General features: G+C 47.9%; 2 protein-coding genes across 4 annotated transcripts; one reads left to right on the plus strand and one right to left on the minus strand.

Annotated features, from left to right (window-relative positions):
* Nucleotides 1–2,634: 2,634 nt before the first annotated feature.
* Nucleotides 2,635–108,298, minus strand: DPYSL2 (dihydropyrimidinase like 2). 2 transcript variants are annotated; one of them, XM_081093345.1, is made up of 14 exons: nucleotides 107,718–108,298; nucleotides 70,002–70,090; nucleotides 68,155–68,339; nucleotides 37,960–38,124; nucleotides 34,793–34,854; nucleotides 34,223–34,303; nucleotides 33,591–33,659; nucleotides 24,142–24,262; nucleotides 15,901–16,057; nucleotides 15,462–15,603; nucleotides 12,594–12,764; nucleotides 7,667–7,846; nucleotides 6,684–6,849; nucleotides 2,635–5,162 (listed from the first exon to the last, which is right to left on the minus strand). In XM_081093345.1, exons 1-14 carry the CDS (start codon nucleotides 108,069–108,071, stop codon nucleotides 5,071–5,073), a joined length of 2,034 nt encoding a protein of 677 aa, XP_080949471.1. In that variant the 5' UTR covers nucleotides 108,072–108,298; the 3' UTR covers nucleotides 2,635–5,070. The 2 variants fall into 2 exon arrangements, with proteins under 2 accessions (XP_080949471.1, XP_080949472.1); XM_081093346.1 differs by lacking the exon at nucleotides 107,718–108,298 and adding an exon at nucleotides 73,509–73,850.
* Nucleotides 108,299–108,391: 93 nt separating this feature from the next.
* Nucleotides 108,392–115,585, plus strand: PNMA2 (PNMA family member 2). 2 transcript variants are annotated; one of them, XM_081093347.1, is made up of 3 exons: nucleotides 108,392–108,543; nucleotides 111,423–111,557; nucleotides 111,849–115,585. In XM_081093347.1, exon 3 carries the CDS (start codon nucleotides 112,344–112,346, stop codon nucleotides 113,436–113,438), a length of 1,095 nt encoding a protein of 364 aa, XP_080949473.1. In that variant the 5' UTR covers nucleotides 108,392–108,543; nucleotides 111,423–111,557; nucleotides 111,849–112,343; the 3' UTR covers nucleotides 113,439–115,585. The 2 variants fall into 2 exon arrangements, with proteins under 2 accessions (XP_080949473.1, XP_080949474.1); XM_081093348.1 differs by having other exon boundaries at nucleotides 108,487–108,654.
* Nucleotides 115,586–144,179: the final 28,594 nt, after the last annotated feature.

The raw sequence follows: 144,179 nt of genomic DNA on the forward strand, positions 1-144,179 counted from the left end.
GTTTGTGTAACTACAGCACAGCTTAGCTGTCAAAATTACTAGCCACATAAATAATCTCAATGCAATTAATTATCCGAACCATAAATCTCTCTACACCCCTCACAGCATGTCCAGCTTTGCAAGGAGCCACATGTCCCCTTCCTAACAGCACCGCCCTCTCCTGACATCAAATCTTCTTGAAATGGCAAGGCACTTACATGTCTAGGTCCCTTTGCTCCTTTCAAAATATTTTCAATAGGCATTATTTTGTTCATGTTTGCAATATCCTTATAAAAGTATTTATGTGCATATAGACACTTGCAATTTTTCACCAAATCAGCACCATTTCCCCAAATCTTGTATGTAAAATTTAATGTACCCAAACTATTATTGTTTTCCTTTGCAGCTTTTGCCCTTCTCTGAACCATTTTTCTCATGGCTGTGTGTCTTACAGCCCTCTCTTTTCTTTTTACCCAGCTCCTGACTCGAGTCGGCTTCAGGAGATCATGTATTCTTTCCTGTAAAGCTCGTCTGTCCACACTTTTGCTCCTGAGCCTAACTACCTGCACAGCCTTATCCTCTGGCCCTTGCCACCTCTCTTTTCCCCACACCCTTCTAAGGGGAGCTTTCCCATAGATGGTAGAATAACAGTGATCAAAAACACAGCCGCCGGGTCCCAACGGATCGGTTTCAAAGCCTGTTCTGAGCCAGTTGTTAACTCTGTGCCTCTGTACAGTGGCAACAATTATTCTGGGTTGTTGCAAAGATTCACTGAGTTAACATGTGAACGCCCTTAAAGTGGTACCTGGCATGTAATAATAAATGTTAGCTATTAGTAATGTGCCTTTAACCGATTGTTTTAATTAACAGCCGACATCATCTCTGATTTCTCATAGTTCTGTGATCTCCCCAGTTAACTATCTATTTCTATTTTAGAAAGAGACACGTAAGACACTGTTCCCAACAGCTTCCTATCATTCCTCTGCTCGGCCCCATGTCTGATTTTTGGCTTGCCCTTTCCAATTTGGACTTAAGCAGGGAGTTAGGCTGAGAAGATAACACCATCTCTACCTTGCAGAGTAAATACGACACAAACCTAATCAGTAGCACAAAACTTATTGCCATCTCAGTTGATGGAAAAGGAATAGCTCTGCCTTCTCTTACAGAATGTGTGCTACAGAAATTGCCAGAGGCTGTAACTTCCAACTCCAGGCAATGCAAGGCGAAACACTTGCTGGAGGATATGCATTCCACTTACCTTTTCTAGATGTTCTTCAGTCTCCTTGGGTTAAATCATAGTTATATACCTGGCCCACTGTTTAGCCACATGGCACCCATGGGGTTCCCTCTTTAGAGTACCTGCCTCTTGGCCATCCTCCCACAATTCCCTGCTCAAATGGACCCAAGCCTGTGGCCCATGCCTACTCTGGCCTCTGCTGGGTTGTCCTTCAGAGGGGAGCTCACCACTGCTGCAGGTAGCCTCGGGGTGTCTGCTAGGGGTGGGGAAAAACTTGGGATGTGAACTGGGGTGTCCACAGGCATAAGCATGAGCCCTGAGTGTGGGAGGAAGTCAGAGTGGGACCAGGAGGATGGGCTGTGTGCCTGGGATGTTTAACACTTGGCCCAAGTCCCAATAGTGTTAGGGCCAGCCTTTATGGCCCCTCCCCACCCCCCACCTCAGCTTTTGGACAGACTTGAATTTCCTGGATCCCAATGCTGAGTCGTGGGCACACCATGGAGGCAGTGTCAGAGCCAGCCCTAGACACGCCACACTGGCTCCTGGGGTCCCCACACTTGTCCTCAGGGCGAGGACCAGGGTCTCTATTTCTTCTGAAGGATGCATTTCTCTTCTGGTCACTGTAAATGTTGTATCGCCTCTGGCCATGTCTCCATTCTGATTTGTTGCTAGGACGTTCCGAGCTCCCTCACAATTTCCCAACCTCATGGCAGGTGTGCTATGCTAACCCCAGGCCTTATCTTATTTTTCCTGCTCTCATTTTCCCTTTGCTCAAGTACTGTTTACAAAAGCTTGGTGGAGTGTATATATTTTTGTAAACCACCTGATATCCTGTTTGGACAGGGGGGATAGAAAACAAAAAGAGAAAGGAAGAGAAAAAGATGTCATCAGCCCTACGATGGCCTGGGAGCCCCCAGCATACACCCTCTTCACTCGGTGTTTTCAGAATCAAAAATACCAGTTAGCGGGGCTGTGGGGGCGAGCATGCTCGGCACTGGCTTGGGGACAGAAAAACAAATGCTTTATGTCTGGGTTTCCTGCAAGCTCCTGGACTGATGCAAATCAGCACACATTAATCTCTCATCTTCCACGTCCCCATGTAGCTCAAGGGTGTCCCAGGGAGCCCAGAGGTCACCCACACTAACCGACATGGCCGCAGCCACTCTCACGTCCCATGGTAGGTCTGTAGCTGGATTCCGGGGCCCTGGTGGCCTCCCCAATACAGTCTATGAATTCGACCCTCAGCTCCGCCATGCAGAGCTCTGCTGGGAACCAGACCTCTGTGGCCTGGACATGCAGTGACAACTCTGGAACTGGGACAGTCACCAAAACAAGGTCAAAGGGCCCAGGAAGGGAGGTGGTGTGGGAAGGCCAGGCCAAGCAGCTGCCTCTTAAACATCTCAACACAGACACAGCTGTGAAACAACCACATTTTGCTTTATTAGGCGTTCCATAGTAATATAACACAGAGTTCTTAAGGAATAATAAACACGAGACTTATTTGTTTGTTTTTTAACCATAATTATTTTGTCATTAAGACAGTGGTTACAAAAAAAAAGGTACTCTTCTGGCTACACACAATGATGAGCTTTAGCACTGAAAGTTCCTCCTCATGGGTCACAATCACAATTCCAAGGATTAAGAACCATCTATTATGAAATCCTACACTGTTTCAGAGCATCAAGTCACTGCAGTTATTCAGATCTGAGACACTGTCGATTTATGTTAGCATTTACACATGACATTCATCTAACAGACACACAAAGCAAGCCAACAGGTACACATGCTTACACAGCCTGCGGGAATCTCCAGGTTTCAAGCGGTTTTAAGGAAACAATCCAAAGAACCAAAATGACCAGGACCTGGTACAGGAAAGACAGGAAGACTCAAGTGAACACTGAAGAGCTGCGAGTGTTTCTTAGAATTGAAACAAAAAATACTTTTTCCAACTGGTTCAAATTTCTTCTAAGTGAAGGTGAGAAAAAAAAAGCAAATATATTAAGTTAACCAATTACTCTTTAAAAGTGCAATTTCCTTTTCAAATAACAAATAAACAACAACAGTAATAAAAAATACACCCCAACCATAACCCCAAAGGCAAAATGTGTGGAGAGACAAGTGGAATGACGGGATGACCTATTTTGTGTGTGAAAGCAGCTGGGTTTTATGGAAGCCTGCAGACAGACAGCACTTAGGAGAGGCTGTACACACGCTTGGAAGGACATGCAACACAGATCAGCAAAGACAGGGATGGGCACAAAGGCAGCGAGTGAGAGGGTCACTGAGACAGAGGGAAGATGCTGACCCAGGTCACCTTCGGTCTCTACGGGCCTCATGTTCGATGTGTAAGTTTCTCCACAAGCAGCTCTGATGTGACATCACACTCATTAAACAGATGTTTCCTTTTGCAAAGTCAAAGGGGCTTTAAGGCCAATTTCCCAAGAATTTTCAGAGCTTAAAAGGCCTCCCTGTATTGCATGATGTCTTTTAAAATAATGGGACAAGAAAAAAAGATTTTCCCCCAAAGTGAGAAGCCCCATTGTGTTCAGGAACCCCAAGACACTTAGCCAGGAAACAGCAGGCTCTTGGGACCACTCCCACTAGCTCAACAATGCTGAGCTGGTGGTTGGCCTGAGGGACTGGTTGGCTCACTCGGGTCTGGGGTCACTTTACAGATTTGATTATATCTAACCAGGTAGCACTGCCTGGAGGAAAAACTCGCACGTCTGTAGCCTCAACTTCTGCCACATCTCGGCACTGCTTCAGGGTCTATTCTGGGCCCAGGTGTGCCCGTGAGGGTGGGCACCTCGGCCCTTCCCTGCACCTGGGAGGGTCTCAGACCCACATGCATGTCCTCATGGTGATGGGTGGGTAGCACCAGTCTTACAGGGACGGGACAGCAGATTACTATGGTTGTGATGACAGAGCTCACACCCTCCCAGGCAGGTTCTTATGACCACAGTAGAACGGTAGACCTGGTCATTGAAGAGGCAGTGGGGAAGGCGAGAAACCAGTGTCTCAGAGACAAGGGCTGGAAGAAACACAAAGAAAGAGAGAGGCATGAAACGAATTAAAAACCGAGAGAGAGAGAAAGAGAGAGAGAGAGAGAGAGAGAGAGAGAGAGAGAGAGAGAGAGAGAGGAGGTGAACAGAGGAAAAGATTTAATCTGCAGCAAAATCTAAGCCAAAAAAAAACCAAAACTGCCCTAAAAGCAGTCAGCCCAGAAGACTACGGAATGGTGATGTGGACATTCTGGAACTTCAGGAGGGACACGACGAGTTTGCCGACCACCCTGAATCCGCGTGATGGTTACAGAATTGCATCATTAGGATGTCCAGTTCAAACCCCTTGTATCAGTATTGAATTAGGCGTTCTAATTTAGTATTAAAAAAAACCCTCCCCCTCCCCCACCCATCCCTTCCCAGCCCCGTAACGAAAACATTTTTTTTTTAATTTAAAAAGAAAAAGGCAGCTCTGGGCAATTCACTTTATCTTCCCTCCTAATGAAAAGGAAGATGATAAATACAACAGAGGTTGGAGATGAGAAACACCCTCATGGTGATTTGCTCTGTTTCGCATGTCTGAGTGTTGGATGCAGTCCCCTGTACGGGGTTGGTGGGTAGACGTGGTGTGATGTTTGTAGATGTGTAGAGAAGTGGGTGAGCAAAGTCAGTGACTCCGGGTGAGGGACGGAGTGTGAGGCCCAAGAGGGAGCCCCGTGAACTGGCTGCCCCACAGTAACTATCACAGGCTCTTTAAAAAAAAAAAAAAAAAAGGAAGGAAGGAAGTCTCAGAATGTCCTCAGGTGTCCCATCCCCCAGCCCCTATCCCCCAGTGGAATGGGCCCTGGAACTCTAGCCCAGGCTGGTGATGTTGGCACGGCCACCAGGGGGTGCCACGATGCGCTGGGTGGTGCGACGGGGGATGTTGTCGTCAATCTGAGCACCTGGAGAGGAAAGAGGGGTGAGGGTCAAAAGCAGAGTTACAGGAGTTCCTGCTCAAAGGGCCAGACCCATTCTTTGTCCTCTCAACACTCCCTGGAAGTTTAAACTACAAAGAAGTGATGGGCTTAAGGTGGCCAAATACTCTGACGGTATAAAGCAGTACCTGCAGAAGCCAGTTGGATCCATCACTTGAAAAAGTAAAGCTACATATAAAGGGACACTCCATTCCAGGCTGTCTCCTGACTCGGTACATCCTGCCCCTATTCTGGTAGTCAGTTGAGTGCAGCTTTTCCGAAGGCACAGCCCTCTGGCGTTACGTTCCCCTAACACTACTCACCTCACTGTCTAATGTGATGGTTCCTTATATTAATGGCCTGGTGACATAAGACAGCACAACACCATGAGCTCATTTTAATTTACGACAAAACTAAGGTTCATTATTACTAAATCTTTCGAAAATGGGTAATTTGTATATGGCATATATGGCAATGTTCTAAAAATGAATATATCTGACCCCCCCACCCCCAAAAAAGGATCTAATTAACTGTTTAACACACCATAGAAATCTGGATACATATTTGTGGTTCAGAAGGCTAGAAAAGTGGAAGGGTTCTAGTTATGGGCCAAATGAAGGACTGGAAGGAAATTTCAAGTGTGGAAGCTCTAAACCCCTTACTCTCATCATCCCTATATCACATATTTTATTCAAGCAAATAGCTAACAATTCTCAAATGGCTCTATTCTGAGCTCTTTGCATGCACATTAATTCATTTAATCCTCACAACAACTCCATACGGTGGCTACTACTTTTATACCCATTGTATAGATGAGGAGACTGAGGCGCAGCTAGCAAGCATCTGGACTACAAAGTTAAGCTGCTGAAACTCCATAAGCTGAACTATACAATATACAGTTGACCCTTGAACAACGCAGGGGGCAGGAGCGCCAACCACCTGTGCAGTCAAAACTCTGTGTATAATTCTGACTCCCTCAAAACTTAATTACAATGGGCTCTTCGCATCTGTAGATTCAACCAAACATGGACCAAAAACACTATTTTAGATTTGTATCTGGGAATCTGTGAATGCAAAAATATTGTTTTTGATCCACATCTGGTTGAACTGTATTTATTGGAAAAAATCCACATATAAGTGGACCTGCACAGTTCAAACCCATTGTTCAAGAGTCAATTGTACTGCATACTAGGGGAGAAGAGAAATCCTGAAATACCACCACATCTTTTTCTAGGATGGCCATAATACAGAGAAAAAAAAATGTCCTATTAATATACTGGGTATTGCACACAGTGTACACATCATGCCATTATAAGTGACACAAACTGATGTCAGGGCTCTGAAACCCACTGGCCACTGGCTGTGAATGACATCTCTGGTGATATCAGTATTTCCCACTTTGGGGAAAATGGGAATACCATTCATTTCTGCTTCTTCTCCTTCTACAAAAGTGATTCCAGACTCACCAGCCCACTGCAGAACTGGGCCCTCCCCAAACCATAACCATACCAGACAAGCTGAATCCAGACTGGTGCAGGTTCCGAACGGGTGGGGCCTGCTGCTTGGCCGGAGACGTCTTAGCCGACGAGGCTGGAGTGACTGTCTTGGGTGTCACAGACACCTCGCATACAGGCCCATCGTACAGGCCACGGGGAACCCCTCTCAGCTCCGCCAGCTGCAAAACACAGGCCCCGCCCCCGATTCAGGCGGCATTCGGAGGATGCCTCCCTGGCCACCCTCCCGATGTGGAAGAGGAGAGGCCAGAACAGAGGCCGGTGAGATTTAGAGATGGGGGCGCTCCTTATGGAGGGCAGGGCAGGGACCGATGGCAGCATGGGGCCCGCTCCAGGACTCCAGGCTAGTGATCCTCCTAGGTGGGTCATGGCTAACTGGTTACTCTATGAAAATTAACATTTCTTACCGTTTTCCCCAAGGCACTTCCACTTAAACCTACAGAATTTCCAAATATATTGTGAAAGGATCTGTTTTGATGGTCAAGATCTGGCCCAAACTTTCTTTCCAATCTCACTCTCCCTTTAATACCCTTCCAACTCCATTGACCCCAGCCTGACACCTCCCCGCCCAGTGCTGCAGACTACTCTCCATGCCTGAAGACACCATGTATTTTCCGTACTCATAACATTCTTTCTACATATTCCTGTGTCTCCCTTCTTTGACTTGCCAATCTCCCACTTAACCTCCAAGACCCAACTCAGACTGCCCTCTCACCATGACACTTTCCCCCTGACTCCACAGCAGTGGCTCCTGCCCCGGAACCCGATCACAGCACATGTCAGTCTCACTTCATTCTGGCTGGCTGTGGACACGGCTGACTCCTCCGCTGGTATTCTCAAGTCCAGGAATTAAAAAAAGTTTCCTTTTTCTCTGAATCCTTCGTACTCATCTTGATATTCCGACTCAAAGTGCTTAGAAGGGTTTATGAAACTGAACGTAATCGATGACAAAACAATCATATGCTCCAAGCTACTCACCCTGCTCCTTGCCTTGATACGCTTGTAAACAAAATCAGGGAAGGGCTTCCGGGGGATGTAGCGCCCAGAGCCTTCGGTGACATGAAGGGTGCCGTCTTCCAGGACAATCTTCCCCTGGCTGATGACCACCAGCGGAGAGCCACGGCACTCCATGCCTTCAAAGATGTTGTACTCGAGAGCCTGCAGGAAGAGGGCACAGGACACTTAGATACGCCTGCCACCCTGGCTAGATTTCACCAGGCGGGCAGCACCCACTGCCCCGTATCACATGGACAAAAGAAAGACCCAGAGCTGGAGTCCCTGCCCCGCGGACCACACCAGCAGGCATTAACCTCCAAGTCTAGAACATGGAATCATCTCTTCCCACCAGAAAAGCATGAGGACTTATAAATGCTACAAAACATAAGAGAAGGATTCCACGCATTAGCAGCGCCCTTGTTCTCACTAACTGAAGCTCCAATCAGGTTGGAAGCAGAGGCCTTCCGTGACTGAGTTCTCAAGTTAACCTTGAGTGGCCATCCTGGGCTAGGGTTTCCCGCTGGTGAGCCTGGCTCCCCATGCTGTCAGCGATGTGGTGAAGCTGCAGTCCCTAAATGAAAGGACCGGGGTAATTTAAGGGGCTTGCCTTCATGAGATGTTTGAGGTTTAGTTCATTTCCCAAACATGCAGCAATCCAAGCTTTTCAGGGTGAAAGACTGGCGTATCTGTGCGCCCTCTTGGAAAACGGGCTGGAAGCAAGGCAACAGAAATCGGGGGCACTGTGCTCCCCACAAAAACCCACTGTCAGTCTCCTCCCGCAGCTTCAGCTCACCCAGGCCCACCCCGACTCCCGGAGGCCTCCTGCTCCTTCCTGCCTGCCCTGTCACAGGCACCAACGCCTGCGCTGAGCCCAGGAATGGAGCATAAATAGGCAGCTCCAACCATACAAAGCCGCTTGGGCTTCTGGGAGAATTCAGACCAGGTTCTCAGCGCTAAAGGAGTTAGCCTGGGAATGAGCTGTCCCGCTGCAGGTCAGCACCTCTGCTGATAAGCATGGAGAGCCCCGGCTGGCTCCTTAGCTCACATCCGGTGTCAAAATGCAGTGGCGCTGGCCCGGCCAGTGTGGCTCAGTGGTTGAGCATTGACTCATTAGCCAGGATGTTACTGTTCAATTCCCAATCAGGGCACATGCCCAGGTTGCTGGCTCAATCCGTGGGAGGCAGCTAATCAATGAGTCTCTCATCAGTGATGTTTCGCTCTCTCATGCGCGCGCACTCTCTCCCCCCCCCCTTCCTCTCTGAAATCAATAAAAACATTTTTTTTAAAAAATGCAGCAGTGCTGACTGAGAACAGCCACGATGGAGAGTCAGTGCTGCTCTGAGGCTCCGAGGACTCATATGGAAACAACCGAAGGAACGAGGCAGAGAGCATCTTGGAGGAGGGACCCAAGTGTGTCCCCAAGTCTTTCGTTTATTCTAAGACTCTTCCCTGAAGTCAGACTGTGTCTTACAGCAGGTGGACCTGCACAGTCAGTGCTTCCAGGGGGACCTGGGTTTGCTTTTCCCTCTGGCCTAGAGGACGACTACATGGAATCCACTGGATATTAAATTCCCAGCTTCAGGTTCTTCTGGACCCTACAGGCAGCAGGAACTCAGACCTCCAACTTGCATCAGTACTGGCATTCGGGTCATACTCTCCGAGGAGGCATTTTGCCCTCTCAGTACCCAAAGCCAAAGTCAAGGCTCGCAGGCATTTGCCATCATATCCTGCGAGGCAGATTCCCCTCTCACTTACCCTACACTGAGCACAAGCTGGTCCTTGGTGGCACAGCGTATTTTTATAGGTTCTCCCTCACCTTGACTGTGATGTGGCCCGATGGTGGCACATAAACTAATGGAACATCTGAGCACCGATGGCATTCAGATGTGGTGAGATGCAGAAGCTGTGTGACCATGGGCAGCTCACCCAGCCCTGCCACTCTCAAAGGCTTGGCAACGAATGCAACACCAAAAGCATCCCACATGCGCAGACCCCTGAGAGGATCCTGTCAGCTCTGAAATGACTTGGAGAGGGTGACATCCTTTAAGGGCTGGATCAAGCTCCCTCTCTGTCTTGTTACTCCACAGCTAACTGTCTATATTCTCACAGACTCCCCTGCGCCCTACTGGAGCAATGGAGACAACCTTGGACCCGGTGCCATCTGCCTTGGGTTCACATCCTGGGCCACTATTTGCCACTTGTGTGACTTAGGACAAGTCCCTTGCACTCCTCTGATCCACAGCTTCCTCGTCTACAAAAGGCCCACTTTGCAGGAATGGTGCTAGGATCACAAGAAATAGAAAAACAAGAGCAGCTAGCATACTACCTGACACAAAGCCAGCATGTAGAGAACATTCCCTCATCCACTGTCTGGTTTTTCATCGCTCTGTCCCAACAAGATCGCAGGCCCTTTAGTGCCAACAACATTGTAAGACACGTGAATTGAGTTTAACTGCATGTGAAGCCTGAGCATAACCCGCTGCAAGAGCTTTGGGCCACCTCCCATTCTGAGAAGATGGAGGAGCCAGCCCCACGACCCTAAGTGACTAAAAAATCAACAAGTCAGTGGTCAGATCACAGTCCTCTGGGTGTTCAGAGCCCACCCTCTGTCAAACCATGAGGCGGTCTGGCTTGATCTCTCCCCAGTGTAGATGTGTTTAACCTACATCCACAGGGGCCCCTAAATTACTCATCTGGCTGGATGCCTGGAATATCCAAGCAGGCTGTCAATAATAGTTATCTAAATGCTCCAAATGAACGCTAATCAGCGCTTTGGTAGGAAACACTGTCACATGGGACAGCCTCCTGTTTGTATTCTCCCAAATGACGAATGCTGCACAGGCGTGCTGAGTGTGGGCTCTTTAAAACAAGTGAGGATGAAAAAGAGGCACTTCTGGAAGTCAGCATGTCTTAGATGAGGTTGCCTGGAGGTAAAGTCAGGGCAGTGCTATCGCGTCCAAAGGTTCAGGTGGAATGCCTGGAGGGAGAACCTGTCTTCTCGAATCATCGCTCCTTCACCCAGGTTAAGGGCGTCAAATGCAAGCTCCCTAGTGAGGTCGTCTGCAGTTTAAATAATGAGTCCAGCTCCGCCTTCACAGGAAGCACCTCTGGGAAGGACTGCAGGGAGGGGAAGCTGCGTCTGCACTGAACCCCGACCCGGAGGTGGCATACGCAGTCTGGCAGGGAAGCGCGCTGGACAATTCTGGGTTCTAATTCTGGCTCTACCGCAAAATAGCTATGTAACATTAGCTCTCTGAGCCTCGGTTTATTTATCTTCCCAATCGGGATAATAATACCATCCCTTTACTGAAAAGGCCAAATGAAAGAGTAAATGGGAAGGAATATGATGTTAACTGCATAGGAATATGGGGGTTCACTGGGCAGGATCCGCTATCTGGAAAGAAGCCACCCTGGACTCCAAGAGGTTGTGATTAGGTTACAAGTCGGTGTGGCCATGAAGCTATGATGCAAAGCTAAGCCAGCCAGTGAGAAAGGAGGATGAAAGTCAACTACAAGTAAATACCAAGGGCGGAGCAGCCTTCCCGGAAGGCACCTACCATCTCAGCACCCACAGGTGCCAGTAGAGGCTAGTGAGCACCACACCTCAAACCCCTCTGCTCAAATGGGAGAGGACTGGGGTGCAGCAAAGGGTCCAGGGCTGTCCTGGAGAAATGCCAGACGCCCACCCCTGAGCTGTGGTGGTACCTGGGAAAGGAGTCAGGCTAGCTGGGGTGGGCAGTCTAGAATCAGATTCCCTACTGAGCCAGCTTTCAATTCAGAACTTTAATTCACTTCCAGATTCATGAGTTTCTGACAAAACACTTCTGTCCTGTGTCCATTTCTTTTCCAAAGCTCCCTTTGTCCATATTCTTTCAATGGTATATCTATACAGATACATCAATATATCTGTACAGACACATACACATGAAACTTTTTCTGTAAAAAACCTCTGCCTAAGGCCCCTGACCTGACTCACAGGACATCCAGAGACCTCAACTAAATCCCACACTCGCAACTGAGGAGCTTGAGACGTGACATGAGTTACTTGCCCAAGGTCCCATTAACAAGTCAGGGCACCGCCAAACTCTGCAGTCTGGACTAAGAGACAAGAGACACTCCAGGGCCTTGGCCGGGTAGCTGAGTTGGTTAGAGCGTTGTCCCAATATGCCAAGGTTGTAGATTCAATCCCCGGTCAGGGCACATACAAGAATCAGCAAATGAATGCATAGATAAGTGGAATAACAAATCTTTCTCTCTCTCTCTCTCTCTCTCTCTCTCTCTCTCTCTCTCTCTCTCTCTCATTAATAAATGGATTTTAAAAATTAAAAAAGTGACACCCCAAACTCCAGATTCTAAAATCGTATCAGAATGGCTGCAGGGAGTATTTCTTCTATTTGGAAAGAAGTCAAAGTCAATTAGTTCCTTGAGGACAATAAGAGCCTCTGTCATTTATGTTTCTATAGGGCAACACTGACATGAGAAAACAATGGCTTAAAAGAATAGACATGCCCAGTGGGCACCTCAGGAGTGTTTATTTAGGTCCCCTACACCAACTGCCGCCATGGGAGGTGCTGCCCCAAACTAGAAAAATGGAATGGTGTCTGACTCCTAGCAGCTCCCAATGTCCTGCATGACTGGAGGCTCGGAAGGTCTGTAAGTAGAGGCTCTATCTGTAAGAGAGGCTGTGGTACTCCAAAATGATAAGCGTAACTTACCGTCAGTCTTTTTGACCTCACTAAAGAAAAAAAAAAGTTTTTTATCAACAAAAAGGAAATTATAATATATCCCAGGGAACGTTCATTCCTATCACAGTGAGTTCTCTCCCTCAATCCCGGGACTCTCCATGCCTCTGTCTCTTTCTGTGACTGTGATCTGTTTGGATTGGTTGCGCACAGTGAACAGGCCTTACACTGTTGTGGGTCTTGGCAGAGATGGTTTTAACGCTGTCGGGGTCCCAGATGACCAGGTCCGCATCGGATCCCACAGCAATGCGGCCTTTCCGGGGGTAAAGGTTGAAGACTTTGGCTGCGTTGGTGCTGGTCACGGCCACAAACTGGTTCTCATCCATCTTCCCAGTGACCTGCAGAGTAGAATACACACACACACACACACACACACACACACACACACACCAAAAACAGGTCAAGAGGTTGAAGGGTGGACCGCGACTCAGCAATAAAAGTGAACACACTTTTGATACATACGACAACTTGGATGTAAGGGCATTATGCTGAGTGAAACAACCAATCTCAAAAGGTCACATACAGTATGATTTCATTTATATACACATTCTTAAAATAACTAAGTTACAGAGAAGGAGAACAGAATAGGAGTGATGAGGGTAGGGATGCGTGTGACTATACATGGGCAGAGTGAGGGGCTCCTTGTGGTGACAGGGGACATCTGTACCTTGTTTGCAGTGATGGTCACATGAATCTCCATAGGACAAAAGGACACACACACACACACACACACACACACACACGGCACCATCGTTGATTGCTGGGCTTTGATATCTTACTATCATTATGTGAGATGCAGCTATTGGGGGAAATGGGAGGAGGGTACACAGGCCCTCTCTGTCTTCTCTTTGCAACTTCCTCTGAATCTAATTATTTCAAAATGAAAAGTTAAAAAAAAAGGTGACGGGGATACAAACGCCTCTTGAGGAAACATCATTAGACTTGAGTGGCTGTCCTTTTCAAAGATACGGCGCAGACCTAGGCTTCCAGTCTAGCCAATCTAGAGGTCTCAGCCCCATGTCTGGGTTTCTGCAGCCAATGACATTTCCTCATGTCCTTCCTGCCCTTTCTCATCTCTACCACGTGTGCTCTATGTCCTTTCAAAAGCAGAATTTGAGGACGTGCCTGCATAGAAAACTACCCTAAAGTAGTAGAAAACTGGGCAAAGGAAATGAGCTGGTATTAAGAGGAAGAGAAAAATATCAATGGTCCATAAGCATATGGAAACATACTCACTCCACTTAGTAACTGAAGGGATTGAATGAAAGACAGATTCACCCATCAAATTAGCCACATTTTGGGGGGTTTGATTATCACATCCATGAGGACCAGGTGGAAGAGACTGAGGGATGTCACACAATGCTGGTGGCACACAAATGGATGCAGTCTTCCTGGAAGTAACTTTGGCAATATATATAGCAAAAGCCCAAAAAATATACATATCCTTTGACTCAGCAATACCACTTCTAGAAATTTCTCCTGGAAGCATAATAAAAGATGTGTCCAAGGATAGTCATCCCAGTAACAAAACCAGGTTTCCTATGGGAAGCTGAGCACTGGATCAGTCCAGTGGACAGCCTGACAGGCCCAAGAGGCTACCCATTTCTTCAGTGGGGTGGGAGGTGGTTGTTTTGTTAAGGTGCAATTCAATGACATACCCAGATGCAATTGTACAACTCGATTTCACTGTTCATTTGTATTACCAATAAGGAAAATATTGCTTGGTGATGGTAAGACATAAAAGTACATGACAGCCCTGCCAATGTGGCTCAGCAGTTGAGCATTGACCCACGAACCAAGAGGTCACTAGTTCAATTCCCAGTCAAGGTACATGCCCAGGTTGCAGGCTTGATCCCCAGTAGGGGGCATGCAGGAGGCAGCCGATCGATGTTTCTCTCTCATGAATGCTTCTATCTCTCTTATCCCTCTCCCCTCCTCTCTCTCTAAAAAATTCAATAAAAACATATATTTTTTTTAAAAAGTGCTCTGAGGCTTTCCTAATTCAATTCTTTGGATTCTGTATGAGAAAAATAAATTTTCACTGCAGGTGTAACTTCTCAGTCACAGCAGCAAACTATTTCCACTTAAAGTGTATATCCAATTTCTCAACTTATAAACATGCAATTAAAAATCACTTTCAAGACCACTTATGCAGTTACCACCAAACTACTGTCAAAACAGAAATAAACTTTTCCTGCATTAAAAAAAATCAGAAACAACATAAATGTTCAAAGAACATAAAGAATAAAAACAAGTTTTTCAGGTATATTTCAGAATGTGGAGACCTTTTCATGATGTATTGTCTTAATAAAACAGGCCGTGGTGTTTACACACTCACACACACACATATCATATACACACATGTGCACTCTTGCACTGACAAAAAATGGAAAGACATTTGGCCAACATATTAATTGTCATGAAATCTGAAAGATGGTGTCATGAGTAGTTTTTATTCACTTCCATTCTTTCTGGAACAAGGATATATTGTTTGCATAATTTAAAAAATTCATTATGAAACAAAACCTGTGCTGTTGTTATGTTTTAAAGCACTGAAAATGCAAAAGTCCCAAGACCCTTGAAGGTCAGAGTATGCTCAAAGCAGGCCCGCCACCAGCCTGCAGTTGTCGTGGGTAGAAATGCTGAGCCCAAAGAGCCCTAAAAACACTTTTAAGGACATGGAGTCCATTTCCAAGAATAGAAGGTTAACTGAGAAAGTCACCAGGTCTCTAAGGAAGGTTTTTCCTGACTAATCACAAAAGAGTCACATTTTAAAGACTGTGGGGTATTGTTTTTTTTAGTCTCCACTGATCACAAATGATAATGATAAAAAATGTATATAAAATGTTTAGAAGGAAATGAACTATGTAAGGCGAGATCTTGGATTCCCAAACCTAAGAAATATTGTCATACAAATACCAGCTTCTGGAATTTTCTCAACTGCCATTGCAAGGCTGACATGAGACCGATGGCCCTCAGATGAGGAGGCCGGGGAAAGCTGGGGCCAGCCCGGGAGGGAGACCACTGCTCCTTACCACAGCCTTATCCCAGACGACGGACATCCGCTCCTCAGTGCCATTGGTGCCTTCGGGGATCAGGGTGAAGTTGTCCTTTCCGACTGCCTTCTGGGCAGTGTTGAAAGTACAATGGGCACTGCCAGTGACCTGGAGATCTCCACTGGAAGGGAAACAGATGACACCTATTTGTAAGGCATCTTAGGGTGTCACCGCACCACAGTGGAATCCTTTGGATATCGCATTCATCCCTGTCAGCTGGCCCACGTTTTTATTCTAAATTCCCCTCCCCAGAATGGTGCCAAAGTGACAATCCCCTGTTCCCGCTTAGCCAACTGAGTCTGGAGAACACAGGTCTGTCTGCAAGCCTTCTTTTGCCCACCATGCTGTAACCCACCAGGTCAGGTTGGTCTGAGCGAAGACTGAGAATGGAAAGTGTGAACAAGTCGCCAAGACTCACCAGGACAGCAAGGAGTTCAGAAAGTCCGGAGTGGTCGGGTCAGGGCTCAGGGGTGGAGAGGTGACAAAAGCAGCGGCCTTGGCCCAGTTCTTGCTCCAGTAGTGGGAGCCATCAGTTCCCAGGCTGGCGGTGACGGGCTCGCCGTACACCACGGTTCCTGACAAAGAGAACAAAGCTGAATACCATGCAATGAGGGAGAAAGGAAACCAGCCTTGTTGGGAGTAGCCACCGGCCCAGCAGCATGTCAAGGACTCTCACCATCCCTTTAGAGAAGGTGCCAGCCGCATCTCACAGGTGAGGACACAGATACCTGAGGCCAAATACCTCACCCACCAAAGGCACCACCTCAGTGTGTGTTCCCTCAGAGTTCACCTTGGGACCTTGCTCTTCTAACTCAACACACTCCGTAGGTGATCCCAAACGTTCCACCTCCTACACTGCTCATTCCCAAATCATTAACACTCTCAGACTGCATTCAAGCATCCAGGCCCAAGTGTTGTCTAGACTCCTATTTTTGGGTGATCCATAGCATCTCAAACTTAACCTTACTGCTCACCAAATACTCCCCCTACTCTCCCAACACTTCCCAGACCCCCTCACAGTGTCTAGTTCTAGCTAATGAGCTGAGAGAGGGGATTAGATGTTATACCAAGAAGCTGAAGCATTGAGAGCAAACACAGATCTGCCCAAGAGACAGTGTGGCTTCCTGAGTACCGCCTGAAGGGAACTGCCATTAGCACCCCGAGTCACAGCTGACTTTGTAAGAGAAACAAAGGACTTTGCAGTACATACTGCGAAATACACTGTAAAGAAAGACTGTCAGTTCCCCCATGCCCAAATCATGTCCTTCTCTGGCCATTCACGTGCAAGCCAGACAGGTGGGAATCATTTACATCATAGAAAGCCAATGCTTCACTGGCTGAAACCCATCCCTTCCTCCACTGCTTGTCCCATCCCTTCTCCCCCAGCTCATTCTAGCAGAGCCTCCCGATCAGAGTTTAGGTTTACTTTTGCTTTCCTAACCTTCTTCCCCAGCTCTTCATCCCTTCTCCATGACATTCCCGGAGTGATCTCCCTAAGACTGTCTTCCCAGGCCACTCCCTTCAAGTCGTCCTTCAAGGAGCATTTGCCTTCAAGCACAAAAATGAGCTCCTCGCTGCCACATCTGATGCAAACCATTGTCCGGCGGCCTAACAAAGCCTATCTCCCCATTCACATCATCCAAAACTCAATCCAGTCGCCACTCCAGTACTCCAATAACCACCCATTTTGAATTTTTGGATTCTCCCTAGATGGAGATACCCTAACGAACACGACTCTGCCTGCACATAGGAGGTTGAACTCAGTAAGTGTGCGTTAGGGTGATCTTTTACTAATGAAAGGCATCGGAGCTGAAAATTGATGCCAGGCCAGCCTTCCCACCTCCAGGAATCCCCTCTCCTCACCTCCTCCTGCCACAGGGCTACCCCACCCCCACAGCGGTCCTTCCAGCCCTTCCTCATTCTCCAAACACAGGGTCCTCAGGGCCAAACACTTCTCAGTCAGGAATGTGTCTCCTTCCTCTCACAGCCTTCCCAAGGCCTTACCTCCGGTTAACTAAACCACAGGCCCTCTACGCCGCAGCGGCCACTCTGAGCTGGCTCCTCCCAGCTGTGCCCTCCAGCCTCAGGAATTTCATAAAGAAGTCCCTGTTCAGCCAGCGGCCTCGGAGGCCACAGCAGGCAGCTCTCTAGGGGAAATCGGTAACAGTCCTGAAGCAGGAGGGAGGGCTCCACACCCAGGAAGCCTCACCCAGAAGGAAGTCCCTGGAGCCAACGCTCAGAACCCCCTGGCAGGTCTCCTGTGTGCCAGACCTTCTCAAAGCCTCTCAGGCAGAATTCGGTCCGAGGAGCCAGCTGGATGTAAACAGCTCCAGCTCATTCCAAAGTAGAAAAACTCCGCACACCGCGAAGGCCCTGGCTGCCACCAAGTCCATTTATGAGATGCAAACGGCTGAGCAGGACCCAGCTGCGCGGTTCTCGGGACCTCCGCTCTCCGCTCGGGCTCTTCCCCTCCCGGCTCCGCGCAGCCGGGCCTGGAGCCCTGCTGGCTATTGCCATAGCACAAGGCAGAGGCTGGCACAGGCATCAGGAAAACAAAGGACTCATATCCCTAACGTGTCCAGGTTTTGTTGACATGAAAAAGTTCAAGAGAGCAGAACCACCTGGAGAAAAAAATCCTGGGCCACCATAACGTTCCCTGATTTTCCCGTAACTTGCTCCTGCTCATCCTCGGCCTGAATCGGCCCTGCAGTTCTGCTTTGGGAACCTGAGAGCAAGGAGGGGTTGGCTCCTGAACGCATCCTGAATCCCCCTCACGTGCGTGCCCTTGACTGCGGCCCTCATCTCAGCCTGTGACATACAACTGCTGGAGGCGCGGGGCTGGTGCACAGAACATGCACTCACCGCGAAAGAATGAACTCGGCCTTCAACCTCTGGAAAACCCAGAAGTGGGTCAGAGCTCCAAGGCCACTGCTGAGCAGCCCTGCCTGAGGCCCAGGCTGAGCCAGGGCTCCTGGGCCGGGGCCGAGCTGAGGCGGGGGCACTTAGAGAAGGAGAAAGGCAGCTTGAGGTTCATTTCTGCTTTGTCCTTCCTGTTCAGATTCCAAGGGATCCTAAGATGCTGCGGTCTTTCGGTTTATTCCTTTTCTTCAGCCCCTAAGTGCAGGGCAGGAGTTAACCCATCCTGGGGGCGTGTGGGCCATGCTGGGTGCTGGGAGCTGCTCCCAGCACCAGGGCGAGCTCCTGTTTGATGTACCTGAGCGAGCCCTGCGGGAACTTCTGACCCTCAGGCCACAGACACCACTGAGCTGCCTTCCAGAAACAATCACCACTAATCAGAATAAACCACGATGGGCTCAATTGGCAGATCCGCACTCCTCCACACACACTGCTGAGGCCTTCTTGGCAGAGGTCAGACCTTCCAATGTCCTTCTCCAGGGAACGTCTAAACTGAAGGATGGGACTCTGAGCTAGCAGCTGGCAGGCTCCCCAGGCCAGCCCGGAACTGCAGGGCCCGCAGCTGGTGCTGAATCACAAGGGGCTGGGGCCTGAGAGCATTCATGCAGAGTAAATGGGAGGCTGGGCTGTGACAGCGCCCCCATGGACAAGAAGCAGGGCAAACCCAGAGCAGAAACAATGGAAGACTGAGTACATGTATTTCAACACACAACCACAAAAGCACAGTGAAACACTGGCTGGGTCTCTCTCTCTCTCTCTCTCTCTCTCTCTCTCTCTCTCATCCGAGCCAGGAGCCAAAAGCCAGGCCTACCCATGAGTAATCCCGTCAGATTCTGGTACCCAGAGGTTCCAGAGGAAGAGAACCAACGTTCCCTGAATGAGTCTGGGGCTTTGGAATCGCCCCTCTAATCTGATTTGTTTTAAGGGCACTAATGACTCATTTCCACTAGAAAAGAGGGCAACAGGGATGCGCAAAATATCCCCACCACAGACACGCTTACTATTTACTCTAAGAAGTAACGTTTGGGTTGACTGTGTGTTCGACACCTTAGGACATTTTTGTCAAATGGAGTAATCGTGCTAGACCACGTGGTAAAGAAAGGAGGGGCTGGGGATGCAAGCTCACCGCCCAAGTGCAGCATCTGTGACGGGGTTCCTGCCTGCCCTGAGGGAGATGCTTATCTGCAGCAGCCTCGGGCCTCAGACCCGGAACCTGCACAGACTCCCATCCTGCAGTGGCCGCATTACAGTGCAAACAGCATTCCCAAGGTCTGTGTCTGCTGCCAAAGTGAGGGCTTTGTCTGGGAAGGAATTTTTGCCTCCAGACAGCCTTGGGGCTCCAGCTGCAACATCAAGTCTTCCCTGAGTCTCCAAGCCCCCAGGCCAGCCTGCAAATTTCAGACTTGCCAGTGCCTACAACTGCAGGAGATTCCTTAAGACCTCTCTCTCTCTCTCTCTCTCTCTCTCTCTCTCTCTCTCTCTCTCTCTCCCTCCCTCCCTCCCTCCCTCCCTCCCTCCCTCCCTCCTGTTTCTCTGAAGAGCCCTGGCTAACAGATTTCTATGGCATGCACAAGCCAAGTCATGTGCCACTCTTTGGGTCCAAGACTGCTAGGCTGTGATTAGCATGACACTAAGGATCCATCCCCAAGTTGGGGTGGTCCTCCCGGCTCATCCATGACCACATGCTTCTCATTGTGCCTGCGTCATTCCTATTGACCCGCAGGGCAAAGGAAGTCTTGTCTCGGTTTGGATTCCCAGGGTTTAACGTCCCTCAGCAACCACCAGATGTTGTGAGCATTTCTGCATCTGGTGGTGGGGCTGGGTAAGGAGGAGGCTGGAGAAGAGTGTCTGCTGGCTAAGGCCGGGCACTCACTGCCCACGCACTGTCGTCCCCACGCGGGAGGCATCGCGGCCACACTGGGTCACACATGGACAAAATGCAGCCTGAGGGAGCCGCTGCAGAGCAGCCCCAGAGGGGCCCTCAGTGCAGAGGGGGCTGGCCCGGAGTCCCGATCCCGGGTTCGGTTTCTCATAGGATGAATGAGCTGGGGAGCACGATACTCACTTCCACATTTCAGTTTCTCTTCATGCTAGGAGCCTATTAAATCGACCAATGTCCAAGTGCTTTTGAAGAGTAAAAATTGCTCAGGGCAGCCTGGTCCTGGCTGTCCCAGTGGACGGCACAGAGGAGGGAGGAGCAGGTGCAAGGCCGCCTCTGGGGAACAGTGTGGTCGTGGTGGGTCAGGCAGGCATGTGAAAATAGTGTTCATTTATATTTTTCCTCATATCCTTGCTTCCCCAAACTCCCCGTTTTAGATGTAGGACCAGCACATGGGAACCAACCAGAGAAGCAGGTGTAGGGTTAGGATTTTCTAGTAGCGCCCATCCGCAGAGACATGGCGAGTCCTCCCCTGTGGCCTGAGATAGGGAGTGCGTGTCTGTCCACAGTGGCACCTTTCTCCGCGCTCTGACCACACATGGCTGCACCTCTTTGGCAGCACTGACCATCTGCCATTGTGACTTTCTGCCCGTGTCCCCACCCTGCTGGTGAAGGAGCTGAGGGCTAGGACCATTTCGACCACGGCACAAAGGCCTGAAGTATCACACAGTAAAAGGAAATAGTAGCCCTAGCCAGCCTTGCTCGGTGGTTAGAGCATCAGCCCTTGGACTGAAGGGTCTTGGGTTTGATTCCGGTCAAGGACATGTACCTCGGTAGCAGGCTCGATCCCCTACCCAGGTCAGGACATGTGCAGGAGGCAACCAATCAATGTGTCTCTCTCACATCGATATTTCTCTCTCTCTGTCTCTTCCCCTCCCTTCCACTCTCTCTAAAAAGCAATGGGGAGAAAATAACCTCAGGTGAAGATTAACAACAACAACAACGAAAGTACATAGTAAAAGCTCTTGAATGAATGAAAAATCTCTCCAATTTATAGATGAAGAAATGGAGCAGCGGAAAGTTGGCCTCACACTTACCTCCAGGGCCAGAAGAACCCACCTAAAGAAAAGAATCCTTCGTAGAAAACCCTCGCCCAGGTCAGCAGGCGTCTTTCTTTGCTTCTCTGACCAGCCCTTCACTCAGCAACCATGTGAGTAGCAGGTATGCGTGTTATACGCACCTTTATGAACAGCGTCTCACTCGAGCATCACTGTCGTGCTGTGCGGTAAGTCACTCTCCCTGCCCTCCCTTGCAGAGGGAAAATGGGGCCTAGAGATGACCCCTCCCCTGCCCAGCATCTCGTGCAAGTGCACAGGGGCCTGGCATCTGTCAGCACAGGAGGTTGATCCCAGCGTGTGAACGCTTATACAGCCTTATGTGGTTGTTCTTCTCGGCCCATATTGTCCCAGACTGTGCTGGGCGTCAGGCTTTAGTTTTACCAGGCTTGTTGAGGAACTGAACCCCAACAGATACCTCCAAGAAGATGGTCACCACATTTCCCATACTAAAATAATCTCAAAGCATCGAGTCCCAGATTAACATGGATAGGCATGGCCTGAGGCCAGATATCCCACCACTCGCCAGCCCCGGGAGGCAGTTTGCTCAGCTGCCAAGTAAAGCAAAGTACAATGACCCCTGCCCGGCCACCTCCCAAAGCTGTTACAAAGTCCCAACAAGACAGAAAGAGTCGGAAGAGCCGGCAAAGCCAGCTAGGATTTCCCTTCTTCCTCATAAGCATGGGATGCACTGGAGGGTCCTGGCGGCCGGTCCTTCTGAAGCAAAGGCTTTCCGGACTGCACAGTGAGCGAGAGTCTGAATGCAAGAGCCTCCCTGGGAACCGCAACGCGGACACAGCTGGGACCCACACCTGGAAGGTTCTAAAACAAACAGACTTACATAGTCCCTTCTTCACCCTCACACCCTAATACTCACACAGGATCAAAGTCACAAAGACAACAGAGAGACAGCTCGGGCACCGAATCTCAGCGCATCAGAACCGGACTGTTTGTATAACAACATTCTCTAGCTCCACATCTTCAAGTGGGGAAACTAAGGCACAGAAAGGAGAAGGGTCTCCAGCGTACCTGCCAGGGCTGGCCCAGACCCGGTCTGGTGAGAGGCCCTCCTCCTCCCTCCTCCTGTGCAAGTCACAGGCTGAGTTCAAAAAGAAGGCCTCAGTAGTTAAATTATATTAAATTGAATGTTTAATTATATTAAAATTACATTAAATGTTTAACTTTTTGTTTCTTATTGTCATCTGAGTACAGTGTGGTTATTAAAACAAATGAAATAGGCTGCCAACCAATTCCTCCTTTCAGACACGGTGCCCGCGGGGGAGCAGCGGCTGTGACGCGCTGGGCGCTGAGGCTGACTCCCACACGCGCTGGCATGTTAGAGGCGGGTGCCTGGGTGACACAGGGCCCTCATGAGGGAGGGTCGCTCACAGTCACCATCTACCACGTCTCCTAGAAACAATTTACAGCCCATTCTGAGCAGACCAAGTTATTTTAGGTGAATCTTTTATTTCAAAAAGGCAATTCCTTCCAGCTGCCATGAGAGGACGAGCTGCAGCAAGAGGACAAAGTGCCACCCCATCTGATCTGGAGCCTGAGACAGAGGCCCAGGAGCGCCCCAAGGAGGGCCTTCTGCAAGCCGCCCTCTCCTGGGACCAGCTGACTCCGTGGCCACTCAGCAGTTTGATCTAAGTCTTGCCCCAAGTCACCCATTAGTGAAGAAATCCTAGTCCTCCTTATCCATGCAGATCCCATCCCACAGAGAACTAGAAACCAAGCCTCAAGGTCAGACTGCCCCTTATTAACAGAGAAAGAGGAATGCAGAGAGAAAGGTAAAGCGAAAGGAGAATGAGAAAGAGAGGCCAAGAAGAGATGCGAGACCAGGAGAAAGCAGGGCAGAAATCAAGAGAGAAATGGAGACACAAAGATGGAGAGAGTAACAGAACAAGAAATGAAAGAAATGGAGAAATACGGGACTGGAGAGATCCAGAGAGGCAAAGGGTGGGAACATAATGGGAGGAAGGAAGGAAGGAAGCAGGGAAAGAGGAAGGACCCTCTTATGATAGCCATGTTCACGTCAGGCCAAGAGCCACCTGTGTCCACCGCGTGCGATCAGGCTCTGTGTGGGCAGCTACCCTCCCAAGCCAGGAACACGTGGTGCGAGCATCCAAACTCGCTGCCAAGGGCAGGTTACAGCCGGGCTCGGTGGCATCCATAATGGATAAGGTGCCCACGGAACAGCTCTGGAAGCTGCACTTAGTAAATTAGTTTCCAATAACTCTCGATGGCCTCCCAGCTTCAGCCCAGACTATATCAACATAATGTACAGGGAGTGACTTGGGCACCAGAAGGCCTGGACATGACATGCCCAGGGCAACGCCCCTGCCCCACACCCCTCAGGCTCTCTCACCCAGTGGGCAGTACTACCGGCCACAAGGGGAAATGCATTTGCAACAGAAAGTTGCCCAGAAGGGTGCTGCAGCTGCGGATGGAAAGTGATGCCATCCGTGTACGTGCCTCATTTATCTAGACTGCATCGAATTAATCCAACCTTCCCAGAGGAGGGGGTGGCAGGGGGAAGTGTGCCTGCCACTGGTGCAGTGCACAGCTTTAAACAGGTGCTGAAGGCCGCGCGGTGGAGCAGGGGAGAAACTGGAGCTCCTGCCTTGCTCAGCTGTAATTAGGTTAATGCTGGCACGTGGTGAAAGCGGACCACTTGGCATGAGGGTCTGGAAAAGGAGCCCTGCTCGCTTCCAAACCGGCCGGCAGTCAGGCAGCCAGCGGCACCTACCCTTTTTCCGGGCCTGGGCGATGACTTCAGCCGCGCTCTTGCTCATCACTTTGGTGATGTACAGGGGGCAGTTGGTCTGGTTGGCGATGGTAATCGAACGATTCACGGCTTCAGCCTCGACCTACAGAAAGGCATCTGAATGTGAGAACCGTCCCCACTCCACAAGCCCACCGTCACCCTCCACCCTGCAAAAAAGGCTAAGTTCCTAAGAGACCACTGTGTCCTCAAGACTCTCCCCTGAGTGGCACGCCAGATGTGACCTGCCTAGTGTCACTCCATGTTGACTGGAGTGGGCAGCATCCCTTCCTGGCCCTTCTGAGGGGTTCTGAGTGTGGTGGGCAGGCCTGCAAAGCCAGCAGCAGTCTGGGAGATGTGCAGCTCTCGGGCCTCACCCACACCCACAGGGCCAGCACCTCTTGGCAGTGAGACTCGAGGTGGTTTTAATGCTTACTAACATTTGAGGACCACCATGCACAGAAACACTGCTCCCAATGTTAGTACTTCATTCCAGCTGCGTGGTCTTGAGTCAAGACCCTCATTGATGTGATCATTTGGGCTGGGCTTCTGTACGATGCTCACAGAGGAAGCCAGCACTGACGAAGGGACAATGAGGCCTCACAGGGCCCTGGGGATGGAGCAGGCAGCATCTGTGCAAACCAAAGTCCCTCTGTGTGTGGACCATGCCGTGGCCAGCCACAGGCTGGTACGACCTTCAGCACAAGCAGGGAAAGAGCTGCTCTAATTAATAACGTGATGCTTTAAACCTGATGCTTCAATGGATGAAAATTCAAAGACCCCATGCCATGACTGCTAAACCTGATCAGATAAGACTACTTAGAACGAATTATATCTTACAGAGGAATCAGCCATGCGTTTAGAAAGGGCAACTGAAAAAGCAAGTGAAGCTGTGAAACAACAGTGTCAGAAAGGCTTTTACTCCCTCCCAACTCTGGGCCAAAGGCTGCGGCTTGATCTCTTTGAGGCAAGGGGCCGGGCGTTACTCGGCTCTCTGAAGCCTCCATTGCCCATCCTCAGCCGTTCCCAACGTAATGCCCAGTGCACAACAAGTGCTTGAAAATGTTTATTGAACAAATAACTGGCTTCCTTCTATGTTCATGGTTAAAGCGAGGCTGTTCCATAAAGAGCTGTGATTTTCTTCACAAGAAATGACTGAACTCCTAACCGAACCATCTGAGCTAACCAAGCCCCACAGGAGCTTGGCCAAGAGCTGAGGCTCTATAATTGCGTTAACTGGTAATCTAATTTAATAACCTAAGACAACACTCACATTTGGCCTTTCAGGCATCAGATATGTGAAGAGAAATGTCTAGAAATCTAAAGGCAAACCAAATGGCTCTTGAAAAAGCTCATTAAACATCCAAATGTTTTTAATTCCTGGAATAGCTAACCGATCAGCTCTCTCTTTCTCCTTGGCTCCAGTTACAACCAAAGTGCCTCTGGCTCAGGCAGCACACAGGACAGACGTCCTCCATCTCTGTGGTCACCTCACAAGTCTGCAGAGTAGCCCAGATGGTGTGGCTCATTGGTTGAACATCGACCTATGAACCAGGAGGTCATGGTTCGATTCCTGGTCACATGCCCAGGTCCCCGCGGGTTCTATCCCTAGTGGGAAGGGGGTAAGAGGGGTTGTGCAGGAAGTAGCTGATCAATGATTCTCTTTCATCATTGATGTTTCTATCTCCCTCTCCCTTCCTCTCTGAAATCATTAAAAATGCGTATTTTTAAAAAAATGTTTGCAGAGTAAAAAGGACTCCCCTAGAATCCTCATCGCTTCCTGGGGGTGCCAGTGACTTCCCAATTCACTGTCCCAACTCAGACACTCGAAAGTGAACAGAGGCACTATTCATAACTGCAGGGAGCAATGGGTGGGGACTGGGCTGTCCCGAGTGCACTGGAATGAGTAATCATCCTAATTAGGGAGTAAATGGAGCAAAAGTGCCAGTTTTATCAGGGCCCTGCCCAAGAGGACTGGCTTCCAGGAAGCCTGGCTTTGGTTTGGAGAATCCGGGTCCCAGGGTCCCGTGGGGATTTGCTCATCCGCTGTGAGGTTCTGACCCCACCTCCCCGACCCTTGCACAGGCCTGGAATGAGGGCAGAGGCCAAACTACAAGATTACCTCGTGGAGAGAGAAGGTCATTTAAACAAGTCCCCAGGCTGCACCCAGAACCATGAAAGAATCCACATTTCACCCTTCTATGTGTATAGCTGTGTGCCTGACATGCAGCATAAACTGTCTCACACACACCGAGCTCTGCTTTAAATACTATTGCTTTAAAACATTATGAAAATAGTATTAAAATTAGAACTAAAAACTATTGTCTCATTATAGAGCTCTCAGAAATTGGGGGGTCACTAGCCTTTTTTTCTGATTTTAAAAATGAGCATGCCTCCTTGGCCAGCATGCTCAGTGGTTAGAGCATCGACTGAATACCAGAGGGCCTCAGGTTTGATTCCTGGTCAAGAACATGTACCTGGGTTGCAGGTTCAATCCCCTGCCCTGGTCAGGCCACATGGGAGAGGCAACCAATTGCTGTTTCTCTCTCTCCTCCTCCTCCCTTCCATCTGCTCGCTCTTAAAAAAAAAAAAAATAATGGAGAATATATCCTCTGGTGAGGATTAATAAAATAAAATTTAAAAATGCAACATCCCTAGGTACAGAGAGAAAAGCAAACTGTATAGGAACACAGTGTCAGCACACAGAGCAGTCCCAGGACACAGTGTCAGCACAAACAGCAGTCCCAGGACACAGTGTCAGCACACACAGCAGTCCCAGGACACAGTGTCAGCACACACAACAGTGTTAATACACACACAGCAGTCCCAGGACACAGTGTCAGCACACACAACAGTGTTAATACACACACAGCAGTCCCAGGACACAGTGTCAGCACACACAACAGTGTTCATACACACACAGCAGTCCCAGGACACAGTGTCAGCACACACAACAGTGTTAATACACACACAGCAGTCCCAGGACACAGTGTCAGCACACACAACAGTGTTCATACACACACCAGCCCCAGGACACAGTGTCAGCACACACAGCAGTGTTAATACATACACCAGCCCCAGGACACAGTGTCAGCACACACAACAGTGTTAATACACACCAGCCCCAGGACACAGTGTCAGCACACACAACAGTGTTCATACACACACCAGCCCCAGGACACAGTGTCAGCACACACAGCAGTGTTCATACACACACCAGCCCCAGGACACAGTGTCAGCACACACAGCAGTGTTCATACACACACCATCCACAGGACACAGTGTCAGCACACACAGCAGTGTTCATACACACACCAGCCCCAGGACACAGTGTCAGCACACACAACAGTGTTCATACACACACCAGCCCCAGGACACAGTGTCAGCACACACAGCAGTGTTCATACACACACCAGCCCCAGGACACAATGTCAGCACACACAGCAGTGTTCATACACACACCAGCCCCAGGACACAGTGTCAGCACACACAGCAGTGTTCATACACACACCATCCACAGGACACAGTGTCAGCACACACAGCAGTGTTCATACACACACCAGCCCCAGGACACAGTGTCAGCACACACAACAGTGTTCATACACACACAGCAGTCCCAGGACACAGTGTCAGCACACACAGCAGTGTTCATACACACACCAGCCCCAGGACACAGTGTCAGCACACACAACAGTGTTAATACACACACAGCAGTCCCAGGACACAGTGTCAGCACACACAACAGTGTTAATACACACACAGCAGTCCCAGGACACAGTGTCAGCACACACAACAGTGTTCATACACACACAGCAGTCCCAGGACACAGTGTCAGCACACACAACAGTGTTCATACACACACCAGCCCCAGGACACAGTGTCAGCACACACAGCAGTGTTAATACATACACCAGCCCCAGGACACAGTGTCAGCACACACAGCAGTGTTCATACACACACCAGCCCCAGGAAGGACACAGTGTCAGCACACACAGCAGTGTTCATACACACACCAGCCCCAGGACACAGTGTCAGCACACACAGCAGTGTTCATACACACACCAGCCCCAGGACACAGTGTCAGCACACACAACAGTGTTAATACACACACAGCAGTCCCAGGACACAGTGTCAGCACACACAACAGTGTTCATACACACACCAGCCCCAGGACACAGTGTCAGCACACACAGCAGTGTTAATACATACACCAGCCCCAGGACACAGTGTCGGCACACACAACAGTGTTCATACACACACCAGCCCCAGGACACAGTGTCAGCACACACAACAGTGTTCATACACACACCAGCCCCAGGACACAGTGTCAGCACACACAGCAGTGTTCATACACACACCAGCCCCAGGACACAGTGTCAGCACACACAGCAGTGTTCATACACACACCATCCACAGGACACAGTGTCAGCACACACAGCAGTGTTCATACACACACCAGCCCCAGGACACAGTGTCAGCACACACAACAGTGTTCATACACACACCAGCCCCAGGACACAGTGTCAGCACACACAGCAGTGTTCATACACACACCAGCCCCAGGACACAGTGTCAGCACACACAGCAGTGTTCATACACACACCAGCCCCAGGACACAGTGTCAGCACACACAGCAGTGTTCATACACACACCATCCACAGGACACAGTGTCAGCACACACAGCAGTGTTCATACACACACCAGCCCCAGGACACAGTGTCAGCACACACAACAGTGTTCATACACACACAGCAGTCCCAGGACACAGTGTCAGCACACACAACAGTGTTCATACACACACCAGCCCCAGGACACAGTGTCAGCACATACAACAGTGTTAATACACACACAGCAGTCCCAGGACACAGTGTCAGCACACACAACAGTGTTAATACACACACAGCAGTCCCAGGACACAGTGTCAGCACACACAACAGTGTTCATACACACACAGCAGTCCCAGGACACAGTGTCAGCACACACAACAGTGTTCATACACACACCAGCCCCAGGACACAGTGTCAGCACACACAGCAGTGTTAATACATACACCAGCCCCAGGACACAGTGTCAGCACACACAGCAGTGTTCATACACACACCAGCCCCAGGAAGGACACAGTGTCAGCACACACAGCAGTGTTCATACACACACCAGCCCCAGGACACAGTGTCAGCACACACAGCAGTGTTCATACACACACCAGCCCCAGGACACAGTGTCAGCACACACAACAGTGTTAATACACACACAGCAGTCCCAGGACACAGTGTCAGCACACACAGCAGTGTTCATACACACACCAGCCCCAGGACACAGTGTCAGCACACACAGCAGTGTTAATACATACACCAGCCCCAGGACACAGTGTCGGCACACACAACAGTGTTCATACACACACCATCCACAGGACACAGTGTCAGCACACACAGCAGTGTTCATACACACACCAGCCCCAGGACACAGTGTCGGCACACACAACAGTGTTCATACACACACCAGCCCCAGGACACAGTGTCGGCACACACAACAATGTTCATACACACACCAGCCCCAGGACACAGTGTCAGCACACACAGCAGTGTTAATACACACACAGCAGTCCCAGGACACAGTGTCAGCACACACAACAGTGTTCATACACACACCAGCCCCAGGACACAGTGTCAGCACACACAGCAGTGTTCATACACACACCAGCCCCAGGACACAGTGTCAGCACACACAACAGTGTTCATACACACACCAGCCCCAGGACTCACAGGTCAGAGCCAGCATGCCCTTCATGGCTCAGTCCCCAGCCATCTGCATAGCCCAAAAGGCCGTTAGAAAGTTCCTTTCAGTAAGCAATTCTTCATCACCCTCACCTCCGAGCCCCACTCTCTTCCCAGAGCCAGTCTTTCCCTCTTCCTCCCTTTCACAGGGGTCACGTTCTCCTTCATCTCGCTGCCCCCACGGGCCGCAGTCCTACTCCGTTCTGGGACACCTTTGATGGATACTAGATTTCTGCATTCTCTGCGTCTCCCTTCCAACCTTCCCTGCTGCAAACGGCCAGCCGTGCTGGCATCTGCCCTGGGTGGCAGGGAGAGCAGCAGAGGCAGGGACCGCTCTGGGCGTCCAGCGCAGGTCACGGACTTATGGGGCGACATTCTCGTAGGCTCTGAACCGCTATGTCCGATGGATGGGCAGCATTGCCCCAGCTGAACTGTGCATGAAGCTCAGTCCCCTCAGAATGGCTCCACATTTTACCACTCGTGTAGGGCTTAATGCACAACAGACCCCTGGCGACAAACTGAAAATTGCCACCAGTAGCGGAGGGAGAAGGCGTGGGACGTGCTGGCAGCTGTCCTTAGGGAGTACGAGTCCTGGGCCTGGCAGAGGGCAGGGCCTCTGAACCCGCTGAGAAGAGCAGGCAGAAGAAAGCCCCCAACAGCAGCCCCTCGGGAGATGAGGTCGCCCCAAGGAGTCAAGAGCTCCCCATGTGGGAGCGTTCTGCCAGCCCCCAAAAAAGCCTTCGCACCCCACTGCCGTGGACTCTGAAACACTCAAAGCAACAGCTGCTACAAGAGACGTCTCCGTGCCAACCAGGACAATGGCCTTGATTTTGTGGTCAAAATGGCAACCGGAACAGCGCTCCTCCCGTAGCTCCGGCCTGTCCAGGGAACCCAGGGCGGGCTTTGCGTTCTGATTGGGGTTTGCAGGGATCTGGGGACACAGAGCAGACAGCAGGGAGAAGGGGAAGCAAGCCCCACCAAGACTCTCAATTTAAACAAGCACAGGGCTCCCGGAATAGCCTCCTGGAACAGGGAGAGCGGCGTGCTCTCTCAGGGCCAGCTCCTTCCTGCCACCTGCACAGGTAGTTGGGACGGGGTGAGAGCAGCTCTGCAGCCAGCCAGTGGGATGGGGGTGAGAGGAAACTGTGTACCTAAGCCCAGCCCAGGAGTCACCACCTGGTGACAAGGGCCATTGGCTCGAGGCTGAGCTGGGGCTCCGTAGGCACGGCTGGGGGTTGGTGCAGAGCAGGAGGGTGTTGCTGGGGAGCAGGCAGACACTGCGTCTTCCGCTCTCTGACGCGGGGCAGCCACAACATCCCACCACCGTGGTGTCTTTATGTGAGAGACACGCAGCTCACAAAGGCTGTGCCGCACACAAGCAGTGGGACACGCATGGGCTCCCTGGATAGCGCTGTGCAGGCTGCATGAATGGCGCCCTGCAGTTGTGTGAAGGAGGGTCTTTGCGTCTCCCACAGAACCACCACCAAACGTGAACTGTTACGACGGGGCCTGGTGCCTCTGGGGACCCAGTAAATGCTGTCTCTGGCGGGGCTTCTGAGGGAAAGAAAGCCCTACGAGAGCCATGCCCTCCCGTGCCTCTCCTGGGCCTCGCAGCTCAGAGACCTCGCCCCAAGCTGTGTAGGACCGAGTGCAGGCCCAACCAACATAAGGAGGACGGGGCTGAGGGCCCCGTGGCCTACGCCAGCCTTCCCTCCCCAACAGGCTGATCCCAGGAAATTTGACTACAATGGTCACCGAGGCCAGCTGTGAAGAGAAAACAAAGCCACGGACAGGAATCTTCAGGGTGTCTGTGCAAGTGAGATCGTCTCTACGCATGTGTGTATATGTGTGTAAATGTGCCTATGTATTTTGTAACGTGTCAATGGGTATGTACATGTGTACAAGAGTGTGCGTGTGTACATGTGTGCACTTGTATCTGACCATGTGTATGTGTGCATGCTTGTGCATAAAACCAGTCTAGCCTCAGGTGCTCTTAGCATCAGCTACTGAGATGGTCTCAGCTACTGTCTCCCTCTCTCCTCCCGAATCCTGTCCACCAGCCAGTCAGGGCACGGGGTTCCCGCAGCTAATATAGGGGCCTAAAGAGGTCCCCTGCAGCCTCTCTCACCCTCGTGACGGCTCCGACTCACGCCTTCAGCTTTCAGCACACCTGGGCAGGTTGGATGGTTAGGAAAGGCCCTCTGTCCCACGGCCTGGAGAGGAGCATACAATACTGAAAATTCCACAGCTTCCGCCTTCATGTGGGGAGGAAAATGTCCTCAGTGCTGAAGGTGTCCTGGTGTGTGTGCATCTGTGTGTCTGTGACTATGTCCGTCTCTACCTGTCTGTGTGTAATTTTGTGTCTGTGTGTGTATCTGTGTGTGTGTCTGTATCTATGTGTGTGTCTTTTTGTGTGATTGTGAGTTTGCAGTAGGAAGGGCAAAACAAGGAAGTAGAAGCACTCACATTCTAAGTGGCTTCCACCTTCACCTTTTCTGCCTTACATCCTTTCTGCCTTTCCAGCCTCACTCCTTCCCCACGCCTGAGAGAAAAAGGCTGTGGGTGCCATGCTGCCTCCCCCCCCACGCACACCAGCACCTTTGATTCAGCCCTTGAGAATCCCTTTTCATTCTGGGGGGCACCCAGGGGCCCTCACGTGCACACCCCCCATACTCAGCGGGAACACCCCAGTTCTAAAGTTCTGAGATTTGGGGGCCCTGCTCCCATTCATACTCCTCTTGTCAAGCTTCTCTCCACCTGTTTCTGGAGGTAAAAACCAAATTTATGCCAATATCCAGTTTCCTGATGATTTTATCTGCCTTTCTCTGCACCCATTCCTTTTCCATCTAATTTCCAGTAAAGAGGAAGTCTGTTCATTTCCAGGAGACTCCCCAGAACTCCCTTTGCTCAGAGCCAGGTCCTCAAACACCTGACCTTGAAGCTTTCATTAAGGAGCCAACTCCTGAGAAGGACTGAAAGGCCACACATTCTACTTTAGAGAAACCGATTCTCCATCACATACGGGACGATGTGGGCACCCCACCCCCAGTAACTTACAAGCCTCACCATCCAAGTCAGCAGCTCTCAGCCTTGGTGCCAGCGGGGCCCCTGCTCTTCATTTCCCTCCCCTACTTTGAAAAATTCGGCCTACCCACCCTGCTGGTCACCCTGGGCAGACTTGCCATGGGAAACACACAGCTCTCTAATGCTTTCGATACTTAGAGGAGCTTTAGATCCCCGTGACTAATGCTTGGTGACTGGTGAGATTCCAGAGGCCCCAAGATCTGAACCACGAAACCCAGATTGCAGGACGCTGATTAAAAGCTTTGTGTCCCCCCAGAAAGGGCTGGAGAATCCGAGCGGAGAAAGGCGTCTTCAGGCTAAACGAGCCACACTGCTCAGTCTCCCCCCGCACTTTGCCTGAGTGGACACGCGGGTAACCTGAGACGTCCACGGCCAAAACAGCCTCGCAGAAGCCCCAGCTGTGCAGGCAGGAGGTGCCGGCTCTGGCAGGAGGTGTGCCGGCTCTGGCAGGAGGTGCCGGCTCTGGCAGGAGGTGTGCCGGCTCTGGCAGGAGGTGTGCCGGCTCTGGCAGGAGGTGTGCCGGCTCTGGCAGCCCAGGGACATGCAGGACCTCCACTGCATTCAGCAGGTGCTCACCTCCTCAGGCCGGCTCAGCACGTGTCCCTCGGGGCCCGTGATGCCCAGGTCCAGGATCCGCTGCTGCTCCTGCAATGTTTAAAGAAAGCCAGGCCGTCAGGGATTGCTGTGTGTGTCCACGTGCACGTGTGTGTCTCTGTGTGGGACTGCAGGTGGCTCTGACTGCCAGGGGCCTGGGCAGTTACCCAGGCAAGATGTAAAAACGGCGCTGCTGACCACCTGGCCCTCATGCCAAGACCCCATGAAGAGAAAGGCTCACTACCCGATTCCCAGTCCTGCCTGAGCTATGACAGGCCAATCGCAGCCTCCCGAATGCACGCAGCTGCTCCCTGGGATGCTAAGGGTAAAATGTCTGCACGTGGGGGTCCAGGGCCACCCCACACAGACAGCTGCATCCCAGCACCGAGAGAATCCCCGTGTCTGTGGAAAGGGAGCAGGCTGTGTGTCCTACGGAACACACCACGAGGCGCCCGTGGCACGCGCTGCGTGAGGCGAGCACAGCACCCAGGATGGCTCCATCAGGTCCTCTGCTTCTCCTCCTGGGGCTGAGCTACAGATATCATCGCTTCTCAAGCCCGCCTCTCACCCTGCGGCTCATGCAGAAAGAAATGATGGGGAGGAAGGCACAGTACCTCCGCAATGATGTCGCCGTTCTCTGCGTGGACTTGGGCGATGGCACCAATGTCCCGGATCACGCTCAGGACTTCATAGATCTGAGGAGGGAGTTGAGGTCAGAGACAGGGACCTCCAGCTTCCTGTTCACCAGCACAACCCCGTCCCCGACGGCCACAGGGGCCAGAAATGGCACCCATTTCCTTGGGGCTTCTACAAGCTGGTGTTTTTACAGACCCAGAGGGCCATGCTTCTGGCCCGCAGGGGACAGAGCAAAACCTCCGGTAATTAGCAGAGGCAGAGTAACGGAACAGGATGTGAACTGGGAGTAAGAAGCTCAGAGGAGACGCCAGGCTCTGCGCACACCCTCAGCCACGCGGCCCCTCGGCATGCTGACTGCAGAGCCGGGTAGAACACCAGTCCTGTTTCACAGCCTCCCTAAAGGTGAAGTGAGAGCCAGGACTTGATCCACCAGCCATTTCCCCTGAAGCTAAGGGATGTGCATACACTCGAGGCAGCTTTCAAGACCACAGCCATGGTTAAATGTACTGAATGTCAGTGATCTGCTCAGGAAAGCCCACGTTTCTTACCTGGGAATCCGTCAGCTGGAAGCGATCTTTGAAAGCCATGTACACGAGGAAGGAATTTACCCCTGGAGGACAGACAAAATAGACAGACAAAATGCATAACTATAACAGGCCACCCAAATAATCTGGAAGGGAACAAAAAAGTTACGATATTATGTGTATGTGTGTATATACAGTGTAGGCAAAAGTAGGTTCACAGTGGTGGGTATGGAAAAAGACATACAGGATATGATTATTACATTATCACAATAGCTTGTTAACTGTGTGTATGCTGTACTCACAACTGGAAACCTACTTTTGCCCCCCACCCCCACATCATGCAGAGAGAAAGAGAGACAGATGGAGACACAGAGAGAATGATAATGCAAATGAGGCAAAATATAAACAACTGGTAAATCTGGGAATAAGGTGGGAAAGTTCTTTTTAGTATTCTTACAATTTTCCTCTAAGTTTAAAACTCTACCAAAATTAACAGTTGCTGTTATTTGTACACCCATACACACACACAGCAGCATTATTCCAATACCAACAAGTGAAGCAACCCAAGTGTCCCCTGACAGGTGAATGGATAAACACAACGTGGCACAGCCATCTAATGGACTATTACTCAGGCTCAAGCGGGATCGTAAGAAGCTAGGACAACTCCTTGGCGAGTAAAGTGGGGACACGACACACAGCTGAACAAACTGGCCGAGCAATTCCGAGCAGATACAGAAGGTCACTTTCTAAAGACAACACCTAGGTCTTAGTTGTATGTCAGCTCCAGGCCCAGAAAAGCAGCAAAACCAGGTAGGTGACACCAGGGCCAGCTGCAATGACTATTGACCCCTGTCCTGGCACTGGCCAACCAGTGGAGGCCAGGACAGAGCACACCTGGAAAAGCTGATGAATATTTTATTGAGATCTTCCCCTAAGATCTGCCCTAAACCCTCAAAACAAAGGAGCCAGGCCGCCCTCTGGGAGTACCTTCCTCCTCACCTCCCCCACAGGCGTGCATCTCCTAAACTCTAAGAGTCCCCAAGAGATTTTCGACCAGGGGAGCAATGGGCAGTGGCAGCTCATCCCAGGGTAACCCCCTGAACCTGTCCCCAAGGCCCCCTTTCCTGTGACTGCAGTGAGCTGATTGCAACCCCACCTCAGCTCATTTCTTCCTGCAACATTTTTAGAGAATCGAAGCAGCCCCGCATAGGCTCCCTCCTGTTGCTTCTTCTATTCTAAACCTTTCCTTGTTCCACTGTCCCCAGAGATAATAAACATACTCTCACAATCACCTGGAGTCCTGTTGTGAAATCTTTTTTGCACCAAGTCAAGAACCCACACACTACCAGCGCCTGAGGCAGACCCAGTCTGAGCCAGTCCCTTTTCTGGTAACATTCTGACACATGCCACAAACATGGATCAACCCTGAGGGTATTATGCTCAGTGAAATAAGCCAGTCACAAAAGGACAAATACTGCAGGATTCCACTTACATGTCAAATTCACAGAGACAGGAAGTAGAATGGCAGAAAATGGGGGTTGCCAAGGGCTGGCGGGAGGGAGAATGGGAAATTATTGTTTAATGAGGACAGAGTTTCCATTTGGAAAGGTGAAAAGTTCCAGGGGAGGGTAGTGGGGATGGCTGCTCAACAATGTAAATGTACTTAATGCCACAAACAGTACATTTACCATGGTTAAGGTGGTAAATTTTATGTTATGCTGTGTTTTACCGCAATTAAAAGTTAATAAGTTTTCCCAACTTTTGTGACTTTAACAAGGCAATGAAATAGAAGACCTTATTGATGAAGATCTATAATAGAAGTCTTTTCTGTGGTAAACAGACTGCCCTCTATGCTGACTTTAAGAAAAGGTCCTTGAGTGTGACAAGCATATGTTGCAGTTCTCATCCTGGTATTTTAGAGTTCTTGCCTCCCTAGTGCGAGACCAATTATCCCTGCCCAGATGGTAAACAACTGTATTGACAACCTCATAGCCTTGGAGCTTAACCCAGGGGTGCTGGCGACAGTGCTGTGAGCTGCCTAAATTCAAGGCTCAGGACATCTCAGCCCTCCTCTGTTGCCAGGAAACAGTTGTTATGGTAACTCTCTTGGTTGAGTTAGACTGGATTCATTTCTAAGTATCAAAAGTTAAATCTTGGCATTCTCAAAAGTGAGAAAGATCAAGGGTTAGCTACTTCCTTTTATGCTGGGCCTTCATGGTAGAAAGAATCTTAGGATATCTAGTACAAAACCCTCCTGTGAGAGTCTCTTTTTTTTATTGAAATTCAGAAAATTTAAGTGATTTGCCCAAGGTCACACAGGTAATTTGTGGAAGAGCAAAGCAATAAACCCAAGATTCTAGATTTCCATTTCGAGCTTCTTCTACCATATCTCTGGATATCTACCATATCTATGTCTAGCAGTTTCCCTCCTGCCATTTTCTTCACAGCTCATGGAACTTCTGAGCTTAGAAATCTCCAAACCCGAAAGCAATAGATTCTTCCCCAACAGTTAAGATCCAATGAGGCCTACATGCGACCCAGGAGTCGAATCTAGTCTACAGCCAAGTTTAAGGGGTCCCTGTAAGACTATATAATTTGGCAACACCACCCAAAACCCCAAGCTTCCTCTGGATAACAGGGTCCCAGGGGCATTTTGAGGTAGTCAAGATCCCTCCAGCCGCCCTGGACATCTTTCAGAACCCAATCCTTGGAATCCTGCTCCCCAAAATAGTCTTAGGGATCAACAGACCCCTCGGGTTGTCCCACGGCCTCCTCACCCTCCAGTCTGTCCTGGTTCTTCCGGATTTGCAGGAAGAAGCTGTTCAAGTCCTCTACCCCAGGTCCCAGGCACTCTCCTGCGACTGCCCAGAATCCTCACTGGCTCATCACTCTCGTAGCCTCAAGTCCCCAATCTGGCTTGGGCACATGGTTCCCTCAAACCAATAAGATGCAAGCAGTTGTTACATAAGAGCAGGTCCCTGGAATAAGGCTCAGGTTCTCATATCAATGAAAGATTCTTTGGCTGCCCTGGGTTTGGCTACCTCCAATCAGCATGAGCTGCAGCCAAAGCCCTGTCTCCTCAGAGGCACGGGTGAGGCCCAAAAGGGATCTATTAAGTACCATTCACAGAGCTTGTCTCCACAGGGCTGTGCCAGTTCATGACCTGAGGGTGCTGGGTCAACACAACCTACCATGATCCTTCACCAGGGCCTCCATCTCCTCTTGGATGCCCTTGTGCCACTCAGTGATGTCCACGTGCAGAGAGTAGTCACAGCAAGACTTGCTATCGGCCCATTCCCTCCACTGGTCGAAGGCAGCCAGCAGGCTTGTCCCAGGCTCTGGCACGACATGGTCAACTAGAAAAGAACAGATATTTGTCATCATCAACAAAAGCCTCCAGGGCCACAGGCCAACAGCTGTTTTCCCATTTCAACCCTGAACAAGCCTTCTTGGTTTCAAAGTCGAGACGGTGATCTCTACAATCAGCTTCTACGAATCCACTTAAACCAGTTGACTACCCAAGAGGGAGAAAGCAGAAACTTGGCATGGCATGGTCAGTCCAGTGAAACCACGCATGAACTGCCCAGATCTGATTTCCCAGCTCAAAGGCCCTGAAAGGACACACCTTGGGCACATTTCTTGGACAATGAGTCATTATGGACAATGGCAGTGTCAAATGGCCAGACCGAGCTGCCAAACCCTTCCTTGTGTTAATAGCTGCTTGTGAGACGCCCCCACCAGACAGCAAGGAACTTGAAGTTGCTGGACCCCAGCCACACAGACAGAGCCTTTTAAAAGATCCCCAGCATATCCACTCTCTCATCACCACTCGTATTTCTGCAGCATAATACCACTTTGTAAATTAAGGGAGAGCTTTCATCATAAGAGTTCAAAGTGTTTTAAAACTGTGGTCATTGTTATATTATTATTGAGCTCGGCTGATATGGAGACAGAGGACTCTGGAGTTAAGCTGACCTGAGGTTTTGGGTAAGCTACTTAACCTCCACTACCCCAGGTTTCTGTGCAGGTTTAAAATAGGGGTATTGCGTACCATACACATTTGCCGTGAAGATTAATTGACCTTAAGTCACTCCCCTATTTAAATCTGCCAATGGCTTCCTCTTGCTCAGCGGTTCTCAATCTGTGGGTCACGACCCCTTTGGGGGTCGAACGACCCTTTCACGGGGTCGCCTAAGACCATCGGAAATCACATACATAATTACATATTGTTTTTGTGATTAATCACTATGCTTTAACTATGTTCAATCTGTAACAATGAAATTGGGGGTCACCACAACATGAGGAACTGTATTAAAGGGTCGTGGCATTAGGAAGGTTGAGAACTACTGCTCTTGCTCTTCAGATAAAGACTAAAATCCCCAATAAGGTCTGCATGCTCCTGCCCAGCTCGGCCCATAACTGCCTCCCCCACATCGTCTTGGAGCATCGCCCCTTCCCACACTGTTCTCACTTCCTAAAATATCAGCCGCTTCCTTCTGCCATGGGGCCCTTGCACATATTGTTTCCTAGGTGTTGGAGAGCTTTCACCCAGTTAACACGGCAACAGGAAGTTTACCAGATCTATTATTCCTCATCTTCCACACAGACACACTAAATTTCAAAATGAAATGACTTGTCCAAGGTCAAATCAAACTTGTGCAGCAAAGAAGATAAAGCCCAGGACTCTTGACGCCCTTAAGCAATGAATCATTCTTCTAAATAAAATATCAGATTTTTCTACACCCAGGTAAGCAGTTTTCAGCTAAGAAAATGCCAGCCCAAGCAATGCTAGTGAGCTCAGATTTCTGAAATGGATCAAATCTTGCAGATGCTGCTAAATTGGAATCAACTGAGCTTGGCTCTGTACGTCTCAAAATGTGGGCAAGCGGGGGCGGGCTGGAGGGGGTCAATGGTGGGAAAAGGGGGACAAAGGTAATACTTTCAACCATAAAGAACTATAAAAATAATGTGGGCATCTAAGCTGAATTTTCTTTTGACAATATTTACTTTTTATAAGTAGTAGTATATGCAATTAAATGGGTACATACATAGCTGGTACTGTAATACAATGATATCTAATGAAAGCAATGAGGATGTGTGTACTTCTAATACAATCGTTCCATCTGTAAAATGCTAGCAGAAACCCTGACAAAACAATTCCAGTATCTGTTCTTGTGTTTCCCTGCTTGGGAAGGAGGGCGGTGAGCAGTTTGGACAGAATCTCCCTAGTCACGCCCCACACCCCTGGCTTGATCTCTATCCCTCCTCCAAATCACTCTTCCTAAGCAGCCAGAAGGCTCCTAAACCTTTCATTAGTTCCTATCATCCCCTGATTAAATCCTTCAGAAACTGGCCACCATCTTCAGAGTAAACATTCAAGCTCCTCCCTGGGCCCTGTGCATCCAGTCCCGGCTCATCCCCCCACCCCCAGCCCTCCATTCTGTCTGCCACCTGCCCCTGCTCTCCACCATCAGGCCACCCCAGCTGTTTTTTAGCCCCTGACCAGTCCAACCCCTCCCAAGCTCCAGGCCTTTGCGCAAGCAGTACTCTCTCCGGAAATCCATTCCCTTGCTCTTTAGTCAGGCATCTCCTCCTCCTCATGGGACTAAATGTCACCATCCCAGGGCTGCATCCCATTTGCAGTTTCCATAATTTACTATCTCACTGCCCGCACAAGGTTCCACACGCATCACAGCAGGGAATACGTGCTTGGATACAGTAAGTGCTCAACAAATGTTTTCAGCAAATGAAGGACTGTTCCCCCCGACCCTGCAAGACCAGGTCAAACACAGAAGGAAGTGTTCTCCTGTGAACACATCCAGATTTTCCTGTGCAACCTCAAGAGTGTGTACGAACATCCTCAAATTCCAGGGTATATGAAAGCTTATTGAGAGCGTATTAAAGCACAGGTCCCTGGCCATCACCCCAGGGTTCCAGGTTCTGTGGGTCTGGGCTGGGACCTGAGAATGTGCATCTTTAATAAGCTCCCTGGGAGCTAATGAGTCTGCCTCCTCCCACCTGAACATCACGAAGGGGAGGTGGTTTCCCATTTACTTCTCCTGCACCTCTATCCACTGTGCCCGTTTTACTGCACACAGCAGCATTATCCCTTACAAACACAGCGCGGTTCCCTGGCTGTCAAACTGTGGCTTCCCTCCGTGTCCACAAACACTCCTGTAGTTGTGAACCCCTGAAAACTCAGGACAAATAAAGCTGAGGGCCTCAGAGGAATAAACACATTTCCTCCGGAGCTCATGACACTCAAGAAACGTGTCCACAAAAAGCTCCCACATGTTTTCCCACAGTTCTCCTTCCGTAGAAGCTCTCCCGGGAAGAGCTGGCCCAGGAACGGGGCAGAAGGTCATGCTCACTTCCGGAGGGAGCAGATCCCCATTGCCTTCCCTCTGGTGACTTCTAGGCTATCTGTCCCTATGAGCACGGCTTCTGCCTTGCAGCTGACTCCTCCCACTCCTGTAAGATGCAAGGGAAAGCTCCCCCGCCCAGCCTCCTGCCCCCCATCGCCCACCCAGCCCCCAGCAGTGAACAGAACACGGACTTGGGTTCAATGGGCCCGAGTTCAATTCGGGTTCTTGCGGCAGCACTCTCCTGCTGCACACGTCGTCTCTGGAAACTCTATTTCTCCATATATAAAGCATGGGCATGAAACCACCTGGTGTGCAGGGCGGCAAGAAGTAAAAGCACCTGACAAAGAGCTGCCACCATTTTCATGCCCCGGGTGAGCAATGGGAAACACCACGGAGGTGTCGGCAGCGAGCCCGTGAATCGGGTTTATGAGGGAGCCATCAACCTGCCCCAGGACCATGGTCTGAATTCAGGCGTGACAACCAGTGTGCAGAAGTGCTTTTATCTAGAAGACACCAGCTATTTCCAAAGGACTGTGATTACTTCTCTTAAAACTGTTAAAAGACCCTAAATTTCTAACAGCTTTATTGAGATATAACTCCCACACTAAACAATTCACCCATTTACACGGAACCATTCGATGGTGTTCAGTCTAGTCACAGAATTGTGCAACCATCACCACCATCTATTTGTAGAGCATCACCCACAAAAGGGGAATTACCCAAAGAGGAAGCTCCGACCCATGAGCAGTCCTCCCTGGGCCCTCCTGGCCCTGCCAGTCCCGGCTGCAGGCAACCACTGATTTGCTTTCTGACTATAGATTTGCCTGTTCAGGAAATTTCATACAAATGGAATCACACAAGATGTGGTCTTTTGTGTCTGGCTCCCCACACTTAGCATCATGTTTTCAAGATCTATCCATGTTGTAGCGTGTGTCAGCATTTCATTCCTTTCTATTGCCTTGAGTGGTCCTGGAATCCTATTTTCTGTTTACTGGATATTGCAAGGTGTTAGACACGGAGCAAACAGGCTGCTCCCCTGGAATTTGTGGCATTTAAAGGACCCTGGCTTCTTACAACTTTTGTTTTGAGGTAATTGTAGACACACATGCAGTTGTAGGAAATGATACTGTGAGATCCTCAGACCCTGCACACAGGGTCCCCCAGGGGTAACATCCTGCCCGACTTTAGAACAATATCACAACAAGGAGGTCGACAAGACCCTACGTTTTTAAAAGGCCAGCAAAGCAGTTGGTATATCTGGTCAGCTCTCAAGGGGCCCTTTTTATTTAAAACATAGACGCTAAAAAGTCATCACCACTGTCCCTGTTGTGGAATAGCAGCGGCTGAGTGGGAACGTCTACTGTGGGGTTAAGTATGTGGGGCAGAAAGGGGGGGGACTCCCTCCCACTAGGCCCCCACCCCCACGGCTCCAAAGCCTCACACAGTCACACACAGGGCTGTTCTAGGAACTCCTGTAAGTCAGCACACACACCTCCCTCGCTCCCTGGGCATTCACTTCGTCAGAAGCGCCCACGTCCTGTCTCCCTTTCCAGAATCATCACTGCCTCATTCTGTAGTCCCCCACTTACCAGCAGCCTCTCCCCTTTCATCTTAGATAAATGAACAGATCTGAATTCAGAGCAAACCATCAAGGAGATGGCAACACACACCACCGCTGGCTTATCTGTGGCCCTCCCACCCTGGCATCTATTCAGCAAAATGCCGGTGACCCATTCAACAGGGAAGGGCTTTGTTGGTGCGAGATAAGAGCCCTGGGGAGCCCGGCCTGCCAATTGGGATAACATGGTTTTGTTCTGGAAAAAGGCAGGAAAGGAAGAGAAAGCACCTGTCCCTGGGAATATGCAGAGAACCTGCAGAAGAGGTGGGTTCAGATGTGCGAGTGTCTGGCCAGTTCTGCCACTTACTCATTGTGTGGCTTTGGACAAGATGTTCAACCTCAGTGGCCTTCAGATTCCTCATCTGTAAAAGGGGGCTAATACTAGTACCTCGCCCACAGGATTCCAGCGAGGTGAAATGAGTTAGTAAGGGAGCTACTTAGGAGAGTGTTCAACACACACCAGAAAGACACAGTCACACCCTTTATGCGGGAGCCGCCATGCATGCACCTGCATGAAGGAAGCATCCAGGTGTCTCTACAGCACAGGCTGGCGGGGATCGCTCCTGCCTGGCGCAAACACAGCTGACCCTTGAGCAATGCGGGTTTGAACTGCGCACGTCCACTTATACGTGGATTTTTTCATCGAACACAAAGTATTTTCTCTTCCTTATGATCATCTTAACATTTTCTTTTCTTCAGCTTCATTGTAAGAATTACATTATATAAGACATATAATATGCAAAATGTGTGTTAATCAACTGTTTAAGTTACTTCCAGTCAACATGAGGTTATTAGTAGTTAAGTTCTGGGGGAGTCCAAAGTTATCCTTGGATTTTTTTACTACAAGGGGGGTCAGCACCCCTAACCTCTGTGTTGTTCAGAGTTGACTGTATATTGCTTCTCCCACAGCGCAGAGGAGCGCTTCCCAAAGAGCTGGACTATCCAGAACATTTGTGCCCAATTTTCTCATCTACAGCATGACTGAATGTTCATGGTGCCGGCGAAGCCCTGGGAGCACAGCCATCCCATCCAGACGCACTGTGGCCGCTTTAAAACCCCAGCCCTGCTCAACCAACAGATGTCTGTCTCTGTCTCTCTCTTTCTCCTCATCCCTCCCTTCCGTTCTCTCTGGAAATCAATGGGGGGAATGGAAGAGGGAAGCCAGTCCTCCTGAAGGCTGGCGAGGGGCCTGTCTGCCTTAGGGTAACACTAGCCGAAGAAAGAGTGGCCAACTTTAACCTAAAGGTAATTCGTATACTTTCCAAGATGGGAATGATGCTCAAAATAATTAACATGTATCGAACACTTCCTAGGTGTCTGGTGCTTTCCCGTGCATCTCCCATGGTTTATCTCCTTTCCTCTTTAGACCCGTCTCCTGATGTCAGCGCCAGGGTTTGCCCCAGTTTTCAGTTGAAGCAGCTGGGGGATGTGAGATGAAGTAACCTGCTCACGTTACTTAAAGCACCCCCGGCAGAGAGCCTGACAGACAGAAGCTGTGCAACATCCCCACCACCCGTGCCCCGGCCAAGGCAGGCCCTGCGGGAACCGGGGAAGGTGGTCCCTAATGTGTCCTTAGCCGGTGCCGCCGCTGGGGCAGAGGTGGGCTGTGGCTGCAGAGCCCCTTCTCTTACCACCTGCTCTAGAGAGCAGAGAGGGGCGCTGAGTAGCGAAATGCAGCCTCATCCCTTTACTGTTTATAATTACAGCAAGTGGTTCAACAATTCAATAAACAGAGAGGAAAACCGTGCAATTAGCCTAATTGTCCAGGCATAGCAACACGTGCTTCTAACTGCTCAAACCTGGAGGCACTTGAGTAATCGCTTATTTCTCCTTCCCAAACGTTCTCTAATGTAATCTTGCTTTTAAGACAAACGATATATTCATGTAAACCAAGTAGAGCTGAAAGCAACTGTTCCGCCTCCAGCAATCGCTGCTGGAATCATTAAGCCAGAATCTGGCAGGAATAGGGCTGAGGCAAGGCCCAGTAAAATGTGTATAAACCAAACAAACAAACAAACGCTTAGGTGGTCTGATGAGCAGCCAGCTTTGGAGGAAAAAAAGAGGTAAAAGATATAAGCCGTGCCCCTAAAATATTTAAAATCTAGTTGGGGAAAATACATTAAAAGGTAACATAGGAAGTGATTCTGCTTGATCCTTGGACTCTGCCCTCTTCCCAGCCGATCCTTCCTCCCAAGGCCTAGGAGGAGCTGAATGCTGTCAATGCCCCAAGTTCTTGCCTCCCATTTGCCTCTTTAATTTTTTTTTCTTTTATTGATTTCAGAGAGGAAGGGAGAAGGAGAGAGAGATAGAAACATCAATGATGAGAGAGAACCATTGATCGGCTGCCTCCTGCACACCCCCTATTGGGGATTGAGCCCGCAACCCAAGCACGTGCCCTTGACTGGAATCAAACCAGGGACCCTTCAGTCTGCAGGCCGAGGCTCTATCCACTGAGCCAAACCAGCTAGGGCTCCCATTGCCTCTTGGCCCACTACAGCCTTGCCCCACAATGTGCTCCTGGTTCATCCCATCCCTGTCCCGCACCCCCGACCACCTTCCACAGCCACGGGGTGACCCCGCCGCATCACGGCCTCTCCCGTCCACACAGCCTCTGAAATCTGCTCCACCTCTCTGAGTGCTCCCTGGCTTCTCTCCCCTCGACAACACCTCCCCCCCATTTTCAATGCTGGTGTACCCTGGAGCTCTGTCCAACCTCCTTAGCTTCCACTCACAGTTCTAACATTTACGCAAAAGGTGCTGAGCTGGGGATCTGAACCGTGGAACAGTAGGTCCTCGTATGGCTGGCCCAGCTGGGGCTCCTTTCTGCCTACTCTTGCCTCACCTTCTCTCATTCCTCCAGCCCAGCCGTGGGCAAACTATGGCCTGTGGGCCGGATCCAGCCTGTTTGAAATGAATAAAACTATTGAAAAAAAAGACCGTACCCTTTTATGTAATGATGTTTACTTTGAATTTATATTAGTTCATACAAACACTCCACCCATGCTTTTGTTCCGGCCCTCCGGTCCAGTTTAAGAACCCATTGTGGCCCTCGAGTCAAAAAGTTTGCCCACCCCTGCTCCAGCCATATCCTCTCTCTTCCCTCCTAATCTCTTCCCCATTCCTCTCTGCTTCCCGCACTCTTCCTCAATGCGTCTTGGGCTCAACACTCATCAGCTGCTGGGTTTGGGGACTGTAGCCCTCTTCAATCTCAGGCAAATCTCTGTGATAAGCAGCTGGAAGCAGGTGGGACCCACTGGCTGCAGCACCTGTCAGGGTTGGTTCCTGCCGCATGAAGGAAGCTGCCCATCCAGAAGCTGGGCCCGGACACCTGGGGCTGCCCATGCCCCCTGCCCACCTGACTCCCTGGGCCTGCTGGAACAAGGTTCCCCATTTGCTGCTGGCAGAAGACTCTGGGGCTCCAGAAGCCAGGGCCAGAGACTGAGGATGGGAAAGGACAGGTGGGGACAAGCAGAGAGAAGACTTCGAACCCAGTGCTATTTCTGATCTGAAGGTGACCTTGGAAAGCAATCTTCAGCTCTTCATTCCATTTTCACAATTTAGTACAGGCATAACCAGAGCTCCCCCTTTAGGAAAATATATCCACCCACCCAGAAGTATTTTTCAATCAGAATGGAATGATTGATTGAACCTTGTTATAATTTCACATCACTGTTTGCATTTATTTGAGAGCAAGAGATAGCAACAATATCAACCTCACATCGGTGTAGCTTTTTAGGGGGGTCATAAAGGGCTATCACGTGCCTTAACTTACCTCAGTTGCTGCTTAAATTAGGTAGCCAGGATGGGTTCGCAATGCTCCTGTCACAGATGAGGAAGCCGGGGCCTCGAGACTCGCCTGAAATCATGCACGCACTCACCAACAGCTGAACCAAACCGGCCTTGTTTAAGCCTTTCCTAACCACCACCTTCTTGACTCACCTCAACCTTCCACACCTAAGCCTTTTCCTATCCTCAAAAACATGCAGGATCACTTAAGTGAACAGCTAATGAACTTTACCCAGTGGACAGAAGGGGAACAGCCAATGAGAGTCAATGAAAGTTAATTTGGGACACCAGATACAGAGCTTGTCAAAATGTCAGCAGCTCATAAAACCCTTTTCTTTGAGGCTTGGGGAAGCTTGCACATGGCCGGCTTGCATGCAAGATCAAAGGCCAGGCTAATGAAATCTGTGTGTGGTGATGAAGGGTCGTTTATAATGTATAAATCCTAAGAGTGACAAACCAAACACCGAGCAGAAAGAAATCCTCCCCTTGACTCATCAAAAACAGCCGTGGAGAGACAGGAAGAGCAGAGCCCATCTGTAAGCAGCGTGGGGTCGACCTTCCCAGGGAGGGGTCCACCAGTCAACGGTGGGCATAGGGAGGGAGGGCATGGGGAGGGTGGATCTGGAGAGGGAGGGCATGGGGAGGGAGGGCATGGGGAGGTTAGGCCTGGGGAGGGAGGGCATGGGGAGGGTGGGCCTGGGGAAGGAGGGCATGGGAGGGTGGGCATGGGGAGGGAGGGCCCAAATTGACCCACTTCGCCAGAACCAGCTTTACATGAAAATCAGCCTCCCAGGCAGGACCTGGTATTTATTGGCTCTCCACTCTGCTGAGGATGGATGGGCATGGACATCCTCAGGAGAGGTTCCATCACACCTCCAGTGGCAAGAGCACTGTTAAACCGCCGGGAGTGCTTAAAGGACTTCAATTGTCTGTGCACAATGATGTGCTAACTGCGCATGAGTCGTACTTACTGATAAACGGTGTCCCAAAATTCACGCAAGAAGTAATTTTGATAGAAAACACAGGTTTATAATTAAAAAATATAAATTTTTTATTGATTCATAAAGTATACAGTATAGGGTTATGTAAGGAATAGCACATTGGGTAAATGGCCTCTACAGCTTTGCTGGCACATACGCACTCTTTTGTTATTGCCTGAGCAGCCGCATTTTTGAAGAAGAATGGTCCGATGATGCCTCCAGCCCAAAATTCGCACCAAACAGTGACACGTTGTGGATGCATTTGTTTCTCAACAATCACTCATGGATTTTCTAAACCCAAAATGTGACAATTTTGTCAATTAACCAAGCCATCAAGATGAAAATGAGCCTCATCAAAATTCAGCCACATTTATGCAAAACGGTCATGGAACATTTCAACAAAAGAGTGCATATGTGCCAGCAAAGCCGTGGAGGCCATTTACCTGATATGCTATTCCATACATAACCCTATACTGGATACTTTATGAATCAATAAAAAATTTACAATTTTTAATTATAAATCTGTGTTTTCTATCAAAATTACTTCTTGCGTGAATTTTGGGACACCCTTTAGAAGCAAGCCTGGCAGACTCTACTTGAAGAGGTGGTTTAGTGGCTAGAGTCAGGTTCACACCCAGGGACCCTAAAAACTGCTCTGTCTTTTTGCTGATGAGGAACCTGATTCCCAGGCAAGTTTCAAGAGTTGCAAAAAGACACAGAATGAGATGTGGCATTATCAGAATTAATCCAAGGTCTGAATCCCAAATCTGTACTATTTCCTTTAATTTTATTATTTTTTAAATCTTTATTGGTAAAGGTATTACATATGTCCCCTTTTTCCCCCCATTGACCTCCTCTAGCCCACCCCAGACCCCCGCCCAGGCCCTCACCACTCTATTGTCTGTGTCCATGGCTTGTGCATATATGCCTACAAGTTCTTTGGTTGATCCCCTCCCTCCACCCACCCTATCCTGCCTTCCCTCTGAGGTTCGAAAGTCTGTTCCATGATTCTCTGTCTCTGGATCTATTTTGTTCTTCAGTTTATTTTTTTCATTAGATTCCACATATGAGTGAGATCATGTGATACCTATCTTTCTCTGACTGGCTTATTTTGTTTAGCATAATGCTCTCCAGGCCCATCCATGCTGTTGCAAATGACAAGAGTTCTTTCTGTTTTACAGCTGCATAGTATTCCATTGTGTAGATGTACCACAGCATTTTCATCCACTCTTCTGCTGATGGGCACTTGGGCTGTTTCCAAATCTTAGCTAATATTACCTATAATCCTGTCATCCTACCAATAACTATTAATCTTCCATATTTATCATGTGCATATTTTTATGTGGGTGTAATCACAGGGCATACTCACTTTTAATTGTGGCTTTTTTGTTAAGACCACGTTGTCTTAGAGTCTTCATAATTCAATTTTTATATAAGATATTCTTAGGGAAATCTATTATAACTTTCTTAACCATTACCCAACGTTGAACCTATAGGCTACTTCCTATTTTACTCTGTTATACAAAATGTTCTTATGAACATCATCACACAAATAACTTCCCCCGTTTTAACTGGTTTCTTTGGAGCAGATCCTAGAATGGGATTCCAGGATGAGCTATGGCTCTTAATACAGATGATCACATTGTATCCAAGTGTTACCACTTCATGCTGCTCCCAGCAACGCACTGGGATGTCACCCCGGGCACTGCTGCTATTTTTATTTTATTTGCTTACTATTTAAGGGGTTAGAAAACAAAGACCTGCCCGGCCAGCATAACTCAGTGGTTGAGCATCAACCTATAAACTAGGAGGTCACGGTTCAATTCCAGGTATGGGCACGTAACAGGGCTGTGGGCTCGATTCCCAGCGTGGTGCATGAGGCAGCCGATCAATGATTCTCTCTCATCATTGATGTTTCCATCTCTCTCTCTCTCTCCCTCTCCCTTCCTCTCTGAAATCAATAAAAATGTATTTAAAAACACACACACAAAAAAACAAAGCCCTTTCACTGGACTAGGCTATCTCTGTTTCAGATAAATGGCCACCTTCCAAGACCAAATAGGGGACTGAGTAAGCCTCGAGACATCAGATCCATAGCTATACAGAGAAGCTACTGACGATTAAGCAGAAACATGATTAAATGGCTACATCCAACATTTCAGTTCTAACCCTGCTCATCAGCTTTCTCCCAGCTTTGTCCACTGGAGCCTTAAGATGACTCCTACCGAGGCCACCTTGTTAGGTGGACAAGATGTAGGCAAGGTAGGACCGACGTGTAGAGAGCCCAGGCCCCCGGGCCCCAGGCGTAGAGAGAGAGACTCTGCACTGTGTATCAGTTCTATGTATATTCACTTAAGAGGAAGTGCCCACCGGCCAGTGTGGCTCAGTGGTTAGGAGGCTGACTGGAGAGTATGTATGTATGCATGTGTGTGTACATGTATATGCAGGCACATGTGTGTGCCTGTGCACGTGTGTATATGCATGTATGCACGTGTGTGTGCCTGTGAGTGCAATAGGAGTGAAGGTGAGCTCATGCTCTACCTCCTGTGGCTGCAAGCTGCTTTAAGGAAATGGAGTCTGCCATATAATCAAGTTCAGATTGAACCAAGTACAGAAGGACCACAGGGAAATACGGAGCAACAAGGAACAACCAATCGGGACTCCACATGGGGCCAGGTCAGACTCAGCTCTGCGAGCTCTGCCTGGAAAGGGGGCAGCAGCTGGCTGTGCAGGACCAACACAAGGCAGCTGGGAAGCATGTGAGCAATGACACTTCCTCTGTTTGTCTCGGCTTCTGGTTGCCCGGGACTACCAGCCCACAGATTCGGTGCAGGCCTGCCAAAAGCAAGAGGTTACAGGGCTGTGTGGAATATCACACAAAAATAAGTCACCCCACAGGCTTTCCCGTGCAAAGACTGTCTCGCTCATTTTCCTTCCTGACGGTTCCTTGTTGGGAAGGGAATCCGGTGATAAACTCAAGGGCTTGCAGCTTCCTCATTAGAGACTGACAGAAACATATGTACTTACATCCATAACGTGTAGAACTATGTCAAAACTGTTCCAGCCAAAGCCCCAAGGTCATTATCAACAACAGGAAGAACAAGGAACAAATAAATGAAACAGGGTTGTGTTTCCATTCCTACTGAAGTAGATAAACAAACCCTATGACCCGATGACAATAACCCTTCTGTGGAAACATGGACTGAAATAGAAGGGATGATGTTTACCTACTATATTTCAGGACATCGTCTACGGACACACACCAATCCTATAACAAAGAGCGCCTAGTTCAGGTGGCCTGCTGGGGCTAACGCTGCCCAGCCTGGTTCTGTCAGCTCCACCTACTGCAGCCAATTCATCCGCCAACTCCCGCATCGTAGACAGGTCCTGCCAGACCACCTCAGCCTATTTCGACCAGCCCAGCCCAACCAGCTTGGACCAACCCTGCCCGGCCTACAGTGTCCCTCCGCCTGACGCTTCTAGGCCTGTGCCCTACAAAACGTCAACTTGCACTTCTTTCCAGAGGGAGCCGGTATGCACTGCTGTGAACGAGCCCCTGACCCCGCCCAAGCCTCAAAACCAGTATCTACTCAAAGATTTTGCCTGTCAACAAATTCCATGGAGGAAACCCAGTGTTTCTGGGCCAGTGATGTCAACACCATCACAAACGAGCAGAGGCCAGAGGGGAGGCCGAGAAGAGGAAGGCTCAACTAGAGTGGGAGAATGCTGCCAAATACAGCTCTTTGGGGAAAGTGCAATACCTCATTGAGAGGGAAAAAGAAATGGAAATTTCTCGATACTATGGCTATGCACAATAAGAGATGCTAGGAGTGTTGGTGCCACTCTGGATACCTACTGTTTTCCCATAGACAGATATAAATTTTTCTATTCTGATATAGCTTAAATCTTAACAAAATTGAATAAATAAATGTAATAGAATTAGTAGGTGAATAATAAAAAAGCCTTTTGAGTTTTGTGGGGGTTTTTTTTTTGGGGGGGGGACTAACATGTACACAGGACTCGCCAGCCACCCTTGTACGGGAATGGCTCTGGCTCTTAAATGCTCTGCTCAGGATTTGCATGGACATACGGAAGATAGCGGCTACTGGATTGGAGCTCAACCCAGAAGCAAAAGCATGAGGAGCCTGGTCCCTGTTCTGTTTATTCCCATGTTAACAATTCTCCTTGCATAGCCTCCAAGTAAAGCCGAGCAGGAAAGGAAGAGCTGGTGAAGTCATTGTTGACGGGAATCTATCTAGAGCCAACATAATTGGAACCTGGACTGAATTCAAAACCACAGCACAGCATCGCCGGAGCCTGCACCATGGCCATGGTACCGCACGTGCTCCCACCTCAGCTGAGGCCTAACTGCTCACTGGGGCACTCTTCACCCCAGAGGATTAAAGAGCCAGAGCCAACGCGTCTGGACAAGAGGATGAAGCCCGACCAGGGACCAGCTGCTCAGGGAGCCTCGGTTTACTCTCCGACTGTGTGGACAGTTGAAGAGTTCAGGTCCCTGCAAGCACCAGCCGCACCACTGGACATAAATTCAAGCGCTTCCTCACATTATGTTCTCTTCCTTCCCTGGAATGACAGGGGTAAGAAATAGTAACCCACATGCAAAGGAGTGCTCTACAGGGACTTTTTATAAAATTCCTTTTAGTGCAAAAATACTTAAATGCCAACAAAAAACCTTGGAAACCCAGAAAGAATTCAATTTTTCATTATTCCATCACCCAAAGAAAAGTACTTTTAATATATTGATGTGTGTCTAACCAATCTTTTTCCTACCCACTTATTCATACACATATATATTCTTTACAAAGTAGTAACATAATTTTATAGTGTGTAAATTATACATCACTAACGCTTTTAAGAAGTATATTATCAAACTGGACATAGTGATCCTGGCCTGCTTTCTTCCATCATATATTGGAAATATGTTCATATTAATATTTTCCACTGTGGTTTTAAATGACTATACACTAATTTGTCCTAGAGATGGCCAAAATTTACTTAACCAACCACCTATTTTGGTCATCTAAGTTGTTCCTAATTTTTTTCTCATCATAAATAATATCACGATGAACATCCTTAGAACTAAATGTTTGCACATTGATTATTCTGCATCAAGGGGTATGAATATTTTTTGCTTAGAAACTTTTAAAGCTCTTTTAGACATTATTTTACTACCCTCCTGAAAGGCCACACCAGTGTAAATAGCTACCAGCAGTTTATGCACGTCCATTTCACTACAACCTAGCCAACACCTGTAGTATCATTCCTTTTAATATTTAAAAATTTAGTAGACAAAAACTTAGATCACTGTTATTTTAATTTGTATTTCTTTTACTACACATTAAATATTTTTTTCATAAGTTTAATAGAATTATTTCTTCATACCCTTTACTTTTGATTAAGCGTTCATACTTTTATCAAAATGTTATTATTTCATATTTTATTTTTTTTAATATATTTTTATTTCAAAGAGGGAGAGAGAAACATGAATGATGAGAAAATCGTTGATCAGCTGCCTCCTGCACGTCCCACACTGTGGATCGAGCCGGCAACCAGGGCATGTGCCCTGATTGTGAATTAAACCCTGACCTCCTGGTTCATAGGCTGATACTCAACCACTGAGCCACACCAGCTGGGCTGATTTTATATTTTCCGTGCATCAGTTCTACTTCCAGTAGCCTGTAAATCCCCTGAGGACTGGGGCCATGTCGGCAGCTCTAATGCTAGACCAGTACCTCACACCTGGCCTAGCAAACGTCAGCTGAGTGGACAAATGAAGGGATGAATGAACAGGCTTTTCTTAGCAGGGGAAACCACAGTGCTGACGAGCTTGGTTTAAACAGAGCAATAGGTGTGATGGCAGCGGGAGTGCCCACATCCTTTCTCCTCGCCGTCACCTCCATCAGCCGCAGCAACGCGCTCAGCCGTCGGCGCCCTCAGCTCTCAGGCCTAGCAGGTGCCACCACTGAATTTGTTACATCAGGAACATCCAGAAAGCAGGATGGAGTCACCTCCAAGTGCAGGGACCGAAACCACGCTCCCACCTGGTGCCCCGGTGACAGAGGCCCAGCAACGTGCCCAGCAGGACAAGCACCAGCCAGGGGGCCAGATGACCAGGGTTTCCTGCCTCATTTGGCCTCATTATTAGTTGGGTGGCCTTGGGCAAGTCACTTAGCCTTTCCATCCTGCAGTTTCCTCATGGGAAGTGGGGGATGTTTCCGGCCCTATCTATTTTATAGGGAGGCCCCAGGAGAGAGCTATAAATGCAGTCTTCTTACTCTGGGCCATGAAGCGGGGGCAAGGCCACCGGAAGCAGGTAGACTGGCCTGGGAGATCCCCGCACTGGCCAAGCTGCGCCGCGCCTGGCAGGCTGCAGGCAGTGGGCTGGGGCAGAAGAGGGGCACGGAGCAAGGAGGCTGCAGGCCTCTGCCAACTTCCCTCCCTGACCCAGGCCATCTACCTGTGCTCCCTGCCAGAAAGCAGAGCAAAGGGTGGTCATAAAAGATGGCAAAAAGGGGCCACTTGGTGAGAGGGAGCAGCCAGTCTGGGAGGACGGAGTCAGCATGCCAGCTAGCCAGGGAGAGGGCTCCAGGGGGTGGCAGTGAGGGAGGGCTGAGTCCCCTCCTCTGGGACGTCCCTGATTTCAATTCTTCTCTCACCACCAGGAACGTCCTTCTACTTTTCACATCAGATGTCTCCATGCAGAATTAGGAAAACATACTCAAAACCAAACTCTCACATCATAGATCAAGATAAGTGTGGCTAAGAGTGAGTGTAAAACTGAAATGGCCTTAAAGTAGAGCCTAAAACCAAAACCATAATGATATCCTGACTCCCCCGGGATGGCTGTGATCAAACGACAGATGATAACAAGTGCTGGCGAGGACGTGGAGAGATCGGAGCCTTCAAACTCTGCTTGTGGGAACGGAAAATGGTGCAGTCACTGTGGAAACAGCCTGGCAGTTCCTCAAGAAGTAAAGAAGTATTACCCTGTAACCCAGAAATTCACTCCAAGAGAAATGAAGCATAGGTACATGTAAACACTTGTCCATGAATAAACATTATTGTTATTTTTTTAGTAATTTAATTCTTTTTTTAATCTTCACCCAAGGACATGTTTTTATTTATTTTAGAAAGAGGAAGAGGGAGAGAGAAACATCGATCAGTTGCCTCCTGTACACCCCAATTGGGGATTGAACCAACAACCCACTATGTGCCCTGACTGGGAATCGAACCCGCAACCTTTTGGTGTATGGGATGATGCTCCATCTAACTGAGCCACACCAGCCAGGGCCAAATGAACATTAGTACATTATTCAGCCATAAAAATGAAGTGCTGCCCAGCCGGCATGGCTCAGCAGTTGAGCACTGACCTATGAACCAGGAGGTTATGGTTTGATTCCCAGTCAGGGCACATGTCCGGGTTGTGGGCTCAATCCCCAAAGTGGGACGTGCAGGAGGCAACCAATCAATGATTCTCTCTCATCACTAATGTTTCTATCTCTCTTTCCCTCTCCCTTTCTCTCTGAAATCAATAAAAAATATAGCAAAAAACAAAAATGAAGTGCTGATACAGGCTACAATGGGCATGAGCCTTGAAAACATGGTGGACAAAAGAAGGCAGACACAAAAGGCACATGCCATATGATTCCATTTATATGAAATGCCCAGAACAGGCAAATCCATGGAGGCTGAGAGTAGACTGGTGTTTGGCAGGGGCTGGGAATGGGAAGTTGTGAATTGGTATGGAGTTTCTTTTGGGGGCAGTAAAAATGTTCTGAAATTAAAAAAAAAAATGTTCTGAAATTAAATAAAAGTAATGGTTGGTTGTACAATTCTATGACAATACTAAAAACCACTGAATTTAAAAGGGTGAATGTTATGCTATATAAATTATATATAAATTTTAAAATAAATTTTAGTTAATCTAGTTTGTGTAAGCTAACACAAAACAAATGAATGAATGAAGCAAGCCTAAAATAATAAGGCTCTGTTACTCAGCATCTTTGTTTGATGAAATCCCTTAAACAAGCCACAAGAATAGGCTGTAAGAAAAAAGAGAAGGAGGACAAGGAAGGGCCAAGCCCATACATGAAAAGGGAAACACATTTTCTGGTATAATCCTGGATGGAAGACCTATCGATCACTATGAGGCCACCTCTAACCATAAAGTCAAAAAAATTACCATTTCAGAGCTACGTTGACCATTTTAATTGTTTCCTGATGAAAGAAGGGTTAAAAAAAAAAAAAAAGGGTGTGTGACGAAATGAGAGGATTGGTGAGCTCAATAACACAAAACACATTTAGCCCTTCAAATTTCCAGTATCCGGGTATCATGATAAAAGGTTTTGACAGGCCAGCCAGTGTGGCTCAGTGGTTGAGTGTAGACCTATGAACCAGGAGGTCTCGGTTTGATCCTGGCTGGGACACATGGGGCTTGATCCCCAGAGGGGGCTTGCAGGAGGTGGCCGGTTTGTGATTCTCTCTCATCATTGATGTTTCTATCTCTCTCCTCCTCTCCCTTCCTCTCTTATATATATAATTTTTTTTTAAGTTTTGATGGTCAGGAGCAAAACTGGGCTAAAGGGCCCAACCCCTCACCACCATGTAGGTAACCTGTCCTACCCACCATCTCCCTGATTCCTTACATCAACCTTTTTGGGCAAGAAAGGCTGATCCAAACCCTTTCGACAATTGACAAAAGCAAGACAGAGACTGGGGCAACATGCCTGAGGGAATGAGCAGCAGAATCCAGACCAGAATTAAGGTCCCGACTCCCAGCTCCATGAAGATGTGTCGTCAAGAAGTTCAGGCCTCAAATTCTTTCCGTTATACCTCATACTTCCCCTTGGATTATCTCCATAAAGGAAAAAACAATGTACAGAATAGCAAACCCAACTTTGAGAAACCGTTTGATGTTCCTCCCTGTCCCTGTGCCTCCTCAAAAAAATGCCATCTGCCTGAGGTGTTTCCTATGGGGAGCGGAGCCGGGGGAGCTCGATGAAGGACGAGACCCAGGCAGGGCCTCCGAGGCTGCCTGCGTGACGGCGCGCAGCAGTCTGGCCCTGTGTGGAAGGCCCCTGGCTCCCGGAAGAGAGATTAAGTCCAGTTGATGAATGCAGGACATCAGTTACTCCTCTTGATTGCTCTCCAAATGCCCCCGGGGGGCAGGGGAAATTAGGTCACTAATGCAGTGCTTCCGCTGGGAGAACAGAGAGACCCAACACAGCACCATCTTGGTGAGCATCTTCCCCCCAAGGCACAGCCCCCAATTCAGGAAGAGGGTCACTCTCTGATCACTTTCTCACTTGATATTCCAGAAAAAAATACTTTTAAATAAAAGTTGGACCTAAGGGCAGGATAAAGCTTGAACACCAAAGCTTTCCATTTCTGAGGGGTGGATCCAAGCCCACCAACTGCTGGCCAACTCCAGGTACGGCTGCATCGGGATGTCTGTGAAGCACCTGGCAGGATGCAGGGCCCACAGCAGTACTCAGGAGCACACTTCTTAATTGTTAGAAAGCAAACAGGGCCTGGCTGGGGTGGCTCAGTGGTTGAGCGTCGATCCATGAACCTGGAGGTCACCGTTTGATTCCCGGTCAGGGCACATGCCCAAGTTGTGGACTCGATCTTCTGGCGTGCAGGAGGCAGCTGATCGATGATTCTCAACCATCACTGATGTTTCTATCTCTCCCTCTCCCTTCTTCTCTTTAAAATCAATTTAAAAGGGGGGGGGGGGACTCCTTTATCCTGTTCTGTGGGTGCCACTGGCCCAGAGGTTGGGTCAGAATTTCAGGCCTACCTCTTGCAAGCTTCGTGGCTTTAGACAAGTCACCTGGCTCCTCTGGGCTTCCCATTTCCTCGTGTATATGGCATGAGGAGAAGCCCATCTATCTTCAGGGTTGGCATGAGAATTAGACACAGTGTGTAGAGAGGGCTTGTGAGACTCCCAAATCCCCAGTAAATGGTATCAACCACCTGCTCCCTCCAAATGACCCTTCTTCTAACAATCTCCTGTGCAGAGGATGGAGCCAGGCAGCTCCTGGCTATGATTCCTTGCAGGTCAGTGGAGGGAAAGAGCAGCCACTGCTCGGTCCCTTTCTGAGCTCCTCAGAGGACCAGAGAATTCAACACAAGCCCCTGAGATGAAGAATGATGTATAACTGGGTTTACCTGGGACAGTGCTGGCTTGCGCCATTGTCCTGAGGTAAAAATTAGTAGTACCCATTTTCACTCTCAAACGTGCATCCATTTGGACAGTGCCTTAAATGCCCGCCCTGCTTACAGTGGTGTAAAATGACACTTTGAAAACATACCACCAATACTGGCACTCGGGTTTCATTTAAAGCTCTGAAACAAAAATTGCATTTCCTCCAAACGACCAAGTCCAGCCCCTCCCCCAGGCTCAGGGTGGCCCCGAATCAACCCATAGGGCATAGTTTTCTACTCAACTACCTTCTTATCTTACCTATGGATGCGCTCTGCCTGCCTTTTACCCCCCATGATTTGTGTAGCTAATGAATCAAGGCACAGACTAGATAAATAACAATAGTAAGGCCTGCTCGCTGAAGGAAGAAGCAGGAGATGTGAACGGCAAAGAAAAGGCAGCTGTCTGTCTCTGCCAGATGGGCAGTGTGGGCCAGGACCAGGACTTTCATCTCCGAGGGCCCCACACAGCCGCGCCATCGGATGCCATGCCACGCAAGAGGAGTGAGTCACCCCCACGCCTGAGCAGGGACAGCCTGCATCCTGCCAGGGTTGCCGCCGTGCTTCTGAGCGTTGGGCCCTGCACGACTAAATGCTTCCTTCACTGAAATAGCCTCTGGGGAAGAATCTGTCACCGGTGCTGCCAGAGGACCGACCCCCAGCCGCGCACAGGAAGCTCGCGAGCTCCAGGCTGTGCACAGGGAAATGTCGGTGCAGGCTCAGCCAGGAATGCAGGCCTCTTTGATGAGACCACAGTGAATCCACTAGGAGTAACAGAGGGGACCAGGCCTTCAACAGCACAGTAACAACCAACTATAACGTTGGTCTCACTTGAATTCCTTTTTTTGGCTGAAAATTCAAAGCTAGAACGAGTTATTAACTTGATGAGCTGTTTCCTGGTGACACTTCTTTGCATCTGTGGGACCGGGTGTGTTGTCAAGAAATGTAGGCCCCAAATTCTCCAGCAATTATTTGGAGGGGAAAATAAGTTAAAGGTAATTCATATACATGAAGCTTCTTATTCGGAGCTGCTTTTCCCGCTGTGTTCAAAACACAAACTCCACGGCATGGGCTGGAGATGAAGCAAGCCTTGAACTCCCTTCCTAATCTCACAGTAAAGGGAAAAAGCTATCTGGAATCTGGCGTGTGACTGTATCCTTGGATCAGGAGAAACAAATGAATGGGTGATAGATAGACAGATAGATATTAGGTAGACAGATTAGGTGATAGATATTAGATAGATGATACAAGTTTGGATATATAGCAGTAGATTAGATAGCTAGATAGATAAGGTACATGATAAATTAGTAACATGATAGATTAGATGATAATTGAGAGATAGATGTTAATAGATAGATAGGTAGATAGACAAACAGATAGATTCACACAAGTACCAAAAGTATCACAATAATCATTTTTAAATAGTTTGGTACAGCCCTGGCCTGTTTGCTCAATGGTTAGAGCATCAGCCCTCAGACAAAAGGGTTGAGGGTTCAATTCCCAGTCAAGGGCACGTACCTGGGTTGCAGGTTCCATCCCCAGTCCCGGTGAGGGAACATGTGGGAGGCAACCAATCAATATATCTCTCTCACATCGATGTTTCTCTCTCTCTCTTCCCCCTTTCCTTCCACTCTCTCTAAAAATCAATGGAAAAGGGTGAGGATTAACGAAATAAATAGTTTGGTACAAACAACCTCACTCAACAAAATCCTAAGAAATTGTAATCGATTGTCTCCATTTTATAACGTGGAACTAGCCATCTAGAAACATATCAGATGGTCACACTCAAACAAAAAGTACTAGAAAGAGAAATTAAACGTAGACCTGATTCTTGGCGTGCTCCCACCCGGGTGGGTGGTGTTCCTTGCCACCGCACCGCTGAAGCACGTCCAGCCGCTCTCACCAGCTGGGAGAGACGCTGGGACAGGCGGTCTCCGTGGCTGCCTTCAGAGCCCAGGATTCCATGTTATTACCAGCTCTTTCGATTTTTCCCTCACAGGCTCCCCACAAGGAAGGATTCCAGCTCTGACCCATCATTAGAGGGAGATTAGGTCATAAATACTATTGTTGCAACCTAAAGGGAGCAGGGTGTTCTCAGGGAAACCCGCTCAGCAGGTGGCCCTCAGGGCTAGGGACAGCAGTCCCACTCCAGCTGCACTCTGCCTTCGCCTCCCCTCTCTCCCATCCCACCACCTGCCCTGGTCCTGCTCACCACCTCTCAGCCCACTAACGCCAAGTCTAACCAGTGTCCTAATTAGCCAAGTAAAACCTCAGGACACCAAAAACAGCAGTTGAGGGAGGAGGCCCTTTCGGTGACATTAGCTCTACCCACACTGCTTCATAAGCTTCTGGGGGGGCACCTGGCTACAGAGACCACCCCCCACATGAAGACAGTGTAATCCCCTGCCCTTCAAAGAGGACAGGACGCCCTAACCGGTTTGGCTCAGTGGATGGAGCATCGGCCAGCGGACTCAAGGGTCCTAGGTTCGATTCCGGTCAAGGGCATGTACCTTGGTTGCGGGCACATCCCCAGTGGGGAGTGTGCAGGAGGCAGCTGATCGATGTTTCTCTCTCATCGATATTTCTAACTCTCTATCCCTCTCCCTTTCTCTCTGTAAAAAATCAATAAAATATATATTTAAAAAAAAAATAGGACAGGACACGGCAGGGGACCGAGGGCAGAGGTGTGCCACCGCTAGCTTATAGAAAAGCTTGGCAGACATCCACTCAATTTCAGCAGAAATTCCACTGCTAGAAGCACCTAGACCCCTGGCCCTAAATCCTGGCTGTCCCCTAGTAGCTTGAATCTCCGACGCCCAGGCCCACCCCCAGAACAATGAAGTCACAAATTCTGGTCTCTGTTATTTTATGAAAATTCCCCAGGGGGTTCCAGTGTGCACTCGACATTGGTAACTACTGCCCTGGCTCATTGCAAAACCCCTTCTACCAGATAGTCAGCCGCGGCCACAGAGACCCACCCCCGCCGCACCCTCTCATCATTAGGGGAACATTTAGTCACATTCAAAGAAAGCTGCCTCCCAAACGGGTTAACCAGAAAGAACTCTAATTTCTACTCACTGTGATGCCCCTATGTCATTACCATGGCAGTTAAGACGGACTAAAAGCAAGGAATTTGGGTAAATGGCTTCACCCAACAACAGCAGCAAGTCAGAAGCAGAGCCCTCAAAACCCAAAGAAATAAATAATCATTTTCCAGAGAAGAAATAGGGAGGGAAACGGGAACGAAGCGGAGAGGGCCTCCAATGGAGTGGGGTGATTTGGGGCCGGAGCTACACACAGTAGGTAGGAAAACTCCAGTGACTTGGCCACCCCTCCCCAGATAGTCATTTTTCCTTTAAAACACTGTGCACCATTAACTTTTTTAAAGGAAGAGTATTCACCTATTGTGGGCTCTCGTGAAAAGCAAAGCAAACCAATGCAAACCTCGGCAGGGGAACTGCAGTGAGTGCTCTATCCTGGTTCCTGTCTTGAACAGAAGGAAGTTCATTAAATAAACCCACAGAAAAGTTAGTGTGGCTGCTAGGAGCTCTCTTGAGTGACTGTGGCCATGTTCCTTCTGACTAAACCCCTTTTCCCCACCACGCTGCGTGGGAGCTGTGCAGGGCCCCTGCTCTGGGGGAGGTAGGCAGCGGAGCAGGCAGTGAGAGAATCCTTCCCCAGCCCTAGGATTCCCCAGAGGGGCTGTCAAGGGGGAGGACAGGGAGAAAGGGAGCAAGAATCAGGACTCCCCCACAGCCCAACATGTCAGCCAGAGCAGCTCTGCTTTACTCAGTCTTATCTGCCGCTAGAGGGGTCCAGTGCAAGCTTTCATATGAAAAAAAAAAGGTGCCCCAGAAAGCAGTGTAAAAGCTATCAAGAACAGAAGGAGCAACGAGGACTCATTCAGCTGCCAGCAGGGATAGTTTCCACATATGCCGGGGGCCTCTAACAATGGCAGTCCAGAAGTCTCTGCCCAGGTCACTCAGCCGGGCACAGATCCAGGGCATCCTCGGACACGTGTGTGCCAGGCAGGCTCTTATCTAGCACACAGCACCCTGAGCCCATGGGGTGCTGACCACGGAAAGCCTGTCCCTCACACCCAAAGGCTTCGTGGACCCCTACCGTTCCACTGCCCCACAACCTCCCCTGGCTCTCGCTGTCATTCCGGGCACCAGGGCTGAGAGGAAGCCCCTGCCGTCTGCACATCCCGCAGACGGAGTCGGGGCAGAGTCTCTGGGAGCGTCCGCGTACTGAGACTTCCCGAGCCCTGGGTGCAGCACTCAGACTGGAGGGGAGGATGCAGACGCCGTCCTGAGAGGGGAAGACCCACTGCCTTGTGGAGTGGGATGATGTCCAGAGCTCCCAGCTCTCAGGCCTGGAGCCAGGCAAGGAATCCAGGGGACACCAGGATAACTGCCACGATGTCCAGGACACAGGGCCCAGGGACGCAAGCAGGAATGTCCCTGCTCTGGGAGGACCAGCTTGGAGGCTGGCGGTGGAGCCCCAGCAGCCTCCATCATGAGGAAAGCGTTTGGGGAAGTGTGTGCGCTGGGCCTCCAGGAACGCCGTGCTGCCTCCCAGGACGCACGTCTGTTCCACGCTCCTCCACCGGCGCTAGGTGGTCAGCCCATATCCCAGGAGTGGACGGCCTCTTCCAGTCCAGCCACTGGTGGGTGAGATTCGCACCGAAACACCTGCGAGGCCGCCCCATGGCGTCTGCTTGCAGAAGGCACTGGTGTCCTCGGGCGAAATGCGTGACCTCGCCCACGTGGGGCCTGGGGAGGACTCGGGAGGGGCAGGCAGACAGCCTGCTCCAACAGCCACCGGATAACGTGGCCTTCTAATCGCCAGGCCACGGGCACATTTTGTGGTGACAACTCTGGTCCTGGACTTGGAAACTTTAGTCTGATGTGGTCGGGCTATTTTGTAAACATTTTCTAACCCAAGTCAAATGAATGATGCAAAGGGAATAATCAAAGTATCAATTACAGATACATTCATATTATAGTGTGTGTGTGTGTGTGTGTTCACACACGTGTACTAGTCAGAAGTAGGGAGCAAACCCAAATGCCACATGGATGCAAAAATGACAAGCAGTGGATGTGCCACAGTGACACTGAGCCACGTCTCCCCAGGAGAGCCAGCCAGCGGGGCCTGGGAAGCCACCTCGCCCGCTCTGGCTGCCTGCCTCTGGGCGAGGCTCTCCAGGAGCTGGGGCAAACCCAAGGGGTTTGGGGAATGACCATGGAGTCTGCCATGGTGCTCAGGGCCACTCCTCAAATAGATGGGACCCTGTGCCCTCAGATGCAAGCTCGCCCACAAACAACCAGCATGAGAGCTGCTATCCCACTGCCTTCACAGAAGGTCCAGAAACTAGGATACTGGTGAAGAGGCTGCAAACATCAGACTATAAACCCTCCTCCCATCCCAGGATTCGCAGGCTTCTGGCATCACTCAGATGAAGCAGAAAACTAAGTCCTGTTAGTGTATCCATCCATCCATCCATCCATCCACCCATCCATCCAGCAGCAGGCAGTAACGGAGTACCTCAGGAGTGGCAGGGCTGGGTGGGTGGGGAATATTCAAACGAAAGAGACAGAAGAGCCTTGATCAAACTGTAACACAGGATGATGACTTAGGGGCCGTGGATAAAAGCCCAATGATTGCCTAGCTGCCAAGAAGCAGCAGATTTCCAGGAAGGGGGCTGAGCAGAGGCTTTGGGATGGAGTGGCACCTGGGTTGGGCCTAGAAGGGTAACAAAGATTCCCGCGGGCAGAGGGAAGGGGGAAGGGCATTCTGACTGAGGTGGCAAAGTGAGCCAGGCTGAGCAGCAGGACGGGGCCACGTCACGGAGGGCCCTGCGCTTGGGCTGCATTCTGGGTGCAGGAGGAGCCACGGAGGGTCCTGGAGGAGGGAGTCAGGATCAGCATGTGCCGGACGAGCCCAAGCTGCAGAGCCGGGGTGGGCAGGGAGACTCCTCAGAAGGCGAGGAGGTGACAGAGGTCTGAGTCAGGGGCAGTGAAGCAATGGGTGCCAGAGATAACGGACAAAACTGACTCGATTCAGCACAGGGTGACTGTGGGCCTAAACCAGCATGACAGCGGGGACGCCCTCTCTGAGGCTGGGCGGCAGGAGTGTGGGAGAAATGGTGCGTCTGCTTGGGGATGGCTGCATGGAGGTGCCTGAGGCACACCCAGGAGCCACACCCCGGAGGTAAATGACAGTCCGGAGTTCAGGAAGAGGGCTTCCCAGCTGGCAGCCTTCTCTGTCCTCGCCTTCTCTGTGCTCCAGTCCCGTCCTCATCTCTGCTGGGTGGCACCCGGGCGGAGGGGAGGAAGTCCCTTGGGCATGCTGTGCCCAGGTTAGCAGAAATGACAGCCAGGCTCTCCTCTGGGCTGTGGCTCTCGCTCCTTGGAGATCTAGAATCCACAGAGCCGGCATGGCCCCCACCTCCCGAGATCCACACTTTCAAACAGCAATCACCGACCCCAATGCAGGTTCACAGGTTCCACCCGCAGGCTCTCTCTGCTTCGATAGGTCGGGTGGGGCTCAGGAAATGAATGTTTTAAGATGTAACCCAGACTGTGACACCGGGAACAGTCTGCTGACCTGCTCGGAGAAGCCCTGCTCCCAGCAGATGCTCGGTCAGACCCTCTGCAGCTGCAGCCCCTGGCTCTGCTGAGAAAGTAGAGGGCAAGTGGGGGTGTCGACAGGGAGGGGAGGTTGCTGGCACCTTAAGTGAGGTGGGTAATACCAACATCACTTCCGAGAGCTCACTACTACGGCCGGGTGCTGCTGTGAGGCCTCCAAGTCAGTATTTGAAACAACTTTCCCCATTTTGCAGTTGAGGCGATTGAAGCTTAAAGTCAAGTCATCCAGCAGGTGGTGGTGTGTACTCCATACCTGTCACCTAAAGCACAGGGTGTGTTGGCAAGCTACGCCCTTCCCTCTGGCCTCAGTCTCCCCCTCTTTAAAACGCAGAGAACTTTCCCCACCTGCTTTCCAGGAGACTCTGGGGTCTTAATGATGATGATCGTAACACCACTGGAAAGCCAGCAGCGTTTTTCCCCAAGCAGCACCCGTGCCACCTCCGGGACCCTTCAGCCAGTCTGGATGCTGCCTGCAGGGCATGTCTGGACCTCTGCCATCACTGGATGGAAAGGGCAAAGGGCGTTCCTTCTGCCCTGTGCTGAGTACCGCAGACAAAGGTCTCACTATGCAAGTCTCAATAGAAGGCTCTGTTTGGTGGCAATAATATTATTTTCTGCTGCTGACGCGTCACCTCCATTTTTAAACTGGGAATATTCGGCTGCCTTCTCCTCTGCGGGCCGTGCCATGTCAGAGAGAAATGACACCCCCAGACCCTCTGACCTGGGAAACACATGGAAGGGGGCAGGTGACATGGCTTGGAGAAAGCCAGAAAGATGGGAGGAAGAGGTGCAGGCTTCGTTGTACCAAACTGCTTACTTCAACGGCTTGTTTCTGCAAGTTTGCACTTGAATCTCTAAGCATTTCTTTCTGGCCTCGGTAGTGATTAAAGAAGCTCCGAGCTCACCAAAGGAGCAGATCGTGGATACCGATGAAGTTACCTTAAGCTAGTTCTGTGCAAGGCTCCTTCTCTGAAAAGCATGCCCAGGCCACCCAGTCGCTTGAAGCAATGCAGAAAGTATGACCAGCCAGCAGGAAAAAATCCCGGTTTCCTCATCGGCATGATTACCGCTTATCTCCTGAGGGAAGGACGGGCAGGCCAGTGAAATGCTATGGAGGTCAGTAACCACGGTGGTTACCTGTAAGCGTAGCTAACATTTTTCTCTGGATGTAAAAGCAGTGGAGTTTGGGGTGGGACAACTGACCACATCCTTGCCACTTCTGATGACTTTTATTCTTTGGCGTTTGCTCACTAAATCCCCCTGCTCTCTAATGCCTCCCACACCTGCATTAAAATCTGATCACATTCTGCCCAGCTGAGCAGGGCAGGCAGTCTGACTGCTCATTGCTCCTTCATTCCAATCTGCCATTAGACCATCTGCTGACTATTCCGGGCCCCTGGGCCAGGTGCTAGGCTCATGAGGATGTCCCTTGTCCCTGCACAGAAGCAACCACCTGAAGTGAAGGAAGAGAAGCCCACAGCCACTGAGAAGGAAGGCCCAAGAGAGAAGGCAGGGCGTTGGCAAGAAGGGATATGCCCACCTAGTGAAGGTGGCGGGAAAGGGAAGGCACAAAAGGGACAAGAAGCAGGAGAGGGGCCAAGAATGGGCCCAGAGTGAGGAGTGCAGAAGCACATTCAGGAATGACTGATGGGGTCTTTCAAGGATGTCTGAGAAAAAAACAGAATTTTCTGTATCTATTGAACAAAAGGCATGTTATTAGAGGAAAACTGTCTCTGAGCTCCAAGGCAGGAGCCAGAAAGAACCCCAGGGCCATCTAGTGCACACCCTTCACTGTGCCGATGAGCAGCCAAAGCCCAGAGAACTGAGAAGACATGCCAAGGTCACACAGCAAGTTAGTGTTAGAGAGACCAGAATTGGGGACACTTCCGCCACGGAGGGTTCCGGCGCCACTGGCCACTCCCTCAGGAAGGACTAGTTGTGGCTTATTAACACTTGGTGACCAATGCTGGGACCTACAGGGACCCCATATGAATCCACACCAGAGGCAGACTATAACCTTGACCTGACCTTGCAGGCTGACAGCAAGCTTTTCCAAGCTCCAAGTGTGGCTCCCCAGCAGGCCTTGGAGGAGGGACAGAAATGCCCAGTAGGGCCAAGTGCATCCTGACAGACACGGCTGACAAAACGGCAGGCTTTCCCATGAGGCCAGAGTCCCAAGGCGTGGGGGGAGGGCCCCCTTGCGAATGCACCCGCTAGGTTAGGTGATGTGTGCAGCAAGAAAGAAATATGAGCCCCAGCTGGTTTGGCTCAGTAGATAGAGCATCAGCCTGTGGATTGAAGGGCCTGGGCTCGATTCCGGTCAAGGGCATATGCCCGGGTTGTGGGCTCGATCCCCATTAGGGGGCGTGCAGGAGGCAGCCGATCAGTGATTCTCTCTCATCACTGATGTTTCTATCTCTCTCTCCCTCTCCCTTCCTCTCTGAAATAAAAAATATTTTAAAAGAAAGAAAGACGAAGGCCTAAGCTTGGAGGCTCTTTCTGGGCACTGATGAGAAACCTGAAACAGGAGAGTGGCCTCTGACCCTCTGACCCTTCAGACACACGGAAGACCAGGACAGAGAGAATGCGGGCGAGAAGGTGAGTATGTGATTTAAAATGTAGGGGAGCTCAGACTAGGAGGGCAAGGCACGGTGACGTTCTTCTAGGTGGTAGGATAGAAAAGAGGAAGCTTCAAGACAGACCCTGAAGCCACAGGTAAAGAGACCATCATTCTGAAAAATAACCAGTTAAGACAGGTTTTCCTAAAGTATACATAGCTAAGTCTTCTGTTAGCTTTTCGGACAGATTGTATGCTGACTTTCACTCTTGGATAAAATCTTTTCTTTTCTTTTTCATATGTGTCTGCTGGCCACTGTGCAGTTTGCCTATCTCCTCAAAAACAAAATATCTGTCAAAGGGGCAGTCGGTAGGCACGCTGAAAACTGACCATTCGTAAGTAAACTCCTCACGCGTGTGCTGTGACCCCAGAAACAGACTTCAGATTTGGCGAATGAAAAGCATAAAACCTTCAGAGCAAAACATGAAGGGTACCCGGCTACTGATGGGCACAGTTTTCTTCCCAGATCAGACGAGACTGGGTGTGTTCAGGGTGGTATGGCTGTAGACTACAACTTTCTTATCTAAATGACAAGTAATATTATGTGTGGGTCTCAACAATAAAGAATTTTTTAAAATATATTATCTGTGGGTCCTTCTCCAAGAAGGACTGCTCAATTCCATTCATGTCAAATCCGGTCCGGAAGAACTGCCCCCGTCTGATTTTCTCATCAGTGGACAAGAGATTCCTGGTTCAACATGTGCTGCACCCCTCCGCATTTCGAGAAGATGCACCCTCAAGAATTCTTTAAAAATCAGAATCAAATACTTATGAGCAAAAGCTCAAAATTGGTAGCTTTGAGGATTACTCTGAATGCTGTGTTTTCACAGTAACCACAATCAAATCACATTTGCAATTTAACTTTTGTCTGAAAGTTCTCAGGCAGAGAAAGCAAGAAGCCACTCCTTTTATCCTACCACAATTCTCTAGATCCATATTCTCAAGTTCCATTGGAGAAGTTAGAGTTAGAGAAAACGCGAGTAAGAAAACAACTGCCTGGCCACCCGCACCCCCACTCCCTTCTGTGGCAGATCAAGCCACTGCTCAGTTCAGCAACTTCTAAAAGAAAAAAGGCAAACAACACAGACTCATTTTCCCATGGTAAAGGTTCCCGAGTGCGAAGATTATTATTGTAAGCTGTCTTACTGATCATGGTGGTCCCACCAGCCAGAGCTGCCTTGGTGCCTTGAAAGAAGTCATCAGCAGAAGTCATTCCCTGGTCAGGCATCTGGAAGCGGGTATGGACGTCGATCCCTCCGGGAATCACCATCCTGGAATGGGCCTCGATGGTCTTGACCCCTCCTGGCACAATCAGGTTTTCTCCTATTTGCCTACATTAATAGGGTGGTGATAATGGTGGTAAATGAAATGTCCTTGAATCAAATGAAATCTGACAGATATTTTCACCAAGCCCTACCCTATCCTTCCCGTGTTCACTAGACTTTTCCAGTTACTGTAATTATTCATAATATATGTGCACTCCCCACTCCCTACCATCAACTAAGAAGCAATGCAGCGCTTACTAGAAAACAAACGTTAAATAAGGCACCAGAGGCCTAATCAAAGAGTCTTAGTTACCAGAAAACCCCTAAAATCAAATGATAACAAGTCCCCAAGGAATTTACATAAAATGACACTGCACTTTCTCAATGAACACACAGTTGAGCTAATTATTTTATAGCAATTTCCTCCAGATCTGTTGGCACTTTACAAACATGTATTTTCGCCAAATCCTTTGCAATATAGAGAAAATAGGGGAGAAGCAAAAAATAAATAAATAAATAAGTGAACACTATGATTAAAACAATTTGAAAATGTGGAAGCATTCATTAGCAACTCAGATAAGGCAGAAAAATTAATATTCATTATGTTGAAGGATATGAATTCATTTCCAATGTTTAAAAAAATATCTCTGCTTCATCCTTCTAACAGTTTTTTTTTTTTTTAAGGAAAAAAGTAATCAAGGAGAAGTTGATAAAGTTCAAAATCAAATTAGTGATGACTAAAAATAGCCCCCAGGCTTGCTCACTTCTGGGCCAGTGTCTTTCTGCTAGATTCTAACTGGGGGAATGGGACAGGCAAGTCATAGTATGTGAGAGCCTGGAGCAGAGACTGTCATAAGCAAACACACATGGAGAAAACATTACATGTGGAAATGGTAGGACCTATTTTAGGTCATAAATCAGGGTTTGAGTTTCTAGGCAACAGATACATCCACTCCAGTTTTCCACTCCTCAGGAACGGTTTGCCATAGCACTTGATGAATGCTGCTTATTCAAAAGATGTCATTTGCAGCAATGTTTGTCTTTAAACAGATGTGCTATTTCTCTGGAGCCTTATGAGCTGTCCCAGTCGGAAGGGCACAAGGATACTGGTATGTACTGAGCTCACTTAACCCTCTAGAATCCAAAAATATCCTAATGCAATAACTGCTCTGTTGTTAGAAACACAATACACAAGCAACACAAGGGCAGTCTTACTGGTGTTTGTTGGCACTTAAAGAATGAAACCTAAAATTCCCTTGGGATGAGGCAGTAATTTGTCTATGTTACTTAATTTGTTTTCCTTTGGCCCAACCACTGGATTCTTGATTCAGAAAGCAGATGTGCTATCTTGATAGAAAAGGGTATACTCACATTTGTGTCCTTCCATTGGGCAAGACATGCACACAACTACATTCTAGGAAAACCTTTAATACATGCAATAGATCCTAAACCAAGTATTTGAGCTGGCAACAAGAAGAAATTGTGTCACCTGGCTTAAAAATAGCAAGTTACATAATGCGTTAGGAAATGGGTACGCATTTAATTGTGGCTTTGAATTCCCTAAATCTGAGTTTTCAAATTCACTAATTACTACCAATCAAAATGGGCTTAAATAGATACTAAGTCACTCTTTGAAGTCACTAAAGCTTGATATTATGTGTGTGAATTGTAGGTAATGCTTGGGAATACTGGAAGGTACACGAATTCTTCTATATGAGTTACACTTACTTGATCAACCCATCTTCCATGTATATGTCTGCATAGAATGACTGGTCATCATTAACGATTTTACCTCCTTTGATCAGAAGACGATCACTCTGAAACGAAGACACACTAAGGTCACCACGTGCACCTGACCCACGAGGAACGTTGGTTCTGAAATAAGTGATCTAAGGACACATTTCACTGTTCAAAGTGATGCTCGCCCCGCCGGCACGGCTCATGTGGAGCATCAGCCTGTGAATTAGGAGGTCACAGTGTGATTCCCATCAGGGCACATGCCCGGGTGGTGGGCTGGGTTTCCAGTGGGGGCATGCAGGAGGCAACCGATCAATGATTTTCTCATCATTGATGTTTCAATATCTCTCTCCCTCTCTCTTCCTCTCTGAAATCAATAAAAATATATTTAATGCTCAAAATGAGCCAGCTTTGGAAAGGTTCAGTGACAATGGTGAAGCTGTATGTAGGAACCTATTTGACACATGATGAGTAGACATATGCTAGTAAAGCTCAAAGCTTATCATGGATTTAAAAACAAACAAAAAACCTTCTTTCCAGAAGACAATACTTTTTAATGGCTTTAAGCTAAACTTCATTAAAAAAAAAAAACACCCACATGTAGGGAAGTAATTCTTGGCAAGCTTTGTGTGTGGAAAAATTAACCAAAAGTCTGTTGTCATGGCGAACTCGACACAAACACACTAGGTTCCACCATAACAAGGTTTCAATTCAGCCTGTTCATTATATTTGTATTTCATTTTGAGGTAAATCACGGCAATTGTAGCAAAGAGAGAAAAAAAACCTCTTCACTTATACACTATTTTAACTATTAAACTGCTAAGGAAAAGGTAAAGTTTTATGATAAAGTAGATAAGAGGGCAAGTTCTAAATCTAACACCACTATAAACTGTCAATTCACTTATAATATAATTAGTGTGAAAAATACATATGACAAGCAGCACATGAGGGCCAAGAATATAATGAAAATGTTACATTATGGCTCATCTCTATTCCAAAGGCTTTGATGGAATGGAACGTTAAAATCAGTGGATATACACCTGTGCTATTCCACACTGGGTTGAAATGTTACAAGTTAAACCACCGATTGCCCTCTTAACATGCAAAATATTTCAAAGGAATGGCATTCATCTTGACAATCGTTAACTCTAAGTTGTTACAAAACAACATTCTCAGCAAGTGCTATTTATGTTTAGCACCTGCCAAAGAAAATATTACAGCAAATGTGTAGTGAAGAACACATAAACTATGAGACCCAGAAAGATCCTTTTACACAAAAATGTACACATGGGTTTACAAAGTATTTATTGTTTCTCTAACATACTGAAAAACAGACCATTAAATTCTGTACACTTCAGTCTGCTGTAGACTTTGGAAAGTCATATGAGACTAAATAATCAACAACAATTCCTACAGTGGTATAAGTTAAATGTAAGAACCTTCACAAAATCCAGTGAGGTGGATGGAGTGAGATTCTTAACCCATGACACATAGAGAAACTGAGGCACGGGAAGGTTAAGTCACTTGCCCAAGGTCACCTGATCCAGTACACTTCCCTCTGGCTACACAGAACTCCCGGCAGGATCCGACTTTGACAGGATAAATATTGCCTGGGAGCAAAGAGAAGCCCTGCCCTTCACCACCTGCTCCCTCATTCGCTGTGGTACCTGTCCCAGCCATCACTGTGAATCCCGGAGCCAACAGAGGGAGAGGGGGAGAGAGAGAGAGAGAGAGAGAGAGAGAGAGAGAGAGAGAGAGAGAGAGAGCAGCCCTGTTCACTCTGTGCCTTCCAGAAGGCTTCTTACATAAGAGGCGGCTGTGATGATGGAGGGAGGGAGGCCATGCTATGTAGGTCCTCCATAGTGCACCCAGATTTTAAGGGTAGAGGGGGCGCTCTTTTAAAAGTCAGTCTTGTTTGCTTTTTAATTTTTTTCCTCCCCACACTGTCAAAACGAAACTGCCTTTTTCATTCAGGAAGACAGCGATTTATTTGAGACTTGCAGCCAATGTGCTCTCCACCCCCACTCTCCAGACTTCTTCCTCCTAACGGAGAATATCGAACATCGGGTCCCCCTCGCCCGGCCCTTTGGGATCCGGGGTCTCTGGCCTTTTAGAAAAAGCTACTACCCACCCTCGCCCTTGAGCAGCCTTGCTCAGCCTATAAAACCCTCTCCAGCACACACCCCGCCCCCGGGCTTCGGTCTCCGCATCTCTCTCCTGCGGATGGGTGTGTCCTTGTGCATCCACGGGAGGCCGGGGTGCCCGCGGCTACCGAGGAGGCCAGAGGCAAGCGCGCCCTCCGATCCGGCCCTGAACACATCTACACTTTTCAAGGATTCTCTCGGTCTCGGCCTCGGCCCTGGGTTCTACCCCGCAATCGGTTGGCCAATTGCAATTGCACATCATTATATAACAATGAATACCCCTCGCGTTCCGCCCGCCCTCCCCAGCGTTTCATTGGGGAGGTAGATAGAGAACTAAGACTAGCGAAATTTTTTCCAGGAAAAGCTGGGGAGAGGATGGGCGCGGTGGGGGTAAGAGCCTGTGTTCATCGCTGAAGCATCGCCAGTTCATCGCGTAGATGTTTTTCTCGTGATTTACAAACTAAGCATCCCAAGCCCCACAAGTGCGCCAGCACCTCCGGCCAACGGGACCATTGTCTGCCGAGGCCCGGCCGGGCCATCTGCTCCGCGCGTCGCGCAGCGCCATTACCTCGCGAGCCGGGCTCGGCGCTGTCCCCGGCGCCCACCCTCCCAGCCCGCTTTGTATGCGCCGGCACGGACGCCTCCCGGCCGCAGAAGGGACAGAGGCAGAAGAAAGCCAGCCCCGAGCGGAGGGCGAGAAAGCCAAGAGGGCCACCAGCGCCGGCCCCTGGTCAACAAAAAGCCCACGCCTGGCCCCCACCCTTCTCTGCTCATCACCGCGTCCCTTTTCTCCTTCCCGTTTCCACATCAGCCTGGTGCACCCTGCCCTTGCAGCATCCCTCTGCTGTCAGTCCGCCGCCAGGCTGAAACCTGCCCCTTTTTCTCGGGAGCCGGAGGAAGGCTCCAGAAAGCCCTTTATGGCGGGGGCGGGAGGCACAGGGAGCTCCATCCACTTCCCATTCCCCTGTCCAGCTCCTGGAGCCCAGCTCGCAGCACGCAGCCGGAGAACAATATCCGCGCTCCAACCACGCATATTCAATCTGGCATCCATTTGCTTACACCCCCGGGCCGGCACTGCAGCATCTCGCTCTGACAATAAAAGGATACAGCGGCTCTGGCGCGCTACCCAGGACGACCTCAATGCACTCACGCTATTTTAATGTCTTACAAATCATGTGGCTCATAATTCTATGATTGCGTCTCCTGCCACCACGATCGCCTTCTTTAGTAACGGGGACGGGGGGGGGGGGGGCAGTTAGGTCCCTCTTCCTCCCCCTCCTTAAAAAAAATTCCTTAGATGTTCTGTGCCACAAAGGTTACTGGCCGACCACAATTTCCCAAGTGCCAAACTCACCGTGATGCGTGGAATATTTTTCTTCCCCTGATAAGACATCTCTCTCCCGGGAAAAAAAAAAAATAATTTCAAGAGGGCAGCTTTAAAGCAAAAAAAAAAAAATGCCAAAAAAGAGAGTTGCTATTTTATTTTGTTTCAGAATTGAAAAAGGTGCAACAGCTTAGTTGGTCTTGCTGATAACAAATTCCAGGAACGTAAGAGATCAACGCAATCCTCTGTCTCTCTTTCTTCCTCTCCTCCAACACAGCCCAGCCAGGGCGGAAAAAAAAAAGAAAGAGAGGGAGAGAACAGGAGGGAAGGGGGTGGAAATAAACTACGGCAATAAAAGCCTCGGTTCGAGTCGGCCACCCGGCGCATGCGCCGCCAGCCACTCCCTTTCCTCTCAGGCAAAAGCCATCCGCTTCGGGAGAGACGAGCCCTGATTGGCCACAATCGTGGGACATGCAAATGCCCGGGCGGGAGGGGAGCGGCGCGAGAGCGCGAAATGCTGCAGAGAGCGGCGGAGGGCGGCGGCCGGGGCGGGCGGCCGGCCGGGGGGCGCGCCTTTCGCGCCCTTTCTTCGGGCCAGCGCCTCGGGGATAGTGGCTGCGGGAGCCCCAAATGCAGCAGCAGCAGCAGCAACGCAGGGAAAATGGCGGGTGCTCCTTAGGAACAGGGGGAGCCCAGCCCGGCGTCGGTGGGCTGCCTTGGAGCCCGAGCGGCACGCACCCGGCCGCGCGCGCCCCGGTGGATGCCCGCCCGCGCGCCAATCCGCGGAGGCCGCCGCTGCAGCCCCGCGTGGGGTGACTGCGCCGAGCCAATGGCTTCGCTGGCGGCGAGCGCGCGACTGCACCACCGGCCGGCGCCGCGCCGCCCGGGAGGGGCGCCCGAGCTCTCCTCCCGCCGCCCTCGCCTTTCGCGAAGGCTCGTCCTGCCTCCGCCCAGGAGTCGACTGGGGAATTGACATGGCAGCGAGCGGAGGGAAGGGAGAGGGCTCGCCGCGGCGCCGCCCGGCCCCGCAGAGGGGCGGCTGGACCGGGGCCTGCGGGCGGGGCGGGGCGGCGCGGCGTCCGCAGGGCTCCCCCGGACGAGGAGGGGTGCGGGCCGGAGGCGAGGCTGGAAACCTAGCCGAGGGCGAGCGCCGGGCTGCGGCCCCCGTGGCCTGGCAGCTGGGAAGTCGGAGTAGGGAAGGGGCGGCTGGAGAGGCCGCAGTCCGCCGCCGGGGGTGCAAACCCCGCCCTGATGGCCCTTGTGCCTTCGGCCCGCGAGGAACTTGGGGGCAGGAGGCTCAGCAGCTGCCTGTTTAGGCAAAATTGGCTCAGTCCGGGGCCCTGTTCTCTAACAGCCACGCCCACCGAGGCCCATCTGTTGGTCGCATTTCTCTGGTGCCTGCAGATCTGTTGAGAAAAAGCTGTCGGAATTACAGCGCCCAAGGAGCCCCCAACATTTTCAGTGCTATAGACAGGCCTCCACACGACCTAATGAGGCAGAACGCGAGGAGGAGGGAGAAGCAGCAGAAGGAATGAGAGAAATGAAAGCTTATGTCCCAAAAGAAGGGGAAACTGAGTCATGGAGAAAGCCTCCAGGAATCCGAGTTAAAAACACTCCCCAGGCAGAGGCTAGCCACTCACAAGGCGCCGGAGGCACCTGGACAGGTGCGGCCTGAGTCGCTGCGGAAGAAAACGCTGGTCCCGTGGATCCGGGCAACATACCTGGGCGCCTCTTTGGAAGGTTGCCCGGGCAGGTGCAAGGGCTCAAACCAGAGGCGGCCATGGCTTTGGATTCCTCTGCTTGAGATCAAACAATAGCTGGGCCTGCAATTTCTAGGCCGTCCAGCAGCCATTAGAAAAAGGCATCTATTTAACTGGCTCACACCTGCTCAGCAAAGATTAGCCAGATAAGTACAGAATAATCCTGGGGCTAATCTAATGTGGGCCCCTGCTCTGATGTCTTTCTGCATCTGGCCACTTTGGATTGTTATCTGTTCACAAAGTGTGAAAAGCACCCGCTCACTCATTCCTGTAAATTCTAAAGTCCCAGAAAAGGGGGGTGAGGCATGCAGGAAGCTCCCCAACTGGTTAATTCATTCAGGTTCCCATTAGCTGTGCATCTTGAAAATAAAATAGAAGCACTTCCTTCTCCAACCATGCGCTGTGCTAAGAGAAAAGTGAGCTGATATCAGCAAGTATGGATGTCAGCCTGCAGGGGTTCAAACCACAGTCTGAGAATGCATGAAGCGGGCCCTCCGACCTGTGAAAGCCAACAGTGTGTTTCAGCTGGGGATGTAGAGTGGCAGGGCGCCAGGTGTCATTAAGTCACAAGAAAATGCCACTTGGCAAGCAAGTAAATAATGAGATTCAAATTAATTTAAAACCAAATAATCTCTAATTATATTGTTTGTTTATATTCTTTTATGTGTTCCTGCTCCTGAATTGTTTGATCTTAACAGATTTAACTATATCTGGTTGATTACCAATATTCCATTGAATATTTTGCTTTGCAATAAAAGCTCCTAAGAGCTTTTGTGTCACTTATTTTTATAGCCATTGGCATGAGATTCTTAGTCCATAACTGACATTTCCACTCATAAATATCCAAAGATGTAAGGTTTAAACTGACTGGTCTGTTCTAAGATAGAGCCTAAGAGTATCTGGCACATAGGAGACAGCAAATGATTTTAATTGGCCAAGGGAAAGAACTGCCAGCAACCTGCATTTCTTACCATACTTACCGCTCCACGCAACGCAGAAAAGGAGGGCGGGGGAAGAATGTTCCTCCTACTCTACACTGAAAACTTGTTCCTATACACTTTTTATACTGTCTTTAAACAAGCATTCCATGAAAAGTTTCTGTAAAGTTTCAGATCATTGTCCCTCTACCAAATATTTGAGCCTGTTCTTGGGTATGATTTTTCCAAATTTTTAAAAAATTAAATGCATGTCAAACCTGAAAAGGCGTTGTAAGATGACCTATTCCACATTATGACCCCTTCCCAAAGCCCCTGCCTTCCCATAGTCCTCCCCCAGCACCTACAACGAGCAAGATGTGATGACGAAATGACAGAGCCATTTAATGAAATGGTTCTTCCCCTGGCATTTTGGTGGTCTGGGCCCCAGACTCTGGGGGAAGGAGAACCTGCCTAAACAGATCCATGAGCAGGAGTCAGGTCTACCCAGGTGCTGTATCAGACTCTGACCTCTGCAGCTGCATCTCCCATCCCTGACACCCATGCCCTCATCCTATGCTCAGGGTGCATGCAGAGGTGCACCCACACACACACACTGCCCTTTCCCAAATCTGTGCCATGTTCTGTACCCTTCACCTCCCTCCCTTGCCCTCAACACTTCCGCTAAAAATGAGCTTAAATATCATCTCAATAAAGTCTGCCCTCATCCTGTCTCCTAAAGTCTTAAGTACAACCTCTTATATTCACTTCAACTGTAACATACATCCTGCTATATTGTAATTATCTGTCCATTTCTTCTATTAGAGCATGACTCCTAGGAGCTAAAAGCTTCGCATTCCTCTTTTCCCAGGAACCTGGTCCATGGTGGGGCCCTCAACATTGGGTGCATAAATAAATGCTGCCATTGCTATGACAAGAAAAGAAGATTCTTCCATGTCACCATCACAGGGAGCTGTGACATCAACAATATCTCCAACTCAGGCATTGCTCTGAGCACTGTGGCCTTGCTGGGTCTTCCTTCTTGGCAGCCCAGCTCCTCTCCTGCAAGTCCCTAAAAGTGCAAGAGAACCTTGTTATCATGCAGCTTATTATTCTTTTCATGGGTGTAGCTGCCTGGATTTGAAGCTACACCTTCCCTAAACAAACTGCCACGCACCATCAAACCTAGGGAGAGAGCATCCAGTCCTAAAATGAACTCCAGAACCGTACAAGGCATCTCCAGTCACTTCTTCTCAGCACCAACTTCTTAAAGCCTTCCCTCTCCACCCTCCCAATATTCTTTGTGCATACCTATATTATGCCATTTATCATATTATACCACCTACCCTATAATATGATGGTATTCTTCACCTATAGTATAGGTCAGTGATGGCGAACCTTTTGAGCTCGGCGTGTCAGCATTTTGAAAAACCCTAACTTAACTCTGGTGCCGTGTCACATATAGAAATTTTTTGATATTTGCAACCATAGTAAAAAAAGACTTATATTTTTGATATTTATTTTATATATTTAAATGCCATTTAACAAAGAAAAATCAACCAAAAAAATGAGTTCACGTGTCACCTCTGACATGCGTGTCATAGATTCGCCATCACTGGTATAGGTGGTCGGCAAACTGCAGCTCGCGAGCCACATGCGGCTCTTTGGCCCCTTGAGTGTGGCTCTTCCACAAAATGCCACGTGCGGGCGCGCGTACAGTGCGATTGAAACTTCATGGCCCATGCCAAAACCGGTTTGGCTCAGTGGACAGAGCGTCGGCCTGCGGACTGAAAGGTCCCAGGTTCGATTCCGGTCAGGGGCATGTACCTGGGTTGCGGGCATATCCCTAGTAGGAGATGTGCAGGAGGCAGCTGATCAATGTTTCTCTCTCATCGATGTTTCTAACTCTCTGTCTCTCTCCCTTCCTCTCTGTAAAAAATCAATAAAATATATTTAAAAAAAAAAAAAAGAAAGAAACTTCATGGCCCATGCACAGAAGTCGGTTTTTGGCCTGGGCGAGTCTATTTTGAAGAAGTACTGTTGATATTTGGCTCTGTTGACTAATGAGTTTGCCGACCACTGGCTTGTAAGTTAGCAGAAATTGCCAAGTGGTTGCTTTGTGCAGGGCATGGAACTGTGTGCCCTGCTATTGATGTGGTATTTTAGATGAAGCTCAATGTGTTGTATTTCTAAAATGATAAATGTGAAGTATCTTAAAAAATAAAAAGATATTTAGCCTAAAAAAAAAATCCCAGTCCTATACCATCACTAAGTGAGCATGACTTGCCTTCCATTTAAAGTTGGAGCTCACAGAGGCTGGGCACTCTTTGAAAGCCTTACTCGTGTCTTACCCTCATATAGGGCCAAAGGGCGTGAGCGTTCAGGAAGGATGGGATGCATGGATGGGTGTCCAAGGGGTGACCTGCAGGCGGTATTAAGATGTTCGTGTCATCCATCCTGGGGGAGCTGGGGTGGGAGATGGAGAGCTGTCACTCAGGCGCCACTGGGTGACTGGCTGCTTTCAGTTCCTCAGCACCCTGCACAGTACGTGTCCTGTCCGGGACCAGGCCCGCCACTGTCCTTGGCTTCATCTTCCCCCTTTGGGAAGCAGGAGTAACCATTTCTGCTTCTGTGGCCCCACCTGGGCCCCTGCAGAAGTGTAACGCTCAGGATGTCATAGAGCAGAGAAACTCCAAAACAGTCATTGCTGACAAAGAATGGAGCCTAGAGTGGCCAAGAGAAGCCCTGAGCCCCCGCATTGCTCAGCACTGATGCCAAGGGCTGTGGCCTCACATGCAGCCTGCAGAGAAGTTAACATTCACGCGGTGGCAAAGAGAAGGTACTGGAATGCTTTGCCAGAAACTGAAGGCATCGAGTAGGACCCTTAAGCTGGAAGAGACGCCTTCTTCTCTGCTGATGGAACCAGCCATCCGGTGCTTTCTTTGTGCATGTAACCCTGAAGGGGCAGAGTCTGCAGAGGGACAGGCAGGGGCGGGCTGACGGGTCCAAGCCTGCCCAAGACATTCGCCCCGTGGTGCATTCTTCACTGGTGAGGGGGAGGGGCAGGGGCAGAGTGGTGACCCATAATGGTCAGGGGTGACTGGCCCTCTGAGCTAGATGCAGGTTTTGCTAGAATTGTACGACTAGCCTAGTGGAGGCTGCGGGCCATGGGGCCCAGAGGAAAGTGTGCACTTCACAGCATCTAGTAAACTTGGCATTCTCCTCTTACCTCCAGCCAGTAGACATCCTCCCAGGTGATGCTTGCATTCCCTACCTTGCACATGCCTCAGGCCTGCCCTCTGGCGGTGAATGAGGAAAGTGCACTGAGATCCCCTCTGTCTTGGTCTGGCTGGTTGGTGACTCAGAACTAGGGAAGGGCCGTGTTCCTGAGTCTCCTGGAGTGACTTTGCCTCTGCGCTGGGATCCTTTGGGGCCCTGCTCAGACATCCTGATTAGCATCTCCAGAGATAAAGCCCCGGAATGTTATCTAGTTTACCTCTGGCCACTAAACCACCCCAGCCTCCTTTTATAGAAGAAGCGAGAACACTCACTCCCTACCTAGGATTTTTCCAACTCCCCAGAATACATCGGTGCTCTGCTCTTTACCCAGTGGGACGGACTTATGAAAGAGTGGCAAATATTATCATCATGACCCTCTACTTGTCTGCCTTTTAGTGGAACACTGTTATATAGTCAGTAAGGAGGGAATTAACATTTACTGGGCATCTACCATAGTCTAGGTATAGCACTGGGTACTTTAAATACATCTTATTTAATCCTCCCAAGAATCTTACTAGGTAAATCTTCATTTTATAGACAGGAGAGTAGAGCTCAAAGCAAACTCCTGTTCCAGGCTCAAGTTCATGCAAGAGCAAGAGCTGGGTTCTAATTCAGGCCTGAGTGATGGCCTCAAGCCCAAGGGGCTAGTTCTTTAAAGAATAAAGTACTTGCTTAAAACCAAGACCTACCTTGTAAACTAGGTGGGCTGCTGTCTCTTTCTTCCCCCTCTCACAATCCCGGCCTGAGCTTCCATCAGTCCCCCAGGGCCTGCACGAGTTCCTTAAACACTTCCCCTGTCCCCAAATTAATTCTCCATTTCTGTCTTTTCTTATCACCCAACATGACTTGGTTTCTCTCAGTGGCCCAGCGCTCTTCTCATTGGAAACATGATAGATTAACACCAAAGTTTAAATAAGCAATGAATGTGCAAAAGGGGAAGACCTTGATTCGCAGAATTTCAGACAACAAAGCAGGCTGCTTGCAGAAACCAAATGCAAACTGTTTATCACAATGGCTCCCTTCCCAGCCTCGCCCTGGGCTTTCCTCCACTCACAGCACCCTGGCTTCCTTCCGTTTTCTTGCAGCAGCCCCTGCTGCTGCTGGCCCCTCTCCTCCTATTCACTGCAGGGCCGGCTCCTTCTCACCCTTCAAGGCCCTCTTCAGGGAGATCCTCCCTGACTCCCCTATCAGAAGGCCGCCCACAGACTCGCCAGTCTTCCCTATCTCAGCACTGTCACCAGCTGGAAGTATTCTTGTGTATTTGTTTACTTGGTTATTTCTTGTCTCTGCCTCTCAACTGCAAACTCCCTAATTGACCCTGTTCTCCACCCCAGCTGGCAAGGCCCGCACAGCACGCAAGGGCAGAGACCGAAGGGCAACCTGTAGGTGAGCCTGCAAGCTGCTCACCGGCCCTCCATGCTGTGACAGGTGTACGCCAGGTGCTTCACCGGATCCACAAAGCTGTGCTCCTCCGCTCTGTGCCCAGACCGTCACCATCCAAAGAAAGTGGGCCCTCAGGAGGACCCCGGAGGAGGAAGTCACTGGCAGGAGAGCAGCCACTGGAGCTGTGCTGGGGCAGCCTGGCCACGCAGCCTTGGGCCTTTTCCTGGATTCCAGCTCCATGGGCAGCACTGACTTCCTGCGCGTGCAGTGAGGCCAGGGCACTCAGGGTCCAGAGCCTGCACTTGTCCACACGGCTCAGGAGTTCCCTCTGCCTCTCAGGGATTAAGGAGTACAGTTAAATGAGTGAAAAGGCCACTTTAAGGTGATTGGGCTGAGAGAGGAAGAAAGCAATCCCAGGGACCTGAGACACTAGGGGGAGGTAGTGTCCTCCCTCCCTCCCTCCTCCTCCTCCTCTCCCTGCAAGGCCACTGCCTTCATCTGAGGTGTCACCATCTTTCCCAGTTAATTACGGGGACCCTGCTTCTGGGACCAGTTCTGTCCTGAAGTCAGGGCACTTTTGAAAAAGTGCAAATCTGACCATTTCACTCAATCCCTGTGTCCTGAAGTCCCAAGCCCTCAGCATGGTGTCCAGGCTTTTTGAACAGCCCGGCCTCTGCCTCTCTCTCTTGCCTTCTTTAGTGCTCTCTGCATCCCTGTTTCACACCCCGTGCTCCAGCCACATCAAGCTGTCTGCATTCCCTGAATGTGTCGAGTTGTTTGTAAACTGTGTCTATAATCACATCTCCACCTTCCCCAGCACACGCTCCCCTCACTGAGCCCTCACAGGTCACCTCCTCTGTGCAGCCATTCCCGAGCCTGCAGGCAGAGGTGACCACTCCTCCTGCTATGTACCTGGGGCCCTGCACGGACACCTAGTAAAGTGCCTAAAACAGTTTCCTGCACTTTCTTTATATATTGTCTCCTTCTCCTAGACAACAAGCTTCCTGAGGTCAGAGGCTTCACTTGTTTCAGCACCCTTCATAGGGCCTTACATACAATAGACACAGGACAAATTCTAAAAGGCTGGCTGGATGGATGATGGATGAATGGATGGATGGATGATGGATGGATGGATGGATGGATGAGTGAGTGGGTGGGTGGGTGGGTAGGTAGGTGAATAAATAAGATCCTTGAGCAAAAGCTTTAGTTATAAAATACATTTACTCTAAGGCTTGAGTCTGAAATGATCTTTCAGGGTATAAAATTCACAACCAGGCTGTCTTAGGATCCACCCTCTTAGTTAAAGTTCCCAGGAGGATCAATGGCAATCATGACAACCGTTCATCCTCTCCTACCAGAGGAGAATGTGGAAATGTCACTAAGGTCTGGGCACCTCTAACTTGCTACCACTTCCACCTTATAGTCATAGATGGATTAGGCCCCCACTTTCCATGTTGCAAAAGTGTTGCAGAAACTTTTTTTTTTTTTAGAGGAAAGGGAGAGAGAGGGGGAAACATCGATGTGAGAAACATCTATTTGTAGCCTCCCTCATGTGCCCCAACTGGGGCTGGAACCCGCATCCTGGGCATGTGCCCTGACTGGAAATCGAACCTGCCACCTTCTGGTATACAGGCTGATGCCCCAACCAACTGAGCCACACCAGCCAGGGCTGCAGAAACGGTTAAAATCTGCAGACATGTCTCCAGTCACTTCTCCTTAATGGGATAGGAGAGCTGGAGCAAAGGACATCTTTACAGCATAGCATTCCCCGTGTGACGAGTATCCCTTTGGTTGCTAAGGGGGAAGTTCGGACAGGCAGAGGCAGGACGATCAAGTTCACCTCGTGCAACGTTCTTTCAATCCAGTACTGAGACGAATGCTCCCTGTGACACCCTTCCCACTATTTTTCCTTTCTTTGGCCATTTCAAGTCATTTGGCCATTTAGCCTGCAGAGTGCCTGAAGTAGTCATGGTGCAGTGGTGACCAGGGTTGTCTCCAGAATTGCAGGGGATCCCTGGGGAGCCAGCAGTGTGAGCCCTTTCCTCTCTGTCCCCGTGGGCTCCAGGCCAAACTGAGAGGCGCAGTGGGAGTCTCCCTCAGACGCTTTCCCGAGTCCCCATTTGCTGGGGAAGCCAGGCCTGTCTGCGCATTCCTGTGACCACTTCCCAATCAGAATGAGAGCAGTAAGGAACTACATTTCATTCTCTTTGCGTTTTCAGTTGGTTTTTATCTCTGCATTTCAGCACTGAAAGTGTCTGTTGACATTTCTTCAAGCTCACTCATTCTTTCTTTGGCTGTATCTAGTCTATTTGTAAGTCCATCAAAGACATTCCTTATTTCTGTTACTGTGTTTTTGTTTTAATTTCCTTTTGGTTCTTTCTTACAATTTCCATCTCTCTGGTAACATTATCCATCTGTTCTTGCATGTTTTCCAGTTTTTCCATTACAGCCGTTAGCATATTAATCATAGGTATTTTAAATTTCTCGTTTGATAATTTCAGAATCACTGTCATATCTGAGCCTGGCAGTGACCCTGGTTCTGCTCTGCGTCTCTGAGCTGTGTTTTGTCTGTTCGTGTGCTTTGCAGCGCTGCTGAAAGCTGGTCGTGAGTGACTGGGTGTAAAGTGGTCGCTTCTGTGGGAGGCTTCTGCTGCAATAAGCTCTGATTCTCTCTATCGGCCAGTCTCTCCGATTGTAGGTGCGGCAGTTGCCCTGAGACCTCACTTATCTAGGTCTAGTCTCCTGGATCTAAGGAGAGTTGTTGTTTTTCTCCAAGCTCCTGGCATGTCAGATCAGAAGCAGGAAGTCCTCTCATCTTACCCCATTTATTAAAATGTAACACACACAGGGCATGTGCACAATTAATGTAAATAAATGCATGTGTATAATTTTCTAAAAGACTCTAGAAGGATATACACAAAAATAGTAACAGTATTAATATTTATGAGCAGTTACTGTGTGTCAGATATTGTTTCAAGATTTTTATAGTAATTCATTATTATTATTACATAATTGTTGTAATATCGTATTACATAATTACTACTGATAACTGTTTTTATGTAATTTGCTTAAATAATTTAAGTAACTGCTTAAGTAAATAATTATTTAAATAAATAAATAGTTCATTTATTCCTCACAACAATCCTAGAGATAATTTGTTTTTATCATCATTTAAATTTTATAGATAAAGAAACTGAGGCAGAGTCCAGTCACTCACCTCAGTAAGTATCTGAACTTCGGCAATGTGTTTGCAGTATCTATCAGCACACTTAACTGAATAACAATAACAGTGTTATTTTAGGGGTGGGGTTAGAAGAGACAATCAGCATATATTACTTCTGAAATAAAATACATAGATAAAGATACTGCCTTTAAGAAAAACCAGTAGGTAAAGCGGCCAGGGGAGGAAATCACAGAAAGCAAAGTCAAATTGAAACTGCTCTTACATTGTCACATCTCTGCTTGCCTCCGTAAAGGGCTGTGGTTCATATACTATATCTAGCAAAGACTTCAGACTGGTGTTTTGCAAACATTTTGACTAAGGTCCTTAGTAAAAAAATATATGTTATACATCAGGACCTAGCATACATATGTGTCCATGCAACCGGAATAAAACTTTTTAAAGAAGTGGTGACAACCTGCTACAGCATGCTCACCACCCACTAGCCCCAGCTGAAGGCTCTTAGACAGCTATAACAGCAATAGCTGGTGTGACTGATTGACAGTATGACTGCAGGTCCCTCTCCCTGCCTCCACCACATATCTGCCATAGACCTTTCCACCCAATTCTCAGGGGGCCCATGTTCAAAACTGGAGAAAGCTCATGGCCTTTGAAGGTCCTGGTCTACCGGGCATCAGGCAACTGCTGGGAGCGAAGCCCACCAGCTCCTGGAACTGGTCAGTTTTTTTTTTTGTTTTTTTTTTAAATATATTTTATTGATTTTTCACAGAGAGGAAGGGAGAGAGATAGAGAGTCAGAAACATCGATGAGAGAGAAGCATCGATCAGCCGCCTCCTGCACATCTCCCACTGGAGATGTGCCCGCAACCCAGATACATGCCCTTGACCGGAATCGAACCTGGGACCCTTCCGTCCGCAGGCCGACGCTCTATCCACTGAGCCAAACCAGTTAAGGCAAGTCAGTACATTTTGACTAAAGCAATTAACCTCCATAATTAAAGTGGGCCTCATCCAATCAGTTGAAGACTTTAAGAGTAAAGAACTGGCCTGGCTGGTGTGGTTCAGTTGATTGGAGCATCATCCCATATACTGAAAGGTTTCAGGTTCAATTCTTGGTCAGAGCACATACCTAGGTTGCAGGTTCGATCCCCAGTTTGGGTGCATGCAGAAGGCAACCAATCGATGTTCTCTCTTACATTGATGTCCCTCCTCTCCTCTCCTCTCCTCTCCTCTCCTCTCCTCTCCTCTCTTCTTCTCTCCCTCCCTCCATCTCCCTTCCCTTCTCTCTAAAATCAATGAGCATCTCCTTGGATGAAAATTTTTTTAAAAAACAGTAAAGAACTGACGTCCCCACTGAGGAAGAGGAGGAAATCCTGCCGGCAGACCACCTTCAGACTTGAACTGCACATCAGCTCTTCCCTAGGTCTCTAGTGGCCCAGCCCCCCTGCAGACAGTGGCTGGACTTGCCGGCCTCCATAATAATGTGAGCTAATTCCGTAAAATAAATCTTTCTCTCTACATATGCACATCACATTGGTTGTGTTTCGCTGGAGAACCTGACTAATAAAGTGATTAAGTTCCAAAAGATGATGACTTCTGTCTTACTAGCTTCCTCTTGCAGCTGCCTTCTCTGCTTGCATGCTTTGGCAAAGAGAGCTGCCACGCTGGGAAGACCTGTCGGCCTGTAACTGAGGGCTTCCAACAGCCGGTGGAGAAGTGAGACCATCCGTCCAATGACCCAGGAGGCAATGAATCCTCTGACAACCATGAGGGGGAGCTTGGGAGCACATCCTTCCCCAGTCAAAACTGAGAGGTGACCACAGCCCTAGCTGGCACCTTGACCACAGAGCTTGGGAGAGATCCTGAAGTAGAAACTCAGCCAAGCTGTGCCTGGAGTTTCTTCCATTGGCACAGTGGCATGATGCGGTGAGCCTCTGGGAGGCGATTAAGTCACGAGGGTGGAGTGCTCATAAATGCGACCAATGTCCTTAGGAGAAGAGGCCAGAGAGCTCTCTTGTCCCAGCTGCCATGTGAGCATACACGGAGGAGTCAGCTGGCTGCACCTGGGAGGAGAGCTCTCGCCAAAACCTGACCCAGCTGACACCCCGATCTCAGACTTCCAGCCTCCAGAACTGTGAGAAATTAGTATTTGTGGTTTAAGATACCCAGTCTATGGAAATGTGTCATAGCAGTGGTTCTCAACCTTCCTAATGCCGCGACCCTTTAATACAGTTCCTCATGTTTTGTGACCCCCAATTTCATTGTTACAAATTGAACATAATTAAAGCATAGTGATTAATCACAAAAACAATATGTAATTATATATGTGTTTTCTGATGGTCTTAGGCGACCCCTGTGAAAGGGTCATTCAACCCCCAAAGGGGTCGCGACCCACAGGTTGAGAACCGCTGTGTTATAGCAACCTGCACTAAGATCCCTAACAATTTAGGCACCGTTCTTATTCTAATCTAATCAATAAAGGAAAAGTCACAGAAACATTATTACCAGATAAAATAGTGAATGCCCAGTTAAATTTTGATTTGAGACAAGCAATTAAATAATTATTTTAATATAAAATGTCCCAAATATTGCATAGGACATACTTTTCTAAACAAAGTAAAAAAAATTATTAGATGTTTATCTCAAATTTAAAGTTAACTGGGTGTCCTATATTTTTATTTGCTAAACTTGGAAACTGTACACAGAAAGGGTGGGTACGTTGGCCAAAGTCAAACAGCTGGTAAGTAGTAGCAGCTGCTGATATAAAGCCAGGCAGCTGACTCGTGCTCACACTTGCACCTCATGGATCTCTGTAAGGGCTACTGAGATAGTCCACATAAATGGCACAGCTGGGGCCTACCACCTAATAAGAATTCAAATGGGTAAACAGAGCATGCCGGGCTCTGGCAAGAGTCCTCTTCCTGGCTCGCAGGTGGCCATTTACTCAGGTCTCCTCACGTGGTGGAGAGAGAGAGAGAGAGGACTCGCTCTCTTCCTCTCTTCCTCTTTCTAAGGACACTAAGAGCATCATGGGGGCTCCACCCTCTTGACTTAATCACCTCCCAAAGACACCACCTCCTACTACTATCTTCTTGGGGGTTAGGGTTTCAACATATGAATCGGGGGGTGGGGGGTGGGTGGGGGGGGAAACACAAACATGCAGTCCATAAAATTAATGGAAAGAAACCAGTCACAAAAGGCTTCATATTGTATAATTCTATTTATATGAAATGTCCTGAATAGGCAAATCCATAGAGAAAGAAAACAAATTAGTAGTTTCCATGGACTGAAAGTAGAGGGAATAGAGAATTACCGCCTGAGTTTGTTTGATGAAAATATTTTGAAAGTAGATATGTGATCTTTGCACAACTGGTGAATTGTGCAACTAAAGCCTCTGAACTGCACACTTTAAAGGATAAAATTTTATGGTATGTGAATTACACCTCCATAAAAAATGATTTACCGAAACTCAGTCTTCTGAGGCCTATCCTGGGCCCACTTACTCCTTCTTGGAAGAGACCCTCCCCTTCTCTTTTACCTAAAAATAAAGCTTATCTCGCATCAACTCCCTCAAATGTCCTCCCTTCACCTCCAACCCATCCCCGGGGTCGCTCTGTCTCTTCCTGGCTGCAAAAGAACGTCCAGGCCATCCCCACGCAGCCACGCGCACCTCTGCACTTGAAGCCAGTCACCCCTTCCTGGTCAGGGAACCACAGCCCCACTCCCTCCTGGTCCTGCCCTCCCACAGGCCTTCCTCTCACTACACACATGATCTTGTCAAAAGCAAATGGACTTACAAACTCACAAGGGCCACCCCCCCTGTGCCTGCCTTTGACCGCCCACTGTGCTGCTGAGCAACCTGACCGGAAACCCACCCTGTATGATGTCCCCCTCTCCCAGCGTTCCCTTGCCCACTTTCCCTTCTGGGTGGTGATCCACACCTCAGTCCCCTGGGAAGTCTCCTGCTGTGAGGGACTTTCTCCTCCAGCAACTGTCCAAATGCTGCCCAAATAAAGTTGGTTGTGTGCTACTGCCATCTAGTGGCCATTTTCCTTTATGAGCCTTGGTATCTTTATGGACATGGACATACGGGTTATAAGGCAGTGACAGGGAAGGATCTATTGAATCCACTACATGACACAGAAAAATTTTAGTAGGGATAGAAGCCATATTGGAGTGGATTGAAGTGTAAGTTGCAGTATTCAAAATATATAAACAACTCTTCCAAATCAAAGAAAAGACAAATATTCTCACAGAAAAATGGGTAAAGATTATTGATAGAAAGTTCACAAAAGAAACACTATAAAAGACCAGTCGCCATCTGAAAAGAAGCTCTATCCACTCACACTCAGACAAAGGCAAGTGAAAATTATGAGATCCCATTTTAACCTATGTGATTGGCAAACTTCTAATATTTGATATCAATGTTGGTGAAGTCATGGGGAAACCGGTATGCATCTCTTTGGCTAATGGGAGTGTAAAATGGACAGTCTTTTTCAAGGATGATTTGACAATATCTATAATAATATTAAATATGTTAAATGTTTCACCGTCCAGTGTCTACCACAGAGAAACATTAACACTCCTGCAAGCAGGCACGTACAAGACGCTCCCTGAAGCTTTGTTTATTGTCTGTAAAAACTGGAAATAACAGACAAATGGGTAAATATGCCATGAAATATAGAACAGTGTAATCATTAGAAAGCCATACTGGGGAGCCAAATGCCTGATTTTATATCCTGACTTCATCACTTACTGAGCACATAACCTTAGGCAAGTCACTTATTCTCTTTCTGCCTCAGTTTCCTCATTAAAATGGAGATAATACCTACTTCCCAGGATCATTGAAAGGCCTAAACAAGTAACTACATGTAAAACAATTAGACTCGTGCTTGAGACATATTTAGCACACAATAAATATTAGCAATTATTATTTGTATCAGCAGTTAAATAATGTAAGTTTATAGGAACTAATATAATTTATATATACTAACATAGACCTTTGAAACAGAGGGGAAAAAAGAAGAGTTGCTGATAGAGAGTGATTTCATATAGTTAAAACACACAAAGGCACACATGCCTGCACACAAATAATAGACATTATCTCCAGGACGTACACATGTGTAAATATGTAGAAAAGGGGCTGGACAGAAACCTAAGAACAGATAAACCTTGGTTCCCTCTGGTCAAGGGAGAGGACGAGGATGGGGAGAATAGTCAAATGGGCTTTAGCCATATCTCTATTTAATAATATATTCCTCTGTGATGTATATAAAGTTCATTTTTTAATTAAATCTTTATTGTTCAGATTATTACAGTTGTTCCTCTTTTTCCCCCATAGCTCCCCTCCACCTGGTTCCCACCCCACCATCTGCCCTTACCCCCCACCACCACCGCTGTCCTCATCCATAGGTGTATGATTTTTGTCCAGTCTCTTCCCGCACCCCCCACAGCCCTTTCCCCCCGAGAATTGTCAGTCCACTCCCTTTCTATGCCCCTGATTCTATTATAATCACCAGTTTATTCTGTTCATCAGATTATTTATTCACTTGATTTTTAGATTCACTTGTTGATATGTATTTGTTGTTCATAATTTTTATCTTTACCTTTTTCTTCTTCTTCCTCTTCTTATAGGATACTTTTCAGCATTTCAAATAATACTGGTTTGGTGGTGATGAACTCCTTTAGCTTTTCCTTATCTGTGAAGCTCTTTATCTGACCTTCAATTCTGAATGATAGCTTTGCTGAGTAAAGTAATCTTGGTTGTAGGTTTGGCATTCATCACTTTGAATATTTCTTGCCACTCCCTTCTGGCCTGCAAAGTTTCTGTTGAGAAATCAGCTGACAGTCATATGGGTACTTCCTTGTAGGTAGCTAACTGTCTTTCTCTTGCTGCTTTTCAGATTCTCTCTTTGTCTTTTGCTCTTGGCATTTTAATTATGATGTGTCTTGGTGTGGTCCTCTTTGGATTCCTTTTGTTTGGGGTTCTCTGCGCTTCCTGGACTTGTAAGTCTATTTCTTTGACCAGGTAGGGGAAGTTTTCTGTCATTATTTCTTCAAATAGGTTTTCAATATCTTGCTCTTTCTCTTCTTCTGGCACCCCCATAATTAGGATGTTGGTATGCTTGAAGTTGTCCCAGAGGCTCCTTACACTATCTTCCTATTTTTGGATTCATTTTTCTTTTTGTTTTTCCTGTTGGGTGTTTTTTGTTCTTCGTATTTCAAATCTTTGACTTGATTCTTGTGATCCTCTAGTCTGCTGTTAGATCTCTGTATATTATTCTTTATTTCAGTCAGTGTATGCTTAATTTCTAGTTGGTCCTTTTTCATATCTTCGAGGGTCTCACTAGATTTATTGAGGGTCTCACTACATTTATCGGCGGTTTCTAGAACATTCTTGAAAAAACTTAAAACCGTGGTTTTGAACTCTATATCCAGGAGTTTGCTTTCCTCCATTTCTGTCATTTGTGACCTGTTGCTTTGTCTCCACATTTTGGCTGCTTCCCTGTGTTGATAGAGTGGCTTTCTGTGCTAGGTGTTCTATAGAGCCCAGTAGCTCAGCCTCCCCAATTACCTGAGGTGGACACTCTTGGTGCACCCCTTTATAGGCTGTGTGCACAGTCTTGTTGTAGTTAAGCCTTGATTACTGTTGGTGTCACTGGGAGGAATTGACCTCCAGGCCAATTGGCTGTGAGAATCAGCTGTGTCTACCGCGGGAGAACTTCTGTGCTGGAGACACCCTTCTGGGGCAAGACTTGTTTCAGTGGGGCTTTGGTGCTCACTGAGTCTGCCCCCTGAGTGTATCCCTTATGGATCTGAGGAGTTGTAATCTGGATGGTCCCACTGGGTACTCTGGCTCTTAGATCTCTAAGGAGGTGCTAATTTAGCCTCTGCCTGAGGCTACCCAGCAGGAGCTATGGAGAGATCTGCAGATTCCTCTTCTTTGTTTGGGGTTTGGAGGTGCCCAGATGAGGCCCAGCTGTGAAGCAGTGCAAGGTGCTGTGGGGCCTTGGGCCTTCTTTTGGATTTTGGGGGCCTCTCTGACCCAGCTGAAGTTTTTTAGGTAATTTCAGATTGCCAAGGGCCAGGCCATTCATATGCAAAAGCCTCTGCACACAGCTTGGGTGGGGTGGGGTCTCAGGGAATCAACAGGGCGAAGCAAACAGCTATGACTGATCCTCAGTCCTACCCTAAGAGGCCCGGTGTCTCAGTGTCCCGGTAATCGCTGGAAGCACCTCTGAGAGAAAGCCACCCTTGAGTTCCAACCGATGCCAGACAGTGCAGTTTCTCTCCGTATGAGTCTGGGTCCCCAGAGACTCGCCAGGAACTGAAGTTCAAAGCAGTTGGGAGCTTGTGTCTCCCTCCCAATTGAAAAAGACAACCGCATCCTCAGATACCAGCCCTTTCCGCCCGGCCCTCCGTACCTCTGCACTTTACTTCTGCAGCTCCTCTGAGTCTCACTGTGCTTTTCTCTTTCCTTCTAGTTGTAGAATTTCCACTCAGCCAGCCTTCCTGTGGTACAGGGTGATGTCTGTTTTGTCTTTTGGTTGTAGTTTTGAAGTGGTTGTTCAAGGCAGCAATTTCAGGTGTTTACCTATGCCACCATCTTGGTTTCTCCTAAAGTTCATTTTTTTAAAAAATGAGTGGCAGATGAAGAAACATAGATATGTGGATAAGCCTTTAGAAAAGTTTGCTAAGAAAAGGAGTAGAAAATATTACAATCTGGAGAGGATTGTGGGGTCAAGAGAGGATTTTGTGAGTTTTATTGTTGCTGTTGTTTTATAATGTTTTATCATGGAGATGCTAAAGGACCTTCGTATGTTGATAGAAATGGTCTAGTAGTCGCAGGAGTGGGTGCGTAACTTGTAGGATGCAGAAAGTGATGGTATTTAGGGTATAGTTAGCAGATGGCCATAGGCAGAGTAGGGACCTTCCTTCTGCTGTGAGGGGTACGGAGGGGAAGACAATACCAGTGAGGGAAGATGAGAAATTTGGTGGTGAGAAGATAAATGAGACCCCTCCATAATCACATCTAATAAAATATAAACACTGTCCAAGTCACAAAATACCAAACGTCTCCCTCTCCCAAACAGTGTGAGTGCCTCTACTTCTTTACCAATCACAGCTTTGGCCCCTCAATCTAATCTTCCCTTCCATAGATAAGGTTTCTTGAGATACTCAGTCATAGAATTTTCCCCACTCTACAGCAGCACCAGTCCAGAGGGAATCCTTACTTCCTTGGACCCTGCCCAAAATCACCACACCAAAGCTCAGATCCCTGTGTCATACTCTCCTTCAGCAATGGCCACGGTTCCACAAGTATGTGTTCTCTCTCAATGCGACAAGTTATAAACGCAACTCACTTAACTACAGGTGTGGTCCTAGTGGGGACTAGATGAAAGGCATTGACAGTCTGCACAAGTAAGAATTGAATGATTATTTGACAGGATCAAGAGTATCTTTCTCAAACAATAATGAAAACGTAGAGACCTCATTAAAGTCAGAAATCAAACAGGGAACCCTCATACTACCACCATCTTCTAACATGTTTCTAGAAGGTCTAGCCCAGCCGTGGGCAAACTACGGCCCGCGGGCCGGATCCGACCGTTTGAAATGAATAAAACTAAAAAAAAAAAAAAAACCGTACCCTTTTATGTAATGATGTTTACTTTGAATTTATATTAGTTCACACAAACACTCCATCCATGCTTTTGTTCCAGCCCTCCGGTCCAGTTTAAGAACCCATTGTGGCCCTCGAGTCAAAAAGTTTGCCCACCCCTGGTCTAGCCAATGTAATCAGACAAAGAAGAGAAATAATAAATAAAGGCATTGGAGAAAAGACATAAAAGTAACATGAGGGCCCTGGCCTGTGTGCCTCAGTTGGCTGAGCTTTGTCCCATGCATCCAGAGGTCACAGTTTGGATTCCAGGTGAGGGCACATGCTCAAGTTGCTAGCTCAATCCCCAGTAAGGGCAGGGAGGGGGGGATTGCAAAAGGCAGCTGATCCTTGTTTCTCTTTCTCCCTCTCCCATCCTCTCTCTAAAAATACATACATATATATATATATTTTTTTAAAGTAACATTAGGTAATAAATTGAAAACTGTGAGAACCAAGAGTGAGTTCAGTAAGGCAATCTATTATCTATACTAATAAAAGGGTAATATGCTAATTAGACCAGGAGACCTTCTGGACAAAGCCATGGTGGCAGGGTCAAGGCAGAGGTGGTTAGGGGTGATAAGGCCAGGAGGGGAGGGCAGTTGGGGGTGAGAAGGCTGGCAGACAGAGTGGTTAGGGGCGATCAGGCAGGCAGGCAGGTAAGCAGTTCCCCCGAGGGGTCACAGATTGGAGAGGGTGCAGGCTGGGCTGAGGGACACACACCCCTGTGCATGAATTTTGTGCACCGGGCCACTAGTTAATTAATATAAAACTCAAGAGTCAGACAGAAGGTAAACTTCAAAATATAATGGGGAAATTTCCCATTCAAAATAGCAACAAAACATCTGGGGATAAATGTAACAAAAAAAATTCAGAAAAATAGAACAAAGGGCCTGAAAAGAGGGGATATAATATAAAGTTAGGAAGAAAGCCTGATTATCTTAAAAAATATGTTTTTTAATTCAGTATATAAATTTAATATAATGTGGTAAAAATCACATCAGGTTTCTGTAGTTGAAAATAACTTTCATGGAAATTGCAAGTGAGTAATGACAAAATGAAGAAAAGTGAAGATATTAAAAAATTACAGCTCACTGGTTGAGCATTGACCTATGAACTAGGAGGTCAGGGTTCAACTCCTGGTCAGGGTACATGCCTGGGTTGCAAGCTCAATCCCCAGTGTGGGTGTGCAAGAGGCAGCCAATCAATGATTCTCTCTCATCATTGATGTTTCTATCTCTCTCCCCCTCTCTGAAATCAATACAAATATATGTATATTTAAAAAAATTACAGTAACTAAAGTGGCATTGAAATATTGTGACATTAGTAAGGCAGATCAGTGGAACAAAGCAGGAAGCCCAAACACATCCAGACATATATACAAAGTTGAGTATATAAGAACTACTGGTAAGTGAAGAAACATCAATTATTTAGTAATTGCCATTAGGACAACTAGCTAACTATCTGAAAAATTGTTATACCTTACTTCAAGTTATAAATAAAAATTAATTGCCAGATTTAAATATAAACCCAAAAAAGTGTAGAAGAAAATGTAAGTAAATGATAACTTGAAAGGCAAAAAACAAGTCAGAAAACATGAACTGACGTGTGAAATTTAAATTTGGATGTCAAAAAATAAAAGCCATACAAAAATTAGAGACAAACTAGGAAAAAAATGTGTAACAAGTGTCTTTAAAGTGGATACATTTTGATACATAATTTTTATGAATCAATGTTTAAAATATGAATACATTAATAGGAAGTGGGCAAAAAAGGAGGATGCCACTTGTCACCTATAAATTTGGGAAATATCTATAAGAACTATAATACCCAGTGAAGTCAGGGATGTTAAAAAGCAGTATTTCTCATTCATTTTTGGTGGAAATATAAAGAATGAAAGAAACAACATGACCAAATGCTATCAGTGGTTATTTCTAGATAATAAAATTATACATTCTTTCTTTCTTAAAAAAAATGTTTGATCATATATTAGGAATGGAGGAACCAATATGGCAGCATAGGTAAATGCTGGTACTCACCACCTCCCACAATCACAACAACATTATAACTAAAATACAGAACAACAATCATTCAGTACCACCTGAAAGCTGGCTGAATGACGTCCTACAACTAGAGAAGTAAAGAAGAAAGCACATGATGACTAGTAAAGGGCCGGGGCGGGGGGGGGGGGGCATGATAGGCTGTTCCAACACCCATGTGTGGTGTTTTCTTCAATTGGGAGGGATATCTTTGCTGCAGAGGCTTCCCATGAGGAGCAAGGGGTCCCAACCCCACACTAGATCTCCAGCCCAGGGTTCCAGAACTGGAAAGAGAAGTCCCCATAACTTCAAGTGGTAAAAACCAGCAAGGATTGTGGCTGAATGACATGGAGGCTGCTGGAGACCCAGGCAGTTCCTCTTAAAGGGTAGGTACACAAATTTACACAGACTCACTCCCTCTAAGCTCCAGAACTGGGGAAATGGCTTGGGCAGATCTAGGGACATACAGGGAGGAACTGGATTGTCTGGCATCAGAGCAAGAACTTGGGGGTGGTTTTCTACCAGATAGGGGTGCTCACAGGGGTCACTGTTCCTCTGTTGAGATCTCTGTCGCAGAGCTGACTGGCAGCCATATCTGAGTTTCCATCAGCCTGATTCACACTGTTCATTCCACCCTGGTGATTCCCTGAGACTCCACCCCATCCAATTTGTGACTTCTCCCAAGCTGTTTGTAGCTGCTTTTCCATATGAATGGCCTATCCAAGCTCAGGCTTCAGACTTTTCTAAAATCTCTCAAACAAGCAGCAGCTGTTCTCAGCATGCCCCATGCCTACCAATAAGAGGCCCAAGACAGCTTGGCCTCGTCTGGTTACCTCCAAGCCCAATACAAGTAGGAACCATCTGCAGATTGCTCTGTAGTTACTGCCAGGTGGTCCCAGGCAGTGACTGACTTTGCACCTCCCAGAGGCCCCAGAGCTAGGGCACCTGGTGAACAGCTTCAGACCATACCAGATTACAACTCTACGCATCCATAAGTGACACACTCAAGGGGCAGACTCAGTGAGCACCAAAGCCCCACTGAAGCAAGTCCTACTCCATAGAGGCATCTCAGCTCTCCCACTGTAGTTGCAGCCGGGCTTCACATCCAATTGCCCTGAAGGTAAATCCCTCCCAGTGACACCAACAACAATCAAGGCTCAACTACAACAGGACAGTGCACACAGGGATACACCTAGAGTGCCCAGCTCAGGTGACTAGGGAGGCTGAGCCACTGGGCCCTACAGCACACCTACTACACAAGCCCATGCTACCAATTCCAGGAGACATAGCAGCTCAGCCTAATACATAGAAACAAACACAAGGAAGCAGCCAAATTGTGGAGACAAAGAAACATGTCACAAATGAAAGAACAGAAGAAATATCCGGAGCGGGGGGGAATTAAATGAAATGGAAGCAAGCAAATTACTAGACACAGACTTCAAAAAAATGGTTATAATGTTGCTCAAGGATCTTAATGAGAACTTCAAAGGACTTAGTGAAACTTCCAAGGATCTTAGTGAGAATGTCAAAGACATGAAAAAGGACCGGTCAGAAATTAAGCATACACTACCTGAAATAAAGAATAATTTATAGGGGTTCAACAGTAGAGTAGAGGATTCTGAGAATCAAATAAATGATTTGGAATATGAGGAAGCAAAACACACCCAATCAGAAGAGCAAAAAGAAAAAATAATCCAAAAATATGAAGAGAGTGTAAGGTATCTCTGGGACAACTTCAAGCATACCAACATTTGCATTATGGGGTGGCAGAAGGAGAAGAGAAAGAGCAAGATATTTAAAACCAATTTGAAGAAATGACAGAAAAAGTCCCCTACCTGGTGGGAAAAAAATAAAAGACTTACAAGTCCAGGAAGCACAGAAAGTCCCAAACAAGAGGAACCTAAAGAGGCCCATACCAAGACACACCATAATTAAAATGCCAAAGGTTAAAGACAAAGAGAGAATCTTAAATGCAGCAAGGGAAAAGTAGAGGAGGAGGAGGAGGAGGAGGAGGAGGAGGAGGAGGAGGAGGAGGAGAAGAAGAAGAAGAAGAAGAAGAAGAAGAAGAAGAAGAAAAAGAAGAAGAAGGAAGAGAAGAAACATGAACAATAAAATGGCAATAAATACATATCTATCAACAATTGAATCTAAAAATCAAAATAAACTAACAAGGATGCTAATGAACAAAATAAACTGATGAATAAAATAGAACCAGAGGCATGGAAACATGGAGCAGACTAACAAATCTTAGAGGGGAGTGGGTCAGGGGGATTGGAAGTGATTACCCAAAGAACTTACATGCATATATGCATTACCTATGGACACAGACAATAGGGTGGTAAGGTTTGGGGTGGGGCAGGAACCAGGTTGAGGGGGACAGTGGGGAGGAGGGGGACATCTGTAGTACTCTTGACAATAAGGATTTTTTTTTAAATTACTTATTAGTGTAATCTATAGTCAACATGATACTTTGTTGTGTTACCTCTAAAAAAATAAAACTAAACTAATTGGATTAAATTAGTTTCTTATATTTATTTTCCCTAAATTCAGCTTAATCACTGCCTTATAAATATTATATATATAATACCACATATATGTGTGAATACACACACACACACACACACACACACACACACACACAGGAATTTTCTTTGTATGAATAGGATCCTGAGATAAAAAGATCAGACCTACACAGTATACAAAATACTCAAGAATACTAAGTTTTTGCAAATGCTATTTTTTTTAAAAAAATCTTTATTGTTGAAAGTATTACAGTTGCCCCCCCTTTTTTCTCCCCACTTCCCTTCTCCACCCAAATCCCACTCTACCCCAGGCCTTTACCACCCTGTTGTCTGTGCCTATGGGTAATGCATGTATGCATACAAGTTCTTTGGGTAGTCACTTCCAATCCCCCTACCCCCCTTGCCTCTGAGATTTGTTAATCTGTTCCATATGTCCATGCCTCTGGTTTTATTTTATTAATCAGTTTATTTTCTTCATTAGATTCCTTATTTTTTATTTTTATTTTTAGATTTAATTATTTATAGATATGTATTTATTGCCACTTCATTGTCCATTTTTTAAATCTTTTTTTTCTTCTTCTTCTCAAAGAAGACCTTTAATGTTCATGTAATACTGGTTTGGTGGTGATAAACTTCTTTAGCTTTTTCTTGTCTGAGAAGCTCTCTATCTGTCCTTCAGTTCTAAATGAGAGCTTTGCTGGGTAGAGTAGTTGAAGTTCTCACTAAGTTCCCTGAAGTTCTCATTAAGTTCCTTGAGCATCCTTATAACCATTGTTTTGAGCTCTGTATATGGTAGGTAGTTTGCTTGCTTCCATTTCATTTAAGTTTATTTTTCTGGATATTTCTTCTATTCTTTCATTTGTGACATTTCTTTGTCTCCACAATTTGGCTGCTTCCTTGTGTTTGTTTCTATGTATTAGGCTGAGCTGCTATGTCTCCTGGAATTGGTAGCATGGGCTTGTGTAGTAGGTGTCCTGTAGGGCCCAGTGGCTCAGCCTCCCTAGTCACCTGAGCTGGGCACTCTAGATGAATCCTGTGTGCACTGTCCTGTTGTAGTTGAGCCTTGAGTGTTGTTGGTGTCACTGAGAGGGATTAATTACCAGGCCAACTGGCTATGCAGCCCAGCTGTGACTACAGGAGAGTCCCCTATGGTGCAGGACTTGCTTCAGCATGGCTTTGGTGCTCACTGAGTCTGCCCCTTGACTGTGTCACTTGTGGATGTGGTAGGGTTGTAATCTGGTGTGGTCTGAAGCTGATCACCGGGTGCACTGGCTCTAGGGCGTCCTGAGAGGTGCAAAGTCAGCTACTGCCTGTGCCCTGCCTGGGACCACCCGACAGGAGCTGCAGAGTGATCTGCCGATGGCTGCTACTTGTGTTGGGCTTGGAGGTGACCAGGTGAAGCCAAGTTGTGAACAAAGGCAGGCTGCTGCTAGTCCCAGGCCTGGGGCCACTTATCAAGAGGATGGGGCATGCTGAGGCCAGCTGGTGCTTGTTTTGAGAGATTTTAGGAAAGTCTGAAGTCTGAGCCCAGACAGGCCATTCATATGGAACAGCCACTGCAAACAGTTTGGGTGAGGCTGCAAATTGGATGGGGCAGGGAATCTCCAGGGTGGGGAGAACAGTGTGTGCCAGGCTGATGGAGACTCAGATATGGCCACTGCCTGTTGGCACTGTGACGGAGAGGTCTCAGCAAAGGAACAATGAACTCTGCCAGCATTTTTGTCTGGGAGAAAGCTGCCCTCCCCACACACACACACACAAGTTCTTGCCATGATGCCAGACAATTTAGCTCCTCCCCATATGTCCCTGGATCCTTTCAAGCTGCTGCCCCAGCGCTGGAGTTCTGAGGGAGTGAGTCTGCGTAAATCCGTGTGCCAGCCCTTTAAGAGGAAATGCTTGGGACTCCAGCAACTCTCTTGTCACTCAGCCACAATCCCTGCTGGTTTTTACAGCCCTAAGTTACTAAGACTCCTTTTCCCGGCACTGGAACCCTGAGCTGAGGGGTCTGGTGTGGGGCTGGGATCCCTTTATTCTTATGGGGAACCCCCACAGCCAAGATATCCCTTCCAATTAAAACAGAAGCCACATGTTGTGGTCGGACCAGCTCGTTCCCCACCTCCACCCCTCCTACCGGTTCCTGCCAGTCTTAATGTGGCTTCTTCTTTAATTCTCTAGTTATAGAACTTCCGCCCAGCCAGATTGCAGGCAGTTCTGAATGATGTTATTTAGTTGTAATTGTGATGTGGTTGTGGGCGGAGGTGAGTACTGCATTTACCTATGCCATCTTCTATGCAGTTCTTTGCGAATGCTATTCTTAATAAATTTCAAAGCTCCCATAAAACAGTAGATTTAGTTACGTGAATATCACGCTGGAAGATGAAGCCCTGGGACCTCTTCGCTAGATTTCTTTTCGTCGAGTAGCCCTGGAACAGCCGGGGATAATATAACATCAAAAGCAAAAGTAACAAAAGGAAATACAGATAGATCAGACTTCGTCAACATTAAAAACTTTCGTGTATCAAAGGACACTCTCAGGAAAGTGAAACAAGAACCCACAGAATAGGAGAAGGCATTTGCAGATCGTGTATCTGAGAAGGGGCTAGTATCCACAGCACATCAAGAACTCCTACAACTCAACAAGAAACAAACAACTGAATTTTCAAAATTCACAAGGGACTTGAATAGATTTTTTTTCCAAATAAGATATATAATTGCCAACAAGCACATAAAAAGATGCTCAACATCACCACAATGAGATCCACTTCACACTCACTAGGATGGTTATAATTTTTAAAAAGGGAGAGTAACCAGTGTTGTGGAGGATGTGCAGAAATTGGAACCCTTAAACAATGTTGGGGGTATATGTAAAATTGTGGAAAACAGTTTGGCTGGTCCTCAAAAAGCTAAATTTAGAATTGCCATATGATCTAGCAATTCCCTTCCTATATAGCTAAGTGAACTGAAAACATATGTTTAAACAAAACTTTAAAAAGAATGTTAATAGCTAAATATTATTCATATTAGCTAAAGAGTGAAACAAACTAGTGAATGGTAAAGAAATGGCTACATACAAACAATGGCACATTGTTCAGTGATTAAAAAATAAAGAAGGACTGATCGCTACGATGTGAATGAGCCTGAAAACATTACCCTAAATGAAAGAAGCCAGACATAAAGGCCACGCACTGTATGATTCCATTTATTCAAAATGTCCAGAACAGGCAAGTCCATGGAGACAGAAAGGAGATTGGTGGTTGCCAAAGGAGGATGGGGGTAGGGGGTAGGGGGTGAGAGGATAATGGGAAATGATTGCTTACTGGATATGGAGTTTCACTTTGGAGTAATAAAAATATTCTGGAATTAGTCAGTAGTGATGGTTGCACAACATTGTGAATGTACTAGTCACTGAATTGTAGACTAAAATGGTTAAAATAAGAATTTTATGTTATGTAAATTTTACCTCAATTAAAAGAAAGAAAGAAAGAAAGAAAGAAAGAAAGAAAGAAAGAAAGAAAGAAAGAAAGAAAAAGAAAGAAAGAAAGAAAGAAAGAAAGAAAGAAAGAAAGAAAGAAAGGGAAGGAAGGAAGGAAGGAAGGAAGGAAGGAAGGAAGGAAGAAGGAAGGAAGGAAGGAAGGAAGGAAGGAAGGAAGGAAGGAGAAAGAAAGAGAGAGAGAGAGAGAGAGAGAGAGAGAGAGAGAGAGAGAGAAAGAGAGAGAGAGAGAGAGAAAGAAAGAAAGAAAGAAAGAAAGAAAGAAAGAAAGAAAGAAAGAAAGAAAGAAAGAAAGAAAGAAAGAAAAGCCAGGGACAGCATAGCTTTCTTTCAGGGACTTTAGAGGAAATGGGGGCAGGAATCTTAAACATTAAGGCCCAGCCTGACAGCCCCCGGTTAGGTGACTGAGCATAGCGTGATTGTAGAGCCAGGAAGACAAGCTGGGCTTCCTGACTCCTTGCCCAGAGTTTTCTGCCAGAGAGCGGCCTTGGAATCAGACCCCAGGCAAGCTGTCTGTAAGGTCCTGAAAGCAAACCAAGCCACCTTACGACCCGGTGCTTCCCCTGCAAGGCATTCTTGGTGTGCAGCTCTCAGGCTACCCTACCAACCAACCAAGTCCAAGTGTCCATCAGCCCACCTGCCAATCAATGCTGTTATTGATGGCCTCTTAATTATTTGCTTGTTGTTCTTGGTTTACATCAAGTAGAAAAATCACACTGTCATCACATTGCTCTAATCTTAGAAAAGCATGTCATTCATACTCTCAGAGTTGGCCTCTGTCCAGTGATATCTGAAGACATCTCTTGAATTAAAAAAAAAAAAATGATGGACAGAATATTGAAGTTTAGGGCACATTCATAAAGACAGATCAACAGTCCCTTTTATAAATGGCTTCAAAAAGTACATTGCAAAAAAGAAAACAAAAAAGGTAGGTACAGAATTTTTTTTTTTTTTTGCAACAGTGAATTTTTGGAGATAAAATGAGAAAAGAATAGTTGATATAGAGAGCAATTCAGTACCTCACAGTGATTAAGAGGCTCCTTAAGTCACATAGACCTGGGTTCAAATTCTGCCTCTGGCTTTTAATTAGCAAGTTGCTTTATAAGTTTGTTTTTTTTGTTTGTTTTTTACCTTTAGATATTTTTGCAAAATAAGAATAGCAGTAGTACCTACTCAGTATAGTTGTCTTAGCATTAGCAACATAGCACATATAAAGTATTTATCACGGGGCTACCCCTTAGAACAGGGGTCCTCAAACTTTTTCAACAGGGGGCCAGTTCACTGTCCCTCAGACCATTGGAGGGCAGGATTATAGTTTAAAAAAAAAACTATGAACAAATTCCTATGCACACTGCACATATCTTATTTTGAAGTAAAAAAACAAAACGGGAACAAATACAATATTTGTATTCACATGTGGCCCGCGGGCCATAGTTTGAGGACCCCTGCCTTAGAACATATGAAGTTTAATAGAATATGAAATATTTTGCCCACAAAACTAAACTATATCTTTAAATTCACTATATGTGACCTTGGAACTGAACTAAAGAATGATGTGTTGCAAGAACTATGAGACTGAGTCAGGAGGCCTTGGTTCAAATCCTAGTTTGTGTACTTACTAAATAGCAAGGCCTCAGGATCCTCAGTAAATATCACTAAGACTCTGTGTCCTTATTTACAAAGGGAATAATGCCTATATCAGATGGTGCTGGGGCAAGTTTTAAAGTGATATATTCTATACATTCTAAAATACAGGATCTAGATGTAATGCCACATAAATAACAAGGTTTTACTGGTATAGGACTGCAGTGGGACTAGGCAGTGAGGGGCCTCCATTCCAGTCCTGGGACTGTCACCTGAGTTCCATGGGATGAAGTGCTATCTTCGGGACACTTTCTCCACCTCTAGAAATGGGGTGATTAACCAGAAGGCCTCCTTCAAGCTCTCACATTTGGTGGCAGTATACATTGGACTCCATGGCCAGTTCTGACTCTCCCTTCACTCTCAAGGAAGTAGAAAGTGCCACTGACACCAAAGGGTCCACAGGAATACCGGCTGTCTTTTCCAAAGTAGAAAAACGCCTAGCCCTGTCCAGATTTCCATGGGCCAGGAGCTCATGAACTACGCAACATTCAAGAGGTCATGGCCGGATGTTGTCACTCCAAATTCATTGACAGCAATTATCCTCTCCACCTCTGAGCTACAAGGGAAATGATGATCAGCTGGTGGGATTTTCTTCTACTCAAGCCTTAGTCCCCAGGTGGAGGTGGTGGGGTCTATTGCATCCCAAACGTAACCCTTCTTTCTTCCTCCCATAATTCATCGTGGGCCTATTAATTGAGCGACAACTTTCCAATATCAATGACTCATTAAAATTTAACTAATTATAGGAATATTATTCAGCCTTAAAAATGAAATCCTGTCCCATGCTACACGGATGAACATTGAGGACATTATGCTAGTGAACTAAGCGAGTCACAAAAAGATAAACACTGTGTGATTGCAATTATATGCAGTACTTAGTCAAATTCATAGAGACAGAAAGTAGAATGATGGCTGGGAGAGGTGTATACTAACATGCTGTTTAATGGGCAAAGCGTTTCCGTTTTGCAAGATGAAAAAGCTCTGGAGATGAGTTGCACGTCAATATGAATATATTTCACACCACTCAACTGTACACTTAAAAATGATTAAGATGCTAAATTTTATGTTATGTGTATGTCACCACATATAGAGTTTTTTAACTAATTATCTGATTACTTCAATAATCATTTGGGAAATCAAGAGCAACCAATAATTATCAATTATCACCATTTCCTTCTCCTCCCAAGCATCCCTCTCCCTTTGAACCCAGATGGGTCATAGTTTTGGGGGGGATCCTGAGCGCATTTGTTCACATTTGCACCTCCTCTTTTGAAACAATGTGCCCTCTAAAGTATCAAATCAATACTCTTGTTCTAGGCTCCCAGCCAAGTCTCTACCACACATTATGCTAACTAGACGTTCTTTTTGTTGGACAGGCTAGTGCTAGCCTACTATCAAACAAGCATCTCTAGGGACAGCTTGTGAAGCAGTCATTCACAGAAAGTATGGATGCCTTCAATCACTGGGATTTCTCCCTTGCTAAGATTAACACAAGGCAGGAATTTTGAATGAGACAGAGGAAGGCAAAGGGGGAAGGGAGTGATTTCAGAATTTGTTCCTTTGGGAGGAAGAAAGATCTAGAAAAAGCATCATGATCAGGGTGGGGTAGGGGTAGCATTGAACAGTACGAGGGCAGCAGAGTCACGGGGCAGCCAGTGTTGGGAGATAATATGGGGAGAGGGGATGGGGACACAGAATGGAAAGGAATATAAGAAAGCATTTTACAGAGCTGGTGATTTTGTCAAGTTCAGCAGTACTCTTGGGTAGTTCACAGACTGGCACCTGCCCTGGAAAGTGGAGAATCACTCCCCTGCTACTCTAGTCTACGCAGGTTGTTTGCTGCTGGGAGAAGGGCCTGGGAGCTCCTTTGGACGGGATGCTCATAAGCTAATTTCCTTGGTGGAATAGCTGGTCCTGGCTAAGCTGAATGATGCAATGGAGGGCATTCCTAAGAGGAAGGAGGAGGCTGAGGGACCCCAGGGCACTGGCAAGGGAGACTTGGCCAGCATGCTGACCTTCTGCTCTCTGTCCCCAGGGGCTCGAGTCCTTCACAGGTGGTCATCAACCTAACCTCACTGTAGCCCAAGGTGGGCTTCCCCAAGGACAAAAAGAAAAAAGACAGTAATGAGATAGAAGCTTTTCTTATTCGCAGTCACAACACTGGCTCTTGCCCTTCGCCAAAGCCTAGCAGCCCAGCCCTAGCCACGCCCAGTGCTTCCTAGCGCTGACCTGCTCAGACGCTTTTCCTGGTCTCCCAGGAGCCGTGCTGCATCTGGGCTAAGGAAGCCCGTTCCCTCCCTTCCCAAAGCCTTGCTAAAGGAATAGGAGAACCCCTAGTGCAAAGGTGGACAAAGCCATTTCTGTGACCAGGCATTAAGAACACCCACAAAGATTCAGGGAGGAGGAGGCGGGTGAATCGGGGCCTCAATCCGCACGCTCAGTTCCCCACCTCTCTGTGCTAGGGCTCCAGATAGGCAGGCACTGAGGTGCTGGTCATCACCTGCTCATTAGCTGGAAACTAAGTAATGGCCACTTGTTCAGTCAAAATGGCGGGTCCAACTACACTTTTGGAAATCACCACACACACACACACACACACACACACACACACACACACCTTTGTTCTCTTGTATAAACGTGAAATATTCAAACACTGTAAGTACTGATCCTAGTAAATACTCCCGGTCATGAATGAAACAAATCCCATAGGAACAACCCTTATGTGATAAGGCAAGATTGAAAAATGAAAATTAAAAAAATAAAATAAAATTCAGAAAAGGCTGCAGAAGACCAAGCCAGAATCACCCCCTGGTACAAAAGTGGGTTTGCAGAGGCTAAAACTGCCTGGAGTTTGGCTGGGTATTTTCTCTTCAAATCTCTCTCTTTCATATAACCTAGGCTTACAATTTAGAACTTCAGTTAAATTTGGAGCGTGTTCAGACTCATAGCTCTGATGATCAAATATCTAAGATTCTAAATGAACAGAACAAGAGATGTTATTCAACCCAGTGAAACTTTGCCTTTCAAAATTTAATTTTAATTCACTGACATCATTATCAAGATGGCCACTTTTAATCTCCATCCCCTGAACTGCTATTTAAAAAAAAAAATGATCTCTTCCTTATCTCAAGGCATTTTTCTCCTCTCTTTAGGTCATTAGGATCACCAGCAAGCACAATGTGTTGAAGGCAAGAATACTCACAGAACCATGATGCTATATGATCATGGTTTGCCCCCACCCATTGTATTCACATAGGGAAGTATTTCACACTCACTCAGCTTTCACTATTAGAAACTTTACTTCAGCCCTGGCTGGTGTGGTCAGTTGGTTGGGTGGTGTCTCATTCACCAAAAGGTTTCAGGTTGATTCCCAGTCAGAGCACATGCCCAGATTTGGGCTGATCTCCAGTAGGGGGCGTGCAGGAGGCAATCAATGTTTTGCTCCTATTGATGTTTCTCTCTCTCTCTCTCTCTCTCTCTCTCTCTCTCTCTCTCTCTCTCACACACACACACACACACACACACACACACAATCAATATCTTTTTTTTAAGAAAAACTTTACTTCAATTGTCAAAGTTTGTGTAATGACTTGGTAAAAAGTGAGTTTTTTGGATTAAGTTCTTCTGGTTGACTCACAGTGAAATAAGGATATCAAGTACTCCCCTATAGGAATAGATCAGAGGACAGGGCTGTGGAAAGAGGAATCAATTAAGTAATTAGTTGCCCTATCTTTTTAAAATGACAGCAAATGGTTTCTCTTTTCTAGAATTGGCCCTATAAAAGTGAAGAGCTAAAAAAAAAAACTTAAAGGAGCAGATAATAATTTAAATAACATTCTCTAACTTTGACAGTATTTAAATGTGAAAGTACTCATTAAAGTTGGGTACATGTTGTTTTACTAAATTGTAAAAAATTCAATATAGTTATAGAATTTCAAATGCAACATTATGCACTCAGACTATAATAAAAGTGAAGGGCTGCCACACTCCATGCTACATCAGGAAACAGTAACATATTTGGGCCATTATCACCAACTGTTAATTGTTTTCTGATGTGTTCATTGTCAGCACACACCCTGAATGTTGAGCCAAAGAAATGACTGTGGAATCATTCAGTGAATATGCAGAGACCACCCCCAACTACTTAGAAGCCCTTAGGAAAAAATTGCCTTGAACTTTTTATATAGCTAACCTTCCCCCAGCCCCACAAGGCAAAGTACATAATAGATATTCAATAATCAATCATTGACTCATTTCTCGTCTTCACCAATGGGCCTGGGAGAGAAACAGCAAACAAGTGTTAAAACATTTCACACTGTAATTCATCAGTTGAGAAATTACAGTTTGTGTGTATGTGTGTTGGGGGGGGGGCAGAGCGGCTGCACAAGTATGAGGGTCACACTGATTAAAAAAAACAAACTGGTGTGAGAAGATGACTTCACTTAAAATACAAACTGTTCATTTTGCCAGAGGTGACAAACATTTTCTAAATCAAGGTTTACTATATTGGTTCTCTTTGTTTCCCCATTAACACAGTATAGGGGGTCCAATCCATCTTTGACAATCTATTCAAAATGTGAAGGTGTTTTTCCCTTTTCTTCTCACCCTTTGAACATAATGCACTTGGTCCCCATCTCCAAAGCGCCTCCCAAATAGGGCGGGGGGCGGGGGGCGGGGGGGGGGCTCTGGGACGCCCTTGCTGGGAGACTTAGCGGAACTTTGCTCTGCAGATGGGCTATTTAGGAGCGGCAGGGTTTCCTCGGGTGACTCCATCGCCTCCCTGGTTCTTCTCACTTTGCGAACAGGAATCAGGGTGACGAGATTCTCCGAGGCGGTGCGGGAGCCGCTGACCATGGTCCTGGCCTCCAGCTCCGGGCGCGAGCGCGAGAAGGTGCGGTGGAGAGCGCGCTGGGCGCGGGCGGGAGCAGCGGTCTGAGCCCCCGCCCGCCCCTCCCGACCCCCGGGGAGCCCGCGGGCCTTTACCCGAAGCCGCCACCGCACGCTCCGAGCTGCATCGGAAAAGGGTGGGACGCCAGGCCACAGCTGCAGCAGGGAGCCGCCCGGGAGGGTGTAAGAAGAATGGAACCGCCGCCCATCCCCGCACCCCACCCCGCGATCCCCCAGCCGGAGATCGGCCCATCCTCCCCCCTCCACCTCCCAGACCCAGATAAGCACCGGCAGCCTTTGTGGGCGCATCGCCCACCGCCCACCGCCCAGCCGGAGCCTCTCCGCACCCTTCGAGAAGGGTAGTGTAGGGTGGGGTGCTGGCACAGATCCGGGGAGGGGCAGGACGGTGGGCACTCTGGGAGGCGAGGGAGGGGCGATCCCCGAGCCCCGTCCTCCTTCTCCGGCCTCCCCTCCCCCATACCCACCTGGTCGTAGACGTTCTGCAGGGCTTCCTTGCCCGAGGCCCGCCGGATCGCCACCTTCCGGCCCGATTCAACAGATGGCTCCCCGCCGGCACGCCGGCCCTGCCGGGAGTACGGCGGCTGCGGGTCCGGGCCCAAGTGGGCGACGTCCCGCTGCTGAGCCACCACCTGCCCCGAGCCCCTGCCCACCGACAGCGAGTCGAAGTCGATGGTCTTATTCTCCGAGGACCCTTCCACCGGGCAGAACATGCCACAGAATTTCTGCCGGGGCTTGGGGCTTCCTGAACCCAGATTCTTAAAAAAGGCAGGGACCTCTTCGTCCTCTGCCGCCTTCCCGGACTGCTTCCTCTCGGCCATGGTGCGGGGCTCGGGGAGGGTCCCTCCGTCTGTCCGCCCGTCTGCGGTCCCTAGGTCCGCCTCCCTGAGCACAGCCCCCGGCTGCCGCCGCCACCGCCGCGCTCTGCCTACCGCAAGGTGCACAGAAAGGAAGGAGGGCTGGCGAGCGGGCGACCCTCCCTCCGGCCCCTCCTCCTGACCCGCTAGCTCCCCCTGCCCACGCCCCCGCCGCCGCGGGAGCTCCCGCGAGCTGCAAAGTTGGGTTTGGCTGGGCGGCCGCTGCGGCAGCGGGAAGGAGAGGCTGCCAGTTCCCGGCAGCGGCGGGCGGAGGGAGGCGGGGCGGGGCGGGGCGGGGCGCCGGGGTGGGAGCTGCAGAGGGAGGCGGAGAGGGAGGGCCGCGCTGCCCAGAGCCCCGCGCTCCGGAAGTGAAGCAGCCAGATCACGGGCTAATGGATGCGGAGCGGAGGGCCCGCTGACCGCTCTCGGCTCCCGGGTGAGTAGGGGCAGGCGCGCGGGGACGAAGATCAGAGGGCGCAGGCCCTGGCCAACGCGCCCTCCGCCTCCACCTGCCCGGCCCGGCGCCTCCCGCGACCGCATTTCGGAGGTGGGCCAGGGGCGAGGACCACGGCGGGGAGGGCCCCTGCCCCCTCACCCGGGGGTGAGCTGATGGTGCGAAAAGGGTGGCGAACTGGCTGGCGCCAGGACGCCCGGGGAGAGAGGAAGGGGCCTCATTGAGGATGGAGAAGGGATGACGCAGGCCCCGCAGAGGTTGGGGCTGTGCGACGCCTGGGCCCCCAGAGCTTCAGTCCACCCACAGGCTTTGGGAGCAGAGATGGAAACGAGAGGGTTCCCACTTAGTTCATCCACTGAGGTGTGGGAGGGGGGGCGGGGGGGCGCACAGCGTGGCCGAGAGAAATGCCGAGGCACGTAGCAAATGATGGGGGGCGGGGAGGGTGGTACAAAGAGAGACATACATCTGCGGGCCCCTGGGAGTGTAACCAAGAATGCAGTCTGCAAATTCCAGCCCAGCACAACAACTGATATATAGTGAGCGAGGGTGCAGGCAGTGCGGGGGAGGGGGAGGGGGCGCCACGTACCGCTAACTGCGCCGCAAAAAAAAGGGCGCAGAGGAGTGTTTTGAACGGGTATGAAAAGGCGCAAATTGTAGCCCAATCCCTAAAGCACCAGACCTTCCCGGTCCGGTACCCTCACCCACCCCTGTTGCGCACTGCGCCAGAGCCGCGTGCTGGAGACCTAAGTGCGGGGCGCGTGCCCAGAGTGGGGTAGGAGATGGGGGGCTGTGATGAGTGCATTGTGTGTGGCGAAGCAGGCTAACGATGTGTGGGGATTTGTGCCACTAACACGGTCCCGGGTGGATTCTCACTCGCATCCCCATGTCTTTCCCTGTATCAATACCAGTTCCTCCATCTAGTAGATTACAGCCCCGCCCCTCTCTACGCTGTCAAAATTGTGCAGAGATGTTGCCCATCCTTTGGCGCCTCAAGAGGGAGGTCTGGGCATGCTCGGTAATTAGGATGGGTTTGGGTTAAAAGAGGCTCTTTGCTGCAGGGTCATCACGCTGGACAGAGGGACCAGGGATTCTGTCCCATCTCAGCCCTTGCCCCTGGAAGGATTAAATGGGGATACTCCCACCCCACCCCCCAGTTGGGAAAGGAGTTAAATTTGGAGGACTGCCAGTTACAGTTTTAGGTTGAGCCCATCATGATGGGGGTAGGGAGAGGAGTCTTCTGCTGAGAAGGGGAGGAAGAGGAAAGAGGAATACTGTGAGGACTGAGAGACCCAGAAGCCGGCATTCGGACTTCAAACCGGATGTGCTTTCCATTTGAATAAAGTGCTTCCACAAGAATGGCATCATTTCCTACTCACCGCAGCCCCGGAAGATGAGTGTGATGAATGCACTGAGTGCTTTACCATCACTGTTTTCCAGGGTAGGAGACCGCGATTTAGAGAGATTGCCCAGAGTGACTATCTAATTCAATGATCCAACAAGCCCAGTGGGGATCTTCCACCTGAAAGTCTGGTTCCTTTTCCAACTAATTCTATCTTTATGTTAGAATATACAAGATTTCCCCTTTTCTTCATAACCAAATATTTCAATCCGTGTAGCGAGGACCATGGTTCAGTTGCCATCTTTGTATTTGAAGGTTGCCTTGCAGGGAGAGATTGCCTGAAGGTCGCCTTTGGAGGAAGAAGCCACCCAGAGTATCGTAACCTCAGCAAGGCAGTTACTACATACACCGTGAAGATATTTCTTCCTGGGCATTGGATGCCTTTTTATATCTCATGTGTCCTTGAAGTATCACAATGAAGAGGAAGTCACCCTCATACATTAGCAGGGCCTAGAGAAGTCACTGGACTCAGATCCCTGGGGTTGCTGGGCCAGGGTATGATCCTTCTCTTTGTCCTCCTTGCCCTGGGGCAGGCACCATGCCTTCCGAGCCATCCAGAAGGGACTGGGGAAAGGTGCCCGCAGCAGGAGCAGCTGCCTCGATGGTGACAAGTTGGCATCTGTGGCATATAAAGCCCTCGAGGCGTGATAGAGGTTTTCAGGCCTGGGGAGGAGTGGTCAGGGCCCCAACACCCACCCCGCAGCAGTAAGGTGAGATGGTGGGCACTCTTCCCCTTTCACATTACCCATTCTCCACTGGTTCTCCATATCCTTCCTCTCTTTTACTTTTTCTTCAAATGACCCCCATTCAAGTTCAAATGCTATGAAGAAAGTGTCATGTTAGTAACTTAACATCCATAGCAAAGGAACACCTCCTTTTGCATTTGCAAAGCCTGCCCAGACATAACAAAAGAGAATGAATTCATAATTCCAGGTTTAACTTATTCGGCCCTGAGATTTTTTTTGAAATATATTTTTATTGACTTCAGAGAAAGGAAGGGGGAGGGAGAGAGAGATAGAAGCATCAATGATGAGTGAGAATCATTGATAGGCTGCCTCCTGCACAGCCCCCGCTGGGGATCGAACCTGCAACCCAGGCATGTGCCCTAACCGGGAATCAAACCATGACCTCCTGGTTCATAGGTCGACACTCAATCACAGAGCCACACTGGCCAAGCTCGGCCCTGAGATTTTTAAAAATTATTAGGCCTATATTAAATTGTTATGTCTATATTATCATATTAAAGTGTATTATATGCTATATTGTTATACTGATATTGGTTTTAAATGTTAGAGTGACTTCTAATTGTATTTTTTAATCAAAGAAGTGAAGTAACTATATTGTTTAGTAGATTTAATTACATTGTAAAGGATTGTCATATTTTTAGTAAGTGCATTAACAGTCTTGATTATTGGATATTATCGAGCAAAGAAAACACATCATTATTATTTATGTGTAACAGGACCGCTTGGCTTGGCTGGAGCTAAGAAGGACCCAGACATGAACATTGTGTAGAGTTGGGTGACATCTACCTGTGCTAGAAGCTGAATAAACAAGCTTCGTGACTCTCACAGAACATTCTGGAATGTAAAAACAGGTATCTGGCCATCTCCTGACTTCATTCTTCACGGGGGAAGGATCTTGAGTCCTGGCCACAACTGGGCTCAGACATTAATTGACATGTCTGATGAGTGAATGGCGGAGAAGCCAGATTGCAGAAGGGTCCCCAAGAGGGAGAAAAAGTCACTATCAGCAGAGATCTGACCGTGGGGTAGACACAAATGCAATGTTGGGTAGAGCCCCGTCTGCCCTCACTTCTGTCCCTAATGAGTGTGGGTGCTTCCTGGGAAGGAGAGGGCTGTGTGGTAACTGACCATTGTTTCACCAGGAGTCCAGGCCCTCTGCTGTGCGACGTCCCTCCAGGAGTCCTGGGTGCCGCGTGGAGGCGTTCCCACACTGACTAGAGAGAGGTGAGGCCTCAGAGACCCGGAGAGTGTGAAGCAGCTCTCGCGCGTGCCTCCGTTGGTCAGAGAAGGGTCAGCACCACCACAGTCTGCTAGCATCTGGAGAGACACCGCAGCCGGGAACTACAGAGCCACTGACAGTGGCGCTGTCCTAACTGAGACACTAACCACCCACCTTGGGTCAGGTCTAGAGCTATAACGGAAGTGCTGAGTTCCTGCCACCAGCAGGAACTGGGCAAGGAAGGGTTACTGGTCCAGAAGACTTCGGGCAGCTGTTGGAGGGACCTGACCGGAAACCCCTTCCCTGGTGGGTTGTGGGTTCGGGAGTTTATCCAGGATACTTGAAATCCTAAGGGAGTGCCTACCTGCACTGCAAATTCATTGTGTCCTAGAGTTAGAGCCAATAGATACTCGTGAGGATGGCGCTGGCGCTGTTGGAGGACTGGTGCCGGCTGATGAGTGTGGATGATCAGAAATCCCTGATGGTGATGGGGATCCCAGTGGAGTGTGAGGAGGCTGAGATCCAGGAGGTTCTCCAGGAGACGTTAAAGTCTCTGGGCAGGTACCGGCTGCTCGGCAAGATATTCAGGAAGCAGGAGAATGCCAGCGCCGTCTTATTGGAGCTCCTGGGGGACACTGATGTCTCGGAGATCCCCAGTGAGGTTCAGGGGAGGGGGGGCGTCTGGAAAGTGGTCTTTAAGACCCCTAACCAGGACGCTGAATTTCTTGAAAGGCTGCACCTCTTTCTAGAAAAAGAGGGGCAGACAGTCTCGGGTATGTTCCGAGCCCTTGGGCATGAGGGCGTGTCGCCAGCCGCAGTGCCCTGCGTGTCGCCGGAGTTGTTGGCCCAGGTGGTGGGGCAGGCAGTAGCACATGCCCCGCAGCCCCTGCTGCCCATGCGATACCGGAAACTGCGGGTGTTCTCGGGCAGTGCTGTGCCCGCCCCAGAGGAGGAGCCCTTTGAAATCTGGTTAGAACAGGCCACCGAGATCGTCAAAGAGTGGCCGGTAGCAGAGGCAGAAAAGAAAAGGTGGCTGATGGAAAGCCTGCGCGGCCCCGCCCTGGACCTCCTGCGCATAGTGCAGGCAGACAATCCTTCTGTGAGTGTGGACGAGTGTCTGGAGGCATTCAAGCAAGTGTTTGGGAGCCTGGAGAGCCGCCGGACCTCCCAGGTGAGATACCTGAAGACCTATCAGGAGGAAGGCGAGAAGATCTCCGCCTACGTGCTGCGGCTGGAGACGCTGCTCCGCAAGGCTGTGGAGAAACGCGCCATCCCCAGGAATATCGCAGACCAGGTCCGCCTGGAGCAGGTGCTGGCCGGGGCGAGCCTCAGTGAGACCCTGTGGTGCAGGCTTAGGGAGCTGAAAGACCAGGGGCCGGCCCCCGGCTTCCTTGAGTTAATGAAGGTGATCCGGGAAGAGGAGGAGGAAGAGGCCGCTTTTGAAAATGAGAATACTGACGAGTCAGATGAAGGTGATGGCTATGGCCACTGGCATAAGGAGATTGATAACTAAAAGCTAAGTCAGAGTGAGCCTGCAGCCCGTGGGCCGGGGGACTTCGCTTTACCAGGCTAAGACCTTTTCCATGGTCTTTTCTTTAGTGACTGCGATTAAAACCAAGGCATTCAAGCCAAGTCTTGATTCTTTCTGAGAAAAAAATTATCTGAGAGTTTCTTGGACCTTAGCATAGATTACCAATAAACAAAATATTAAATTCCAAATGTGATATAGTAACCTAAAGGAAATGTCACGTTTCCTGTAAATATCCCCAAGAGACAAAGTTTGCCCATACCATAGAAAGCAGAATTGACATGAGAAAAAAGTATCCTTTGTAACCTACCTGAAAACCTAGGCTTTTTTTTTTTTTTACCTGTTGGGTGATTTTCTTTATCGAATCAGCAAATTCCATGTCCCTGAAGCAGTGAGAGGCTCTGTTCAAGGAGGTAACAGTCCTAAGGGCACAGCCGTGCTCTCAGAGAACGACAGGCTCAACAGGACAGGCCCCCCGTGTGGAAGCTGAACAACCTCATGTGTAAATAAGTTCATGACGCCAGTAGCAGTGCAGTTGCCAAATGAACACGACCATCTCCACCCTCAGGATTCTCTCCTTTCTTGGGAAGCACTCCTCCTACCTCTCTGCCAGGTGTCCAGACACTGTGTTGGGCCCCGAAGACACAACACTCTGCCTGATCCCTGCTTTCAAGAGGTTCGCAGCGTGAGAGCGCCCTCAGGAAAGGGCGATGTTGCAGGAGAGCATGCTGGAGTAGCGAGCAGGCCTCTCTGGCTAGAGAAGATTTTTAGTGCCGACAGAAGGCAAAGGGGAAAGGAACGCACACTTATGAGGGCCTACGTGCCAGGTGTTGTGTGCATGTTGCAGTTAATGTGTGCAGCAACCCAGTGCTCCGAGATGGTAAGCCGTCTCCTCCATATCAAATAGCTAACAAGTGGTGGAGCCGAGGCAGGAATTGAGAACTCTCTGAAGCTCCATATTTACAATGGATTTCAAACCCTTTAAATCTCTAATAAATAGTGGGCAGATGCAAGTGTGTTGATATCCACATTTTAGCACCTAGGCATTCAGCAACAGGCTCACTTTTGTTTTCAGGCGTTGGAAAAAAGGTTCCCTTGCATTATCTGAGCATGTAGCTGAACTTTGCTCTCTTTTTTCCTTGTTTATTGAATTTATTGGGGTAACTGGTTAACAAAAGTATACAGGTTTCAGGCGCACAATTCCACAACACATCATCTGCGCACTGTATTGTGTTTACCACCCCAAGTCTTCATCCATCAACAGTTGTCTTCCCTATACCCTCCTACAGCTCTCCCTACCACCCAACTCTTCTTAATGTTCATAGATTAAGGGACCTGTAGCTTCTCATGAGTATTTAAATCAAGCCCATGCATGCCCTTGATGTCGAGTATGCTAGTAGAGCGATGATCACCATTCTGTGAAATGCTAGTTGATGTGGCACAGCATGGTAGCTCTGTGCCATGGTAGCTCTGTTGCTGAAATCCTCTGAACATCAGTTTCCTCATCAGAAAAATGAGAAGGTAATGGAATATGGCTGTTATGTTAAGATCAAATGACATAATGCCTTTTAAGCACTTAGCATGATGTCTGGAGGATAGAAAGCCCTCAATATATGGAGACATTATTATCTTCATGATGCTTTTCTGCTCAATGCATGCTCTCTTTATTGTTCTAACAGTTGTGCCACAACAAGTAAATATGTAACCTGTGAGTCAAGTTGTGATGACATTGCATTAGAAGCCCTTTTAGCTCTTATGGTAAGTGTGAGTGCTTCGTGTCTGTTACTCTGTGGAAAGTATTCTAGCCAATTAGACTATTCCTAGTGATTTGACTTTGAAACAACATTATAATTTCTGATTGTGGATCATTTTAACTGAAGAATATCTTGCGATTGTAAGAAAAGAATTTTTTTTAAAAAGGGGATCATGTGTGATCATTTGCCTAAGTTACATTTTTCAATACTGTTCGACCACAGTGGCACGATATCACCCAGTGCATCCTGATTTCATGTTTTGTACTCATGAAAATGCCCTCACTGTTTTTATTTATTGACAATATGTGAAGTAAACTATTATAAATGTGAAGTTATAAAATAAATACATACTAATAAAACTCTAAGTTTTTTCTGTTTCATGCAGCGTGGTTTTGTATAAACTATTACTTGAAGGAGTTTTACTAGTATTGGTAAAAGAAAAATTTTGGTAGGTAAGATTAGAAAATCACTCCAAAGCCAAATGGTCTTGAACTCTTCTAGACATACAATCCTGAGAACAAAACACTGGGACATGAATACTTGGGCTTTGTCTCCAGGGATGAGAGGGCTCAGTCCACCCATCACTGATTTCTCTTTAAAATACAAAAAGTGACAGATGGAGACCAGGTCCCTCAGAGACCTTCGACTCATTTGCTCAGACAAGTAACTGCAGACAATTCAGCAGCCTCTATTCTGCCAACAGTAAAATGACCGAACGCTGAAATATTGTATTTCTTGGATGAAGTCATTTTCTACTATATATACTAGTATGTGCAGGGTGAAAATTTTCTCTCGGCTTTGGTCCTCTTGAATTGTTTCTCTTCCTTTTTTTCTACAGTGCAATGGGGGAGCGTTCCTCATTGGGCTGTACACGGTAAAGACGGACCCGTTACAAGGCGGGTGTCCTGAGGCTTACCCAACACCCTCTCCCAATGGTTTCAGCAAAAACCTCCTAGGAGACTGGTCTTACCTTGTACTAAATATCTCCAGTGCTGACCCTCAGAGACGGAGGCCTCCAAGATTACATAGCCCACTGCTGCGATAGCTTTTCACCAGGGCCATCAGCCTCTTCAGGCCTCAGGTGTCACCTGACATCTCTGCCTGTATCAGCCAGTCCTGCCAAGCCTCTCATCCTGTTTTCTTTTGCTGTCCATCCTCAAGGCAAGACTCTCTGATCATCAGTTCTCGTCTTTACTGTCATGTCCGTGCTACCCTGTGCTTCCCAGTGCTGGCCTTTAAGACCCTCTAACACGCCTACCAGATATTCAGTCCTAAACAAATCTGCCTATATTGCCAGCGTCCTTGCAGAATGCCCTGTCCTCATATTCCTTAATTGACCACTGGTCCTTGTGTTGGTCTGTTGCCCTCAAGTCCCTTGAATGGAAGCTGCCCAGTCTCGCCCCCTCAGGAGAGATGGGGAGTGATGGTAGCATTTCTTTTAGCTCATCATCATCACCTGCCCATTTGCAACACATTTGCTCCCTCCTGGCATATGCTCACCAACTCTGCCCCACCACCCACTGTAGACCAGTCCCGACAAGTCGTAAAAGAGGGGCCAAAGAAGCCAAAGAGGGGCCCACTTAGGACTGAATCTGGCTGGGGTCATCTAAAGCAACAAAAAGTAGGAAGAAAAAGATAGTGAGGGTAAACCACGTTCAAGAGAGTTCTGCAAGTCAAGACTCGGAAAGCATAGTTTTGAAGGGGTGGAACCTGAAATGAAGCACAAAAGTGAAGTAAGAGGATCTGAGACAATTGTCAGATGCCCTAGAGGTTTGTTTTTGTTGACCACCAGCATAATCTTTGGATAGTCTCCCTCCCCTTCTTGTCTGGGTGGGCCAGGAACTCCTTGAGTTTGCCCAGGGAGAAGCTGGTTGAGAAGCAGAAGATAGTGCCTGTAGATGGACTTCTCAGAAGCTAGCTTTCCACTGTAGTGGGCCCTGGAGTAGTCCCTGGCCCAGAGCTGCATTACACAACTCCCAGATGTACCCAAATGGTTCTTGGCATCCCAAATGGACACTTTCTTAAAAACTAGAGTAACTCCAGAAGTGTATGTCAAAAATCAATTCATCAGAAGAAAAAAAGGTGTCGCATTTCAGTCTGTCAGGACACCAGCTGGAGCTGCCCATCTCATCGTCTGGGCTGTTTGAAGCAGCAGCTGAGACTTTCCCAATCTGCCCCACCTCCCACCCTTGAAGGGAAAAGTCACGAAAGGGAGGAGTTACCTACACTGGGTGGTGGTGCTGAGGCTGAGAGCCACTGCAGGAAGTCCCCAGGGAAGGCAGGGGAAGCCCACTCCCTTCCAGTCCTATCCCAGATCTGCCCTGCTCTGCACCATGTAAAGGCAGACCCACTAAAGGCTTTTCCTGGCTTCTTGGCACAACAGCTAGGCCAACAAACTCAATTACTAAAATAAGGCTTATTTGTTCTGGGATGTGGATAAGTTACTTGCTAACTACTTTATCCTTTTGATTCTGACTGTTAAGCATTGTTAGGCAGCACCAGCATATAATTTAATCTAGGTTTACTTTGCCTCAATACTGTGACAAAATCTTTATGAGTACTCACCCATGGCTTTCCATAAGTTATGAGGTTTTCCTTTAGTTGGTGGGAAGAGGCACTATTCCTAAACCTGGTGTGAGAACCAATGACTATTTCCTCCAATTATTTTAAGTGATTCTTTTCCCAGCATTGGCTTGTTTCTTTACACACATGAGCGAATCAGTACTTAAGTGATTACTTAATGGGGACCTTCGGCAGATCTCCAGAATTCTCTCTCATCTCCAGCACTCTCCTATGAACTCTAGCTGCCTTGGCCTGCTTATGCTCCTAGCTCCTCTGTAACTCTGGAAAACAATCATGTTCTACTTGGGTTCTCTCCCTGCAGTGCAGTCAACTTTTTCTTCAGGCAGTAAGCTGGAGCAGTTATGGGGAGTCAATTCATTTTTTCCTGATTCTCAGAGATCACTGGCCTTGATTCCTGATCATCAATACCTATGAGCTCTTATTTCATGTATTTTTTTTTTTGTCCTTTCAGACCAAAAAAAAAAGTGTAAATCTAATCCCTATTATTTCATCTTGGCTGAAAATGAAAGGTTTTTTTGTGTTTAATTTTCTTATAAAGATACTTAAAATTAGGAGAAATATCTTTTGTATTTACTCATCCATTTAATGTTTCTAGTACTCTTCATTTTTTCTGTACATTTGAGTTTGTATCTAATATTATTTTCCTTCAGCCTAAGGAATCTTCCTTAACTATTTCTTGTGGTGCTAGTTTATTGACAATGAATTACCTCAACTTGTTTGTATGGACAATGTCTTTATTTTAGCTCCACTTTTTTTTTTGTTTGTTTGTTAATCCTCACCTGAGGATATTTTTCCATAGATTTTTAGAGAGAGTATAAGGGAAGGAAGGACACACACGGAGAGAGAAACAGTGATGTGAGAGAGACATGTCCATTCCTGACCTAGGCCAGGGACCAAGCCTCCAACCAAGGTACGTGCCCTTGACTGGAATCAAACCTGGGACCCTTCATTCTGCAGGCTGACGTTCTATCCACTGAGTCAAATAAGCTAGGGCTCTCTCCACTTTTTAAGAATAGTTTCACTACATTCTATAATTCTAGGCTGGCAATTTTTTATTTCAGCATATTACATGTCATTTTTTATTTTCTGGCTTGTACTATTTCTGAAAAAAATTCTGTAGTAAATTTCACTTTTGTTTTCTTGTATATAATAGTGGCTTTTTGTTTTTTGGGGTTGGTTTTTCTGTTTTGTTTTGTTTTGTTTTGGGTTTCTTTAAGATTTTGTCTTTTTCAGCCAACCAGCATGGCTCAGTGGTTGAACGTCGACCTATGAACAAAGAAGTCACGGTTAGATCCCGGTCAGGAGACATGCCAGGGTTGTAGACTTGATCCCTAGCATGGGGCATGCAGGAGGAAGCCAATCAATGATTCTCTTTCATCACTGATATTTCTATCTCTCTCTCCCTCTCTCTTCCTCTCTAAAATCAATAAAAATATATATTTAAAAAAAGATTTTTGTCTTTCTTACTGATTTTCATCAATTATATTATGATGTACTTTGATGGGGTATTTATTTTGCTTGGTATTCATTGAATTTCTTGAATACTGAGGAAAATTTTGACTATTTTTTCAAATAATTTTCTGATCCCATTCTTTTTTTGGAACTCAATTGCGAATAAGTTAGACTACTTATGGCTCTGTTCCCTTTTTTTCACACCCCTTCCAGACTTTTTTTCTCTGTGTGCATCTATAGAGAGAGTTTCTTTACTAGTTTTCAATTTCATAGGTTTTTGAATTCTGTGATTCTAATCTATATTTAAGCCCATTTGGTGAATTTTTCACTTCCGATATTTTATGTTTTAGCTCTATGTTCCATGTGGTCCTTTTTTATACCATTTATTTATCACATTATCTTCTGGTTTAAAAAAAATTCTTGAGAGAAACCAAGATGGCGGCATAGGTAAACACCAGAAATTGCTGCCTCCCACAACAAATTCAAAAATACAACTAAAAGACCAAACGGACATCATCCAGAACTACAGGAAGGCTGGATGAGTGGAAATTCTACAACTAGAAGGAAAGAGAAAAGCACACTGAGACTCAGAGGAGCTGCAGAGGTAGAGTGCAGAGGTACGGAGGCGCACGCAGCAAGGGCTGGCGACTGAGGGCGCGGCTGTCTTTTTGAATCAGGAGGGAGTCACAAGCCCCCAACTGCTCTGAACTCCGGTTCCAGGAAGTCTCTGGGGACCCGGACTCGTGCAGGGAGAGACTGGATGGTCTGGCAGCGGGCAGAACTCAGAACTCGAGGGTGGCTTTCTCTCGGAGGTGCTTGCAGCAATTACCAGGACACTGAGACGTGGGGCCCCTTAGGGCAGGGCTGAGGATCGGCCATAGCTGCTTGCCCCACCCTGTTGATCCCCTGAGACCCCTCCCCACCCAGGCTGTGGCAGAGGCTCTTGCATATGAATGGCCTGGCCCTTTCAATCTGAAAATTACCTAACAAACTGCAGCTGGGACAGACAGACCCAGAACTTCCAAGAGAAGGCCCAAGGACCCACAGCAGCTTGCATTGCTTCACAGCTGGGCCTCATTTGGGCACCTCTAAACCCCAAACAAAGAAGGGGAATCTGCAGATCTCTTTGTAGCTCCTGTTGGGTAGCCTCAGGGAGAGGCTAAATTAGCAACTCCTTAGATCCAAGAGCCAGTGTACCCAGTGGTCAGAGTGGGACCATCCAGGTTACAACTCCTCAGATCCATAAGGGACACACTCAGGGGGCAGACTCAGTGAGCACCAAAGCCCCACTGACGCAAGTCTTGCCCCATAAGGGTGTCTTCAGCACAGAAGTTCTCCCACTGTAGACACAGCTGATTCTCACAGCCAATTGGCGTGGAGGTCAATTCCTCCCAGTGATACTTGCAACAATCAAGGCTTAACTACAACAAGACTGTGCACAAAGCCCACAAAGGGGTGCACCAAGAGTGTCCACCTCAGGTAATTAGGGAGGCTGAGCCACTGGGCTCTATAGGACACCTAGCACGCAAAGCCACTCTACCAACACAGGGAAGCATAAAAAATGCGGAGACAAAGAAACAGGACACAAATGACAGAAGTGGAGGAAAGCAAATTACTGGATATAGAGTTCAAAACCACACTTTTAAGGTTTTTCAAGAATTTTCTAGAAACCGCCAATAAACTTAATGAGACACTCAAGAAATCTAGTGAGACCCTCGAGGTTGTGATAAAGGACCAACTAGAAATTAAGCATACACTTACTGAAATAAAGAATATTATACAGACTCCTAACATCAGACTAGATGATCACAAAAATCAAGTCAAAGATCTGAAATACGAAGAAGCAAAAAACACCCAACTGGAAAAGCAAAATGAAAAAAAGAATCCAAAAATATGAAGACAGTGTAAGGAGCCTATGAGACAGCTTCAAGCGCACCAACATCTGAATTATAGGGGTGCCAGAAGAAGAGCGAGAGCAAGATATTGAAAACCTATTTGAAGAAATAATGACAGAAAACTTCCCCTACCTGGTGAAAGAAATAGACTTACAAGTCCAGGAAGCACAGAGAACCCCAAACAAAAAGAATCCAAAGAGGACCACACCAAGACACATCATAATTAAAATGCCAAGAGCAAAAGACAAAGAGAGAATCTGAAAAGCAGCAAGAGAAAAACAGTTAGTTACCTACAAGGGAATACCCATACGACTGTCAGCTGATTTCTCAACAGAAACTATGCAGGCCAGAAGGGAGTGGCAAGAAATATCCAAAGTGATGAATACCAAGAACCTACAACCAAGATTACTTTATCCAGCAAAGCTATCATGCATGGACAATAATCGTACACCTATGGATAAGGACATTGGGGTGGGGGGGTGTTTTGAGGGCAGAGGCGGGGGTGGGAACCAGGTGGAGGGGAGCTATGGGGGGAAAAAAGAGGAACAACTGTAATAATCTGAACAATAAAGATTTAATTTAAAAAAATAAAAAAATTTTTGAGCATGTTTATAATGGCTCTTTTTTAAATATTTCTCTTTTTTTATTTTATTGTTCACAGTATTACAGATGTCTCCCATTTTCTCCCTTTTTGCCGCCCTTCACCCCACTCCTGCCCCACCCCAGACCTTCCCCATGCCATTGTCTGTGTCCATGGGTTATACATATATGCATAAATCTTCTTTGGTTAATCTCTTCCTGTCCCCTCCTCCCAACCCACCCTCCAATAAGATCTGTTACTGTGTCATGCATCCATACCTCTGGCTCTCTTTTGTTCATCAGTTTATTTTGTTCTTTAGATTCCACTTATAAGTGAGATCATGTGATATTTGTCTTTCTTTAACTGGCTTATTTCACTTAGCATAATAGTCTTCAGATCCATCTATGCTGTCTCAAAGGGTGAGAGATTATTCTTTTTTACTGCTACATAGTAGTCCATTGTGTAAATGTACCACAGCTTTTTTATCCACTCCTGTACTGATAGGCACTTGGGCTGTTTCAAGATCTTAGCTATTGTAAATAATACTGCTATGAACATAGGGATGAATATATCCTTTCTGATTGGTGTTTCTAGTTTTTTGGGATATATTCCCAGAAGTGGGGTTGCCGGGAGCCGGTCCATCCTTGCTGTTTCAAGGGACCTGGCATATATGGCATACTGTTCTTAATATGTTTGCTCACCTTCTTGGCACTATGTGTTTTAACCAAGGTCACCTCTCTGAGAAAGGTTGTTTCCCCAGGTAGGGATTTTCCCCTGAAGTTAGGGAGGGAATAAAATCCCTTAACTAAGTGCCAGGCGGGTAATTAATCACTTTAACTACGAATAATCATGCTTAAGCTACATAATCTTTACTCCCTGGAATGTAGATAAGAAACGCCCTAACCTTTGTAATAGAGATTGATAGGATTGAATCAACTGGTATAAATACAGATGTAACAAGACAGCAAGAGACAGAGAGAGAGACAGAAATTGGCACAGAACCTACACAGAACGTTCTCTAGAGACAGAAGAACTTCGCTGGAGAGAACATGGCAAAAGATCCTGGACAGAAACTGGCCTCAGAACCTAGAGACAGAACCTAGCAAGAGAACATGGCAAAAGATCCTGGACTGAACCTGACTACAGAAATTGGCAAGAGAACCTGACTAGAACCTGGTGACTGAACCTGGCTGGAGAACCTGGACAGAACCTGGCTGGAGAACCTAGCGAGGGAACTTGGCTACAGAACCTGGCTGGAGAACCTGGAGAACCTAGCAAGAGAACATGGACACAGAACCTGGCTGGAGATCCTAACCAGAACTTCGCTGGAGATCCTAAACAGAACTTCGCTGGAGATCGAGACCAGAACTTGGCTGGAGATCCTGGCTAGGCTGCTGATCAACTGAACGCTGTCTCCGTGTCCTTCCTTCTTCGCCGACTCCGTCCACACCTTTGGGGACCCCTGGACCTGCTGGGGTTGGACCCCGGCATGGGGTCACTGAATCAAAAGGCAGTTCTATTTTTAATTTTTTGAGGAATCTCCATACTGTTTTCCACAGTTGCTGCACCAGTCTGCATTCCCACTAGCAGAATACTAGAGTTCCCTTTTCTCCACATCGTCACCAGCACTTGTTTGTTGATTTATCAATGGTACCCATTCTGGTGGGTGTGAGGTGATACTTCATTGTAGTTTTAATTTGCATCTCTCTGATGATTAGTGACTTTGAGCATTTTTTCATGTGTCTATTGACCATCTCTATGAGCTTGTTAGAGACATATCCACAGTATTCAGGTCCTTTGCCCATTTTTAAAATTGGATTGTTGGTCTTCCTAGTGTTGAGGTGTGTGACTTCCTTGTATATTTTGGAAATTAAATCCTTATCAGATGTATCATTGACAAATATGTTTTCCCATACAATAGGTTCCCTTTTCATTTTGTTGATGGTTTCTTTTCCTGTGCAGAAGCTTTTTAGCTTAATGTAGTCCCATTTGTTAATTTGTTCCTTTGTTTCCCCTGCACTCCAGTGATGTATCAGTGAAAATACTGCTACATGAGATGGCTGAGATTTTGCTGCCTATGGTTTCTTCTAGGATTTTTATGGTTTCATGACTTACATTTAAGTCTTTTACCCATTTTGAGTTTATTTTTGGGTATGGTGTAAGTTGGTGGTCTAATTTCTTTCCTTTTTTTTTTTTTTTTTTTGCATGTATCTGTCCAATTTTCCCAACATCATTTATTAAAAAGACTATCTTTATTCTATTGTATGCTCTTACCTTCTTTGTCAAATATTAATTGGCCATATCAGCATGGGTCAATTTCTGGGGTCTCTGTTCTGTTCCATTTGTCTATGTGCCCATTCTTGTGCCAGTACCAAGCTGTTTTTATTAAAACGGCTTCACACAGTAGAGTTTGATATCTGATATTTTGATCCCTCCAACTTTGTTCTTTTTCAAGATTGCTGTGGCTATACACTTTTGGGATATGTGTTCTAGATCTGTGAAATATGCCGTTGGTATTTTAATAGGGATTGTGGTGAATCTGTAGATTGGTCTGGGTAGTATGGACATTTTAATGATGTGAATGCTTCCAACCCATGAATATGGTATATGCTTCCACTTTTTTGTGTGAGTCTCCTTCTATTTCCTTATTCTATGTCCTATAGTTTCCTGAGTATGGGTCTTTTCCCTCCTTGGTTAAGTTTATTCCCTATTAATTCCATCATCTCAGTCATGTCAGGGTCTGTTTATATTTGTATTCTATTTATGGGTCCCATTTTCCTGCATTATTGGATGTCTAACAATTTTTTTATTCGATGCCAAATGTGATGGCTTGCTGGAGAGAACCAAGAAGGCAGCCTAGGTAAAGACTTGAACTCACCACCTCCCAAACCACATCAAAATTACAACTAAAATACAGAACAACCATCATTCAGAACCACCTGGAAACTGGCTGAATGGAAGTCCCAAAACTGGAGAAGTAAGAAGAAAGCAAGTTTAGACTGGTAGGAGGGGTAGAGGTGCAAAATGGGCTGGTCTGACACCCATGGGTGCTGTTTTATTAATCAGGAGGGAGATCGTCTCTGCAGAGGCCGCCCATGAGGAGCAAGGGGTCCCAGCCCCACACCAGATCCCCAGCCCAAGGATCCATAGCTGGGGAGAGAAGTTACTGTTACTTCAGACTATAAAAACCAGCAGGGATTATGGCAGGGGAACACGGAGGCTGCTGGAGACCATATACACAAATTTACATGCCCTGCTTCTTTCAAGCTCAAGCACCAGGCACATATGGGAAGGAACTGGATTGTTTGGCATCAGGGCAGTAACTTGGGGGAAGCTTTATCCCAAAAGGGGATGCTCACAAGGGTTATTGTTCCAGTGGTTGGATCTTCCCTACTGCAGGACTGACTGGCAGCCATATATGAGTCTCCATCAGCTTGGAGCACACTGTTTGCTCCACCCTGGGGATTCCCTGAGACCCCACCTCATTCAATTTGCAGCCCACCCAAGCTGTTTGCATCAGCATTTCCATATGAATGGCCTGTCCTAGCTCAAGCTTCAGACTCTGCTAAAATCTCTCAAACAAGCTGCAGCTGGTGACAGCATGCCCCAAACCTATCAATAAAAGGCCCAAGACCTGACACTAGTACAAACCTGCCTTGCTTCACAGCTGGGCCTTATAGGACACCTACTATACAAGGCCACTCTGCCAATTCCAGGAGACATAGAAGCTCTACCTATACATAGAAACAAACACAGAGAAGCAGCCAAAATGCAGAGACAAAAAAAAATGTCACAAATGAAAGAAATGGAAGCAAGCAAACTACTGGATACAGAGTTCAAAACCATGGTTATAAGGCTATCAAGGATCTTCATGAGACTTTCAAAGATCTTAGTGAGAATATCAAAGACATGAAAAAGGACTAGTCAGAAATTAAGCATACACTAACTGAAATAAAGAACAATTTACAGGAATTCAATAATAGAGGATTCTGAGAATTAAATCAAAGATTTGGAATATGAGGAAGCAAAACACACCCAATCAGAAGAACAAAAAGAAAAAAGAATCCAAAAATATTGAGAAAGTGTAAGGAGCCTCTGGGAAAACTTCAAGTGTACCAACATTCACATTATGAGGGTGCCAGAAGGAGAAAAGAGAGACCAAGTTATTGACAACCTACCTGGTGAAAAAAGACTTACAAGTTCAGGAAGGACAGAGATTCCCAAACAAGAGGAACCCAAAGAGGCCTACACCAAGATGCATCATAATTAAAATGCCAAAGGTTAAAGACAAAGAGAGAATCTGAAAAGCAGCAAGAGAAAAGCAGTTAGTTATCTACAAGGGAGCGCCCATATGACTGTCAGCTGATTTCTCAACAGAAACTTTGCAGACCAGAAGGGAGTGGCCAGAAATATTCAAAGTGATGAATAGCAAGAACCTACAACCAAGATTACTCTAGCCAGCAAAGCTCTCATTTAAAATTGAGGGTCAGATAAAGAGCTTCACAAACAAGAAAAAGCTAAAGGAGTTCATCACCATCAAACCAGTATTACATGAAATGTTGAAGGGCATTCTTTATGAAGAAGAAGGAAGAGGAAGGGGAAGGAGGAGGAGGAGAAAAAGGAGGAAAAAGAGGAAGAGGAGGAGGAGGAGGAGAAAATATGAATAATAAAATGGCAACAAGTACATATCTATCAACAATTGAATTTAAAAATCAAAATAAATGAGCAAGAAATCTAATGAACAAAATAAACTGGTGAATAAAACATAATCAGATGCATGGAAGCATTGGAACAGACTGACGAATCTCAGAGGGAAGAGATTAAGCAAAGATCTTACTTATGGACACAGACTGCAGTGTGGTGAAGGCCTGGGAAGGGGCGGGAACCGGGTAGAGGGGGGCAATGGGAGGAAAAAGTGGGACATCTATAATACTCTCAATAATAAAGATATTTTTAAAAAATATATATTTTATTGATTTCTTACAGAGAGGAAGAGAGAGGGATAGAGAGTTAGAAACATCGATGAGAGAGAAACATCGGTCAGCTGCCTCCTGCACACTCCCTACTGGGGATGTGCCTGCAACCAAGGTACATGCCCTTGACCAGAATCGAACCTGGGACCCTTGAGTCCGCAGGCTGACGCTCTATCCACTGAGCCAAACCGGTTAGGGCAAGATACTTTTAAAATAGAATAAAAAATAAATGTGATGGCTTTGCAATATGTCAACCTGGGCAGGTTGATTTACAGTCCCCAGAATTCCCTTTCTCATTGTTTCCAGTTAGGGTAGGATACAAGCAATATTATCTCATGAGAATTGCAGGATAGAAGGAAAGAAGCAGCACACACCTTATCCCAGTTGTTCAATTAAACACACTTCTTCCCTGAGGACCCTAGCAGAGATAAATTTTCACTGGTCATGAGGATGAGGGGCAGGGCCAGGGGCAGCTTTCCTCTGAGAGGAAAGCACTGTCCATGTGTCAAGGCTGATAAGAAAAAGAAAGGAGAAAGAGAAGGGGAAGGGGAAGGGGAAGGAGAAGGGGAAGGGGAAGGGGAAGGGGAAGGGGAAGGAGAAAGAGAAGGGGAAGGGGAAGGGGAAGGGGAAGGGGAAGGAGAAAGAGAAGGGGAAGGGGAAGGGGAAGGGGAAGGGGAAGGAGAAAGAGAAGGGGAAGGGGAAGGGGAAGGGGAAGGGGAAGGAGAAAGAGAAGGGGAAGGGGAAGGGGAAGGGGAAGGGGAAGGGGAAGGGGAAGGAGAAAGAGAAGGGGAAGGGGAAGGGGAAGGGGAAGGGGAAGGGGAAAGAGAAGGGGAAGGGGAAGGGGAAGGGGAAGGGGAAGGGGAAAGAGAAGGGGAAGGGGAAGGGGAAGGGGAAGGGGAAGGGGGAGGGGAAGGGGGAGGGGGAGGGGAAGGAGAAAGAGAAGGGGAAGGGGAAGGGGAAGGGGAAGGGGAAGGGGAAGGAGAAAGAGAAGGGGAAGGGGAAGGGGAAGGGGAAGGGGAAGGGGAAGGGGAAGGAGAAAGAGAAGGGGAAGGGGAAGGGGAAGGGGAAGGGGAAGGGGAAAGAGAAGGGGAAGGGGAAGGGGAAGGGGAAGGGGAAGGGGAAAGAGAAGGGGAAGGGGAAGGGGAAGGGGAAGGGGGAGGGGAAGGGGGAGGGGGAGGGGGAGGGGGAGGGGGAGGGGAGGGGGAGGGGGAGGGGGAGGGGGAGGGGGAGGGGGAGGGGAAGGGGGAGGGGAAGGGGAAGGGGAAGGGGAAGGAAGAGGCCGCCACCGCCAGTTGCTCAGAATGTGCAAACATGGCCCTTTTCCAAAATTAGAGAACTCTGTGCTACTATGTTGCTCTAAATAGTGCCAGTTAGCGCTGCTGTCAGCTTTTCTCAGACCTCATCGTTGGCATCTTCTAACCCCGCGGTGAGCACCGGAGTGGCCCTGCAGAGAGCACTGGGACCTGCCCTCCTGGGCTTGCAAGCCACCTGCGGCCTGTCTGGATGTTCTCTCCTTGCCTTGTCTGATCACATTTTCAATGCTGCCCATTACTCCCAAGAAGAGGAATGCGGGGGTCTGACACACTGAACAAGTAATTCTTTCCAAAGAAGCCTGTTGCCATGGGAACTGGTTGTCAAATGCTTTTCTGCGCAGGGAGGAGGTGTGCTTTTCCTAAGCACTGCCTGCTTTTCTGTTTAATTTTCGACAAGAACAATGAATGATTGGAGGTGGGGGAGTGGGGAGGAAAGTGCTCCTCTGTCAGAAATTCACCCTGAGGATGAGCCAGGGGCTTAAGTTTGGCCTGTTCTAAAGGAGCCTTCAAGTCACAGTGCTTAGGGATGGAGGGGGACACACTGGAGACAGGACGAGGAAGCAGTGAGAAGCAAGTGGAGCGGAGTGTCCCCAGGGCTTTCACTCTGTGCTCAGCCATGGGCTGGGCTCAGCAGGGATGCTGAGAAGTCAGACACAGTCTGTAGCTTTGGAGAGCTCACACCTTGTTGGGGAAGGGGAACCAGGACACACAGAATGAGAGAAATGTCACAAATCACTGTGTGATATTGACACTTGTTGCTACTCTAAAGATGCCCTATCTCCATACGCAATACGGCCTAACATGTATGCAGACTCCGAGAATGACGTGACCATGCCTGACCTGTATCCTTGAAGGGCTGCTTCAGTTTGCTTGGGACCAAGGTCAGTGTGGCAGGGGTGGAGATGCGCTGCTCAGATCGGCCATCATGGAAGCCCTGGCCGAGCCGCTAGGCATGAGGTTAACGACAGACTCCAGTCATTGACTCCTTTGGGTCCACTTCAGCTTGGGGCGGCCAAGACAGTGGCTGAATATGATGTCGCAGGAATGCCTGGCCATCCCCACCCATGTCCCCTGCGTCAAGGGCCTTAGAAAGCTTAATGCAGGTGTATTATCCTTGTGGACTCAGGGACTCCTCAAAATCTGGAGGAAAAAATAGCTATTTTTCTATGCTGATGTGGACACACTAAACCTGACAAGCTCAGGGGAGGCCTGTGTGGCGGCCTTACAAACTCAGAGGCAGAAAGTAACTACATGGGATGGTCAGAACATAAAATTCCTAACTAAAAGCATGTAATCACGTCCTAGGCCAGTAGCTTCCCTGGCAAAGGTCAACTTTTACCTAAGCGTGGCTGTCTATTGCCTCTGCCTCTAAAGAGCGGTTCTCAACCTGTGGGTCGCGACCCCTTTGGCGGTCAAACGACCCTTTCACAGGGGTCGCCTAAGACCATCCTGCATCTCAGATATTTACATGACGATTCATAACAGTAGCAACATTACAGTTATGAAGTAGCAACAAAAATAATTTTATGGTTGGGTCACAATATGAGGAACTGTATTTAAAGGGCCAGAAGGTTGAGACCACTGAAGATGACATGGCTTTGAAATGTCTGCGTAATCTCCTTTTCCAGACCCTTCCAGGCACACCCTCACACCAGAGACACAGAGCCCCTCCTTATACCTTGCTCCCTGAACACCATCTCTATGTGTGTAAATATTGATTGTTAAATATCCGGTACCCACCGATGTAAAAAAAGTATGTGTCTCTCCATTTTCCTTTTTATCCAATCCCAAGGACTTCCCTGCTTTGCTTTCTCTCATGCCCTTAATCTGCCCCCAATGGATTTCATGTAACACCCTACGTCTTCTCTGTTGATTCTAATGTATATAATACATTTAAAATCTGCCCTTCCCCAGAGCATTTTATCAATCTGCTGCAATTTTGCTGCCCAACAATTGGCACCCAAGAGCCACCACAGCAGGAAGCAAAGGGCTGGCCATGAACAAAACTGTCTTTTTCTAAACTTCAATTTTTTTCTTCATTTTAATTTATTTCCCCCCAACAAATACGTGTTGATGGTTGATATATAGCATGTGGAGCTGGACTTGCTTGAGCTCCTCCTGCCTCAGGTCCTGCTAGCTATAATTTAGAGTTTCCCCACTCTGTCTTCCTTGCTAAGCTGTGAGCTGCTTCAGTGTTTTGTGTCCCCGCTGGCTGGCGGCGCAGTGCCTGGAGGTGGGCAGGAGCTCCGCATGTGGTGGAGGGAGTGTGAGTAAATGACTAAGTCCTGGCGAGGAGCAGCACTGCAGAGGCTGCCAGGTCAGGCAGAGGCTGAGCAAATGAGGTATCAGAGAGAAGCCACAGGCCCCTGAGGAAGCTCCGTGGTCCCTTGTTGGAATTGCTTCCTAGGATTCTTTCACTTCTAAGGAGTTTGACAGATGTGTGAGTTTTTAAAACCCACACATACGTAGTTTATTAAATAGACACAGGTGTGTGTTTTCTACATATTGAAGCTGAATTGACTTAATTTTTAATTTCACTTGCTTTTTGTATGTGTGGTGGGAGGGGCTGTAAACAGCATTGGAGGAGGTAGAGAGAAGGTTCTGGGCTTCTCAGAAGCATCGATCCATTGTTTATCCAAGGCCACAAAGAGCCAGAATCCTTCTTCTGAAATGTTCCCATGGAAACCATGCTTGTACTATGCATACAAAAAGGCAACTTCTAGAAGGATCAGCCCTGCTCCTGAGAGAATGTAGTCAGACCTAGGGTCAGCCCCTCCCCCTGAGGCAGGACCCTGCAGACTAGTCATCAGGAGGGAATCGCAAAATGATGTCTGCTCTACAATCAGGACGTGCACCTTCTTCCTCCTCCCTCTGGCTCTGCTTTCCCAAGCATCCCGATGGGAAATGTGCCAGCCCCTCAATGACATGGAGCACAGACCTCCCCTGGCCTGAGTGACAGGCCAGACAGGCATCTGCTTAGGAAGGCGATGGTGCTAATTGCACCCTGTCACGCCAAAGGAGGCAACGCGCCAGGAATGAGGGGCAGAGAAGGAATTTTGCTTAGGCAATGCCTTTGATGCTGCTTCCCTGGACAGGGAAACGTTGCTCACTCCACCATCCCCCTGACTCCTGGTTAGCTGGTCAGTCTTTTAGGCTGAAGCCACTGGAGTTGCCATCTTTGCTTCTAATGCAGCTCCATGCCCACTTCCATGACACTGACTCGTTGTGTGACCTTGAGATATGTCTTGACTTCTCTGATCCTCTGTTTCCTTGTCTGTCAAATGAGGATAATGAGATCTGTTGCGTTCCCAATTCAAAAAGGCGGGCATATATGGGAGATTCCTGGCACAGATGTGGGCGTGAATAGGCATTCAGCCAATGTTCTCTCCCCTTTCCATTCGCTCCCCAAGGCCACTCTGTCAAGAGAACTGACCTTTCTTCCTTTGAAATGTTTCTCAACACACCTCTCCTCCCCATCCTATCTCTGTATCTGTTATATGGACTATGCTCAAGAGAACATTGGAATCTATTGGAAGGATACACAGGCGTCTCCTAAAAATCAGGATAGGAAACACATCCAGAAACCGGGACCAAATGGCCTCTCGTCTTCTTGCATTTCAGCCTATCTTTCTCTCTTTGCTTGTCAGCTTGCCCACCTCTCTGCATGTGGAAGTAACGGTCAAGCCAGCCTTGACTCCACGTGGCTTCCGACTTGTATGTTCCATACGCATTAGAAGAGTCTCTGTGCCAGCTCTCACTTCCAGGAAGATCATCCCACTTATCCACATTCAGTCAGGTGACCCTCTACAGCCCATTTAACTGTGACCGGAGAAGGTGCCTAGGGTCAGACCCTCCCCTCCTGCAGGGGCAGTTCTTAAGGAGGGAGCATGGGATTAGCAGACAACAAAAGCGTTCTTTGATTCCCCAAAAGCCCTCCTTAGTGGGTTTGTGCCAAGTGGTCAGGCAGATGACTCAGCAGAAGGTTTGATCCATACACACGTCCTGTCGTGGATAAGACAGGCTGTTAGTTCCTGGGAGAAATGCAGGTCTCCATCATTATATGGCCGCCTCATATACAAAAGGAGACATACGTAGCCCCACTCAGGCACGTCCTTCGGCTCTGGTGGGGTGCAGAAAGCCAACTCTCACGACTGTGTCCAGATTGTGGCGTCTGGTTTATAAGAGCTTCCCTTGAGCTCTAAGGAAATGTGATGATGTGAAAAACGAGCTAGATGTCAGGCAGAGCTGTATGCTGGGAGAAAGAAACATTAATTACTGGATCCTTTCCCAGAAAGTCAAAAGCCATTCTCCATAGCTGAGTTTAATAGGATTCATCTGTTTTAGAGTCACTCACATTTTAGGGCAATTTTTTAGCTTCATTATTGTGCCAGCCAGGAGGATCAATCTGTATCGAGAATCCTATAGAAAAGTCACTCATTTAGTCACTCACTCATTTGACAAATATTTGAGTCCTGGGGATACAATGGTGAGCAAAAGCAGACAAAATCCCCAACCTCCTTGCAGTCACAGTCTAAAGGTGAAATAGGCACCACGCAACCCACACAAGCTGGACAACGGCAGCTGTGCCAGGGCGCCACGGAACAGAGCCTGTGCTGTAGGGAGGTTTGTCCCACTCGGCGTGTGCACCCTTGCTAAGTGGTGCTGGAGCTGAGTCCAGTGTTCCTAGGAATCAAGGCAGGAAAAGGAGTGAGCTGGAGGAAACTGCATGTGCAGAGGCCTGGGGGTGAGGGGCATGGAGAATAGGAGGGACTGAATCAGGCCAGTGTGAGCGGAGCAGGAAGTCAGGGTTGTGGGGTGGGGACCACATTAGGGGTTTCATCTGTCCTGGAAGCAGGAAGGTAAAATAAAGAGATTTGCATGTTGAAGAGGTCACTCTCATTATTGTCCCATTTGCAGCAGTTCAGGTGAGGACTACTGTTTTGGGCGGTGGTGGCAGTGGAGAGAAGTGAGTGAATTTGAGAAATATTTGGATCCACATTGCCAGGACTGGGATAAGAGGATGGGCAGGGAGAGGTGAGGGTGGCACTGAGGGCTCTGGTTTGCCCAAGGGGATGGTGACGTGCACAGAGACAAGGACTGCTAGAAGAGGACCAGGATTGGGGCCAGGTCAGAGGTTTGATTTGGGGCATGTTAACATTGAGGAAAACGCTGAGCTGTCCAAAAGATGATACCAGTCTGGAGCTCAAAGGACCCGTTTGGGCTGGAGAGCATTTCAGGGTTTTCTGTAATGATGTGCAAATTGTAGATGTGGCTGGATGAGGGGCTTAGGAGAGAATGTGGAGTCAGAGGAGTGCTAGGACCCCTCGTGAGAAAAAGCAGCCATGACCTCCAAGCCAAGGAAGTGGAGCCTGCAAGGGAATCGCAGAAGGAACGTCTCCAAGGCTGCGAGGTCCAGAGCGATGCCCGGTCCCTGAGGCCAAGGGAAAGAAAATAGCAAGAAGCAGGAAGAGTGATCGATAGTGTTTGGTTCTGCCAAGAAGTCAAGTCTGATGAGGACTGAAGTCGGTGACGCATTGAACAATATGGGTATCGCTGATGGATCTGTCAGAAGCTGACTCAGCCCAGCTCCAGAGCCAATCAGAATACACATCATTGCGCTGAATACTCTCAGGATGAATAGAGGGGAACTAATGGCTTTGGGCTTGGAAGCCTCCGTATTAAAATACATTCTCTGGCCCTAGCCGGTTTGCTCAGTGGAAAGAGCATCCGCCTGCAGACCAAAGAGTCCCAGGTTCGATTCTGGTCAAGGGCATGTACTTCGGTTTCAGGCTCCTCCCCGGCCGGGCCCTGGTTGGGGCACATGCAGGAGGTAACGAACGAATGGATGTGTTTCTCTCACATCCATGTTTCTCTCTGTCTTTCCCTCTCCCTTCTACTCTCTCTGAAAATCAATGGAAAAAATATCCTTGGGTGAGGATTCACAAACAAAGAAAACATTTTCTGCCTGGCCAGTGCGCTCACTGGCTGAGCGTTGACCCATGGACCTGGGGGTCACAGTTTGATTTCCAGGCAGGGCACATGCCTGGGTTGCAGGCTCGATCCCCAGTAGGGGATAGCCAATCCCCTTAAGCTCCGAAAGAAAGACCGGTAAAGGCCATGAGGAGGATTGACCCCACTTACAAGCAGCTCGTGGAGCAGTTAGGAGTGTCTGACCTCTCCGACAAGGAGCACAAGGACCTGGGGGGCCGACTGAAGGCCCGGGAGGACCTGCTGCCGCCCATCCACCACCAGGTGGCGGTGCAGTTCGCCGGCCTCCACTACACGCCCGGCAGGATGCTGGAGAAGGGCGTCATTTCCGGCATCCTGGAGTGGAGGGCCTTGCGCACCTTCCTGTACTGGCGCCTGAGCCGCCTGGGGGAACTTAATCTCCCCATGCAGGAGGTAGCCAATCGATGATTCTTTCATCGTTTATATTTCTATCTCTCTATCCCTCTCCCTTCCTCTCTCTGAAATCAATAAAAACATGTTTAAAAAAAAAAACTTGAAAAAAAAGATACATTTTCTGTGATTTCATGGGATTGGGGATACCATTTTGGTATACTATTTTGACCCAATCTCTTTTTTTTATTACAAAAGGAAAAGCAATTGAGAAAGCTCATTTTAAGACAAAAAAAAAATGAGAAGAAAGCAAGGAATGATGCTCAAAAAAAGGGATGGGGTGATTTGGTAATGGGAAAATTTTAGGCATTGGAGTGTATTTGGGGAATTGAAGCCTTTTTAGGGCAACCCCAAATGACCCTGTGAAGATGAACTTCTCTTCCAAGAGTAAGCTCAGCTCTACTGGTTATGTCTGGTTTGACATTGGCCAGAGAGAAATTAAAGTCGATAACCTGAAGGGTCAGATGTCAGGCTTAATCTTTGGCTAAAGAATCAAGGCCAGGAGCAAGGAGCCAAGTCCCACTCCGAGTGTCACCAGGAATTACCAAGTTTTGAGCCAAAGAACGGCTACAAATAGCTGTACACTGTAGCCAGCATTGCTTTAATCAAGTATGGTAAGACACGCAGACATGGAAATGACTGTCATGAAGGAATTTTTTATACTCACACGTCCCTAAAATTAGGGGGCGGGGCAAGCCATGCAGGGTCACACGGGAAGCACAAGCGGCAGTCAGGAAGCAGAGGGAGCAGGAGCCTTTATTGTGGTTCGTGGGTAAGGCAAGGCAGGGCACGCAGGCCCAGGATCGGCTGGTTTCAGTCATTTCAGCGGGTTCAGGGGCACAGCGACTGTCCCTACGTGTCTGGTCCTGGAGTGACGAGGGCAGGTGGATAGTGGTCGGAATGTGAGAACTGATAAAGGAGGTGGCGGGGGTATGGGCTCTGGCTGTGTCGGGCTGTGTATGAAGGCACACTTGCAGGCCAGTCTTCACTCTCTGGGAATTGGCTAGCTCTGGGAGAAGCTGTCTCTCCTGGACCAGCAAGGTCCCAGATGTCAAAGCACCAGGAAGTAAAAAGGCACAATTAATACAAAAGTCTTAGCTCAAAGTGGGAACTGAGGGTCAGGAATCAGGAACAAGGTGCTGGCAAATTGGAAGATGAAAATGGCTATGTGGAGACCTACTACTCTCCAAAGAGGACCTTGGGGGGTTTTCAGGAGGCTGACCACACCTGGGCTAACTCCAGCCTTCTGTCTCATGTCTAAATGTCTTTTTTTTTTTTTCCCCAAAACCTGGGAGTGAACCATGTCTACTGTCTTGAAGGTGATGCTAATGTTGCTCAGGAAATTGTGAATTGTGTCACCAGCCTCTTCATTCTCCTTACAGCTCATGTAACACAAAAATAAGGGCAAGCAGCTGTCCAAAGGATTTTTTTAATTTGTGAATTTACAGGAAAGACTTTACAGAAATAATATAATTTACACCACCTTTCACTATTACTTTTAGCACTTTATCTCCGTTCTAATGCATCAAATAGTAATAATCTGAACTCTCACAGAAAAACACAGACCTAACAGCCAGTTCCTCTGAGTGCTCCGTCTGCTTTCCATCAGGCCTCAGTGGCTCCAGCTCCCCCTGCCGGCGAGCCCCAAGGAGCAGGCAGGCGGAAGACAGGATGCCGTATGCACAGGATGGTGTGCAGATCCACAGGGTGAGCCAGCCGGCTTTCAACTCAGCCCACTCCAGCTGAGACGTGAGACAGAGTCCACCAGGGACAGGACGCCGGCCAGCTGGGAGCCAGCGTGTCTGATCTAATGCAAAGGCCTTTGCCTGTGGCACTAGAGGTGACAAGTACAGTCCTCGGAGATGCTGAGGTGACTCCTTCACCCGCTTCCTCTGCTGTCTTGGCAGCTATACCTGCTCCAGCACAAAGAAATGCTGAGGCAGCAGGACAGCTGTGGCCGGCAGTTTATAATTCATGGAGAGCAGCTGGGAGATGAGCTCTGTCTGTCCCTCTCAGCTCCCCACCAGGGGGAGAGGCAGCAAAGCCAGTGGCTATGGGATTCTCATTCGTGTTTATAATCATCAAATATCTGTGCAGCCCGCCCACCAGGCACGGGGCAAGGTGCCGCGGGGCAGGCAAAGAGCAAACTCCAGGTTCTGCCCTTGAGAGCTCACAGACCCAAAAGGGGAGGAGGTCAGGACACAGGCCTGGAGAGACAGGGAAGGGGAGTCAGAAACAGCCTCATGGGGGAGCAAGGAGCCCCCAAAACCAGCAACCACCCAGTGCTCATTGGAGTGGACTGAGCAGGGAGCGGGAACAAATACATCCTCTCCCCTCAGGAAGTCAGTCTAGTGGAGGGAGCAAAGGAAGGAATGCAAACAGACGCTGCCAAGCCAGTGCCGTGTGCACAGCAATAGTGTGTATTTAGCACAGAAATAGCACAGGGGTCAATGGGGGGAAAGGGACCTCAACAATAAAGATAACTTTTTAAAAAAGAAAACAGATAGCACAGTAGAGCACCTGAGCTGGGTTTTCAAAGCACAGGGAGGATTTCAACAGAGTGGGAAGGAGAGCTCATCTGTGCTCTAGCCAGAAGGAGCAGTACCTGCCAACACGAAGAGGGTAGAATGTTCCGGGCATGTCCAGGTTAGGTAACCAGAGAGAGCAGGCGTGGGAGGGCCTTCAAAGCAAGGGTGCAGGGGTTCGATCTACTGGATTCAGCCCTCACTCATTCTTTAAAATTATGGCAAAAAGCACATAACGTTTACCTCTTGACCATGTTTCAGTTCAGTAGTGTGAAGTATATTTACATTGCTGTGAAACGGATCTCCAGAATTCCTTTATCTTGCAAATCTGAAACTCTGAACCCATTAAACAGCTCCCCCATTTCCCCTACCCCCACTTCAGGTAACTCCCGTTTTACTTCCTGTCTATGAATTTGACCAATCTAGGTACCTCATTTAAATGGAATCATACAGAGATCAACCAAAAGACTTGCATGCATGTAAGCCTAACCAATGGACACAGACACCAGAGGGGTGAGGGCATGGGTGGGGGAATGGGGGGCCAATGGGAGGATAAGGACACATATGTGATACCTTAATCAATAAAGAAAAAATTAAAAAATAAAATAAATAGAATCATACAGCCCTAGACGGTTTGGCTCAGTGAATAGAGCATTGGCCTGTGGACTGAAGGGTCCCTAGTTCGATTCCGGTCAAGGGCACGTACCTCGGTTGCAGGCTCCTGGCCCTGGTCAGGGGCAATTTATGTGTGTCTCTCTCTCTTCCACTCTCTACAAATCAATGGAAAAAATATCCTCGGGTTAGGATTAAAAAAATAATAATAATAAAATAAGTAAATAAATGGAATCTTACAGCATTTGCCTTTTTGTGGTTGACTTATTTCACTTAACTTATCTTCAAGGGTTATCCATGTTGTTACATGTGACAGAATTCCTTTTTTAAAATTTTATCTTTATTGTTGAAAGTATTACAGATGCCTCCTTCCACCCCCAATAACCCTCTTTACCACCCCCCCCCCCAGCCTCCCACATAGAATTCCTTTTTAAGGCTGAATAATATTCCATTATATGTACCTATCACATTGTGCTTATCCATTCACCTGTTGAGGGACACTTGAGTTACTTCCAGCTTTTAACTATTGTGAATAGTGCTGCTATGAACATAGGTGCACAGATATCTCTTTGAGTTTTTGCTTTGAATTTTTTTTTTGCATAAACTCAGGCAAGGGTCCTCAAACTTTTTAAACAGGGGGCCAGTTCACTGTCCCTCAGACTGTTGGAGGGCCGGACTATAGTTTAAAAAAAAAACTATGAACAAATTCCTATGCACACTGCATATATCTTATTTTGAAGTAAAAATACAAAATGGGAACAAATACAATATTTGTATTTGCATGTGGCCCGCGGGCCGTAGTTTGAGGACCCCTGTACTCAGGAGTGGAATTGTGAGATCATAATGGTAGTTCTATTCTTTGACTTTTTAGGGTGCTCCATGCTGTTTTCCGTAGCGGTTGCACCATTTCACATTCCCACCAACAGGTAAAAGGGCCCAATGGCCAAAACCGGTTTGGCTCAGTGGATAGAGCGTCAGCCTGCGGACTGAAGGGTCCCGGGTTCGATTCCGGTCAAGGGCATGTACCAGGGTTGCGGGCACATCCCCAGTGGGAGATGTGCTGGAGGCAGCTGATCGATGTTTCTCTCTCATCGATGTTTCTAACTCTCTATCTCTCTCCCTTTCTCTCTGTAAAAAAAAAAATCAATAAAAAATATATTTTAAAAAAAAAAAAAGGGCCCAATGTCTCCACATCCTCGCCAACACTTGTTATCGTCTGTTTTGCCATCCCATCAGTCATTTTTGAAAGGGGCATGATCAGAGCCATGCATTGGAGGATCTCTCTGGCAGCAGAAAGTCAAGAGACAGGAGATGATCCGGGCATTGGTAATGGTCAGAAAGAAGGGAGGGACTCCTGACCAGGCTGGTGGCAGATGAAACAAGGGCCACAGGAGGACAGAAGCAGCCAGGGTTATGGCAGGAAAGGGGAAGCCAGGGAGAGGGAGGAGGGAGACGTGACTTAATTTCAAAGTATAAAAAACTGAGAAAATAGAGATAGAATGAGAAAAATAGGAAGGCGTGAGGAACAGCTACTTGTGGGGAGGTACTGAGATCTGACAGGTGCCGAAAGGTGAAAGGTTAGTTGTTGATGTAGGGTTGGTGCCTCGAAAAGAGTGCAGGGCTAGAGACAATCGTGACGTCTATTCTTACAGCATTTTATTTACACGATCCTCCTCCACGCTCATGACACCTCTGAGGCCAGCCCAAGCAGGTGTCATCTCCACCAGCTGAGCAATGAGAAAGCAGGAAGTACAAATAACAGGCCAGGGCCACCTGGCATGTCAGAATCAGAGCCTGAGTAAGCCCCTGAACTCCAGAGGCCTCTTCTTTTCCTGAGATAAGACTTGTCTAGGAGCACACAGAGGGCCCAGCTGATGGAAGATTCATTCATTCATTTGAAAAATATTTTCTTCAATGCCAGGCAGTGTTCCAGGTGCTGGGGATTCGCTAGTTAATAAAATAGAAAAGACAAGATCCTGCCAACATGGAACCTATATTCTTGTAGACGATAGAACAGACCCACTGGCCATTTGGCAGTTTTCCTAGAAGCCCAGAGAATTCCCCAGGAGAAGTGTCCCAAGGCATATCTGTGCCTCACAGCCAACATTTTCATGTGCTTACTCTGTGCAGGTGCTTGATAAGTAGAGAGAAGCTTCTCTGCTGTCAATCATGCTGATTCAGGTTAACACACATGCTAAGTCGAATTGACATGCATGCAGTCAAGAAAGGAAGGCTTCCTGGAAGAAGGGACATTCCAGCAGAACCCTAAAGAATTTGAAGGAGGAGGAAAGGAAATGAGGAGGCATGAGAAGAGAGAGAAGGTGTTCTAGGCTGAAGAGAAGAGCGTGCGAGCCTGGCGGGGAGCCAGCTAGAGCATGGCACGTTTGGAAAGCTGAGCTTCCAGCTAGCTGGGTGACAGTGTGAGATGCAGAGAGAGGCACAAGATTTGAGACTGATTTTTTAGCTCTCTGTGTGGCAGCTTAAAGAATGGAGCAAAGGGGAAGGAGACCAGTAGGGTGAACCCTGTCGATCTGATTGTGAAATCCTGTCTACCAGGCATTGGCTAATTGTGGTTACCATGGCAACATTAGACCACAGACCCAGAAGCATCTAGTCAACCTTTCTTATTAAATACTAGAGGCCCAGTGCACGAATTCGTGCATGGGTGGGGTCCCTCTGAGTGGCCTGCGGGGATCAGGCTGAAACCCATAGGCCAACACCACCTGCACCTCCTACCTGCCGCTCCCACTCATCCCAGCCCCACTGCACCTGCTGCAGGCTTGCGCCCAATCAGTCCTGATCCTGAGAGGCTCATGCAGCACTTGCCAGCCGTGAGCCCTGCGTCTGGCGCCCTCCCAAGGGGAGTGGCCTGCAGGATCAGGCTGAAACTGGCTCTCCCGCAACCTGCAAGGGGTCCCAGATTGTAAGAGGGTGCAGGCCAGACTGAGGGGCCCCACTGGTGCACGGGTGCACGAACGGGGCTGGGGAGGGACCACAGGAGGGCTCCAGGGAGTGTCTGGCCCCGATTTGCCCAGTCAGGGGTGCAGGAGGTTGGCCAGCCAGGGAGGGGCTGCGGGAGGGCTCCAGGGTGTGTCTGGCCTATCTCACTCAGTCCCAATTGGCCAGACCCCAGCAGCAAGCTAACCTACCGGTTGGAGCATCGGCCCCCTGGTGATCAGTGCACGTCATAGCGAGTGGTTGAGTGGCCTTAGCATATCATTAGCATATTATGCTTTGAATGGTTGAACAGTTGACGGGTCACCAGACGACTGGATACTTAGCATATTAGGTTTTTCTCATATAGGATCATGACACTAAGAACAAGGCTGGAAAACAGATTTACTGACTTTCCTACTGGCAGTGTGGAAACTCACCCCCTCCACAATTTTTATAACATATGTAGTGATAAATATACTTAACAAAATTTAACATTTTAGCCATTTGAAGAGTATAGTACAGTGGTATGAAGTACAATCACAATATTGTGCATCCATCCCCACTTTCATTTCCAGAATTTTTCATCATACCAAACTGAAACTCTGTACCCATTATCACTTCCATCACCCCTTCCCTCAGCCCCTGGCAACCAACATTCAACTTCCTGTCTGTCTAGGTGCCTCATATAAGTAAAATCATGTAGCGTTTGTCTTTTTGTCACTTAGTGCAATGTCCTCAAGGTTCTTCCATGTTGTATTATGTGTCAGGATCTCCTGCCTTTTTAAGGCTGAGTAATATCCACTGTGTGTCTTTACACATTGTGTTTATCCATTCATTCACCAATGGACACTTTGGGCTATTATCAATAATGCTTGCTACAAATATGGGTGTACAAATACCTGTTTGAGTCCCTTATTAATTAACAATTTAAATTCGATATATATCTTCAATCAATTACATGTAATGGTTGCATCCCATTGCCTACATCAGTGCCTGGCACATAGCAAGGATTTAATAAACATATGTGAAATTAACAGCCAAATGAGTGAATAAGTGAAAGAGTGAACCCCAAATTGGATACCAACGCAGACAGAGCTATACTATTTGTCCCATGGGTGCCGGTCGTGGTGCCTTTACACCAGGGCGCTGAGTCATTTGAGAAACTAACCTCTTTGGAGCCCATCCAAGTAGAGAAGAAAACACTTCCCCTGCCTTGTTTGTCACCTTTGCCTCCAATTGTTGCCCCACGGGAGGCCCAGCTGCCTGAAGTCTCCGAGTTAGTCACGGGAGACCAATTCGAGGGGGCAGAGCTGAGGCAGTCAGAGAAGGAATTCTTGACTGCAATGTCTGAGGAACACTCAGTACATTCCTGCCCATGAGACAATAATAACATTCCCAGCCAACATTTTCATGTGCTTACTCCGGGCAGGTGCTTGATCAGCAGCACCTCATTTAACTGTTAAGTAAGCCTGAATCAGGCACTGTAAACCTCCTCACTTTATAAAACAAAACCCAAAGGCACAGAGAAATTGATCAACTTGCCCATGGTCACCCAGCTGGAGAAGGTGAAGCCAAGGCTGAGTCCAGGCACTCGACTCCAGAGCCAAAAAGAAGGCACCAGCAACCGCTCAGGCTGCGAGCAATTGTCAGTGGTGTTGAGGTTAACCAGCATCCTTTTAAAACAATTGTTTCCTGAGTCTGAATAATATTTATTGAACACATTTTGGAAAACACACACAAAAATTTAAGCTACTTAATCCCACCAAAAACCATAACCACTTTTAACATATTAGAATGTTTCCTCACAGTGGTTTCTTCTTACTTATATATATAACCAGTCGGCCCTCCATAGCCACAGGGTCCACATCTGAGGATTCAAGAACCACAGTGGAAAACTATCCCCAAAAATGTTACCTTGTTGCTGATGTGTACTATGCAGTTGGGCCTATCATAGCTATGCCTGTACTGACTTCTTTTTCTTGTCTCTGTTCCCTAAACAGTACAGTATAACAACAATTTACATAGCACTGACTTGGTGTTACACATGATAAATAATCTAGAGATGATTTAAAGTATGCGGAAGGATGTGAGTAGGGTACATACAAATACCACCCCATTTCATATAAGGGATTTGATTGGTTCTAGAACCAATCTCCCGTGGGTATCAGGGAATGACTGTACTAGTGTCTTTATTCTCTTAGGAAAGAGGCATCAGTTCTTCCCATCCCGATAACCTGCCTTCTCATCCACTCTTCCTGCCTTCCTGCCAAGTGTTGCGATAAAAGGGGATGTTAGAGTAGAATAATGATGGCAGTTGACGCGGAGTGTTCACCGGGGCACCCCTGTGCTGGGAAGCACTTGGCACGCGTTATCTCGTGTAGTTCCCAGCCACTGTACTAGTGCACACTTTACTGTTATTTTGCTTGTTTTACTGTTGAGGAGCCTGAGACTTAAGATTTCACATGTGTGCCGAAACCGGTTTGGCTCAGTGGATAGAGCGTCGGCCTGCGGACTGAAAGGTCCCAGGTTCGATTCTGGTCAAGGGCATGTACCTGGGTTGCGGGCACTCCCTCAGTGGGGGATGTGCAGGAGGCAGCTGGTCGATGTTTCTCTCTCATCGATGTTTCTAACTCTCTATCTCTCTCCCTTCCTCTCTGTAAAAAATCAATAAAATATATTAAAAAAAGATTTCACATGTGGCTCTTCCTCTCCCCCTTCCCTTACTGAATAACTCAGTCCTAAAGCCATGGGGTGAAGGCTAGGTATTCAGATGAGGGGGGCTGGGAGGAGGGATCTAGACCAGGGGTGGGCAAACTTTTTGACTCGAGGGCCACAGTGGGTTCTTAAACTGGACCGGAGGGCCGGAACAAAAGCATGGATGGAGTGTTTGTGTGAACTAATACACATTCAAAGTAAACATCATAAAAGGGTACGGTCTTTTTTTTTTTAGTTTTATTCATTTCAAACGGGCCGGATCCGGCCCGCGGGCCGTAGTTTGCCCACGGCTGATCTAGACCAAGTGCTGGAGCCCCCACTTCACCCCAAACAGGTGAAGAGGATGTTTTCATGAAAGTAGAAGGCCCTTGGTTCAGGGGTGACTCAGTGTGAGGCGTTCAGACACTGGGCATGGTGAGCAACACCCACAGTGCTTTGGGGGAGGCTCTGGTGGGGCAATAAAACCAAGCATGGTGAGGGCCGAGGGGTGACATGGGACATCAGAGGCCAAGGAAGGTGAGGAAGGCAGTGTGCGCGTGAGTGGGGTGCTAGGGCCCGAGCCTGGCGGGACAGCCTCTGTCTGAGGAGGGGTACCGGCGGCAGTGGGAGATTGGTCACATAGAGAGGGGGGTCAATGTGAGACACACCTCTCCCTGTTGGAGAAAAGAACTATAAATAAAGGGGGGAAACTAGCCTGAGTCCTCACATGTGGGTTGGCTTGAGGTCTTGGTATGAGCTCATTGTTTTCAATAGTGCAGGTCACTATAGAAATAATATATACATATAGATGTAAATATATGAATGTATGTTCAGTATAACCCTAGCTCTGTTCACCTGGAGGGCTTGGGAGTGGCAATTCCCCAACTGTAATGAGCAAATGTCAGTTTCTAAATCCATTCTCTGCTGAAAAGAACCAGTGCTCCAGGGACAAATAGTGAGGACAAGGGGAGGATACGCTGAGCCTAGAGTATTCCTACACCCGTCTTAT

This window comes from Myotis nattereri, assembly GCF_964212035.1.
Source record: "Myotis nattereri genome assembly, chromosome: 5".
Lineage (NCBI taxonomy): Eukaryota > Metazoa > Chordata > Mammalia > Chiroptera > Vespertilionidae > Myotis > Myotis nattereri.

Coding starts and splice junctions, on each gene's coding strand:
- PNMA2 (XM_081093347.1), top strand. CDS start 112,344: ATGGCGCTGGCGCTGTTGGAGGACTGGTGCCGGCTGATGAGTGTGGAT.
- DPYSL2 (XM_081093345.1), bottom strand. CDS start 108,071: ATGGCCGAGAGGAAGCAGTCCGGGAAGGCGGCAGAGGACGAAGAGGTC. Junction 68,340..70,001: donor ATGGAAGATGGGTTGATCAA/GTAAGTGTAACT, acceptor CTATTAATGTAG/GCAAATAGGAGAAAACCTGA. Junction 6,850..7,666: donor GTATCAAGGCAAGGAGCAGG/GTGAGTAGCTTG, acceptor TGTGTTTTGCAG/CTGGCGGAGCTGAGAGGGGT.